At 43.0% G+C, this 144,179-nt stretch overlaps 1 protein-coding gene and 1 pseudogene across 2 annotated transcripts; one reads left to right on the top strand and one right to left on the bottom strand.

Annotated features, from left to right (window-relative positions):
* The first annotated feature begins 2,479 nt into the window (after positions 1-2,479).
* tspan4a (tetraspanin 4a) lies at positions 2,480-118,568 on the top strand. 2 transcript variants are annotated; one of them, XM_036535118.1, is made up of 8 exons: positions 2,480-2,644; positions 36,751-36,830; positions 67,296-67,487; positions 99,527-99,601; positions 105,245-105,346; positions 106,113-106,244; positions 113,752-113,835; positions 118,378-118,568. In XM_036535118.1, the coding sequence occupies exons 2-8, from the start codon at positions 36,768-36,770 to the stop codon at positions 118,444-118,446; spliced, it is 717 nt and encodes a 238-aa protein (XP_036391011.1). In that variant the 5' UTR covers positions 2,480-2,644; positions 36,751-36,767; the 3' UTR covers positions 118,447-118,568. The 2 variants fall into 2 exon arrangements, with proteins under 2 accessions (XP_036391011.1, XP_036391010.1); XM_036535117.1 differs by lacking the exon at positions 2,480-2,644 and having other exon boundaries at positions 35,968-36,830.
* On the bottom strand, positions 17,574-18,336 carry LOC118781953 (annotated as a pseudogene).
* Positions 118,569-144,179: the final 25,611 nt, after the last annotated feature.

Below are 144,179 nucleotides of genomic sequence, written 5' to 3' on the forward strand. Positions count from 1 at the left end.
AGAGCAGGTCATCACCTACTTCAGCCGCTCCCATAGCCGACCGGAGCAGAATTATTGTGTCACCCTTCGGGAGCTGCTGGCCGTCATCCTGGGGCTTTGTCACTTCCGGCTGTACCTCTACCGGTGCAAGTTCGTCCTGGGCACTGACTACGCCTCCCTCACCTGGCTCCTCAGCTTCAAGGAGCCAGAGGGGCAGCTGGCTTGGTGGCTCAAAGCACTGCAGGACTACCACTTCGAGGTCTGCCACCAGGCCGGGCGTCTCCACACCAACACGGACGCCCTGTCCAGACGCCCCTGCGAGGGAGAGGAGTGCCGGTACTGTCAGTTTGTCGAGGACCGGGACGCGGCGACCCCAGTGGTGGCAACCCTGCAGACCATCCCCTCGGGCGACAACAACACCTCTCCGGCAGGCAGCAATGGCGGCATGGAAACCCTGGACCCGCAGCAGCTCCAACTGGGTCAGAGCCAGGACCCTGTCCCCTCTCGGGTCCAGGCTTGGGTGGAGGCAGGCCAATGACCGACGTGGGCAGCAGTGTCAGCACTGGATCCCAAGACTAAGGCATTCTACTCCCAGTGGTCCAGCTTCACCAGCTGGAACGGCCTCCTCGATCGCTGCTGGCAGTCCTCCGGTGGCCACCCTGACATCCTCCAGCTCCTGGTGCCTTGCCAGCTGCACCCCATGGTCCTCCAGCTCGGTGGGGGCGGGCCAGTTTGTGGTTGCCAAGATGTCGGCAGGACGTCAAACTCCACGTCCACCGGTGCAACTCCTGCACAGTCCGGAGGGGGCCTACCCGGCGTTCCCACTCTCCCCTGCAGCAGTACCAGGTGGGGGCCCCAATGGAGCATGTGGGCGTGGATGTCCTGGGCCCTTTCCCTACCACTGACCGGGGGAACCGCTATGTGCTCATGGCCATGGACTACTTCACCAAGTGGCTCGAGGTGTATGCAGTTCCCGACCAGAGTGCCGCTACCACCGCCGAGCGCCTGGTCAGGGAGATGTTCGCTTCGGTGAGCTGGAGGAGCTGCATAGTGACTAGGGGTGCAACTTCGAGGCCAAGGTATTCGGTGAGGTCTGCTGGTGGCTGGAGATTAAGAAGACCCGGACAACGCCACTCCATCCCCAGAGCGACGGGCTGGTGGAGTGGTTCAACCGCACCCTGGCTACCCAGCTTGCCATCCTCACCGGCCGTCGGCAGCGGGACTGGGACCTCCACCTGCCCCTGGTCCTGGGATCAGGCGCCGAGAGCCAGCCATCGAATTCCGTTGCGCTGCCAGGGGGCGCCGAAGGACCTTCGCAACGGGCTCTGTGTCAGTGGCGGCTTCCCCAACACCTCCGGGACTTTATTGTTGGTCGCTGGGGACAGCAACCCTCCTAGGTGGGGGCAGTGTGATGTGTTGGGGAAGTAGGCGGGGCATAGACCAGCATGCTTTGCAAACTTCATTTCTCTTGTACAAAGTTACCCACCGTGACTGTGTTTTCATTCCCTTTTAGTTACTTCCCTCCGTTTTTTTTTTTTTTTTTTCCTTAGGGTGGTATTTGTTCTGTGTTGCTTAATAAATGGGCTAGTAGTTAGCTAATTTTTAGCAACGTGCAGCATCATTCTTCCTTAAGAACTTGGCTTACTAATATTATATTAAGTTTTAATATGAAATGATGAATAACTTGTCATTTGCTGAATATGATGAGAGACAAAATGCAAGAAGTGTTATTAAGGATACCAGAGCATGTGTCATGTTGTAATGTAGCAGGAAAATTAAGATGGAGAAGCAGAAGGAGGTAAGGAAGAAAGTGCAATTGGTTCACTTTCAGCCATTTATTGTATAGCCGTATGAAGTTGTTTCTGAATTTTGTTTGTCCAAATGAAGTTGGACAGGATAGGTATGGGGAATGCCCCACCAATCCATTTGCCTAGTGGATGGCATATGGTGTCAGAATTTTAATGTAGTCATGTTTGTTCATAGACACTTGATATTATCAAATGTTATTCAGCGTTTTTGTATTCTTAAATTGCTACATCATATTTATTTCATATAATTTATATTTACATTCCTATTCCTTATTTAAATCCATTGTATTGTTATATGATGTGCACATGCTGAAATCTATAGCTAGCCTTTTCTTGACAGAACACTAAAAACCGAATGAAGATTGTTTGTCATTGCTTTCTTGCTGAAAGGAACTATCTGTGTATTTACTGCCAAAGTCTGTTTGATTCGTGAGAATAAAAACGACCATTTATTTATTGATCTGAACAAAAAGTTAAAAGCTTACTTCAAAGGGATTAAGAGTTTTTGCTAATTTTTGAAGAGGATTGTCCTGTGGCAAACTATTGTGATTTTTCTTGTGTCCACTAGATGGCAGCATTGCAATATTGTTCAGAGAAAACATTTTTTTTTATTCCTTTATGTTTGACTTTTTTTGTTAAACCCCAAGTTTTAAAGAAGGACCATTGCATGATGGGAGTGTGGGAGAGGAAGTACTGCCCTGTGTTTATCTAACTGAGCAGTCAAAAAACAGAAAGGGAAGGAGACAGAAAGTTGAGGGACAGCGTCAACACTTCAGCTGCTTCTGGAGGACCTGTGCTGGAGGAGAGAGACCCGTAGGAAAGAAAAAGGGGACAGAGACATACAAAAACAGTGAGAGGTAAGAATATTTCCTATAGCGGCACACAACACTGCAAACACAACCAGCACCCACCGCATATGACTCAAACTACATTTGAACTGACAATCACACACACATACACACAAATGCATAAACACACATACATAGACACACATACATGCTTAATTGTATTAAGAGTTGCAGTGAGTGACATTCATAGTCCAATCCAGATGCACAGCTATAAGACACAAAATTACACTGGGTTGTGACGGAAGGGTTGGGGGGGGGGGGGGGGGTGAGGTAAAAACGGGGTACAAGTCTCGATTTTCTTAGTGGAGCCATAACTTTCCCTCGTAAGTGGCTAACCGGTTATGACTATTGGGATATACTCTCAGGATGCTTTACCAGCGTGTCATAATAAAAAAAACTCTGCTTGCTTGTTGTCAGAAGACCATAAGAAATGACTCACTTTAATTAACTATAGTTCTCAAAGATCACTACAGGCTGCCTTCAAACATGCTACAATGCTACATGCAAACATGATTTATATTCAGGCACTATCTTAAAAATACAAACATGGCTAGCCAACATTAGGTACAACATTCAACGCACATCTATTGCCTTGCTCAAATTCCCCTACCAATGCACATTTGGATCAGCCAAAGGTGCTCTTTGTGTTAAATGTCTTCTGGAGTCTGGAAATGGAGCAATGGAGAGCTTAGATGAAAAGAAAGGGAAGCTTTGTTGCATGCTGGAGGAGGAAAGAAAGAAATCCCCAGAGAGAATGAGAGCAAGACTTGCTCATGGATTTAAGTAAAAACACACTCTCTCTAGAGAGGTAATAACATGCCAGCATTCCTTTAAATATCCCCCCTCATTCTGAGGGAATGGCGTAGAATCCCCTGAAAGCAATCATGGAAAAGAGATGGATAACTGGCCTCACTAACCGGTCAGCACATAACAGCAGGGTGTAGTCTGGGGAATGCATAATGTGGGCTCTGAAAATTGTTGCTGCTGGGAATCAGGCTCAGTCAAATGCACTGAATTAATCTGATAGTAGGGAAAACTCTATAATTGTAATGCATATTATAGTAGTCTTGAATACACATTGAATGATTTTGTCCCATATTTGACTGTTTTTGTTGAGATACAAAAAGCACATAGATGAAACAGATGAGGCTCCAAAGTCTGTTTCCATGCTACTTGATATGCTTGAGTGAACTTGGAACAGTTTCTGCCCATTTATCAAGAGCAGAAAAAAAACATGTATGCTCTTTGACTCAACAGTGCATTTTTTAAAACACACCAAACCAAACAGCACTACACCAAAATGGCAATCATCTTTTTACTCTGTTGCTGTGGTGTCTTGTGGCTAAACTACACTACTTTTTTAGGTGTGGTAGAACACTTGACAATTAGAATAAACACTGGCCATGCTGAGAGTGGCCAACATGGCACTTAAAAATACAGATGGAGAGGGAGAAAGAGAGGGGTGAAGTAGTTCAGTTTAGCAGGAGAAAAGATTAAATGGGATATCAGACATTGTGTATTTTGTAAAGCTGTGGGGTTTTCTGGTGTCTGAAATAGATCATCAGACAAAGAGAGAGGCACACCAGTTTCAAAACAATCCAGAAAAGTAACTAAGCACTTGGTAGGCAGACAGTTATTCCACAGGAATGCAATATGGATGTGATGGAGTGGAATGGAGTAGAAGGAGGAGAAATAACACTACTGTTACCTTATAAAGAGAGAAGGGAGAGAGAGAATGTGTGTGGGAATTGACAAAAACTGCTGTGAGCTCTTCACAAAAACTGACATTATTGTCCTTCCCAATTAGCACCTCCCTGTAAAAAGGTGTTAGACAGACTTCAGCGAGGCCTCATCACTGTGTTTTAACACACCACTGGTTTTCTTCCCCTTCTCCTTGCTGCCTTTAGTGACAGCTTTGGAAAATTTTGAAAAACAATACTCTTTCCAGTACACAACTGAAGTATGTTGGAACGATACATATCCCACTTTCTTTCCATTTCCCTCTTCTTCTCTCTGTTCCTATAGGGCAAAATCTTTCACTGTGGATGTTTCTTCTTCTCAGTACAGTTATCATATTTCTTTGTTACCTTGATTATTTCCTCTAATTATAGCCCCAATTAGCTCACTCTGTATGCCTTTGCACATCATTAGCTCTTGCTAGTGAAAAATCTCCCAAAGCTGTAATTAAGTGCCATGGGAATTTAATGTGTGTCAGCAACATTCCCCCACGTGTGCTACCAGCATTGTCATTTATACTTTCCTTATTGATCTTACCCTGGCAGATTGTCTGACCCTCTATTTGACCCCACCACCTTATTAATCCAACCCCTGTTCTTGACCATACCCCCTTAGGAACACGCTCCTGTTACTGATCCTGTCCCATTATCAGTCCCACCCAATCATTGACCCTATTCATATCATTGGTGTTTTTATAATGATGGGTCACTTAAGGCCCATTTGCTGAAGGAGAGGTTCAGGCAGATTATTAGAGGGTGAAGTCACCCAGTCATTTTGTAGGCTTGCTTATATACTGTCCTGTTTTTCCTGCAAGGTGTGCTTGAGGTGTGTCATAATGTGGGATTAATGAGTTAGCTGGCAAACCTTTGTAAATATTTTGGCGAACTCAAAAGGGTTAGCTTTTCTGTTTCGGAAAACTGAGCTAAAATCCAGCCAGCTGACCGCCATGACAACAAATTCAGGATCTTGGATCTGATAAAGAGGAAGCTAACTCAAAGTTACCCTAACTTAGTGTCCAAACTCACATCATTCTCACCAACCAAATCAGACTATATACTGAAAACAGCCATCACATCCATAAAAGCCTCAGTTGACCTCAACTTGTGAGGAGAGCTGTGCATATACATATTTAAGCTTATACAAGGAAAACACAGCTGCACGACTTGTCTACAATCTCCCTAAACATAGTCAACTCACCTCACTTCACTGGCTTCCTGTTATTGCTTGCATCAAGTCCAAAACCTTGGTGCTAGAATACAGGACAGTGAATGGGACAGCCCCCTCATATCTACGACCCCTCTTCAAACTCTATGTTCCCTCAAGATCTCTGCATTATGCATCTACAGGGCAACTGACTGTCCCGACCCAATGGGGTCGCTGCTCTCAAGCATGATCCCTGTCTATACTGGTCTTTCGGTGGTGGAATGAACTCTCCATGGGGGTTAGGACAGTGGATTCAGTGGCTATCTTCTGATGCAGACTGAAGACCCACCTCTTCAGACTGCATATTAGTTAAACGTCTATCCCCACCCCCAAACACCTGCTACTTCTTGCATTTGATGTTAATTTTATGTGTAGTATTATGATATATTATGATTTTGTGTTCTAGGGACTGTGGTATCGTAGTATACTTGGCTTTTGTCAGAATGCACAAGTTAACTTGTGGTAGGGCTCAAATAGTGTTATGCTCACACTCACTGGTCTGGGAGTGTTATTAGCCTGGTCTGACACTGTTGCTCGTTTAAATTGAATGGATACACTTATGTTCTATTATGATGGAAGTCACTCTGGATAAGAGTGTCTGCTAAATACATGTAATGTAATGTAATACAAAATAAAAGCAAAAATTGGTACTAAAATACTTAAAAAGGGTATTCAAGGATTATTGATTCGACAAAATGTTTGTAATTGATAAATTCACATTAAAAATTAAGATTGAAAGGATATTCCAGTGTTTCATTTGAAGAGACATATTTGGTGTTGGAATGTGCATGGGCATCTTCTTTGGTAGCCTAAAAAAGTAATATTGTGCTATGTCTGTATAGCTACAGTTGCCAAACATTTTGAGATGAAGAGTACTATCTTCTGTAAAATTACTGTTGTTCTGTTCCTAGAATATGCATGAAATATGCCATTACTTCAGTGAGTTAAACATAATATTATGTTGTGGATGTATGTAAGTGTACATTAAGTAAGCTGAATTTACTGTCATAATACATACAATAGATAAATTGGAACATTACCATGCATATATTGTATTTTAATGGACTGGACACTTACAGACAGATTCTGCTATTCTGCTTGTCTTTTTTCTTTTTTTTTTTTGAAGGGAGATCGCCATCGGTAGGTTGGGGAGGTTATATCTACCTTTATAATACATAAAAATGATCACACCTTCGGAAGCTGCCAGTCAAGTTCCGCTCTGTTACACAGTAAACACCTCCTTTTTTCAGGGAAAAAATATTCGGGGCTAGGCTTAAAATATTTGGGGCTATAGCCCCGAATGATCGGACCTAACAACGCCACTGTGGTGGACTACCACCTAAAGCTTAACTTGGCTAAGATGGAAATGCTTTACATCTCCTCCAGGTCCTCTCCTTTTTAAGACCTCTCCTGCAGCCTAGCCTCTACAAGCTTTTTCACCAATAGCACTGCCACTGTCAAAAGCCTTGGCGTAATGCTTAATCTCTAACTGCCCTTACTATGTATTCTACAAAGCTCGTAGTTCAGACCCTGGTCCTCTCATGTCTGTACTACTGTAACTCTCTCTTTGCTTTGTCTTCCTACCTGTGTCATTATACCTCTGCAACTAATCCAGAATGCAGCTGCACAACTTGTTTACAACCACCCTAAGCATAGTCAAGTCACACCCCTCTTTACCTCACTTCACTGGCTTCATGTTATCACTCATATCAAGTTCAAAACCTTGGTGCTGGCATATGCGACACTGAATGGGTCAGCCCCCTAATATCCACAGTCATGCTTCAAACTGTTTGTACTGCCCAGATCAATACACTCTGCAAGTATGGGGCAAGTGACAGTTCCATCCCAACAGGGTAGCTCCTCTCAGATATGATGCCTGTCTATACTGGTCCCCCAGTGATGGAATGAGCTACCCGCGGGGTCAGGAAAGCAGAATCACTGGACTTCTGCCACAGAATGAAGACTCACCTCTTCAGACTGCATCTTGGTTCCTCCTCAATCCCTGCCCCCTAACACCTGCTACTTGTATTACTGGCTGTTTATTAGTGTGGTTGCCTGATAATTAAATTGTTGCAAAGGAGCCAATCAGTGAGACGTGCTGTGAACTTACCCCTCTGTGTCATGCTCCACTGCAAGAGAAAGAGTGCATCTGAAGGGAGGGGGAGAGGGAGACAGCAAGCCCAATGCACAAAAACCGCATTAGAAAAACACATTTTTAAGTGCCGTATCTCCGCGAATTCTGGCTCTACACACATTTTGCAGCAGAGCTGAAATGAGTAGCTTGTGTGAGCCCTGTGTAAAGCCAGTAGCGTAGCCGGTAGTCAAGCAGTTTCAGCAGTTACATCACTCCGTGAGAATTTATTAAATACCATTGTTTCCAGTAGAACTAGTGACATATCAAGCTCAACTTGTAACAACACTGGCTGGATGAGTTTAGCGGAGCAGAGAGACCAGGGTTAGAAACTCGCTTCCAAATGCGTTTTTTAAACAGCTGTATCTCCGTAAATTCTGCCTCTACATGCATAAATTAGACATAAAAATACAGCTACACTTGTGCAACCTAAAAAACACAGATTTTACCTCCATTCAAAACTATAGGGGAGAACACTGGGAGTATTTCACTTCCACATTTGAAAAATATATTTGTTAAACTGCCGTATCTCTGCCAAGTCTGCCCCTGAATTAAACATCCAAATAGAGGTGAACAGTTTTGAATTATGAACTGAAGTACACACCCAGTTCAATCTTCGCTCCAAGTCATGTTAACACATTCAAAGTGAGCTCAGAATGTCAGACACAGAGAGGGGAGGGAGACGGCATGCAGCAACTCCAATAGCATGTATGCTCAATAATGAACACAGCCAATTACATTTTGCATTTTCTTCAGAAAATGCACACAAATCTAATTTTACCTGTAGTGATATGAGTTATAGATACTGTGATCTAATGACTGTGTGGTGTATGGTATTGTGTATACTTAGCTTCTTAGCTTTACTTAGTTTCTAGGCTGTCTATTCACGTTAGTTATGGTATCTCTTGAATAGTATCATGCTCACACTAACTGGTCTGGTAGTGTGTTAGCCTGGTCTGATTCTGCTGGTGATTTAAGTTGGATGGATACACTTATTTTCTATTGTGCTGGAGGTCACTCTTGATAAGAGTGTCTGCTAAATGCATGTAATGTAACGTGATGTATCATCGCTGCCTGTTAATTACTACCACATGCTTCACCTGCCACTTCATGTCTAATTAACTCAGTCCATCTCGCTCTGACTGTTTAGATGCATTTTTATGCTCATAATTTTGATGTTGGATTGTTCTGAGACCTGTGAATACAAAATATAATGTTGTAGCAAGGTGGGAGGTACCTGCAGAGCATTACCCAGAATTCCCAGCGAATGCACCATTTGCAGTTTTGTTGTTAAATAACTGTTTAGTTATGTGTTTGTTTAATTATTGGTTATATTGGTTATCTTAGTTAAGTCCTCTGCTTTCGTTGTCCATGTCCGTTTGGGTTCAGTAGGGTGTCACCATTAAGTGGTTTGTGTTGCTGTTTGTTGACCTCCCTTCCCCTTTCCCCTTTGTTGGTTATACAATAAATGCTTGCCTGTGTGCTGTCTTGTTAAAGACAGAACAGGGTGCTTTAAAAAAAGCAAAATGTTTAAGTGTGCCTTTTTCTTCCATGTAATTGAACCCCAGCTTGCCACAATATCCATGTTTGTAAGCTTCAGTTGGCAGTGTTAATTTTTCTCAGTGCCAGTGTTTTTATGGTTACTGCTGATATTCTCTTGTGTAGTCACAGGAGATTAAATGTCAGTGGTCTTATACTAACGCAGTAAAAAATGAATGCCATTTGCAACAGAGTGTGCAGTATGTAGCAATAGCCACTACAGGAACAAAGAACAAACATCAGTCATTTGGGAAAATGGTTGTAGGGATGTCTGTACCTATTTTCCTTATCAGTATTTCTATGTAATTTAACTTTTCATGCCTCCCTCCCAATTTTCACTTTCTCATTTCTTAATTTTCCCCAGTCATTCTCATTTGGTAATCACAGTGTCCTTCAACTGTGGCTCATTTATATCTATCCACTGGTGCTCCCACTCTGCTGTGGGACTTCAGCCTGCTTGTCACAGCCTTAGTGACAGTCACAAAGCTTATAGCTTTCCTGGTGTCATCAGGGTAATGCTTCACATGTCTGCTCTGCTGCGTGAGCTTAGAACTAAGGCCCCAGTGCAGCATGCAAACCTGCATACACACTGTGTGCTGAGACATAAATCATTAGTCTCAAGGTGCAGGAAGGAATGGAAAATGTGAAAGCTGTAAGGCTTTTTTAAATGTATGGCATCCTTGGAATGAAGTCTGCTGGTAACTGAGCCTCCCATCTGTCACCATAAACACATGCGTACGCACACATACAAACACACACACACACACACACACACACACACACACACACACACACACACACACACACACACACACCACATAAATGTGAGCATCCACAGTCATGACATGACCTTTGAATGTGATCAGAGTATTTGAGAGTTGAGTGTGTGTCTTAGTGGAAGTTTAGAGATGGTAATCATGGATGTAACAGAGGGATGAGTCTCCATGGGCAGGCTCCATGGGTTAAGCTGTTTCCCCTGCTATGGCTATGCTACTGTAAGGCCGTAAGAATAAGCTTCATTAAACCCTCAATAGCAGTTCATGCTTTGGCATGCTTAGTGGAGAGTCAGAGATGATTTTGCTTAGGCATAAATTGCTGCTGTGTAAATTCATTTGTTACGTATTAAAAGGTTCTTTGTGAGATTCCAAATAATTAAATTGCGTTACTAAGGTTCATGATATCAGATACGCACTCAACCAACTGTAAAGTTGATCCAGTAGGTTTCCTACAGGGGTGATGGGTACTTTGAATGAAAAAATGTTGAAAATGTTGACAGATGTTTTTTTCCCCCAACCATATTGTGTATCCCTAGTTAACTTCCCTGCCTGCATACTGTGAAGCAGCAGATTTGTATCACCCCCAGCGAAGCCAATGTACCTATTTAAGCAGCACTGTGCATTTTCACATTGTCTAGGAAACATCATGCAATACATTGCAGCTCCTGAATAATAAAAATAGCAGCAAGTCAATGCATTTTCCATGCCCTTCTCCCTATGTGCTAATGTTAGTAAATGAGTGGAATGTCAGTTGCAATAGCTTAACAAAAAGAACAAAGTGTGAAAGAGGAACTATTGAAGGTGTTGGTGCTCTTGCCAAGCACCCCCCCCCCCCCCAACCCCAACAGATACATACACATACTGTGCACACACATTAACCCATTTGCACATAACTTATTTTATGCTATGTAGCGCACGTGTTACGTTACATGGTTTGTTATATTTTCATTAGCATTATTTCATTAGCTCATAGTTTTCACCGTCGCATTTGCTATACTTTGTAATATTAAATCACTGTGACGACTTGGAAAATTGCTTACATAGAGCAAATATCCGTATAGTAAATGTGCCTGAGGACAGTGAAACTAAGAGTGAAATGGTGACATTTGTCTCCGCCTTGCTGAAGGATGTGATGGGGGACCAGGTATTTGAACAACCACCTGAACTTGATAGAGCGCATCATGCACTAGCACCAAAGCCCACAAAGGGTCAGCCACCCAGACTCATTTTTGTTTCCACCGCTATCAAGACAAGGAACGGGCGCTGCGTTAGGCCAGGCAACATGTACTACAGTATCAGGGGAAGACTTTGAGACTTTATCCTGACCTAAGTGCAAGCCTCTCCAAGAAACGTTCAGCTTTCAAGAACATCAAAGTAGCCCTATACCAGAAGGGAATTCAATTCAGACTTCTTTATTCTGCCCATCTGCAAATCTTTTATGAGGGGGGACAATTACCTTCGAGACAGTGACGGATGCCGAGGCTTTCTACACTCAGTGGATTGAGGTGAAAGCTACCCTACAACAGTGAAGCGATCGACTGGAATGGATTGGACAGCTGTTCTGCTGGCAGGCTAGTGCTGACTGTGGGCTAACATCGGGTTTAGCTGGTACCTAGCCTATTTGAAATGACTGGTGATTGTGGCAGTATTTGATAGCTAGCTTGTTGTAGTGTAGCTAGCTCGTAGCCATGCCCGTAACCAGCTATGAGGTCACTGAGGTCCAGAACTCGGTAATTTTTTCAGAGCTAAAAATAAAATTTGAAGCTAAATACAACTGGATAAAAAAATCAGAGGTTGAGAACTTCTCCTTCGAGATGAGTGCATGCTTAATTCAGTTTAGAATTGTTATTTAGTGTCCGCTGTGTGTAAGAGTTGTGAGAGAGGGTGCGAGTGCAGCCCCTTGCATCATCAGCACTTCCATTGACAGCAGCAATTGGAATTTATGCACGCTGGCAGCAGCAGGTGGCTTGTGTGAACTGGCAGCATACCATTTGGTAAGACAAAGCAATGAACAGGTCTCTTTCTATGTATGTAATGTTTATATGTGTAATTTTGAGAAAAACAACAACATTGCACCAAAATGCATGACTGGGAGTGTTTGTATGAAGGAAGAGTCCTGCTTGCCTCAGTTGGGGAGGCAAACATAGGAGGGAATTTTTTGGGGGTGTTCAGATTAATGACTGCCTTTTTCTTTATGTTTCATGTAATCTCTTTATGTTTTACTGTATTTTATTTGACACAGTCTTCTGTGGATGTTGAGGATGGCATGAAACTGAGCCTGTTACATATTAAAATATTGAGTCATGAGCACTGCACTGAAGTTAACTTCAGTGAACAGTCATGATTAGCGGATTAGGTGGTGGAATAGGGATGGGAGGGTCAGCCATTAGATTTACTTCATGGAATGTAAAAGCACTAAATGGTCGTGTGAAATAGGCCAAAGTATTCACTCATCTTAAAAATTTGAAAACTGATGTAGCATTCCTTCAAGAAACACATCTGTGTAATTCAGATCACCTTAGATTAAATAAATCATGGGTAGGCCAGATTTTTCATTCTGGGTTTAATACCAAGGGACAGCTATATTAATACATTAATAAATGCAGGTTACAGTCTCTGAAGTTGTAGCTGATCTGCAAGGCCACCACATTATTGTCTCTGGATAATGAACTTATATGGCCCTAACTGGGATGATGTGGGGTTTGTTCATAAGCTTATTTCCAAATTACCCGACCTGAATTCTCATTACCTGATACTGGGTGGAGTCCTCAACTGCACGATGAACCCAATATTAGACTGGTCCAACCCTAAAATACATATTCCCTCTAAAATGGCCAAAAAAGTTTCTGAATTTATGAGTCACGCAGGGTGCATAGATCTGTGGTGCTTTCGCAACCCTGACAGCAAGGTATTTTCTTTTTTTCAAATGTACATCAGTCCTATTCTAGAATTGATTATTTCTTTCTGGACAGAAACCTGCTCAGTTCCCTAAAACAAGTGGAATACTCAGCCACAGGGCCGACCCAAGCCTTTATGGGGCCCTCAGCAGAATTTGATTTGGGGGCCCCCCACTGCCTTGGCACCGCCAATACTATTGACAATTGTAAACATAATATTGCGTTTTTGTATGATTACCATTGACGTAATATAATTATGGCTGTCAAATGATTTAAAAAAATCTAATTAATTACATGCTTTCTGATTAATTACTCTAAATTAATCACATATATCAATATTTGCCTTTAGAAGCATTTAAAAATATTTCAATTCAAATAGATTTTGGTAGATGACTGCATCAATGATAACAGACAGTATAAACTTTAAAGGTCAACATCTCTTTTATTTCCCATATATTCAGAACATTTTTTCACTGTTCATATGCAATAATGGCCATTACAATCAAAAAATTTATCCTAATGAATTGAGGAAATAAAAAAATCAGAAATGTTTCAGCAAGAACAATGATGGAAACAAGTCCATAAGTTTCTCATTTTATCCTTGACATACCGTGTCATATTTTAGATGCCAAAAAACTAAACTAAAATTAGTTAGGCAACCCAGACCAACAGTAATATATGGTGGATATATATCGTGTATAAGAGGGATGGTAAGATTCACTGACTGCATTGGTGCACTGGCATAAAAGTTCACGATGCACTTGCCCTGATTAAAAAAAGTGTGCACCGGATTCAACTTGGGATGAACTCGGGATGCATTGTTTCTAATATCTTTGCACCGGTAAAATCCGATTTATTTATATATACTGTAATTATTAGTACAGGTCCTATGCCTTTATTATATAAAAATGTGACCAATAATTTTATATTTTGATTCCTCCTCTCTAAACTGTTTCTCAAGCGCGCTCTGTCATCTCCACTGCCGTCAGTGGCTAATTCTCGTCAAGTCTCTCGGCCAAGTCTCGCGGCAGTTGGAGGCGTGTTCGGGTGAGTTGCAGATCATCGTGGAGGAGGAAGAGCTGCACGTTCCACCGAAGTGCTACAAATCAAATGTTTGGCGACACTTCGGATTTTTCAAGAGAGACGGACAATTTGAAAAGACGTGTGCAATTTGCAAAATATGCTGCTGCTATGAAGTACACAGGCAGCACGAAACAAATATGTGAAGTAAAAACGGCACCTTTTTAGTTAATTTATGATTTGTTGTCTGCTTAAGAAGATCCAAAGAAATAAAATCAAACTATCTGTACCACATTGAAGTAGCTCGCTAGCCTGTAGTGGGCTATGATTAAAAGTGGCTTGCTTGCCTACCGTATAGCTAGCCTTTATGTGTATGATAAAAAGTAGCTGGCGAGCCTGCTGTCGGTTATGAAAGAAAGTAGCTAGCTAGCCTTTTTGTGTATGATAAACAGCAGGAAGCTAGCTAGCTAACTAACCTGCAGTCAAGAAATTTTATGTGTTTCTTGACAGCATGTGTAAATGTAATACTGAAGGAAGTATTTTTGTTAGCGGAGCCAAATAAATGACAAAAAACATAATCTGTTGTCTCAAATTATTGTTACTTGATAAACAGCCTTGTTCGTAGAACTGTTGCATAATAGCAATATCACCCTCGAGGTGAGATTGTTCTCTTCACACCATGTCACCAGATTTGCCACCTCATCCCTGTATGCTGTCTCGTCACCACCAGTAATGAGTCCGATGACAGTGGTGTCGTCAGCAAATTTCAGGATGGTGTTGTCCTTGTGAGAGGCGACACAGTCGTGTGTAAACAGTGTGTAGAGCATGGGGCTGAGGACGCATCCTTGTGGGGTGCCGGTGTTCATCAAGATGCTACTACATGTTGTATTTCCTATTCTGACAGCCTGTGGCCTGCCAGTGAGGAAATCTAACATCCAGTCACAGAGTGTGGGGCTGAGACCAAGGTGCAGCAGTTTGCTGGTGAGCTTGTAGGGGATGACTGTATTAAAAGCAGAGCTGTAGTCAATGAAGAGCATCCTGACATAGGCATCTTTGTTTTCCAGATGGGAAAGTGCTATGTGGATGGTTGCAGAGATGGTGTCCGAGGTAGATCTGTTAGAGCGGTAGGCGTACTGCAGGGGGTCCAGTGTTCCAGGTATGCTGCTCTGGATGTGGGCCAGAACCATTCTCTCGAAACACTTCATGATGATTGGAGTGAGTGCAACTGGCCTGTAGTCATTCAGGCAAGACACTGGGCTCTTCTTGGGAACTGGGATGATGGTGGTGGTTTTGAAACACGTGGGGACGGTGGCTTGTGAGAGGGACAGGTTGAAGATGGAGGCCAGAACATCAGCCAGCTCTGTGGCACCTGCTTTGAGAGCCCTCCCAGGTATGTTATCTGGGCCTGCTGCCTTGCGGGGGTTTATTCTTCTCAGGACTTTGTGTACATCAGCTGCTGAGACAGTTAGTGGGGGGGGGGGGGGGTTGCATGGTCTGGGTGCTGGAGCACCTCTTCTGAGTATTGCTGCAGTATTGGTTTAGTTGTTCCGGCAGGGTGGGAGGGGAGTTGGTGATCTCTTTGGTGGTGCCTTTGTGGTCTGTGATGTGCTGCAGGCCTTGCCACATCCGTCCAGCATCAGCAGTAGAGTAGAAGCCGTCCATCCTTTCTCTGTACTGCTTTTTAGCCTACCTGATGGTTTTCCTCAGTCTGTACTTTGCTGCCTTGTACTCCTCCTTGTCACCTGATCTGAATGCGAGGGATCGAGTATGCAGCATGTGGCGTACCTGAGTGTTAATCCAAGGCTTCTGGTTTGGAAACTTCTTGATTTGTATGGTGGGTACAATGTGGTCAACACAGGTGCTGATGTACCCAGTCACATACTCAGCATACTCATTTCATTTAATTTCCTAAACTCTAATTTGTCAGACTCTGTTTCTCCATCCCTCCTTTGGGAGATACTCAAAGTAGTTCTCAGGGGGGAAATTATATCATACTCTTCTCATCTTAATAGAGAGAGAAAGAAAAAACAGCAACAGTTTATTAATTCTATACTTGAAATAGATCACCTGTGTTCCACATCTCCTACTCCTGAACTCTATAAGGAAAGAATTTCTCTTCAGACTCAGTATAACTTAATTTCAAATTCACATACATAGCAACTCATTCTACCGTGAAAAGGCTTATTTTATGAACATGGTGAAAAGGCTGGTTGACTTTTAGCTCACCAACTTAAATCTAAATCTGTTTCACAACTCATCTCTCAAATTCAGGATATATCAAAAATTATTACTCCAACTCATATAAGTCAGAGTCACTAAAGTACCAGTCAGTACTGACAGCTTTCTTTGATAAAATATAGGTTCCCACTATCTCCCCTGACCAAAAGAAAAGATGGATCAACCCCTCAGACTTGAGGAAATCACACACACAATTTCTGCAATGCAAAGTGGTAAGGCCCTGGGGCCTGATGGCAAGGCTGGATTATGGACTGGGCCAGTGAGGCCAGTGCCCTGTGGCCTCGGACTGCCAGGGGGCCTCCAAGCCTCAGGCTGTGCATGGTGCGTGGCCCAAGACTTCCGAAAGAAGTTGAACATCTGGGCTCTCAGTGCACACAGCGCAAGCTGACCACTAGGCCCTTGGGTGCTTATAGCGTGAGCTAACCACTAGGGTCCCCCAGACCCCTTAGCGCTTACAATGTGAGGGCCCCTGGGCCCCTTTGTGTTTAAAATGTGAGCTCACCACTAGGGCCGCCTAGACCCCTCAGTGCTTACAATGTGAGGGCCCCCAGACCCCTTGGTGTTTAAAACGTAAGCTGACCACTAGGGCCCCTGGGCGCCTCAGTGCTTATAGTGTGAGGGCCCCCAGGTCCCTTGGCGTTTAAAGAGTGACCTGACCACTAGGGCCCCTGGGCCCCTCGGCACCTACAGTGTGAGGGTCCCTGGGCCCCTCCGCACATAAAGCATGAGCTGACCACTAGGCTCCCCGGGCTCCTGGGTGCCTACAGTGTGAGTTGACCACTAGGCCCCCAAGGCCCCTCGGTGCATACATTATACCTAACACCTGGGCCCCTTGATACATACAGTGTATGCTTAAAACAAGAGCCTCTAGGAGAGTACAGAGCTTCTGTACAACTGAGCGACTGGTTGGCATGCTACAATATGCTGTGACATCATACAATATTCGCCCACAAGTCAGTTCATTCTGCATAACAGGACAGTTTGAAGGGTGTCATATTATGGCAAACTGTTTGTTATTTACATTTACATTTATTTATTTAGCAGACGCTTTTATCCAAAGCGACTTACATAGCGACTAAGCGACTAAGTGCATACAGCAAGTATAGCGACAGTACGGGGACAGGATGTGTACAGTTCCACAATGAGACAGTTCTCAGCTTAGAGCAGCATCTGTTTGAGGACACAGTACTATCAGATTTGTACAATTACAGCCTATAGGGCAACTAATACGATACACTTTCAAACGGCGGACTTCGACAACTTCAAATGGCGCAATGAGCGTCAGGGTAAAGGCGGCAACAAGAGACAATTTAAAAGCACAATTTAAAAAGCACAGCAATTTATGACAGCACTGATGGGCGGGGGGGCAGCAATTGTGTGCTGGGTCAGTCCAGGTAGAGTCTGAAGAGGTGCGTCTTCAGGCCCCGTCTGAAGGACTGGGGTGAAGAAGCTGTCCGTAGCGAGACCGGGAGTTCGTTCCACCACTGGGGAGCGATGTAGGTGAAATGCCGATGTCTGGCAGAACGAGCACCTCCTGCCTTGACCATGCAGGGAGCGAGGCGTCCAGTTGCTGCTGAGCGCAGGGGTTGGGCTGGTGTGTAGGGCTGGATGAGTTCTTCGAGGTAGGCAGGGGCTGTCCTGTTGATTGCAGAGAAGGCGAGGGTCAGGGTCTTGAATCTGATCCTGGCAGCGACAGGAAGCCAGTGGAGGGATTTCAGCAGGGGAGTAACATGGGAGAATTTGGGGAAGTTGAAGATCAGTCTGGCAGCTGCATTCTGGATGAGCTGGAGAGGCTGGGTGGTGCATGCTGGGAGGCCTGCGAGGAGAGCGTTGCAGTAGTCCAGTCGAGGGAGAACTGTGGCCTGGATAAGGAGCTGCGTCGCGTATGTTGTCAGGAACGGACGAATCCTCCTGATGTTGTGGAGGAGGAATCGGCAGGCCCGTGACGTGCGAGCAATGTACTCCTTGAAGTCCAGGTTACTGTCGAGGATGATGCCCAAGCTCTTTGCTGACTGAGAGGATGGTATTGTGGTGCCATCGATGGTGATGGAGAGGTCATGCAGGGGGGCCGGCTGGGATGAAGAGCAGTTCCGTTTTACTGAGGTTCAGCTTCAGGTGGTGGGATGTCATCCATTTGGAGATGTCAGCCAGGCATGCAGAGATTCTTTCGTTGACCTGGGGGGTAGAGGGAGGGAAAGAGAAAAAGAGTTGGATGTCGTCAGCATAGCAGTGATAGGAGAAGCCATGTGATTTGATAACTGAGCCAAGAGAGTTGATATAAATTGAGAAGAGTAGGGGTCCCAGTACTGAACCCTGTGGAACTCCTGTAGTGAGGTGTTTGACTTATTGTAACTAGCTATCCCTTTATTTTAGCTAGCTGCCCATTTTCCATAGCTAGCTGCCCTTATGATTCAGCTTGTTAACAGAAATTAGTTAGCTAGCTCTCATTTTTGCCAGGTAGCTGCCCTTACAACCAAATTAGCTGCACTAAAAAGCCAGCTAGTTAACTAGCTATCAGCCTAAAACTCAGCTGTCTAACTAGTTAGGTGGCACACAACTTAACTAGTTAGTTAGGTGGCATTTGTCCGTGGGTTGTCTGTGTGAAAGGGGTATAAGATAAAGGGTAGCTAGCTACAGTGGATTGAATAAATGTTAAAACAGCATGCCATAGTCATGATGCTTAAATCAAAGCTACTAGCTAGCTAACTATTAGTGGTATTGGGGGGGGGGGGGGGGGGGCTCCAAAAGACATGTGCCCAGGGGCCTCACGGGACCATGATCCAGCCCTGCTTGATGGCTTTCCTATTGAATTATATAAAAAAATTCAGCCAAATTAGCTGCCCTGTTACTTTATATTTATATTTATATGAACATTCTTTATCTCAGGGTGTACTGCCAAAATCCCTCACAGAAGCATCAATAATCCTTTTACTGAAACCTGGCAGAGATGCATCTGAATGCAGTTCATATTGTCCAGTTTCACTGTTAAATGCTGATGTGAAAATACTAGCAAAATTATTAGCTCTTCGGAGCTACCTCTGGTTAACATCATTTCAACTGATCAGAGAGGTTTTATTAAGGGACGGTGCCTATTTTCTAATGTCTGCCATCTTTTTAATGTACTTCATACCCCCTCATCTTATGACATCCCAGAGGTTATTGTTTCATTAGATGCAGATATAACACTCTTCAGAGTAAAGCCGCTATGCCACCCTCTTGAACACCAGGAGCTCCGTGGCCCCTTTTTCTTAATAAAGAGGCTGAAGTCGTAAATATAAAAATGATACAATTATTACAATCCTAAAGGATAGGGCGAGAGCAATAGAAATCATCCGCACACCCTTACACACTATACTTCCCACACTGCTCAGAGCTAAGCTAGCCCCAAGATCTCATACCTCCGCGTGGTGCTCCTGCTAGAAAAGGGGAGAAGTCGCTCGTCACACGTGTATACTGGTACAGCACAATGCAAGTGATATAAACTGCACGCAAGCAGAATGTGGAGGCCATGCAAATAAAGCCGATAGCCCAGCACAGCAAACGCAAAATAAAATACACCGCAAACCGCAGTAAGGTAAACCCCCTTTTCTATAGCTGCATGCACCAGCCGCAGAGCGGGTTAGCTAGCAATGACAACGTGGAAAATGGTTAGGTAAAAAAAGCAGTTGATCCAGCTAACCAGCCTGCCGAAACTCTAGATCAAAGCATAGCAAAAGGATAGAGCGCTACACAATAAACACGCTCAGAGTTGCTGCTGGCTAGCTGGAAACAGCTTACAAATCAGTACATCAGAGGAACAGTGATCGACCATGCACATGCCTAACATCAAAAAAATAAAAAACATTATTTGCGCCATTATACACAAAAAACTAAAAGAAAATGTCCACATGCAATATCCACATTACCATTCCGGCCAGAAACTAGAGAACTCGGTCCGGCACGCACACTCCCGTCCGGCTCTACAAGTTCTATGACCGGAAAATGATGGAAAAGGGAATCAATTTAAAGCAAACAGTAGGTTTACGTCCCCGATTGCCCTGCACACAACGGTTACCAAAATATAGTCCCTGGGACCGCCGCACCATGTGGAATAGGGCAATCCTATATACAAATACAGACAAATTAATAAAAAAGCTCTACCAAAAACATAGTTACATTTAAACGGCGCCTACCTTAAACATCCGCGTCCCACATGCACTGAATGCCAGCAGTGCTGCTACAGCAAGGTAAGGACCGCAAACATTGGACCTTCCCTCACTGCCTGTTCAAAACTTTTTTTTATTGTGTCTGCGAGCCAATAGGAAAGCTACCTCCTGTTAGTGTGCTGCTCGCTGGCTACATCCAGCCCCCCTCATAAATGAATCGGAGTGTAAGCGGCAAGGGGCCCCAAAGAGATGAAACCAGTTACAAACCAGAGCATCAGCAACAGTGCTTGCTCGCTGGTCCTTCGTGGGGATGGCCTTAGTAAACTTCGAGAAAACATCCGTCATCACCAGGACATTCTCCCGACCATCCGATGCCAGCTCCAAGACAGTAAAATCTATAGCCAAGATCTCATGCGGGCAGGAGGCCTGCAATGTGCCCGTAAAGGACTGTACCTTCGGCTGTACTGTACTGCGGGCAGCCTGGCCATTTCGTGGCGACCTGCCAGTGCTCACCCGTAGCGAGGGGATTACAAGTAAGCGTAACCCCTTTACACCATTCCCCTCAGACCCGCCCTTTGCTTTCAGCCACCCTGCTTGTCAGAGGTCAGGGCCACGCTGTCTCTGTCCTGATCGACTCGGGGGCTGATGGCAGTTTTATCGACGCCGACCTAGCAGCCCGGCTACACCTGCCCCGCATCCCACTGCACTCGCCGTTGGAGGCCCACGCGATCACCGGGGCCCCTCTGGTCCGCATTACCCATGCCACTCCCCCGGCGAATTTCCTCGTCTCGGGCAACCACTGCGAGGAGATCGTGCTTAACATCATCAGTTCCCCGCAAGCCGCCGTGGTCCTGGGTCACCCCTGGCTAGCTTGACACAACCCCCACATTGATTGGGAGGGTAACTGGATCCTGGGCTGGAGCCCTTTTTGCCACTCCCACTGCCTTCGGGACGCCGTGGCCCCTGTATCGCCGGTTGCTCCCGCTCCCAAGGATTTCCCGGACTTGTCGGCACTGCCGCCTGAGTACATGGACCTGAAGCTGGTTTTTAGCAAGTCCCACGCCACCTCGTTGCCTCCTCATCGCCCTTATGACTGTGCCATCGACCTGCCCGGTTCGTCCCCCCCTAGGGGGGCGCCTGTTTTCCTTGTCTCCACCAGAGACAGAGGCCATGAATAAATACATCCAGGAGTCCCTCGCGGCCGGCCTCATTCGCCCTTCCTCCTCGCCTGCAGGAGCTGGATTCTTCTTCGTGGGGAAGAAGGACGGCTCCCTCCATCCCTGCATAGATTATCGGGGCCTCAACGCCATCATGGTAAAGAACCGCTACCCCCTGCCGCTTCTGTCGTCCGCCTTTGAGTCGCTACAGGGCGCCACCATCTTCACGAGACTCGACCTCTGCAACGCCTACCACCTGGTCAGGATTCGAGAGGGGGACAAGTGGAAGACGGCGTTCAACACCCCGTCCGGTCACTATGAATATATGGTCATGCCGTTTGGATTGACGAATTCACCAGCCGTGTTTCAGTCCCTGGTCAACGACATCCTCAGGGACATACTGAACCGGTCCGTGTTCGTCTACTTGGATGACATCTTGATTTACTCCCGCTCCCTGCCTGAGCACGTACAGCATGTCTGCCGCATCCTCCAGCGTCTGCTCGAGAACCACCTCCACGTGAAAGTGGAGAAGTGCGCCTTTCATCAGAGCACCACTTCCTTCCTGGGCTTCGTTATCATGGCAGGAAGTATCCGTATGGACCGGCAGAAGGTTTGTGCAGCTGAGGAGTGGCCCCGTCCCACCTCCCGCAGAGAGCTGCAGCTATTCCTTGGCTTTGCTAATTTCTACCGCCGCTTCACCCGCAATTATGGTACGGTAGCGGCTCCCCTCACCGCCCTTACATCCATTAACCGAGTGTTCACCTGGTCTCTGATTGCCGAGGAGGTGTTCCGCGACTTGAAAGCTCAGTTCACCTCAGCACCTGTCCTGACCCAACCCGACCCTGCTCGCCAGTACGTGGTGGAGGTAGACGCTTCGGACGTGGGAGTGGGGGCTGTCCTGTCCCAGCGTTTACCTGCTGACAACAAGCTCCACCCCTGCGCCTATTTCTCCCACCGCCTCACGCCCACCGAACGCAACTATGACATCGGCGACCGGGAGCTACTGGCCATCAAACTGGCACTCAAGGAGTGGTGGCACTGGCTGGAGGGGGTGAGTGTTCCGTTCCTGGTATGGACTGACCACAAAAACCTTGAGTACGTCAGATCGGCTAAGCGCTTGAATCCCCGACAAGCCCGCTGGTCCCTGTTTTTCTCCTGTTTCGATTTCACCCTGTCCTACCGTCCGGGCTCTAAGAACGGTAAGCCTGACGCCCTCTCACGCCAGCACACTCCGGCCGAAGACATCCAGGAGCCCAGCACCGTCCTGCCAGCACAATGCGTTGTTGCAGCAGTGCTTTGGGACATCGAGACCGCCGTCCGCACTACCCTCCAGAATGAACCGGGTCCCAGCTCTTGTCCCCCTAACCGCCTCTTTGTTCCCCAGTCCGTCCATTCCCAGGTCCTGCAGTGGGGGCATTCATCTAGGCTTGCCGACCACCCTGGCTCACTGCGGCGTTCATTGGCCGGCGGTTTTGGTGGCCCACCATGACAGAGGACTTCCGGAGCTTCACCGCCGCCTGCTCGGTCTGCGCCCAGAACAATACCTCCACCCGACCTCCCGCCGGTCTGCTGCAACCCCTGCCTGTTCCCAGACGGCCCTGGTCCCACATCACCCTGGACTTCATGACTGGCCTGCCCCCATCCGACGGTAACACCGCCATCCTCACCATCGTGGACTGATTTTCCAAAGCTGTGCACTTCATCCCCTTACCCAAACTGCCCTCCGCCAGGAAGACCACTCAGCTGCTCATAAACCAAGTGTTCCGGCTGCACGGTCTACCCTCCGATGTGGTGTCCAACCGAGGGCCCCAATTCACTTCTAACTTTTGGAGGGCTTTTTGCAGGTTACTGGGTGCCACCGTCAGTCTGTCCTCCAGTTTTCACCCCCAGTCCAATAGCCAGACCGAGCGGGCCAACCAACAGCTGGAGACGGTGCTACGATTCCTGATGTCTCGGGAGCCGTCGGCGTGGAGCCAGCACCTCCCCTGGATTGAATATGCTGTCAACTCCCTTCCCTCTGCTTCCACAGGGCTATCGCCCTTCCAGTGCTGTATGGGCTACCAACCTCCCCTATTCCCGGCCCAGGAGGAGGAGGTGGGGGTCCCCTCGGTGACGGTGTTTGTGCAGCGCTGCCGTCGCACCTGGAGATGCGCGCGTACCACACTGCTCCGCTCCTCGGCTCGGGCTAAGCGGTTTGCTGACCACCACCGCTCCAAGGCACCCCGCTATTGCCAGGGTCAGCGAGTGTGGCTCTCCACCCGGGACCTTCCCCTCAAGGTGGACTCCCGCAAGCTGGCTCCCCGCTTCATCGGCCCCTTTCCCATCACTAAACTGATCAGTCCCATGGTTGGTCCGGCTGAAGCTCCCGCTCTCTCTTTGCCGTGTTTCACCCCCACCTTCCACTTCTCCAAGATCAAGCTCGTCGTCCGGCAGCCCTCTCTGCCCAGCTACCCAGGCTCCCTCCACCGCTTGATCGACGGAGCGGAAGCTCACACCGTGCGCGCCTGCTGAAAGTTCGGCATCGTGGCGCGGTTCTACAATACCTGGTGGACTGGAGGGTTACGGTCCCGAGGAGAGGAGCTGGTTCCTGCCAGGGACATCCTGGATCCTGCCCTGATCCGGGACTTCCAACCACCGGCACCCTGGCGAACCCGCTGTGAAGCCTGGAGGCGTCCGTGGGGGGGGGGGGTACTGTCAGGGCTCCGCCCCCTTAAGCTGCGGTGTTTTTGTTTTTCCCTGTTCTTGTGCTTTTGTTTTCCTTGTGTTCCAGCCCCGCCCGCTCCCCGCCTGGTCCCCGCCCACCTGATTTCCTCATTGCCTGCACCTGCCTGCCTGCTCACCTGCATCCCATCTCCTCGTCACCCCAGCCCTATATCTTCCCTGCGTGTCTCTGTCTTGTTGCTAGTTTGTTTCAGTGTGTTTCACCTGTCTCGTCCCCGCGTTTTGTTTCTCCTGAGTATTTGCTACATTGCCGATCCTGCCTGTTTCCTGGCCACGATTTCTGCCTGCCGTTTGGATCTGATCGCTACTACTCACCTGCCTGGTTCCTGACCCTGTTCTCCCTGACTCCCGATTTTGGATTTGCCCCCGGACTGCTTCTCTGTGTTTCGAACCCTGCCTGTCTCTGGATTTACGAACTGCCTGTCCCTTTCAATAAAGTGCCTGGAACCTGTGGTCCGTGTTTGTGTTTGTGTCCCGATCACCGGCACTAACAGCATCAGCATTTTAGTTGACTCTTCCTGCCCGATACTTAATGGTAAAATTAAAAGAAGCTAATTGCGACAACCATCGCTGCTCTAAAGCACCCAGTTTTGAAGTTTGCAAATGACAAAGAGGGCTATTATCCGTGTACACTGTAAAATGATGACCCAACAGGTACTGCCGGAACTTCTCACAGACAGCCCATTTTAATGCCAAACACTCCAGTTTCATGGAGCTGTAATTTTCCATGATCCTTTCCGATTTTCTAAGCCTACGGCTGGCATAAGCTACTGGACGGAGCTTACCCTCCATGCTCTTGGGATAGAACTGCCCCCAGTCCATGATGGCTAGCATCAATCTCCAGGACAAACGGCTTTCAGAAATCAGCAAATGCCAAAACTGGCTGCCGTAACAAGTCTCTGCTTCAGCTGCTGGAAACTCTCACATTTCTCATCCCACAGAGAAGAGAGAGGTAGGTGAGGGGTCTTACCCTTTCTTCGAGGCCCCCCAAGCTGAGTCACAAGAGCATGCATACGTCTGTAGAAACCCCCTGTTCAGACACCTGGTACCCTAGGTACTTCACTTGCTTCTGGAAGAAACTACATTTATTCAATTTTACCTTTAAACCTTGTTGACGTAACCGGGAGAAGACCTCCTCCAGCCGTACTAAATGCTCCTGAACTGTGGATGAGAAAACAATCACATCATCCAAGTACAATAAAACAGCCTGGAAGCGCTGATCGCCAAACATGCGTTCCATAAGCCGTTGGAAAGTCCCAGGGCCAAAGGGCATACGGTTAAATTCAAATAAGCCAAAGGGCGTGCAAAACGCAGTCTTTGCCCGATCCTTCTCAGCTACTTCTACCTGATTATATCCACTAGCCAGGTCAAGAGTTGAGAACCAACAAGCCCCGGTCAAAGCATCCAGTGACTCTTCAATCCTTGGTAATGGATATGCGTCCTTTCTGGTCGCATTCTGAACATAGACAAGGCCTTGCATGGTGCACACCAAGGAGGGGGACACCAATAACCCATCGGGGAGGGGATTCTCCTCGGGACCTGGGGGCTCTAATAGGAGTTCTACAGGGGCAGAAGAAACCTGAGGGCATGTAACTGGGACAATCCTCACCATACCTGCTGCAACACAGATAGGGACCTTACCCTGTACCCTCACCTTATATGACAAAGCGGAGTTTAAAACTGCTTCCGTCTTCTGACAACAACGGAGGGCTTGCTTCCAAGCTGAGGCAGCCGTTCGTACTGGGGGGACTTGAAAAAGCTCGGAAACGTGCTGATTAAATAATTCAACGTAACAATCTCTAATTATATTCATACCCAGTATGCCCGGAACACTCTTCCGGTCCTGCAAACTAGGGACAAAAGAGTCTCTAACCACTAAAATCCCACGTCGAGGGACACACAAACCCAACACACTGACATCCAGTTCCACATACCCAATACACTGAATATCTAGGCCGTTTGCAGCTTTAAGGCCCAGCCAACCACAATCCTGGAGACCTCCCTTACCCACATCTGAAAAATGTTCTTTAAAGTAACTTTCAGTAAGGGTGGTCACCATTGGTCCTGTATGCAACAAACAGGGAACATCAACATTCCCCATTTTCACATGCAAAACTGGACATGACCCAACTAACTTGTACAAATTGGATTCTTTTAATCCCGAGCCAGAAACCCCCATTTCATGTGGCTCTGCACGCTGGGGGGGTTCTAGTTTTCCGACCCCCGTGCCGGTTCCTGGGCTGATTCAACTGTTTGTTTAGAATTCCGTTGCTCAATTCTCGATTGAGTATCTACTCGACAGTATCTACCCATATGGCCAATTCTGTTACATTTTATACAGAGGGATGCCCATTGGGCGCCCTTTGAAATCTGCTTCCCCAAGAGACCTTTAAAGTACTGGTTGAGACATTACCCGGAACACCATCAGAAGCTCCCAACGTTTTCAAAATTTTGTCTAGTTGGGCTTGTTGCTTTATTACCATACTTTTGAGTTCTGCAATCTCTGACTGAGTTGTAATACTTTCCTCACAAGTCACCATTGCCTGGGTTTCACAAGCTTGGGGAATTAACCTACTATGCCTGTTCTTAACTGGCTGGCCTTCCTCTACCCAATGAATTGCCTCTGTACGCATGTCCAAAAGGGACAGAGACGGATTTTGCCGTACTAACCTTTTGAATTCTCGACGAAGTGTGACATCCTGTACATTTTCACAGAATTGGTCGCGCAATACCACCTAAGAATTGGGCACCGCATTGGGGTTAGCTTTCAACACTTTGTCCATTAAATGCATTAAAGCATGTGAGAACTCCTGTAAGATTTCCCCCTCTTTCTGCTTGCGATAAAAAAACTGCTGTTGCAGGGTGACATAAGACTGAGAAGAACAGTACAACTCACAAAAGACAGCAAAAATCTGCTCAGAATTGTCCCATACTTCTGAAGGCCTGAACTTAATTTCAGTACGGGCCTCACCCTCTAAATGGTCATAAACAAACAGCTTTTTTCCCACTCAGACATGTGTCCTCCCCCTAATACAACTCTGTACCTCTTCGATCCAGTCCTCGATAGAAAGAGACCCTGTAGAAACTTTCCCAGAAAATTTGGACATTTCCTTTCTCTGGGGAGGTAGAGGGCCTGCTCTCTCCTCTGGCCATTCCCATTTGTTATGGAACTGCCTGGCTGCTGCCGGAGTCGCTCGTTTTCCATCCGTAACAGACACAATTGCGCCTGTACGGATCCGCCTGCACAGACGACCAGGACGCAGGAGTACAGGTACAAAGACTTTAATAGAAAAAGGCAATTCATAGAGGGACGGCTCACGTCTGCTGACCCCCTACCCCCCTTCTCTATGGCGGCCCTTCCCCCTGTCCTGCTCTCTCTCTCCATACAGCCCGGTGCCCAGAGCGAGATTTCCCTCCCCCTGCACAGCAAATTTAGACACCCCGCACTCTTCCCCTGTGCACTCACTCACACACCACACCGTGACCCCACAGACTCGCCTCCGGCCCTGATGACAGAGACCCCTCTTGGCCGCCCAAGGGGGCCAAGAGAGGAGTGGGTCCTCACACACACCAAAAAAAAAAAAGGGGCGAGACGCAACTCGGCCCACGCCTCTATGCCGGGCCTCGCTTGCATCCCAAAATAAACAACACCCAAAAGCAAAGACGGACCGCTGCTGATGCCCTCAGTCCAGATACTCCCCCCCGATGCTGATGTTCGCCGCTCGTCCTTCTCACGCAGCTCCGGAGCAGGCGCTATGGACGGGGGGGCGGGGGCATGAATCACCCACTCTGCTAGGCTGGGCAGACTGCAAAAGGGCACATACACACACACAAACGATGACACCGCCGGTCACGTCCCTTACTGTACAGGGGCACCGTACGCTTCGCCTCCTGCCCAGCCTGGGGCTTCGCCGCTCCAAGGTTCTCCAGCCTCACCCCCTTCTCCTTCCCCAGCCAGCTTCCGCTGCCTTGCCTGCCCCGGGCATCACTCCTGGAAGCAGTCCAGGTCTGCAGCACTCCGCCGCCACTCGCTCCTCACTCCCGCACCTATTAAAAGGGAAGCAACCCAAAAGAACAAAGGAAACAAAAACGAAACTTAACCAAAATATTCTCGAAACAAAAGAAAAACCCGGCCAAAAACGTCAACCAAAATCAAAACCGAAAGCAACAAAACGAGAAATAAACCAAACCAAAGATGGTTGCCTGCCTCTCTGCCTGCCTGCCTGCCTGCCTGCCCCCCTGTCATTTTGCCTGTCATTTTCATACATTTATAAGATGATCCAGTTTGGATGTGTAAAATCCATAAATATTATGTGAACAAAAGTACTTGTTTTAAGTTGTTACCATAGAAGTCAGTAATTTTAAAACCTTTTCCAGGTGTTCATTTAATGATGTTAATATGTAAGTAGTAAATCATTTCTGTGGGAATCATTTAGACTCCTCCAAAAGTAGCCTTCACTACAAAGAATCAGGGACGTGTCCTCGCACCTGAAACTGTGAAAGCAGTCTCACAATCGTCCATAAGCTTTGCGGCTTGGCATTGACTGGCTTTGCTTTTCTAAGATTGACTGTACATGTGGGAGGTTGGGAAGAGGATGGTTTTCCCATGTTCTTACCCAGTAACAAAAAGAGAAACCATGTTCTTAATCTCAGATATTTATTTTTGTGTCCACATACATTTTTAATGAGGCCAATCAGATATAGAGTTTGATTTCAGCCAAAAGAAATAAATCTTTATGTAATCAATGATTCTGGAACTAAATAAATCTCAATATAAGTAAATATATCTTATATGCCATAAAATATTCAATAAAATATTACCTGAAATACTGAAGTAAAGGCACATTAAAATATGGAAATTTTATTTCATATGTTTCATTGTGCTTTCATTTATTTCTTGGTGGCTGTTCCTAAAAAGTATTTAAAATACGTATGCATTTTTTCAAGCAGGACATGGTCAGTCAGATCTATTGGGCAGAAGTATTTATGAAATGTATTGAAATTTATCTTCTGACATATTCCTGTAATACAGGGCCTGAAATGTATTTTATGTATCAGTTTATTGCAAGATTAGATGTTGTATAATGAATGTGAAAATATAAGTATAAACAGAAGTTGAATTTAAGGATTTCCTTGAAATAACACAATAGGGGTTTAGTTTCTGTCATTGCTTTGTTGTCTGTCTCCCTGGCTGGCAGCCTGCTCTACAGAGACACAGATGTCTGCCTGCATCTTTCTTGCATCTAAACAGGATAATGGTCATAATTGACATGTGAGACATGGCTCTTGTAATCAGTCACCGTGGGACACACATGTTTAATAACATGTGGTACTGCTGTGACCACTCCTGAGTGTGACCATTCTTCTTCCTCCTTCTGCCTCTCTCTTCAAATTTAGCACCTTATTTGCTCACATTCACTTGTCTTTAACCATGAGATTACTGTCATTGTTGTTATTTAGATATTGTAGTGTGGGTCTGTATTTAAGTGTGCATCAAATCAAATCAAATCAAATCAAATCAAAGTTTTATTGTCATATGCACAGTAAAGAAACAAGTTCCCTGTACAATGAAATTCTTCCTTTGCCTTCCACTTATGAGTGCCGTTAGGAGTACAACACAAGAAAACACAAGAATTTAAGAAGAAACAATATAAAAAAGGTCAAAGAGTGTAAGAAGAAAATAAATAAAGGATATATACATTAAATGTGCAAAAAAGGGCATCAGTGCAGTGTAGAATGTGCAATGTTGATGCAATGCCAGTTCCATTCCATTGCACAGTTGGTTGCAGTGTGGGTGTGTACGTGTGAATGTATGCATGGGCTAGGCCGGGGGGGTGTGTATTTGTGTATTTGACCCATTCAAGAGTCTGATGGCTGTTGGATAGAAGCTGTTCCTGAGTCTGGAAGTTCTGCATTTCACACTTCTGTACCTCTTGCCAGAGGGTAGAAGTGTGAAGAGCTCGCACTGGGGGTGGGTGTAGTCCCTGACAATGGAGCAGGCTCTTTTGTGGACTCTTTGATGATAGATGTCCTGCAGAGAGGGTAGCTGTGTCCTAACAATCCTTTCAGCAGTTTTTACCACTCTCTGCAGACACTCTGCATGTTACACTAGTGCATAGTTTGTGTATGTGTGTAGCAGGGAGATTATTCCCCTCAAACATAACCTTGTGCACTCAGGAGATTTTGTGCCCTAATGCTGTCTAATTCCATATTGGACAATAGGATAGTATTACATCTGAGAGGACACGGCGACCAGATCTCCACTCTCTCACACATGTCTTTAAATCACTTTGCCATCCTCTCTTTCCTTCTCTATCTGTCCCCCCTTCTCTCTCCCCCCTCTCTCTCTCTATTTCTCCTCGCTGCCCTCCACCTCTGTGATACATCTCACAATACATCTCTCACTTGCTTCTTTTAATCTTTCTTATCTGATCTACTCTCTTTCAAACCCATACCTCTCCTTCTCCTCCTTATTGTCTTATCTAACTCTGCTCTTGCCATACCCACTTTCATATTAAACTAGGGTGACCATACGTCCTCTTTTTCCCAGACATGTCCTCTTTTTGGGATGCATTTTTTAGGTTCCAGAAAGAGCACATGTCCGGGAAAAAGAGGACGTATGGTCACCCTAATTAAACAGCCTGGCCTGTCTTTCCCTGCCTTTTTCTTTCCCAGCAGAATTCCTTGTGTACCAATGTAATATCAAAATCTGAGGATATATAAGTGATAGAAACCCAGCAGTGTGAATCTTGGTGAGCTGCAACTGTTTATAACCCATCAAAGCACTACATTATTTAACAGCGTAGCAAATACCATTATCTAGGGCAATGTATATATCTTACATTTGACACATTATTAATTTATGCAGCCAGACTTTAGCAGAGCAATTCATGTTGAATGCTTTGCTCAGGCAGTTGAAAACAGCTTGCTGTTTTAGAAAATGAACCAGTAAAATTAGTTAAACATCCAGTTCATTGAGATTGAAACCTTGCTAGGTGATTTCTGGGTGGGTTTCACTGAAGTGCATTGCTGAGTATGCTGATGGGAAACTAGAAATGCTGATCAGTTAAGAGTTACTGAAGTTAAAAAGTGATCTCATTAGTGAAAAGAGCAGGTGATGATTAACATAGCACATGTTTCTACCGCTCTTTCCTTTTCACAGGTACACAGTTTTGAAAAGGAGCAACATCTGTCACATCTCTGCTCACTTCCTTTCACATCTGTTAAAAGATAATGGCATCTGCCTTCTCACTTCACTCACTCGTGTAATTTTATCAAATACGATCTGTGTGTGAAGGAATGATGTGAAGGCTCTGTAGAATCTGCACTGATTAGGGAACCTGGCAGGCACAATTTGGTCACCTTGCAAACCAATTTAGTAAATGTGTAAATAAATTCATAGCTATGGTGCCCCCTTGTGGTGTGGTGTGTCATGTCCCTGTGCAAAAGGTGTTGGGTTGAGGCAATCTTAATGTGTGCAATTGCAATTCGAAGGAGTAAAAGAAGAAAAAGTAAAAGCATGCATAACATCCAATTCCAAGATCTCTCTCTGCATTGATTTGCCCTGTTCCCCTCCCAACCTGAAAAAAACCTTTTATTTTGCCTCTGAGGTTAACCTTCATTCAGAGAGCGCACATTAGAAGCATACAACCATTTCTCACCAGTTACGCCATCTGCGTGTGATTCCTGGTCTTGCCACTTGTATTTTGAATGGAGTACACCTGCTCCCTTTGTCAACTCGAGTCTTTAGCTCTGTGCAATTAGACCATTTCAACCTATTGAAAAATCTGATTCAGAGCTGATCTTCAATCTTACAAACCCATTCATGCCTCACCTCTGTGTGTCTCCTCTCTGACCCTCCCCTTACATGCAATGAAAGTGCTAGCTCACTGGGCAGTCAAAGGCACTGGTCCCTCCACAGACAGTACAGTGCTGACTTCTGGACTGGCCACCCAGTGATGGAATGTTGTCTCAATGATTCATTTTCCTACATCTTTTCACATAATGTTGGTTTGATGCTGGCCTGCTGTGTCATGGGTATGACATGTTCATTTGCCACCAAGCAAACAGCAGTGAGAGGACCTATGCCTGAATCACTCCAGGGCTACAATTCAGATTCACATAGAATTAACTGAGCATGTTTGAGTCAAGGTATGAATTACATATAACTATCCCTAACTTACTATCCATAACTTACCCTTAGCTTATATTTGCAAAGTCTACTCATAGATATTTTCTATGTTACACTTACAAATTTCATAGTTAGAGAAGACAACATATGGACAAGCTTTTTAATCATAAAATTGATTTAGATATTGGAGTCCTTTCAAAGTTGTGCTTATTTCGACCAGTGGATCAGCATGTTGGAAGTAGAGCGTACTGAAGTGAATCTGTGTCTGAGATGATTTCATCAGACTGCCTGGATCCCCCAGCAGTGAAGAGAAAGATCCTTCACAAATACCTCAAAGAGTGGCTGGATAGTTCACAGACTTCCTCCCAGCCTTGTCATGTTCATACAGTGAGAGCACAGGGCAGCACTTAATGGTGAATGCCTTCTTGCCAATCAAGCCTTACTCTCCCTGCCTACAGAGTCTGAAGTGCATTGTTTGAATGCTGGCGGAGAAACAGGGAGAATGAGAGTGGACAGATGAGTGCACGCACATTATGAAACGCACTCTGCAGCCATTGCAAATCAAGTGAATGTGAGCATGTGCATGTATGTGTATATCTGAACTAGTGTCTGTAATGGTGTCACTGAGGGCTTTTATAGTGTACACATACTCAGGGTACACTGGAGGATTTTGAAGATTTGGATTTCAATCACACTGTGTCCCCCAATCACAATGCATTAATCTGATCTACTTTAAAATTGAGAGATACTGGGCCCAAAAATATCCATCCACAAAACAAGCCTTTATGAGCATTTTCACAACTGCATGGAAAAAACTTTCTAAGTCTTATTAACTGAAAGGGGAAGATGCAGGAGCCATGCACTAATCCCTCATCACAGGGGCCCTAACAGCTGTGTGCAGAGCTTTTTTGTCTGTATTCACGTGCACAAGGATATATACAGGCAGACCACAAGCTGAAACAGGCTACAGAAAGTCAATCACATCTTATCTGACCTGCATAATCCTTCCCTGCCACCATCTAAATAATTACACATACAATCACCAAAATAAATGCAGAGGACTAAAAAAACAAAAGCAGCCAGTTTTGAGCATTAGAATTGTTCAAGTGTGATCAGAGAGAGGTGTAGGGGACATACAGAGATGTTTACTACGTGTTGTTGATCCTTCCTGTTGATGGGCCCCCACTAAAGCTGTCTCTGGCCTGATGTTTTTACTTTGTGCCTGCTTCTTTTCAGCGAAGGAGCAGACTATCCTGACTATCCTAAAGACATTCTGCAATGCAGTCAGATGAAGAGTCTGTTTCAGCATAGCCCTACTAATAATACAGATGTGAAATGTAATCAGATTTTTTTGTTTTTCCAATGATCTCATCATCTGATGCACTCACTAAATGGATTTTTCCACCTCACTGTATTTGACTGGAAACTGATTTACTGTGACACTAAACTAAACATTACTTTTGTATGGGGAAATTTCATGAGCAGCACACAAAATGTATTACATAAACACCTCTTAATCATAAATTGCTTATTAATCATTTACACATACTAGTCAATTCCATTCTAACTGTAAATTGATGTCCTATGAGGCACTAAAGAACTTTTTGTTCAAAAGCCTGACAGGTTCTGCTAGTACAGCTGTTCCCTGCAGTGGCAGAATTACGTCATTTTCAGCAGCTGAGCACACACATCAGTTTTACAAAATACATGATTTTCCCTGGGAAACCATTTATTTATAACATTATCACAACATAACATTATAATATTGTAAAATTAGCAGGGCTGCTTGGATAAAACCCCTATCCAAGGCAATTAAATAGTTTACGTAATCTCATCCATTATTTATACAGCTGGATATTTGCTGAAGCACATCAGTTTACGCACCTCACTAGAGACTACAACAGCAGTGCCCCACCTGGGAGTAAAATCTGTAACATTTACATTCAAAGTATATTATAAATCCTTAATTCCTTAAGCATGAGAGCATACTGCAGAAATGAGTGTGTGCGTATTAGAGCAAAATATATGAATCAAGATATATCTATCTGCCTGTGTGTTTGTCTATTTATGTGCCTGTCTGCCTTTTTACCTATCTATCTATCTATCTAACTATCTATCTATGTGCCAGTCTGTCTAATGCAAAAGCTAATACAAGTATTAATGATTTATGTATATTGAGCACTCTCTAAAACACTTGCTCAATCCAGTACACAGTACATCTGCAAGCTGGTGCAATGTGTGAAGGTACATTCGTGTGCATGTGTGTGACGTTTGATGTAAGTCTGCAGTATGTGTGCGTGTGAGAGAGAGAGAGATTGTGTGTGTTTTTTTTTTCTGGGGGGAGGGGGGCTGCGGAGGGGATTGGACTGGAGAACAGCCCTCCTTGCAGTTCAGAATGTAGAATGAGGGAGGGAGACAGTGAGAAAGATGGTGTGTGTGTGTTTGTGTGTGTGTGTAAGAGAGAGAGAGAGAGAGAGAGAGAGAGAGAGAGAGAGATAGCAAGCGAGCGATGGGAGAGGCTGCATGTTGCGTAGGTATTAACCAAAGCATTGGTTTCTTTGTGTGCGCAGGGGGGGGGGGGCGGGGATTGAAGACAATTGGTCGAGCTGTGGGAGGAGGTGTGGCAAGTCTGTGAATGAGTGCTCCAGCCCATCCCTCCCAGCAAGGATTTGGGGACAGTTATCCTGAGAGAGCTGAGGAGGGGGGCTGCTGTGTGTGTGTGTGAGAGAGAAAGAGAGGGAGAGAGAGAGAGAGAGAGAAGGGAAGGAAAGGGGGGAGAGCTCCAGGCATTCAGACAGGACTACTAAAATACTGCAGTCTTCTCTTTCACAGAGGGAGCTATCTACCTTTCCAGGTCTCTCCTGCTCTGGCCATGACCCTGGCTGCTGCCTTTCCTTCCTCACCTGGGAGGAGGGCAGGATAACGATAAATTGGGGGAAGACAGGAAGTGCGACAGGGCTGCTGCACTTATCCAACCAGCCACCGATCACTCTGCACCTGGGGAGGGAGATCTACAGTGTACGAGAGAGTGGGACAGGCACAGCCGTGCAAAGAGGGCATGTGGGAAAGGAGAACACAGAACAGGAGAAGGAGACTGTGAGACAGGGAAGGAATAGGGATCGAGGGAAAAAGGATGCAGGAGAACAGGAAACAGACAGACAGGGAGAGAGAGGACAAGTAGCACGACGGCAGTTACATGCTTCCATTAGTTTACATCGGTTTGTCTCCCTTCATCCTGTCTTCCACTCGTTTTTGTCTCATCTTCTCGTTTTCTCATCTGTCTTTTCATCTCTTCCTTTCTGTTGGGTGCACCATCAGCACAGACCTACACAGCTGTTTACCATACACTTAAAGCCCCCTCACTTCTGCATCAGCCTCCTCATTAGTCCCCCCAGGGGTGGTTAGTCATTATTAACTTACGGAATGCACTGATGCACTAAGCCAGTGTAGCTTTTACAGAGCATGCGTCTACTATGGAAAGCCTAGTCTCTGTGACAGTAGCCAGCCGCATTGTTGCTCACATTAAGCCTAGCCTCAGAAAGCAGCAAGATTCAACAACTGATGAGACAAGTTCAGAAGCTGTTGTGTATGTGAAGATCTTAGGTGCATACTGACAGAAGCTGTTGGGAGTGTAATGGTGGGTGCATGTGAGCTTAAACAGTCTGACATCCTACAGGTCTTTCTAACAGGAATCACAGGATAGAGAGGTAAGGAGAGATGGTGATAATTACATGGCTTTGGTCAGAATGAATTTGGACCTGGTTGGATTGTTGGTGGATTATAGCCGAACTTTACTATTCAAGCTGCACCAGGGAGGTGAGGGGAAACTGTGGGACTGAGCAGCGGTTATTGTGAAGCTCACCTCCTCTGGTCTCTGGGCAGTCACTGTGGTGACAACAAGCGCACGGCAGGCAGGTCACATGGTCTTGAAGTCAGATTTCATTCTGAATCATCTGACTTTCAGTTTGCAAAGTGTTCCACAGGGGCCCCCGCCTTCTTCTCTCTCGACCCTACAGGGACTTTTTTAAACTGGGATTTAAATGTGCATCACATGAACTTAAGCTGGGGTACAGCTCTCAGGTGGTACTCCAGCACTCTATAAGAGGTCTGCAAGTGGAGCAGATTTAGAGTGGCATTAGTTTGGACCCCAGCACGACCTGATCCCGTCCACCAATGCGACGCTCCAGCACTGACGAGTCGCCCTACCGGCGCAGCCCATCCCTGGACAGCAAGCCGGGCTCACCCCCTCTCCGCTCTGGCTTCCACCGATACGGCAGCGAGTATGAGTGCAACAGTACCCCCTTCGGGTTTGGCTTCCACACCACCCCGGGTCCGCAGGCCGCCAAGGGCCACTACACTACGGCGCAGGGGAAGAAGTACGTGGTGTTCTACCTTGACCTGTCCTTCATCTTCCTCCTAGAGCTGCGACACTGCAGGATGGCGGAGGGATGCATGCGTGGCCTTCGCTACGGCATGGTCTTCTTCAACCTGCTCTTCTGGGTGAGTCTTTGTCCTATACTTTCTGCTGCATGCGTCTGCATGCCCGTGTACACTACAGTCCATCAGCTCTGATTGGCTGAACAGGGAGACGTTGCTTTTTCCCTCTGAGAATATGCCTCAGCCCCAGATTCATCTCTTTATCATACTCTCTCTGGATTGGCTGTAGTGTGCTATAGGTGGCCATAGTAATGGAATTTCCAAGAGTGTCCAAGGAAATACTACTTTCTTACTGCCTAGTGTAGCGAAGGACGAGAGTAGTCACCCCACCTAGCCTCGAACCCGGGTGTACGGGGCACCAACCATGCGACTTTGACGTTGGTATGGCAGTCAGAGTGCATACTCAACCATAGTGACGGCACTCTGTCACACTGCCCTCCCCTTCGGGAAGCGTGCCCATGTTCTTCACGCACTAAGGCGTCCCTCACGTATCCCCTACTTCTTTACGTCTGTCACTACGGTTGAGTATGTGCTCTGACTGCCATACCAAAGAGCCTGGCTCTTTGGCATCACGGTTAAAGTCGCATGGTTGGTACCCCGTAGACCTGGGTTCGAGGCTGGGTGGGGTGACTGCTCTCGCCCTTCACTACAAATGGTGTCAGAGTGGGATGGCTAGCCGAGAGGCCATCGGAGGCGTGCCCAGTGTGTGAGCCATATGAGGGACCCCCAGGTTAGGTTGACCCCGGTGTGAGGGACCCCTGGGATGGGAGAAGTATGGTGAGGGATGCCTTGGTGCATGAAGTGCATGGGCGTGCTTCCCAAAGGGGAGGGCAGTGTGACAGAGTGCTGTCACTACGGTTGAGTATGCGCTCTGACTGCAATACCAAAGATCCTGGCTCTTTGGCGTCACGGTCAAAGCCGCATGGTTGGTACCCTGTAGACCCAGGTTCAAGGCCAGGTGGGGTGACTGCTCTTGCCCTTCGCTACACTAGGTTCAGACACCGCTTGTCTGGTAATAATTTCCCATCAAACAAACCCTGAACACACATACCACCAAGGACAAACTATGATCTGATTCGGATGATGGGTGCATGACCTATGATTTTTGTGTGAAACTTTGTGTTTGTGTTATTTCGGCTAACTGTAAGTGTCCCTTCACCTCTGTGTTTACAAAGGATTCTTTGATGTTAATTCTGAAATGTCTGCTTTAGTTCTGTAGAGGCAGACATATCTCTTTCAACTCAAATGGAGATAAATCTGCCTCTGTCAGATGGTCTGTAGCTGTGATTGCTTGTTTCAGTCTGATTGTGTCAATCTGCTTTACATTGATGTCTATCTTTTCTCCTGTCACGTCAATCAGTGCAGGTGGCTTTCTAACTGGTTTGTGTATCTCAGCATTCTTGGCTGAAATATTCGATGTGACAAAGGATTGAGCATTTCTCATCTAATTGTGAGTGTCTTTCTGTCTCTCCACTCTTCTCTGTTAAAGTATGCTTCACTTCATGCATCATGAGTGGACCTATCTTTTGAACAAAATAAGACCTTTTACCCACACACTAAAATTCAATTTCAATCCAGCTGACAGTGATTAATGCCCTGTAGGAAGCAGGTCCCTTGATGGGTGCAAAGGCTGTCATCAGCCACAAGTCTGTTACCAACGGGTCACAGTATTCATCCAATCTTTATTTCACCAGTGTTGTTGAGAGTGAGAGAGAGACAGAGGGAGAGAGAGAGAGAGAGAGAGAGAGAGAGAGAGAGAGAGAGAGAGAGAGAGAGAGAGAGAGAGAGAGGGAGGGAGGGAGGATGGCTTTCTCTGCATCAACTACAACAGGACTGCACCAATTCGAAACTGATGATGTCCATTTAGGAAACAAAGAAGATGCCCTAAACCCTCTAAAATCACCTGTTGCCCTATTATGGTTGTTGGCAAAATTATTTGTTTGTTATGAATCATACTGCAAGATCAGTTTATGTTGATAAAACAAGTAATTATTCCTAATTATCTTGAGGAGAGACAATGGTGATTGTGAATCACACAATCCTTAAATCACATAATACAGCGTAATGCACCCTCTCTCTCTCAGCTCTTTTAAAATGATTTTTTGTGTTCATTTTGCCATTTGCACAGATTAAGTCAGAGTCACCTTCCATTTGGGCGTGCCACATCACGTGTGTGTCTGACTCCGTGCCACATGTCAGCCTCTGCAACGTTGTCTGAATTAGGCCAAACAGGTGGCATTTCATGAGGCTGCTAACAAGGATAACACTAGAAGAGGACCTTAACAAGGCAGGGGATTGCCAGTGGGAAGGGTCGGTCATTAGCAGCTGTGGAGCAGGATGAGGAGCTCCAGAATGAAACACACTCAAACCAATGCTGCCAGGTGTTACACCACATTCGCAGAAGACTTAAGCATGTTTAAGACAACATTCATCTCATTATGAAATGCCCTTAGACTACATGTAAGAAAGGGATGAGGTATTATGCCAATCAGGTTAATGACATTTACCAAGGGGATAAAGCTCACATCTGTTGGAAAATTAATTAAGCCAATTAACAACTCTGTTACCAGTTGAGCTAATACACTACAATTCAATACATTCATTACATACTTGTTAAATTCAGCAATACTTCTCACCAGAATGAAGACCGAATATATTTTCTGTGTCATAGAGTATTTGTGTTGCTAAAAGAGGAACAAGAAGTGTGGGACTTCCAGACTTGCTTCTGGAAACAGATGAGATTTAATTCCCAGGGCACATGACGATAAGCAATGAATGAATGACTTTACAGTAGTTAAGTTTCAGGCTCCCAGTGATTGCTATGTCAGTTGGATTTATTTGAATATATGTGGTTAATGGGTTTTAGAAAAGGCATATCTGTGGCAGTGTGATGTAGAGAGTGACATCGGTTGTATTTTGAATTTGTACTTTGGGTGGTTCCATCACTTCCTCCGCAGTAATGAATCAAATGATGACAGGCTGAAGCCTTGTAAACACAACACATGATTCTGGCTATAAGAAAAAAGAGGATGGAGAAGAAGAATGAATCTTGAAATGAAAGTCTTTAATTCAGTAGAAAACAGTATTGAAGCACGCGAAAAACACAGACTTTGGGTTCAGTGGTGTTGGAGTGAACCTTGATTGTTCAGAATAATTCCCATATATACAGTTTAGGTTGTTCTTAGTGAACTGGACCTGTCGCCTGTATGATAATGAAATCGGAATGATTGGTTTTTTAGGTTACGCTCTTGATGTGAGTGAACCAAACCTGTCGCCTGTATGATAATGAAATCAGAGTGCTGGTTTGAGTAAGCCAGGATACCATTGTTTGAATGAGCCCGGATACCCCTTTGACTGAAATAGTCCTTGATTGCCCAATTCCGGCCCCATTCTATAATTGTTTGTCATCTCGCTTGACCAAATTGTTAAGGTGTTGGCAGAGGCGTGGACCATCCTGTCAGGGTCTCTATGATCTCAAGCCCTTTGGGATGCTGCGGATATTCAAATTAGATCATGCCTGGTGGAGTACACATTCTGGGGCAGAATGCTGTAATTTTTTACATGGCACAAATTTGACTCAAACAGCTACAAAATGCATTGGCTGGAGGAACAGACCAGATGTAATGATGGGACAGTTACATATTTAAATTATTTGAACTAACATTCAGATCGAAGTAGGCAATCTGAATGTTAGTTCAAATAAGTCATATCAAGGGGGTGTCTCTAAGTTAGCATTGTTAGCGGTGCTCAGGTTAAATATGGAAGTGGCATAGTGAGTGGAATGATATTCCCATGAACAAGAAGTGCTGCCACTGCCAATGGCTCAGCAAGTGCCCAGGCCTGCAGTCATAGCAGCACAGCTGTTGACCTAGGGCATCCCAGCTCTGTGGGGTTCATATCAGGTGAACAGGATAAATGGTTCATCTCCCACATGCCCTTCGGAGATAAGTGCAGACAAGAACTGCTGTGCCATGTTACCATTTCTGTGTAATATCTCACACAGACATCAATTTGCTGTGACACTCTCAGTGAAAGCTGTTCTTCCTTTTTAATGTTTCATCAGCAAAGACAATTCTCTACAATTATACTTCACAGGAGCAAACGTACCTTCTCCCCAGACCACCATTACATTTTGCATTTATTAATTTGGGATATGCTTTTATTCAGGGCTCCTTACAAAACACGCATTTAGCCCTGTAGCCAAGTAGCCCTATAGATACTGAATCATTAGTGCCATAACATGTAATGTGGTGCCATTGTGGGAAACACTGTACTGTCATAAGGAGCATAAACATATACTACCAAAGCCATTTTTAGCCACTAAGCTTGCACTGCAGCAGAGGCATATACTGTAAACTGGGTTTTGCCTCTGATGCATACTCCTTGCACACAAAGAATGCTAAATGACAAAAATGTAAATGTAAATGTGGGAGTGGTCAGAGTTTGCTGGTCTTGTTATTGCTCTGTAGGTTCAAACCACACCATAACAGGTAGCCTATCTAGGGAGATGAAGAGAAGCATGACATGACAGTATTTTGGCTGGTTTTGAATCATTACACCCAGTTTAAAATTTTTTGGTCCTTAGGTGTCCAGCTGGACTGGTGGGGAGGTTTCCTCCACCTAGTCTGTTAACCTCCTAATTCCTTGCTTGCAGTGTCTCCCATTCATGTCAGCAGTGGGTGATCTTCCACATCTCAGCCTTTTCCAAAGTGAGTCATGAGCGTCTATCAGCACTCACAAAAACTGAGAATGCCTGTCAGCCTGAACCCCTCAGCAGATACAATGTTTCAAAAGCCAGACTGAAAGGAAGATGCCTGCTCCCTGATCACTCCTCGGCCCACCAGACTGCCATAGAGGTGAAGAGATGGCAGATATATATATAAGATAATCAGACCAAAATATTGAAGATGTATGCATTTGACAAAAATATCAAAACAAAACAAAAAAAAACCTAATCAATTTCTTCCTGGTGCTAAAACAAAAATGCCCCTCTGGTAATTATCTAGGATTTGTCTGTCATTGATCAACACTAAACTTTTTTCCTCTCTGTAGAGACTTGGCCCTGGCTGCATCCTTCTGTGAGAATAGGATGGGTGTTTTAGAGACAAAGAACAGGGACGGAGGGAGCCCATAGAGAGGCAAGCGCTGGCAAGAGCATATTCATGTGAATCAGTGTGCTTAACCTCAACCGTGTGTATTGAACTCAGACGAGAAATAGTTTCTCACAAGCTCCTCATTCTCAAAGAGGCAGCATTTGAGAAGCAGTTATTCTTCACTGAAGTGTAAAAAAATGGGCATTTACTTTGATCCAAGTTGAAGGCAATTGAGGGTGTAATTAGACACGTCCTGAAACAGATCAAAGACAGCAGACAGCAGCTAAGTGATTAAAACAGTCCAACAAAGAAAAACATCATAAGCACAGTTTGTTGAGGGACAGGGAACAGTGACACTCATGTGCTGGTTCTCTATTTGATTTGAGTATGTTGGCTGATCATGGCAGGGGCTGGTGTGATATTAGCAGCCCAACTTCAGTGATATTTTCTACATGAGACTATTGCTGCAGAGAGCCAATTGCCTTACACCAGGGCTCTTATTATTGCAGTGCATCGAGTTCCAGGGACAGCTACACCATTATGGCATAGACATGATAATAAACCTACAAATTGACACAGCCGCTGTGCAAAAAAACCAGACTGTTCACAAGGTTTTCCGCCCTTGAGGACAGCCACAGAGAGTCACAGCCACAGTTGTAGTATAATTCTGATGTTTTCATGAGGATCAAATAGACTCTGCTATGGCAGCAGAGTTCCAGGACAATTTCAGCCCCCAGCTCCCCTATGTAATTGCTGTCTTGCATTTTTCATGAATGTACCAATTTATACATGTAAAACCTAAAACCTGTTCTGGGAACATCTGTGCAGATCTACAGCAGTAGAAACAAAAACATAATGTTGCCTGGAAGAAATGTGACCTAAATAAAGAAAATTATAAGTATAAAAGAGACCAAATTACAAACATTATGAGGTCAGTATGGGCAAAATTGAGGCAAATTGAGGAAAATACAGAAAAAGACAGAGCTAACTGAGAAAAAGTAGAAAAGAAAAGGTGGTGCTGGAAAGCAGCAGAATATTGACGAACATTGGAATGGCTTGAAATGTCCATGGGTTTTTTTATATGATCAAGTCTAGAGGCTGGTAGACTTGATGTAAATGGGCGCAAGCCCATTTAATGCCTGACAAGCCTGAGGAGCAGCTATGGGATTTTACTGGGAATCAGTGGTATGGCTCTCAGGATTCTAGTAGCAGCAATTTGTTCAGGTTTCCAGGTATCTACTGTGGCAGTCATGCATCCCAATAAAAGTACATTAGAGTAGTCCAGTCTAGATATAATAAATGCATGGTCTAGTTTTTCTGCAACATTTAGGGAGAGAAAAGGCATAATTCTGGAAATATTTCAGGGTTGAAATGCCAATTTTGAAATATATTTTGTGGGAATTTCAAAATTAAGATCCAGGTTAATTGTATCCCTTTAATGAGAATGAGTCAGTAAGTGATTATCTAGAGAGCATGCAAAATTTGTCATGGTCCTGCAAAAACTTTTGAGGTGCAGAGCAATGATTTGTCAGTATTCAGAAGCAGGAAGTTTGACATCATCCAAAGTCTTTTGTCTTGAAGGCATGCTTCTGGTCTGAGGATCCGATTATCTTCACCAAGCTTCATTAGCATGTACATTAACATGCCCCCCGCAAAAGCCTGCCACTTAGTCTGCCTGTGAATCAACAACATGCTGAATGGTGGAAAGCTTACTCTACTGTGTTTAAGCCTCATAAATAAAGTGCCTTTCCCTATGGTTTTTATTGCCAAAAAAATCTTTTGAGTTTATTAGTTGACACATTGATGATGGCCTGGTGCATACTCCCAGCTAAATTAGGATGGCCCTGGTGGTTTTAGCATAGTTAAACCCTCCACCTCTGCCTTGCCATTTAATACTATTCCAAGCTCAAAATGAATTCCCTGCCAAATGTTAAATGATTCCCTGCCAAATGTTACGGTGTCTCATTTGAATATGTAGCATTTGAAATGTTACATCCTGTGCGTCCTGTCCCCTGCTCTTTGTACTGTTGTCCCCCAAAGCTGATCTGCATTTCTCTCTGCTAGACACTGCCTTCCCAGGGTCCTGTGGGGTTCCCCCCTTGATTCTGATTGTATATCTGCACCTCATTTTCTCTCTGCTCTTTGCTGTTTTTATTGTTACCAGATGTATTCATTTTTCAGTCCATGAACATGGTGGCACATCCTACACCTTACCTGCTTTGCAGGTGTGAGTATTGTACTTGGTCTGGACATTTCTGATCATGAATGTTCAATTCATGGCCAGTATGACCATTCCTCTGCTTCCCATAAGTAGGAAACACACTGATACAATGAGACTGCCATTTTGTCCTCCATAAAATTGTGGCATGATTTTGTCTTGATATTGTATTTCACTCTGCTTTCACATCCTTGTGGTATGTCGAGTTCTACCTGCATCTATGGTACCAAGTGTTTTGGAACTGGAGTTCTATCTTGTATATGTATCTGTTGTGACTATGTTGTATCTAGCATTCCATCTCTGCCTATGGTACTAACTGTTCATCATCTAGGTGGTCTATCTATATCTCTTGTAATGACTTTTTGTATCTGGTGTTCCATCTTTATCTATGATAATAGCTGTTCAATATCTAGAGTTCTCTATATTTTGGGTCTTTTCATTTTGAGTGTTTATTTCTCATGGTTTTCTTTTAAAATATGTTTCAGGGGCAATGGGCACATTAGAGTAACCTGTGTGAGTAGGTGACTTTATATTAATCCTTTGCTAAGAGCTTAAGTGGAGAGTGAAGAGGGGCGGGGGGTGTAATAATATTCTGATAGGGAAGAGGCATAAGTATGTCATCTATGAGAAGATAATGGAATCAGATTTATATTGTCTATTTTATCATGCAGTGTGTCAGGACGCTATTGTCTGTTTATATCATCTAATGTGTAATGTTTGACAACATTTATTGTCTATATTGTGCATCTGGTTGTGGAAAACAAATTCCCTTTTAATGGTGCATAAAGGAACTATCCGCCTAGAAATGAGAGTTAGAGCAGCGGTGGGCATTCATTGGAAATCCTGGTATGTATTTATGCTTCATGTCACATTTAGTTTCTTCAGTTTCTTCAATCTCGATCTTCAATCTCAAGACTTCAGTTTCAAGACTGCTTCCTATAGCTCCTTACAGAGAGGCGGGGCAATAAGTATGCCTTCCAAACATGAGCTTTGACATTTAGAAAAGACACAGATACAAGTTGAATCTCAGTATGCTTTTCATGGCTGTATCTGTCAGGGCTCAGGCAAGGACTCAAGCACGGACACAAGAGCTTCAGGTTCCAAGAGCTTTAATAAAGACGTCAGGCGAAGTAGCAAAACCGGAATAGGCAGTGTTCGTAACAGGCAGGCAGTCTGTGGGCAAAGCAAGGTCAAAACAGGAACAGGCAGGGTCGGTAACCAGGCAAGCAGAAAATCAGGCAAACAGAGCCAGACAAGCGAGCAGAATCAAGGTCGAGGTACAGGCAAAAACACGGCGGGAATGAAACAGGCAATAAACACTGCAACGATCTGGCAAACAAGACAGAGACAAGCAGGGTTGATATAGGGCTGGGCTGATGAGGTAATGGGAAGCAGGTGTGCAGGCAGGCAGGTGGAGATGATCAGGTGGGCGGAGAGCAGGGCAGGGCTGGAACACAAGGAAAAACAAAAGCACATGGACACAATGACAGGTGGGGAGAACAAAAACACAACAGCTAGGGGGCGGGGGTACTGACCCCCCCCCCCCCCCCCCCCCCCCCCACGGACGCCACCGGGCATCACAGCAGGCGAGCCCGGGTTCCAGTGGTGGAAGACCCGAATTAATGCAGGGTCCAGGATGTCCCTGGCTGGGACCCAGCACCTCTCTTTGGGTCCGTAGCCCTCCCAGTCCACCAGGTACTGGAGACCGCGCCCCCGACGCTGGACCCCCAGTGGACGATGTACAGTGTAAGCTTCTGTCCCATCCATCAGGCAGGGAGGCGGAGGAGCCCAGGGGGCTGGGCAGAGAGGGCTGCGGATGATGGGCTTGATCCTGGAGACGTGGAAGGTCGGGTGGATGTGGCGAAGAGAGAGCGGGAGCTTCAGCCGGACCGCCACGGGGCTGCACACCTTGGCGATGGGAAAGGGACCAATGAAGCGGGGAGCCAGCTTGTGGGAGTCCACCTTGAGGGGAAGGTCTTGGGTGGAGAGCCACACTTGCTGACCCTGGCGATAGCGGGGGGCCTTGGATCGGTGGCAGTTGGCAAACCGCTTAGCCTGTGCTGAGGAGCGGAGCACCGTTATACGTGCGTGTCTCCAGGTGTGGCGGCAGCGCTGGATAAACGCCGTCGCTGAGGGGACGCTGACCTCCTCCTCCTGGGCCGGGAACAGGGGAGGTTGGTAGCCTACACAACACTGGAAGGGGGACAGCCCCGTTGATGCAGGGAGGGAGGGCAGGGAGTTGATGGCATACTCCACCCAGGGAAGGTGTTGGCTCCACGCTGAAGGCTCCTGGGACGTGAGAGACCGCAGCACCGTCTCCAACTGTTGATTCGCCCGCTCGGTCTGGCCATTGGACTGGGGGTGGAAACTGGAGGACAGACTGACTGAAGCACCGAGGAGTTTACAGAAGGCCTTCCAGAAATGTGAGGTGAACTGGGGCCCCCGGTTAGACACCACGTCGGTGGGCAGTCCGTGCAACCTAAACACAGAGGGCAACTTGGGCAGGGGAACAAAGTGTACCGATTTGGGGAAACGATCAATGATGGTGAGGATGGTGGTGTTACCGTCAAACAGAGGGAGGCCGGTGATGAAGTCCAGGGACATGTGGGATCAGGGTCATTTGAGAACCGGCAGGGGTTGCAGCAGACCAGCGGGTGGTTGATTGGGCGTCTTGTTCTGGGCTCAGACCAAGCAGGCAGCGACAAAGCTGCGGACGTCCTCCGCCATGGTGGGCCACCAAAACCACTGACTGATGAACACCACCTTACATCAGGCACCGGGATGGCAGACGAGTCTGGATGAGTGCCCCCACTGCAGGACCTGGGAACGGACAGACTGGGGAACAGAGAGACAGTTAGGAGGAGAGGAGCTAGGACCCGGCTCTGCCCGGAGAGTGGTGCAGATGATGGTCTCGATGTCCCAGTGCGCCGCTGCAACAAGACATCGGGTGGGCAGGGTGGTGCTGGGCTCCTGGGAGTCCGCGACAGGAGTGAACTGATGAGAGAGAGCATCTGGCTTGCAATTTTTGGCTCCTGGGCGGTAGGAGAGGGTGAAATCAAACCGGGAGAAAAACAGGGACCAACGGGCTTGTCTGGGGTTCAGGCGCTTGGCCGACCTGATGTACTCCAAGTTCCTTGGTTGGTCCACTCTAAGAACGGGATCTTTGCCCCCTCCAGCCAGTGCCTCCACTCTTCCAGCGCCAACTTGATGGCTAGCAGCTCCTGGTTGCCAATGTCATAATTGCGCTCCGCTCCGCTCACCTGTAATCCTCTGGCTACGGGTGAGTGCTGGCTTTTGCTGGGCAAGTCACCAGGAAGTGGCCAGGCTGCCCACAGTACAGGCAGGACCTGGTGCTGATCCTCCTCTGATGCTCGGTGGGGGGAGATGCAGGACTCTGCAGCCGGAACAGATGGGCATTCTCAGGGGGGGCTAAGCGGTTGCCTGGCCTCTGACGCTGGTCCACATGGATGGCCAGGTCCACCAGGGCGTCGAAGCTGGCAGGTAGCTCCCGGGTGGCCAGCTCATCCTTGATGGACTCCGAGAGGCCATTGAGAACGGCATCGTACTGCGCCTCCAAGTTCCACCCGCTAGAGGCAGCAAGGGTGCGGAAATCAATAGCGAAATCTGACACTGACCTATGCCCCTGGCGGGTTAACAGCATCTCTCTGGCAGCCTCACGACCGTGCCTGGAGCGATCAAACACCCTCTTCATCTCCTCGGCGAAGGCTTCAAAGGAGTGGCAGAAAGGGGCGCCGGTGTCCCAGACCGCGGTGCCCCACTCCCTGGCTTGGCTGGTCAGCAGGGTGATCACATATGCTATCTTTGCCTGGTCCGTGGGAAATGTGGAGGGCTGGAGCTCGAACACCAGGAAATCACTGGGAGAAGAACGATCTGCAGGTACCTGGATCCCCTGCATACGATTCAGGAGGTGGCAATCGGGGTTCCCGGCTCGGTGGTACTGGTGGGACAGAAGAGGAGGATGCTGTGGGTGGTGCGGGGCGGTTCTCCTGGCTCATCTGCAGCCACTGTAGCTGAGCAGTGACGTTGGCCATGCTGGTGGCGAAGCTCTCCAGAGACTTGCTGATGGCTTCCAGCTGGCCCTGATGGCTCCCCAGCAATGCGCCTTGCAGCTCCAGAGCTGCCTTCATCTGGGGAAGGTCCGCTGAGTCCATTGTAGCCAGATCATACTGTCAGGGCTCAGGCAAGGACTCAAGCGCGGACACAAGAGCTTCAGGTTCCAAGAGCTTAAATAAAGATGTCAAGTGAAGTAGCAAAACCGGAATAGGCAGTGTTCGTAACAGGCAGGCAGTCCGTGGGCAAAGCAAGGTCAAAACAGGAACAGGCAGGGTCGGTAACCAGGCAAGCAGAAAATCAGGCAAACAGAGCAAGACGGCGAGCAGAATCAAGGTCGAGGTACAGGCAGGATCAACAACAGCAAGACTTACAGGCAAAAACATGGCAGGAACGAAACAGGCAATAAACACTGCAACGATCTTGCAAACAAGACAGAGACAAGCAGGGTTGATATATAGTTGATATACAGAGGCAATGGGTAGAGATGATCAGGTGGGCGGAAACAGGGCAGAGAGCGGGGCAGGGCTGGAACACAAGGAAAAACAAAAGCACATGGACACAATGACAGATGGGGAGAACAAAAACACAACAGCTAGGGGGCGGGAGTACTGACAGTATCTGAAAATAGACTGCACTCTTGTTTTCAAAGACTGCACTTCAGTAATATTCAGTAATATTTAGCTAAGGGCAGACATTTTTACCATAGCTGAAAGAGGTCAGGTACTAAATGCTTTTTTTCTGCCCTTTGTGTTGTCAGCATTTGAGGTATGTGTCTGTAATAAGTTTTCTGAAAGTCTGCTTTGAGTGCTGTGCAGTACTGCTCATACTGCCAGAACACTGTCAACACTGTTGAGACCCTTGTTGAGAACGTGTTGAGAACATGAATAAGTGGTGCATAAATGGATACAGAATCTGTAGCAACATTGGTCAAAAAGCCTCCTTGATTTCTATCTAAAGTGCCATCTCTAAATTTGTGATATAAGGGGGTAGCTACATTTTGAGAATCATTAGTTTAATGACATATTAAGTATTCTGTTTGATTCCCAATGAAGCTTCTAACTCACTTAACTCTGACAAGCCTGGCCCACACATTTGGAAGCTGATTTTGAAGAGGAGCCATTCTCATAATAATTATTTTTCTGTGTTTGCACATGTCTGAAGAGCAAGGCATTGCAGATTCTCATTAAATTTCATGACCCATACACTTAACTGAACTCAACAGATCCACCTGGATATTTCTGAAGGAGCTGATATTACAGTTAGTCAGCAATGAGAGGTCAAGAGAACCATGCCAATGAGATCAAATAAAGAATGAGCAGACATTAAACACACCCCTGGTGTAACATAGAAACATAACCAAAATTCCTGATGGATGTAGACCTCAGTTCAGTTGTCTCTGCCTTGAACATGAATCTCATCAGTTAAACACAACAGAAGCCAAAGCAGTCAGCAGACCACAGGGGGCAGGGTTCTCCATAATCAGTGACAGTGTAGGCCAAGCCTATTGAAATCATTATTAATTAAAGCCGCTTCCTGCTGCTTTTCCAGGGTCAGTTGATAAAGGTCTCATTTGCCTGATCGTGACCTCTATTAAAATATTCAACCCAGTATCTTCAGAAAAAGACCATCATCAGAAATCCTATGCACAGCTGAAGGGAGAAGCAACTGTATTTCTTTGGAATCAGGAGCTGATGAATGTGACAAAACTTCTGTGCATTAATAATCCATTTTTGTACTGCAAATGTCTTTTTATTGAGGTATAAGGTCTATATAAAATTGAGCTAGCATATTCAATGTTGCACATATGCTAAATAATTAATGCAGATGAGGGTGGAGCAGGTAACCCACTGGAGAGAGCAGTAGATATTGGAGTATAGCAATAAATCAAGAGAGAAGAGGGAGGGAGAGGAAAAAGGAGAAAATATGTTGTAGTCAAATATTGTGCTTTTGTGCATGCACACACACACACACACACACACACGTTGCATACACACACACACACACACACACACACACACACACACAAACACACAGCTGAAGAGGGAGTGAAATTAAGACAGAGAGTAAGTGAGTTGGAACTAATGTCACTGTAGAATGATGTTTAGCCAACACGCAGATTGAATGAAACACCATTGGCACAGGAGGCCTGGTGGGAGCCCTCAGCTTCATTTTCAGCTGGGAGAAAATTGCTCACTTGAAAACATTTATCCACTTAATGATAGCCACAATGAATACTTTTCAAACTTTGAGAGACAGCATCCCTCTCTGTCTCTACCTCACACTCCCCTGAGTGTCAACTCTAAGGTACTGTGTCTGTGTCACCAGCTAATGAAGCATTGCCAAAGGGTTAATTGATATAACCAGATGTTATTAAAAATAGAATGGCTGCCTTCTCCAATTTTCAGATTCAACTAGCCCAGTTTGATGTTACAGGTACAGCTACAGGTACAGGCTATGCTACAGGTACAGCATTTTCTCTAAAATGGATTAACAGATAATCCTTAAACAGATAAGCAAATTAAACACATCAGGGTTTAAATTTATAAAAATTACCCATGGACTCCATCCTGTAATAAACAGCCTCCCCAAACTACATAAAAACCCCACCCATGCTCCCCTGCAGTGCCCGGTTACACCACTCACTATGGATCATAGGTCATGCCACTGTCAAACAGTGATTATTCCCACACCTGACTGTATGCACGTTGTCTTCCTTTATCATCATTGCTCTTTCCTACACCAAAGCCATGGAGATAGAACAGGCCTATGCTCTTACCTCACTCAGTATCATTTCCCTATAAACAGATTTAATGTATACTGGTGGCATCAGTGCCTCAGCATACTGGTTCATCATTGGAGTGCATGACAAGATTCCCCTCATTGAAGTTATTGCAGTTTTACTTCATTTTGTCTGTGTTGTAACTCTGCTCTGTTTGAGGGAGAATACAGCCTTTCGGAAAAGAAATTCATTATTGCCACAAAGCCTTTCAGCTCCAATGTCTCCACATATGCCAACTGTCTGCTTTTCATAGGAACTACCAAATAAATACCTGTGCAAAGTTACAAATGTGGTGTCAATCTGATTCTCTAAAAATACATTTTCTTGATGCTCACATCTACAAAGTAGTAGGCAAATTGGACATGATCCTACTTACAAAACTCACAGATTGATTGCAATATGCTGTCAATCTGTGAAATATGGAAAGAACTGGCATCTGAAACATGCCTCCACATACTCCCCTTGAACAGTTATGCATAAACAGAAAAACTGGCACAATACAAACATTTTAAATGAAAGCTGCAGCTTGCTGGGTACATTTTAAAACAGAAACCATCATGACAATGTATTTACCAAAGCACTGGACCAAGCCAGACAAACCAACAGAGGTGATCTTCTCAAAAAAGAGCTGTGTTCATATTTGCAAAAAAAAAGTGTTTATCAATAGATATCATTTGTCAAACCAGGTCAAGGGAGTCCTTTTGGGAAAGTGGTGTGCTTTGCTGTGTGACCCTGCTGTCAATAACAGAACTGGCTCTTGACCCCTAGGGATCATTTTTCAACAGAGCAAGGACAGATCTGTTCGCTGAGCAGTGAAGTGAATACTTGCTTCATGGTTCTCCCAGTGGGAGCTATGCATGTGGCCTTTAACATGTATCACTTATGCACTGTCTACTCAAAATGGGTTAACTGTATGTGCCAAAATATTCAGGGTTCTTTAAATATGTCAGAAATCATTGAATCTTACTCCTCCAGACTGTCAATTCCTTGGGTATCAAACAATAATTGAACCTATGACAACTAATGACTCAATTCCATGTATGTTAACACATCCTCATACAAAAGTTCTAATATACCAATTCTGTAATACAATACCCTTGCTAAATTTTGAATTATGTCTATTTTTTTCAAGATATATTCATTTAGGTGATGATCTTATTCAGAACAACTTACACAGTGCATATAACACACTTGTTCACTGGACCTGGCAGTGGGCAATGAGTCAAGTGGAGTTGCATGATGTCAGAACCAGGAGGAGGCCAAAGTGTGGAGGGACATGGAAGATCAGCCAGGGTGACAGACAGGCAGAGTGACTATGCTGGGGGATGCTTAAGAGAAGTCTGTCATGTCCACCTGATAGGACAGAGAGTTACCTGCTGTGGGACCAAGGCAGAGCCAGAGGGGGGTGGAGATGAGTGAAGAATATAGGCTAGGAAGGCATTGATTAGGAAACTATTGTTAAATTAGTCACCAGTAATAGGTGTATGAAGAAGTCACCAGTAATTAGTCATGGCGTATGAAGAATTATGGAGCACAAAGCAAATAAATTTGCTGTTTACTGATAACTTCAATGTGGTTCTATCAATCAATCAATCCAATTTTGACAGCTGAGATTGTCAAGCACCTGGGTAGGCCTGCAGCTAAAATGAAACATAATCGTCTCAAGGTGCTTGCAGGTATGCCCAAAGATGTTCATTATATGAATACACAAAGGCACTGTTTTTCCTTACAGGAATAGGCACCTTGTCACACTTCTTAGCCCTAGCATTCTGCAGTTCAGATAGTGTTTCGCTGTTACTGTCATAGTAGAGCACTGCCCACTGCCTCACTTTATATGTTTATCATGGTTTAGTAAATTCTAGAGCACAATTATAACAAAAGTTACAACTGTAATAAAAGTTACATAAACTTTGGTATTTATACGACTTGGAGTGAAGATTAATGTTATAAAGGCTATGATTTTATGAGGACTGCTCCTTTAAGAGACTTAAGTTGTGTATAGTTATTATTGGATGTTTGCCTGATGACAGCTTCACCAGCCAATCACAGCACATCACTGGAAAAAGCTGCAAGTTTCAAGAGAGAGACATTGGGTGTTTCTCAAAGCCAAGGAAGGGTCCTTAATGGCTGCATTTCAAGGATGCTACATCATCGAATCCCACCAAAGGACTGTTCTGATGTTGAGGATCCTGCGAATTCTACCAAGGACAGAGTCCTTCGTTCAGACAATTTTCAAGGATGCATAGCATGTATCCTCAGCATCCTTAAAGCACCCACAATCCTATGTGTATGTATAAGAGTCTGTGGCGTGCATCTGAAGGCGGGACCTTTTCAATGCCGCACACCTGCACACTCGCTAGACTGTTCCATTATCTGTTCTCTGAATGCTAGGAAGGAGTCTTGCCTAGCCTCTGAAGGACCTGACTTGGAAGGACCCGTCCTACTAAGGAAGCATCCTTGACTTTGAGAAACAGCCATTACTTGCACTGAGTCTGTTCTGCTGCGTGCTTTCTTGAAATTGAATTTTCTTTCTTGTACATATGTCTTGCTGTTCAAATTGTTTGTGCTTCCTAGCACAAGCCTAGCACTTGTATCAGTAAACAAAGTTTGAAATGTGGTCTTATTGGTATTAGCTTTAAATTGTAATAGTTGCAGATAATTTTCCTTGTTAAAAGACACATATACGCTGTTTATATGTATGTAAAAGGAAGCATTACTGTCCAATATGTGTACACAGAGTGCGTCAATGTGTTACTTTTGTATTCTCATCCCGTGTAAAGGATCCGACTACACCACCCTGGGAATTTCACCCAAGGAAATATTTGCCTAAAATCAGTCCCATTAACCCAAAAGGCACTCAGGTTCGTATACTAATGAGCAGGAGACGTGGTTCCATCCATTAATGATCTTTTATTAACAATATCAAAAAAAACAAACAATAATAAAAAAGGGCCTTCAGTTACACAATCCACCATAGATCACAGAGGGACAGGGATAATCCTGAGAGCTGAGGCTTACCGGTGGAGGGACAGGCTAGCTAGGGGAAGGGAGGTATCCCAAAGAAAAGCCACCCCAAATCACACATGCCCACACATCCACACACAATAGTGAAGGGTCAAACCAACGATGTACAGGTGAAGACGGCACACAGGAAAGGGGGATACCGCCACCAGAAGAAACCAGCCTGCCCCCCACTTTAGGCTCTCAGCTTCTGCAAAACAGGGAAAAGAATGCATACAATGAGTGGGGCAACACACCTAAACACGTAACAACCAGCGCACCGAAACTGCAGTTGACCAAATGCTGAAACAATAAACACTGGTAATCAGCAGCTATAGAAAAGGCCTCCTGCCAGTGGTGCAACACAAAATAAAAGAAAAGAAAAACCAAATAGACTGGCGTAGGCCAAGGGCTGAAACAATGACACTGGCTATCAGCAGCTGTAGTAAAATGCCCTCCTGCCAGAGATGAAATTAAATACAAAAAAGATAACAAAAAACATAGGCAACACTACACAGAATAATATCAATTGCACAAGATGGTCAAACAAGCAATTTACAAATTAGAGAGGGGAGGAGATAATTAAAAGGAATAAACCCCACTCGCAATGCACCCTCACATGCATGCAACTGCAACAGACTCACAGGGGTAGCAAGCAACTAACACCATGAAGGGAAAAGGATTTCAAACCAACAAGCAGCTAAAAGCGAAGCCAGCTATAGTGGACGTTAGCTGTAGGCAAAGCAGCAGCGTTCTTGCAGCGGGAGCCACAGTAGCACTTGTAGTTCCCCAGTCGTTACTAGACACCAACCCCGGGCTACGGTCCCTGTAATACATGATAAAACATCAGGCTTAAAAACAAGGATGATAAAGAGATTAAAACTAGCGCCATAATACGCTACATACCGATCAGGCGGCGTCTACTTGCTCAGGGAAGGGGAGAGCCTATTGTGCTAACTTGGCTACTAACCGCGGTTACCTATAACAAAACACTTGGTTTACTACATGCAACATAAGGGAACATCACAAGGGAAATAGGTGCACATACCAGCAATGATCTGTAAAAAGGTAGCTTCCAAGGGAGATCCACCATAAAAGGACCTGCGAAATCATAAGTAGCCAATATAACAAGAGTAAACGATAAACAAAGGAAGCAGAGAAACGCGGATAAAACTCCAATACCTGCGACCAAGGCGGAAATCAGGTAAACAGGAAACGGGGCGTGCACTTGACGTCGAGCGTGAACTTAGACAAGTTACCTTTCCTCATATAGGAGTACCCAAGTATAATGATTGGCTGGTAATTGCGGAGTGGTTAAGGAAGCAGAGCAGTGCACCTAAATAGACCGAACAGGAATACAACACATCCATCCTGCTACAATCAGCTAAATTAGCAGCTGGCCGCCTTGTTAGAAAACACGAGAACAGTACTGCTTGATTTGTTATTTAGATGTTATTGTTTAATTCCTTGAAGTGCAGTTATGATTAGTATGTTTATTACTGTTTAGTGTTTATATTGTATTATGGGGTAAGCTAGTTTTATTAGGATCTTTCTATGCAAGTATTATGTAAAGAGAATAGCAGTATTTGCAATGTACATATTAATGATTGATTGCAGATAATGTTGTATAAGGAGAAATCTGTATGTTACTCATAATATTGTTTTTTTTGTCCTTTTCTTTATTAGACCACACACACGCACACACACACACACACACACACACACACACACACACCTACAAATACAAGTAATCCTGTGCATTAAGGACTAAATAATATAAGTTTCACATTTCACAAAGTCTTCACAACATTAAATGGTCCTTCGAGCCAGATAAGAGTCAGTTACCACAAAAGGATGTCTTGGACCTATCCCTTCAAGGAGGTGAAAGAGGGGGAGTCACGTGGGATCGCCGAACAAGATGGCTGCTCACTAGAAGTTGTCCATAAGCCTCACCAATATAATGTAATTTATCCGTCAATATCTCCTTATTTGTGGTTATTTTCAAATTCAACAACAATCCTTTAATAGTCTTTTCGTCAGTTTGACCGTCAAATACAACCTATGGCTTCATCCTCCAAATATTTCAAGCCCACACGTGGTAAGCCTTCCCTGGATGCTGGTGGTGCTAGCCCGAAAAGTTCTGAGAAGAATGCTAGCCTTGAAAACCTTTTGGCCGAAGTGAGCAAGATGAGCTCCACGCTTAATACAGTGGCCACAGACGTGTCAACGATTAAAGAAACAACAACGGAACTGAAAAACACTGTAAGTGCCATGCAAGAACGATTGACTGAGGCAGAAACCCGAATATCCGATGTGGAAGACACCACACAACAGCTTGTCAATGACCGCGAGGCACATCGTAAGCGAATTGACATGTTATGGAGCCGTGTGGAAGACTTAGAGAACCGAAGTCGCCGCAATAACATTAGGTTGCTTGGCTTGAAGGAGGGCAAGGAGGGGAACAATATAAAGACTTGCATCGAAAAGATCCTGTCTGAGGGCTTAGGCATGGATATCGACAGTGAATTTGAAATTGAGAGGGCTCATCGTTCCCCTGGAATTCGTCCGGAGGAGAACAAACCTCCGAGGTTAGTAATGATTCGATTCTTGCGCTCCTCCGCGAGGGATAAAGTGCTTAAAGCAGCGAGGGAAAAAGGTGGAGCAACGTGGAGTGGATGTAACCTCTCGCTTTTCCCTGACATGACAAGAGACCTGGCTGAGAGCAGAAAAGCCTTCACAGCGGCCAAACAACTACTGCACGCCAAGAAAGTGAAGTTCACCCTCGCCTTCCCTGCGACACTCCGGTTTACATGGATGGGGAGGAGCAGAAAGTTTCAAGATGCGTCGGAGGCTGTCGAGTTCATTGAACAACGAATGACAGAGGCAGAGAGCGATGAGAGAGACAACGTCAGTGAGGATTGATCCAGTATAGACAGTTACCACTAAGGGACACTTTGAGAAAGGTATGGTGTGGTTGGATAACTTGTGAAGCTGTCTGAACCTAGGAGACTAGTTGGACGTTCCACAGACCAGCTCAACTTTTTGTTTTGTTTTTTCCTTTTTATTTTTTATTTTTCTACATTTGGACAGATTTAACAAGGAAGAGTCTCTAGTTAAGAGTCTCTTAAGTATGACTACTGTTTCAGTTAGGGGGTTTAATGATAAGGGGGGGATTATTTTGACCAGTTTGGTCATGCTTGTTCTCTGTCTAGTTATAGACGTTTTGGAATTGTTCAGCGATGGTACAACAACAGCTTTGAAAATGATATTGTTTTATGAAGGTCAGACAAATTTGAATTGCTTTTATTTGCCCATATACATTTTTATTTACTTTAAAAGCCTGAATGGCAAATAGCTCCTATGTTAAGGTAGTGTCCTGGAACATTAATGGCTGCAGTAACCCTGTAAAAAGAAAAAAAGTGCTTTCATATCTTAAACTTCAACAAACAGACATAGCATTTATTCAGGAGACACACTTAAAAGATGATGAGGCTAAAATTTAAAAGAGATTGGGTAGGACAAGTTTTCTACAGTTCTTTCTCAAGCAAGAAAAATGGAGTTATTATTTTAGTACACAAAAGGTTAAATTTCTCACTAGTAAAGGAATTTGCGGATGTTAATGGCAGAATTATTTGCCTTGAAACCATCATAAATGGCATGGAACTAACACTGTGTAACATTTATGCCCCCAACAAAGAAGAGCCATCTTTTTTCCATGAGGTTAATAGAATATTGGGGAATGCACAAGGACAAGTGCTATTAGCTGGAGATTTTAACCAGGTTCTTGATAGTGCATTAGATAAAAGCAGATTTTTCCAATCTTCCATACCTAAGGATAGAGCAGCTATTCATATGCTAATGAAAGACAATGGTTTGATTGATATATGGCGTGTGGTCAATCCAAGTAAACGAGACTATTCTTTTTATTCTCACTGCCACAAGTCCTATTCACGTATAGATATCATTTTAATCTCTCAGAATCTAATCAATGCTGTAATTGACAGCAACATTAATGCCATCTCTCTGTCAGATCATGCACCTGTTGTACTCTGTATAAAAATACATCCAGACAGACTCAGGTGAGGTAGATGGAGAATGAATACCTCCATGCTGCAAGATGAGGTATTTCATAATGAACTGGCAAAAGATCTATCATCATTCTTTGAGATCAATATAGGTAGCACAGACAGTATGGCAATGGTTTGGGAGGCCTCAAAAGCATATATTAGAGGTAAAATTATAGCACAAACGTCTAAAAAGAAAAAAGAGCATATTAACACCATTAAAAAATTAGAAGCAGATTTAATCATAATGGAAAGAAAACTGGCAGAACATTACTCTGATAGTCTGTTTAATAATATTTGTAGAAGTAAACTTAAATTACATGAAATATTTAACAAAAAAGCGGAATATGCCCTATTTAGGTTAAAAACAACATTTTATGAAGCAGGAGAGAAAACGGGAAGACTCCTGGCGAGACAGCTCAAAGAGCAAAGTTGTGCTCATGTAATTCCTGCAATTAGAAGAGGGGGCTCACTAGTAACATCTTCCAAAGAAATTAATGACATCTTTAAAACATTTTATGAGGAGTTGTATAGGTCAGAAGGCATGCCTAACAAACTATCACTGCAGAACTTCTTCCTTAACATAGCTCTTCCATGCTTGTCACCTGCACAGGTGGGAAGTCTTGATAAACCTGTGTCTCAGGAGGAGGTGAAGAAGGCTATTAGATCTATGAAAACAGGGAAGTCACCTGGAACCGACGGGTTTCCTGTTGAATATTATAAAGAATACATAGATATACTTACCCCTGTCTTGACTAAAGTGTATGAAGAGGCCTTTCAGAAAGGCTCTCTTCCACCATCTCTGAATGAAGCGCTCATTTCAGTGATCCCTAAGAAAGGCAGAGATCATACTGATCCTGCCAATTTCAGACCAATTAGCCTAATTAATGTGGACAGCAAAATACTGGCCAAAGTACTAGCTATGAGGCTGGAAACAGTATTACCAGACATTATACATCCAGACCAGGTTGGTTTCTTACAAGGCAGGTCGTCTACAGATAATTTAAGAAGGCTCATGCACTTAATGTGGTCCAATTCCTCTAACACTGCGCCAGTGGTGGCCATTTCATTGGACGCTGAGAAGGCCTTTGACAGGGTCGAGTGGGGTTTTCTTCACTCGGCCCTGTCAGAATTCGGGTTTGGAAATGGTTTCATGAAATGGATTAAAATACTGTATAGTAATCCTAAGGCAGCAGTTATGACTAATGGGGTGATCTCACCATTCTTTAATCTCTCCAGAGGAACACGACAGGGGTGTCCCCTATCACCACTTCTATTTACAATTGTCCTTGAACCTTTGGCGATAGCCATAAGAGCAAACTCCTTCATCAAAGGAGTGGATGGAGGTGGTAGTGAGCATAAACTAATGCTTTATGCTGATGACATTCTTTTTTTGACTAGTGACCCACAAAACTCCCTACCTGCCTTGATGAGCACTATTAGTCAATATTCTCAGCTCTCAGGCTATAAAATCAACTGGACTAAGTCTGAAGCAATGCCAGTGTCCAAATATTGTTATCCACAGGTAATCACTCAATATAACTTTAAATGGTTGTCAAAGGGCATGGTCTACCTGGGCATCAAGTTGAGCCCAGACTTTGACGAGATGATTGCCTTGAACTATGAACCACTGCTTCAAAAAATTAAGACAAACATAGGAAAGTGGGGGAAGTTAAATCTGACCTTGTGTGGTAAAGTGAATGTCATTAAAATGGTGATTGCTCCACAGTTTAATTACATATCCATGATGCTCCCCCTCAGCATACCAGACCACATTTTTAAACAGTATGACAATCTCATCAAAGAATTCCTTTGGGCAGGGAGAAAACCTAGATTTAAACTGAGCAAATTATTTGCACCCAAGGATAAAGGTGGGCTAGGCTTACCCAATATTAGACTGTACAGCCTATCTTTTGAAATGGCAAAGATTGCTAAACATTGGAGTGGAATGATGTCTGGCTTAAAATGGGCCACTATAGAAGAGACTCTTGCCACACCCTTTCATCCTATACAGACATTATCCCAACAGGTGACTAACTCTGAGGAGGATAGAAACCCAGTCTTTAAACACTCAAGGGAGGTTTGGGTGAAAATTCATAAGTTATACAAACTGTCTCATTACAAACAGCAATATGCCTCACTATGGCATAACCCAGAAATCAAAATTGGGAAACGAACAGTGTTTTGGAAAAAGTGGCTAGAGAACGGAATACACACAATTAATGACCTTTACAAAGAAGGCACTATTAAATCCTTTGCTGAGTTAGCCCAGGAGTACAATCTGCAAGAAAAGAGTGACTTCTGGAAGTATTTGCAGATCAGAAACTGCATATTAAAAATACCTCAACCAAATGACATTGACAACCCAATTGTTGACTATCTCCGATTGCCATGTAATCATAAGGCTTCAGTGTTTTACAATAGCTCGATTTGTTTGACCAGTACCTCATGTGAAACCTTAAGAATGATCTGGCAGAGAGATCTGGAATGTGACATAGACAAAGACACTTGGGAACATATTTTGGCTGATAATGGTAAATATATCAAAGAAATTAGATGTAAATTTATTCAATACAAAATCCTACACAGGTTTTACTGGACACCATGTAGACTTTTTAGAATGGGTTTAATGAATAATAATATCTGCTGGAAATGTAAAAAGGAAACTGGCACGCTTTTACATCTCATATGGGACTGTGCCATGGTTAAACCATTCTGGTGTAACATATTGAAGTTCTTGGAGAAATGGACAACAATAAACCTCCCAATATGCCCACGTTTGTGTCTTCTAGGAGATAGAACCGTAATACCTCAACTGACAAAAGATACACACACTGTGCTGATAGTAGGGCTAACATCAGCTGCTAGAATTATACTAAGACATTGGAAGTCACCTGATAAGCCGACATTCCAAGAATGGAAAGTTTTGATGACTGAAACTGTGTCATATGAGGTCATGTTGACCAGAATAAGAGGCAAAAGGCCTGAAGTGTTGAGCAGTTGGGACTTCTTTCAAGAGTACCTTACCTCTGATTAGTGGCATAAGTGTAAGAGACTACCACATAGCTGAACATTCTCTTTGTAAATTATGCATATTAAGGTCATACTTTGTATGTTGTAAAACTTGCATGCAGATGTATACAATATATGGATATTGTCTTTATCCAGGAGCACTTTCTAATTTCTAACTTTAATGTCTGACCATGTGTTTTACTCTTTATTTTCTATATGATGTACAACATGAGTTATGCACCATCTTTGTTTAAAAAGTTAAAATAAAAACTTAAATTACAAAAAGGAGGTGAAAGAGGAAGAACCTGTTGTTTGCCCCAAACATAGGCTGCACACTCCTAGGCATTTGGAGTACTTCGACGTCAGATATTTTGGTCACGCTGACCACAGAAGAAGCCCACCACCAGTTACCTCACCTCGCACTGTACACCAACTAGATCCTAGAGAGCTGTAATCAAGATGGGAGGGACCAGTCGAGTGGACACCCTCCAGGCCAGAGGGAATTCGTATACCACCTTTGGAGGAATTCAAGACACCCCTCATGCCACGTAGACGCCACTCACCGTGAGCCAGTGACGAATTACTGAATGCCAATAGGGGACTGCAAGAAGAAAATATGCATCTCACCAACAACATGAAGCATCTTATGGAGATTGTTAGCTCCCTGCAGCAACCAAACCCACTGATACCAGCCCGGCAACCATCTCCAGAAGGAGCAAAGCCATCAGTGCAGTGTCCGCGGTCCCTCCCCCCATGACGACAGCCAGCACCTTCTCAGGAGGAGCAACAAGCTCTGCCTAGCCCATCTGGGATGCCACCTCATCCTTCACCATCATGTTCCCTTTATATCCCTGAGTCAGAGTACAGAGATCCTCCTATACCTGCCCCATACACCAGGGCCGGCCCAGTGTCAGCTAGTCCACGAAGAGAGATGCAGCAGAACTTTAGCTATGAGGAGGAGAGAGAGAGATTACACTTAGGGATTCTCTTCTTATAGTAACACGAGATAGACTGCCTCCAATCCAGTCACTCCAGGCTGGTGCTCAGATGGAGGACCTAACAGTGCAAATTGAAGGAATAAGGACTGGAACCACTGAAGCTCATCGATCATCTCCTCCGGTCCACTCCAGTCATCAGTTTCATGAACGTCCTGCCACTCCAAGGAATGTGGGTGAGCAAGTACTGGAGCACCAGCACCACTTTCATCATTCCACCTCACCCAACCTGCAAGAAAAGAGCTACAGAGGTCCTAAGCCCACTATACCTGACTTCGTGCATATGCTATCCTCAACGATCATTCAAACAGGACCATCATCCCATCTGCAGCAGCACAGCAGTTAGGACTTCGGGGCTGCTCAGAAGACCTTGCTCTCAGGACAGTGTGATAGGATATCAGAATCATCAACGGCAAATCGGTGTCCTTTTCGGTCTCCCCTGTCTCTCATCCCCTTAAGTCATTCAAGATTCAAGGTGCCTTTACTGCTGATAATCTGGAGTTGGTAGAGCATTCACATCCTGTGCCTGTACTGCAGAAGAAGTACAAGCACTTGCAAGGTCTGCCCCTTCAATCATTCTATCAAGTCCATCCACTACTACTCATAGGCTCTGACTACCCTCATCTTGTAACACCTGTTGAGCCAGTGCACCTAGGGTGTCCGGGTGGTCCTGCTGCCATTAAAACCAGACTTGGCTGGACACTTCAGGGGCCAGCAAATGTTCTGCGCCACCAACTGCTCACACAGCAGCAGTGCTTATTCACGTTGACAAGCACTCCTGATGCTGATCTCCTTCAGCATGTGGAAAGACTGGCAGCTGGATATTCTTCCCTACCGAAATGAGAAGCTCGTGACCAGGCCAAAGGAAGATCAGGATGCACTTAAGCTGCTGGAGAAAAAAATGGTGAGAGTGGATGTCAATGGAGTTCTCAGGTATGCCACTTCACTTCTGCATTCCAAAAACATGGTCAGTCTCCACACACCAAAGGAGGCAGTGCTTCCCCACTTAAGAGGCACTGAAAAAAGACTGGTACAAGATCCAAAGAAAGGAGCCGCTTATCAAGCAGAAATTGACAAGCTGGAGCAAGCTGGATACATGACTCAACTGTCACCTAAAGCAATCATAAGGGGTAAGGACCAGTGATACACACCACATGGCTGAACACAATGGAAAGTATAGGATAGTGTTCAACTGTTCCTTCAAATACAATGATGACAGCTTGATTGACCTCCTGCTGCCTGGACCAACTCTTGGCCCTGCACTCCTAGGTGTCTTATTACGTTTCAAGGAACACGCTGTTGCTATAAGCAGTGACATTAAAGGGATGTTCTACCAGGTCCGCCTTCTTCCAGAAGACTGACCTCTCCTTAGGTTTCTCTGGTGAGAGAACAGAGCCCTGACCTCTTGGAATGGCAGGTGCTGCCATTTGGAACAACATGTAGCCACTGCCGTGCGACATATGCCTTACAGCGACACGTTCACGATCATAGCCAGTCAAACGAAGAAGGGAGAGTGTCTGTAGAAAGAAACTTCTACATGGACAATTGCCTCCAGAGCTTGAGATCAGCAGAGAAAACTAAGAAGCTGGTCAACAAACTCAAAGCCCTTCTGTCCTTAGAAGGCTTTGAACTGTGGCAGTGGGCAAGTAATGTTGAATCAGTTGTTGCCCACTTACCTCCAGAGGCCAGATCAGGAAACAATGAACTTGCGCAGCATGATTAGATCAACAAGAACACATGCTGGACCTCTGTTGGCATTGCCAGGCAGATACCCCTAGGCTACAGACACCGTCCTGTGGATGGCTCCGCACCCACCATGCACCACATCTACTGTACCCTAGCAAAGCAGTATGATTCCATTAGATATCTGGTACCTTTCACCACCCATGCAAAGATAATTGTTCAGCATATGTGGGACAAAAAGTGAGGATGGGATGACCCCCATCTACCCGAAGAACTCTTAAACCATTGGTGCATGTGGAAAGAAGAGCTCCAGCACATCAGGCAGATCACTCTGTCCCAATGTTATGTGAGTCAAGCAAGGGACACCACTTCAAATCACAGAGATGTACATATCTTTTGCGATGCGTCAGAGAGTGCATATGGCTCAGTCGCTCATCTATGAACAGAGAACGCAGAAGGTAAAGTTGAAGTGGCTTCCTCACTGCCAGATCAAGAGTTGCACCAATGAGACATCAGTCTATTCCCAGACTTGAGCTCTGTGCTGCCCTTACTGGAGCTCAACTGGCTAGAGTCCTGGAGAGAGAGCTCACCACCAGCCTACACCAGATCATCATGTGGTCAGACTCCACCACCGTGTTGAACTGGATCCAGTCCGACTCATGTAGATATAAAGTCTTTGTGGGAATCAGAGTGTCTGAAATTCAGGAACTGACTAACACTAAAGCATGGTACTATGTGGAATCTGAGAATAACTGAGCGGATGACATCATCCATGGTAAGCCTCTTCAAGCTCTTGTAGGTGACAACAGATTGAGCCAAGGACCATTATTCGTCAAACGTCCCCCAGAAAAGTGGCACAGTTCTTGAAACTGAATAAGTACTTAAAAGGGTAAGCATCTGTGGGCTTTCAACCACAATACCTAATACTGTACCTCACCTGGATGAATGCCAGACATTTCAAGAGCTTCTAGAGGCTACTGTCCGATCCAGTCATGGGGCGGCAGATCAAAGCAGCGTGCTGTTGGCATCCAGCTATCAAGAAGCTGAGCCATCTATCCTGCGTCAAATCCAAAGGGATTGTTTCCCTGAGAAGTTTCACTTGCTGCAGTCTGTAAGCCTGTACTTCCTCAAGTTGCCTCCTTACCCTTGCCCCAGAATTTGACAGACATATTGAGAGTCATCAAAGTAGGAGGGTTGTAGAAGGTGAATATCTTGATTTGGACAACATCCACCCGATTGTGTTGGATTCTAGGCACCCTGTGACAAGACTGATTATCAAGGACTGCAATGAGACACTATGCCACCCAGGCCCAGAGAGAGTTTTTGTGGAGCTCCGCAGATGTTACTGGATCATCAGAGTTAGAGAAACAATGCACTGTTTTCAGCGGTCATGTCACAGAGTGCGGCAAGTGGCAGGAAAGCCCCAAAGTTCCCAAGATGGCAGATCTATCCCCCTTCCAGATTGCGTTTATTCTGGCCCCCTTCTACTCCACTGGAGTGGACTGTTTTGGCCCCTTCATAGTCAAAGTTGGGCATCAGAATGAGAAGAGGTGGGGCATCCACCTCAACTGATGTTGAATCAGCTCAGAATAAATTTCACAAAGGCTGAATAACAAAGCAGCAGTAAACATAGTTAATATAGTGAATACATTAACAATAATGGCAAACAAATTTTGAAGTGAAATGGAAATGCATATTAAAACAAAAAAGGTGTCATTACCCAGTTTTCCCCTCTAAGTGTCTGGTATTGCATCTAAATTCAGCTCTACATTGCTTTTTATTGCCACTTTCAGTTTCCTTGATTGTCATGAATTACATTTCTCTCGTGTGCTCTCTCTACACATATTTATTCATACCCTTGATTAAACAGAAAGAAAAACATGATATAGCAGAAAAAAATGTGTGTATCGGAATATTCTTCTACTTAATAGACATGCACAGAACAAAGTCTTATTTTTCAACAAAAACAGTTCACATGGCATGGTTTACACTTAGAAGATGCTCCCTCATATAGAGTACATAATAAAAATGTTTGATTGCGTAGAGGGTTCATCTGCCTCATTGATGTCACAGGCATGGATTTGCGTGGCAGAGGGCTCAGTCTCTTCGTGATATGTTAATGTTGCAGAGTCAGAAATCAACCATGTGTTTCCTCTGTTGCAGTCTCTAAAGACAGTGAGGCTGAGAAAGAGAGGAGAGAGAAACAACTCCCTCCCTTGGGATTAAAGCATTATTGTTCACATTGCCTTGCTCTCTGCTTCTCTGCTCTTGGAATGAACTGACAGGGCTTATTTATAGCGTTTACAGGGGCACCAGAGCCAGTACTGAATTGTAAGTCAGTACTGAATTGTGGAGATGTAACCCCACTGCAAAGTCTGTGCTGCATTCCATTTCAGCTGTGACACAGTTTGTGACTTTGCAGTAGTGCTGTCCTACAGATTTTAACTGTACACTTCCCATGCACAGGAAGAAAAAATATATGTAACATGTGGACAAACTGATCCCCATTCACCTTTAAGTGTATGTCTGGGTAAACACATTGAAAATCAGTTCTTGGGACTAGTGTTTAGAAAGAGATGTGAGCCACTGCTGACAGCCAGGCCCAGATCAGTATTACGAGTTGGTGGGGCACCCTGCCTGCCATACAGCACTTGAATAAGTACAGCCTTTTTTGGAGTGACACACAGTAATAACAACTATAACCTGAGGTCTGGATCAGTTAAAACTACACAATAAATTGACACATTGGTAGCATCGTTCTTTCTTCCCTATTTTCCTATGCTTCTTGCGTCTTAATTTTTCTATCATGTCATGTTTGTCTCAAATCTCTAATACCCCTTAATAATACTTCCCACCATTGTCTGCCTGCCTATAGGCTTAAAAAGTTAGCATATCCATGAATGGCTACACAATGTTCATCATAGACAATTTCGCATTTACTGCCTCCTCAACTTGCAAAGCATGTGCCAGCTTTACTGGTACAGCTACTGTGGAAGTGACAGTATGTCCACTTTATCCCATCAGAATACTGATAGAGCATAAACTGCGCTCTTCTTTGTTAAAGTACTACTAATGCTGTGTAGGCTACAGTGCCGTCCATTCCATTCAATTTTTATTTGTTCAACTTTTACGGACAGTAACACATAAATTGCTTTTAATCTGAAACGCGATCTCACGGGAAGTGATGGTGCAGTTTCACGACTTCTCACCCAACCAAGGACAGCTACAGTAAACAGGAAATGCCCCCCCCCCCCCCCCCCCCCCCCCCCCCCCCCCCCCCCCCCCCACCCCCCACAGCGATGCTACTAAAACCGGGTGCATTCCTTTACTCTTTCTCTTGCTTTGTACATCCGAGAAGACGGACGTATCCACTACATACCACTTTTGAGACGTCTGTTGTGTTTCATTTATCACTATTCATTCATCCCATTCCCCACTGATCAGACTCTCCGTAATCCTCCCAGCCTCTTCCTTTCTGCATAGATGTATTTGTGTGTGTGTTTGATTGTTTTTCAATGTGTGTGGGCAAGATTGTGTTAAGTAGGTTAGTTAACTTTGAGGTTTGTAAAGGCTCGAATTGTAATAGCCATGTCCTCTGTCTCTCCCACAGCTAGGGGGTTGTGGGATACTGGGGGTGGGGGTGTGGCTGTCAGTCACTCAGGGCAACTTTGCCACCCTGTCCTCCTCCCTCCCATCCCTTTCCGCCGCCAACCTCCTTATAGCCGTGGGGACAATTGTCATGGTGATCGGTTGCCTGGGCTGCGTGGGAGCTGTGAAGGAAAGTCGCCCCCTGCTGTTGAGTGTGAGTACCCACAACCATACTTGAATTCTGCCTTGTTTAATAATCAACGAATATTATTGCTGGTATATATTTTTTTTACAGTTTTTTTTACAATGCAGTGGAGTATTGAGGATTAGGCAGCTCAATCCAGTGCTAAACAAAAGCAGACGGAGATCAACCCTCAAAATGGGGCATCTATAAATTGCCATGTCATAAGCTGCATCTTAATTAGTTTTGGCTTTGGCACTTTCAAAAGGTTGATTGTGCATACAGTCACTGACAAATATGCTGACATGTTTAACAGAAATATGTCTGTTTAATCATTTAATTTTGAATTACTTGTCTTAACTGCATGCAGATTTTAAAGGCTACCAAATTAACTCAATTAGGAAATGGATCAAAAAGAATGAATCATACTTATGAGAGCCAAAACTAAACATCAACAAACAAGTGAATGTACTTTACTGGGTATAGAGAAGCTGGCTGACACTTCTCCCATAAATGAGCCAAGAGAACAAAAGGTTAAAACAAAATTTTAAAATACAATGAACCAAACAAAGAAACCAGCCTATCCAAACCACCAGCAGGGACAAAGTGAGCCTTCCCTCCTGCTCTCTAGCCACACCTGTATTTAATATGCCTTCAATTACTCAGGTGTGACTTGTTAGCCAATAGGCCAGCTCCCCAAGCAAGTCACACACATGTGACCAATTAACCAATAATTGACACAATTTACACTTAGGGAGAAGTGGTAAAGGCTCTCCTTCACACTGGGTTTGCATCAACCCAACCTTTTTTCCATGTACAGTTTGGTCTGTAAAATCTCCCTTGATGACGTTAAATACTATGAATTAATATCGGATTATTTCAGAATACAACTCTCTCAGACTACCATTTCAGAATTCTTAAAAACAATACTACAACACTGCTACAACAGGCTGATTCCCAAAAGCTTTTAGTCCTAAAACCTAGCCTTAGGTTTTACAATCATTTAGCTTCAGCTTTCTTTGTAAAGATACAAAGGTGCAAATAATGTGGGGACTGAACGCTCATGTGGTATTTTGTCAGAAATCTCCTTAACACAAGAAAATAGAGAAATACAGCATCTTTATGTTTCTCATGCACGCACACACACACACACACACACACACACTCAATCTCTCTTTCCATCTCATTCCCTCATTCTACATTCTGAGCAGCAACAAGGGCTGTTCTGCAGTCCAATGCCCTGTATATAGATAGACAGATATTGTAGATAGATAGATAGATATACTTTATTCATCCCCTTGGGGAAATTCAGGTGTCCAGTAGCTCACTTGAAGTAGATTAGAGACAATACAAGAATTATTTCACAGACAGTACAATACAATGAAAGCGTTATTGCACAGACAATACAAACATTATTGCACAGAGCCCAGTGGGTGAGGGTGGTGGGTATGGAGTGAGGGGGGGGGGGGGGGGGGGTTGGGGTGAGAAAGAGAGAGAGAGAGCTGTTGGCTATTGGCTCTTGGCTATTGGGCATTGGCTAAGGTGTTGTACAGCCTGATGGCAGTGGGGACAAAGGATCTCCTGAACTGTTCAGTCCTGCAGTGCAGTGAAGTGAGCCGTCTCCTGCAGCTGCTTCTCTGGCCTCCCAGGATGTTGTGGAGGGGGTGATTGTTATTGTCTCAAATTTGAAATATGCTGTCAGTGAGGTATTGTCATTGTGCACAAGAAATTTCAGAATGATTGATGCAACAGTGAATGATATTTGCATATTACTTAGTAAATGAAGCAACTTGATTGGCTTGTGGTGGCCATGTTCTTTGATATAACAACTTTTCCTTCATAAATTAGGCAGAGGTCTGTGCAGAGTTTGTGTTAGACTTTCTCGTTGTCTGTCATTTTGATGGACAGGGTCGTGAAAATTCCGTCATAATCTATTATTACCCGTCATTTTAATTTTCATTTTTTAATTATAGTAAGACATATTTATTAGCATTTAATTTTCATTCATTCATTTTCATTTTTTAATAATTAATATACAGAACAAGCTTATAGACTGTATTTATAAGGGCATGGAGAGAAAAGATGAACAGAGATACCAAAACCCTTACAAGTTCTTATACGACTGGTATCGACCGGACCGAATCGCAACGCAGATTTTAGTGGTGCCACTTCTGTGCCACTTAAATGCTTGAGCGATTGAAATATTTGCCGTATGGTGCTCCGAAATGGACGTTACAGAACTATTATTTAGTGTTAAATTATTGTAGTTGGGTTAAGTTTTATTTTATGTAAAGTGTTTTGTATTTATTTATATTTATATATTTAAGTATACTTTAAACTGTTAACAGTTAATATATTGTTCAATTTCAAGTTCAATTTTGCTTTAGCAATAAAAAATTTGTTCTTTAATGTCATCGACCGTCATTTTGTGCTTTTTTTTAAACCCTTAACGGTCCTCACATGTAACTTATTTTCAGTGGTGGGCCTTTAGGGCCAGCAGGGCCTTCTCTGCTGGCCCTATAAAAATAAAATCAAGTGTGTGTAAAATGTCTTTCTTGAGTATTTAGTTATCACTTTCGTTAGTGTAATGTCCACAAAATTGCTCATGGTTAGTTTTGTTATGGTTGAACTGGAATATCCTACATCAAAAAAGTCACTTAAACAGTGATTTCAGCTCGATGGGACCAGCACTACAGATACTGCTAGCCTTTTGTTGAAAGACCACACATCTGATTTATAACAAGCATTAGTGACAGAATCATCAGCCAATCAAATTTTGATGTTCAATGACAGGACGCCCTCTGGGCCCAGCAATGTGCCCAGTGCTACCCCCAATTTTCGACATGAATTTCCAATGTATGAACCAATCATATTTGGATTTGTAGCCAATGGGCGTATTCTTTCAGATTTTCCCATGGCTCCAGGGTATTCTAGAAGACCTACTCATTCGCTCAGATAAGAGACCTAGCTCAGTGCTAACTAGCGATTGATAGCTGACGTCGAAAATGGCAACAGCTGGAGATGATATTGTCGCAGACTTTTTATCAGTACCCTTTTCAAGACGACTGTTCAATGAAAAGATGGACATTGTTTAAAAAGGCAGCCCAACCTGCAAAAGCAGGCTATGGTTGTCATTTTCAGGCTAGCAATTGGGAACAATACACTTATCTTACAGGCTGAGTTTGACACAAGAGGCTCTACTGTTGGGAGTGCTTGTTGTTTTGGACCAGCAAGGGTGCGTGGAATTGGAAAGGCTATGAGAATCTTAGCTGTTTAACTGGTGCACAAAAACACCAAAACGCAGCAGGTCATCTTAACCCTTTCGCACGTAACTTATTTTATGCTATATAGCGCATGTTAGTCTACATTACATGGTTTGTTATTTTTTCTTTAGCGTTATTAAGCTTCTTGTAGTTTTCACCGCCCCATTTGCTGTATTTTTTAATGTTAAATTGCTGTGTCCTCAAAGCTAAAATGAGCTAAAATGTTTTCCAATCTCGTGTTCTAATTGCAAATTATATTTTGCCTAAAGCGCAAAAATGGGCAGGGACGCCCCGTTTTTTTTTTTTTTTTGCTTTTTTGGGAGGTACAGAAGGCCCAGTTTTGATAGGCACGGTTCGCCACTGCTTATTTTATGCTATGTAGCGCAAGTGTTAAGTTATATGTGCATTATGCCTTCATTAGCGTTATTAAGCTTCTCATAGTTTTCACCGCTGCATTTGCTATATTTTTTAATGTTAAATCGCTGTTTCCTCAAAGCTAGAATTAGCTAGAATTTTTCCATTCTCGTGTTCTAATCGCACCGGTTTTAGCATACATGCTAAATGGCTGATCACACCGGTGTGACCATACAGACACCGTTACCATTTTAAAAGTATCACTTTAGCACCAGTATTGGAAAAAACCCAAACGATACCCAACCCTAATCTTCACTCCTCAGCCACATGAACTCCTGCTCCCACTGAACCCGGACTCCCTCTTGACCTCCTTGCTGCCACTTGCTTGCCCCATGACATTAGCTACTGCTGGCTGATAAACGTTGACAGTATTGCTTGCTTGTCCTTCATCCTCCACCCCATCAATCTCTCTTTTTCACCTCGTTTATCAACGCCATCACAATAACTGGACTTTTTAAAGAAACTTTAAAGGACACTCAGCTGCGTGACATTTTGCAATGGTATGTAGCGATACAGCCTACCAATGCGATGGCTAAAGCCACCTAGACAATGATGTCATGCACGTGAGATCAAAGACAAGACTAGACAATAGCTAATTAATATGCACGCTCGCCACCAACTGGACAGGGGTGTGAATTACTTAAATGTAATAAAATACAATAAAATACAAATTTAAAAAGACACATTTGTAAATATAAAGAAAAACTTGTGCAATAAATATGGCCTTTTAAAAACTACATAAAGTGCACAGTGGAATTGCACAGTTGTATTGAGGTGGGGGGGGGGGGGGGGGGGGGGGGGTGGTTGTCAGTGTTTGTTAGCAGTCCGTGTGGCCCAGGGGAAGAAGATGCTGGTTAGTTTGGTGGTGTGAGACTTGATTGACCTGAAGCGCCATCCAGAGGGCAACAGGTCAAACAGGTGATAGGCGGGATGTGAGGGGTCTCCTGTGATGGCCTTAATTTTACTGAGGCAACGGGATCTGGATATGTTGTCTAGGGACGGCAGAGAGCAGCCGATAATTTTTTGGGTGGTGTTAATAACTCTCTGCACAGTCTTTCTGTCCTCAGCTATGGAGCCTGCGTACCACACCCCCAGAGAGTATGTTAATATGCTCTCCACAGAGGAGTGATAGAAGGCCAGCAGCAGCTTCTTATCCAGGTTGTTATTCCTGAGGACACACAGGAAGTGCAGCCGCTGCTAAGCCTTCTTCACTAAGGCCTTGGTGTTGGATGTCCAGGAGAGATCTGCAGAGATATGGGTGCCCAGAAACCTGAAGGTGGTGACAGTTTTCACACGTTCTCCGTTGATGAGGAGAGGGAAGGGGCGTGATCTTGCCTGTGTTTCCTGAAGTCCATGATAAGTTACTTTGTTTTAAGGACGTTCACTGACAGCTTATTTTCTGAGCACCACACAGACAGTTTCCCTATCTCAGCCCTGTATGCCGTCTCATCCCCATCGGAGATGAGCCCAACCACGGTAGTGTCGTCCATGAACTTGATGATGCCGTTGGTTGGGTGGAATGGAGTGCAGTCATAAGTGTACAGGGCGTACAGTAGGGGGCTCAGCATGCAGCCCCGAGGAGAACCAGTGCTGAGTGTGAGCGTGGAGGAGAGGTGGGGGCCAAGTCTGACAGATTGTGGGTGGTTTGTGAGAAAATGTTTAATCCAGGTGCAGGTGAGGAGGGGGATCTGTAGTTTGAACAGTTTGGTAACTAATATGTCCGGGATGATTGTGTTAAACGCTGAGCTGTAATCCACGTAGAGCATCCGCACATAGCTCTTCCGGTTCTCCAGATGACTCAGCGCTCTGTGAAGTGTTATGGCGATGGCGTCCTCAGTAGAATGGTTCGCTCTATAAGCAAACTGGTGGGGGTCGAAGGAGGGAGGGAGGCAGTCTCTGATGTGCTGAGAGACTAGCCGCTCAAAACACTTCATGACTACAGACGTGAGGGCTATGGGTGTGTAGTCACTGAGGCTGTCTATGGCAGGTTTTTTTGGAATGGGGATGATGGTGGCGGCCTTCAGACATGAAGGGACGGTGGCATGTGTCAGGGAGAGGTTGAACAGCTTGGTGAGGATCCCTGCCAGCTGGTCTGTGCATGCCTTGACCACAGCCCCTAGGATACTGTCAGGTCCAGCAGCTTTCCTGGGGTTCACTGCTCTCAGTGTCCTCCTCACCCCCTGGAGAAAGAGAGGGGTGGTGCTGGAGTTGTGGGGAAGCAGTGTATGCAGGTGTGTGGTGGTCTCAAAGCGGGCAAAGAAGCTGTTCAGCTCCTCTGCCAGCCTGCTGCTGCTGCCGGTGGTCATTGGGCTCTGGCCTTTGTAGTTGGTTATAGCCTGGATGCCCCTCCACATCTGCCGAGGGTTGTTGTCCGTGAGGCAGCCCTCCTGTAGACCTCCTTGGCATGTTGGATTCCTCTCCTCAGGTTGGCTCTGGCAATGCTGTACAATGAGCTGTCTCCTGTCCTGAAGGCAGAGTTACGAGCTCTGATCCTGGACTTCACTCATCATCCAGAGTTTCCTGTTTGGAAGAACCTGGATGCGTTTGTCCACTATGACATTTTCTACACAGCTCTTTATGTAGAAAAGCACAGTCTCTGTGTATGCCTCCAGGTCCTGCTGTTCAAAGATGCTCCATTCTGTACAAGCAAAACAGTCCTGTAACTGAGGGAGAGCATTTTCAGGCCAGGTTCTGATGGTTTGTGTGCTTGGTTTTGTTTGCTTTCTGAGGGGGGTGTAGGCCGGGATGGGGAGCAGAGAGAGATGGTCGGATTGTCCTAGGTGGGGGAGGGGCGTCACTGTGTAAGCATGCTTAATGTTGGTGTAGATATGAACAAGTGTATTTTCCCCCCTAGTAGGACACTTGACATGCTGGTGGAGTTTGGGGAGCACAGTCTTTAAGCGTGCTTGGTTGAAATCCCTGGCGATTATGTGGACGCCATCGGAATGAGTCCTCTGTTGTTTATTTACGATGTGTTGAAGATGTCAGATGTCAGCAGTAATGATGACTACAGCTGATGATGACGGACAACCGTCTAATTTTTCTGTCATTGTTAGAAATATTCTGTCAATGACGGGAAATATTCAGTTAATGCAACCTCAGGGTCAGTGTAAGGGTTTCACATACCAAGTTTTGTGCCGATCAGCACAGTGGTTCAGAAGCACATCAGTATTAAATGTCAAAAACTCATTATGTCACCCTTGCAAATTGATTGACACATAGCTCTAGTGTTACTTGACGTAGCGACTATTCCTTCGCAATTTAGATAGAGCATACCCCAAAGGCCCTACAAATGAAATTTTGCATCAATTGAAGTTACAGTTCATGAGAAGAAGATTTTTAAGTATATTTTTCACATATTAAAAATTGGGTTCAAAATGGGCATATTCAAACACTTGTGGTGTCTGTGTTTTTTGACAGATTGCTTTCAAATTTGGAATATCCTATCAGAGGCCTTGTCATTGTGCAGAAGAAATTTCAGAATGATTGATTCAAGGGTGAATGATATTGGCTCATTTGCATATTAATTAGTAAATTAAGCAACTTGATTATCTTGTGGCGGCCATGTTTTTCAAGGATTTTGTTCAAGATGACGTGTGTCAAGTTTCGTGCAAATCTGCCCAACCGTTCAGGAGAAGATGTCATTTTTGCTGAAATCATAATTATGCAAATTAGCTCAAAATCCAATATGGCAGACTTCAAAGTTTCAAGAGGCAAAATTGTTCCTTGTGATGAGGGGAACCTGTATACCAAGTTTCGTGACGTTTCGTCAAATGGTTCAAGTGGGCTGAGCTTTTAAAGATGGCAATTTCAATCCAAGATGGCTGCCAGGTCATGTGACCTATGGATGACTTATTGGATACAATTGTTCAGGAGATGGTCCTCTACCTTCCTACCAATTTTGATGACTTTTTGATGCACAGTTTTGGTTTTATGGCCAAGATTGAAAAAGCAGCGGAAGAATAATAATAATAATAATCCAAGTAAAAACAATAGGGTTCCAGCACCTTTGGTATTTGGACCCCTAAATATAGCTGCAAGCAGCAATTCCCGGGTCCAAGCACAAATAAGCTAATTTTTCTAACCTGAGTGGTGGGTGACCATAGGAACCTACCTGCCAAGATTCATGATGATACGTCATAGTGAAGTCAGTTTAAGAGCTGCTGAAATTTGATTGGCTGATGGCGGTTATCTTGTTTGAGCTATCAACTTGTCCTTATAGACTTTACTAGGATCTTTGACCAGGACACAGTGTGCAAAACCTCAAGTTGATCGGGCAAGTGCTTTAGGAGTTATGACCATTTGTTTGCTATAGCGCTACCTATGGACTGATCTGGACCACATTTGGTAGGATTAACACTAATGGCATGTAGATAAGGGGTCTCAAGTTTGGTGATGATTCGACATTGCGTTCAGGAGTTATACCTCAATATATCAATAGAGGCCACACTCGCAGAATTCATTGGCTTACTGTGGCCACATCTTTTAATGTAGCAACTTTCTTTATACAGCATTTAACGATATTAGTCTGAAGATGCTGTGTACCAAATTTGGTGCAAATCGGACAAACCGTCTAGGAGGAGATAGATTTTAAAGATTTTACAAAAAATTCAAAATGGTGGAAAATCCAATATGGTGCATCATTTTGGTCCAATTAGATTTTTTGTTCATCTGGAGCCAGGGAATGAAGAAAAAAAGAATTCTACCCCAAACGGTTCAAGAGTTATAGGCCAAACCGCATTGTGGCTTCCTTTAGTGCAACCATCTGGCCAATTGGGGTAATTTTTTTTACCTAAGTAGTGGGTGACAATAGGAACCTATCTACCAAGTTTGCTAGCTCTAGCATCTATAGTTTTTGCTGTGCAAACACTTTTAGTGCAGAAATATAAAAATAAATATAGCCGCAAGTGGTGATTATGGGGTCCAAGCACATCAGCGGAACATTGAATGGGTGATGGCTGCCATTGTTTCTGAGTCATCAACTTGTCCTTGAAGACTTTATCAGGACCCTTGACCAAGATGCATTATACAAAATTCTAACTTTATTAGGGAATTGGTTTAGGAGATATGGCCATTTCTTTGCTATAGTGCCACCCCTTCATGGATTTACACCAAAGTTGATCACCTTAAGCCTATTGTCCTGTAGATAACAGTTCTCATGTAAATGTGACATGTAATGTAGACGTTAAATAGGTCAATATTAGGCCATTGTGAAATACATGTATTATATGCAAGAATGTTTGCCATTAGAAGAACCTAAATGATTGTTGCCATCTCAGGTCAGTGAAAATTGACTTGAGTCTATGTGTCTGGGTCAATGAATGTTGATCTGGGTGTAGCTGTTTGGAATGTAGCAAAGTGTAGTTTTTGAGTGGGGGAGTGGTGGAAAGAGAGTTTGCCATGTAATTTTCATACAGATTGCTATTTTACACATCCAAAACAATCCTGCAAAGTTTCATGATGATAGGTCATACTTAAGTCAGTTTAAATGCTGCTGAAATTTGATTGGCAGATGGCGGTCAGTTTAAATAGAAAACCATTTAAAAACGATAATACTAAGATGGCGGAAAAACAAAATGGCCAACACATAGATTTCATGCTTTCCCAGCTAGCGTCGTTTACTGTGATGATGCACAAGATCTTTGGTTCAAACATCTGCTTTGGTTCCAAAGTGATAGGCATTTAATTTTTTGTTTCTGTTTTTCTGGTGTGGTGCCCCCATGTGGCCACATTTAATGAAACTTGGTGGGTACCCAATATTCCCCCTGGCAATCAAGTATACCAAGTTTGGCATGACTCCAACCAAGCATTGCTGACATATGGCTCACTTCCTGTTTTGGTGTCTTTGCCATCATTGGACAACAGTGGCCATATCATTTGCCGTAGCAAAATTCTGTAAATAACTGAATAACTTTTGGTCACACCCATCTGTAGATGTTACGTACCAAACTTGGTGGTGATAGGATCAACGGTCTAGGACTAGTTCACAAAAGTAGGTTTTTCGAAAAATTCAAAATGGCAAAAAATACAATATGGAGGACTTTAAAGCCAATGGGTGAATTCGAATCAGGATGACCCATGGATGGGTGTGACCAAAAATTATTAAAAGAATTTTGCTAGGGCAAACGATGTGGCCGCTGTCATCCAATGAAATTGCATGGCAAAGACACCAAAACAGGAAGTGAGCCATATGTCAGCAATGCTTGGTCACGCCAAAATTGATATACTTTATTGCCAGGGGGAATATTGGGTACCCACCAAGTTTCATGAAATTTGGCCATATGGGGGCACTATACCAGAAAAACAGAGAAAAAAAAATTCAATTGCCTATAGCTTTGGAACCAAAGCAGATGTTTCAACCAAATTTCTTGTTCGTCATCACAGTGAAGGACCCTAGCTGGGAAAGCATGAAACCTGTGTGTTGGCCATTTTGTTTTTCAGCCATCTTGGTATTATCATTTTTTCAATGGTTTTCTATGCCATAGAAGCCCTAAGTGGATGTTGGTGGAATCTGGCACCCTCATAGAGCACAGTCCATGGTATCCAGGCACCAAATTTGGAGTCAATCCATCAATCTCTGTAGTGCCACCAACAGGCCAAATTTCAGAATACATTTTTGCGTATTACTTTTGAACCATTTGTCCTAGAGCTGTGATCCTTATTTCCGCTGAATCCGTGGGTCATGATGAATTGAATAGACTCATCCACTGTAATGGATTTTTGAAAAAAAAAATCCTATTTTCAATTTTTCGAAAAACCTACTTTTGCAAACTAGTCCTAGATCGTTGATCCTCATCTACAGAGGGTTCTGACCAAAAGTTATTCAAAGAATTTTGCTAGGGCAAGCGATACGGCCACTGTCGTCCAATGAAATTCCATGGTGAAGACACCAAAGCAGGAAGTGAGTTATATCTCAGCAGTGCTTTGTTGGAGTGATGCCAAACTTGGTACACTTTGTTGGTATTAGCAACACTGGGTACGCACCAAGTTTCATGAAATTTGGCCACTTGGGGCGCTATACCATTAAAAGTATTGAAATACCCATTACTCTGGCAGAAAAGCAGATATCTCAACTAAATTTCTTGTGCTTCCTCAAAGTTAAGGATCCTATCTGGGAACCTATGAAACCTCTACATCAGCCATTTTGTGTTTCATCCATCTTTGATTTTGTCAAAAACACATTTAACCACCTCCTCCTAGAGTTATGGCACAATGAGGTTTTGTGTATTACCTCTTTGGACCATTGTCTTTAACAGTTGTTAAAGGATAGTTGTCAGGATGAACAATGTGGCCGCAGTGTACCCACAAATTCACCCGTGAAGTCACCATAAAGAGTGGCCATATCTCTGCAATGCTTTTGTTCATTGGCATAAAAGTCGATACACATGCTTACAATTAGGCCTGGGTGCCACGCAGCAAGTTTAATGAAATTTGGCCACTTTGGGATGCTATACTGAAAAACAGGTTTAAACACCCATGTGTCCATGTACTTAGTTTTTAATGACATGTTGTTCTAATGGACATCACAAGGCACAGACCACACAAAGAAAAGCAGATATTGCGACCAATTTTTTGTAGGTCATTACATCATTACATATCAGGTCCTAACTGGAAAATGAACACATACTTCAGTGTCCAAATGGCATGGCTGCTAAGATACAATCAGTTTGTAGCACTTAAAATAAGCACATTTGCTGCACCTTTCGACCTATTGCCACACCTAATACACTAAATACTGTTGAAGAAACACTTGGACTTTCCATATTGGCCTGAATGTTAGACGGTGGTTTTTTTTTCTACTTCAGAAATTACATCTGAAAAGTGGGGTTGTCTTACATGGGAGGACTAGACCTTTTAATATCATTATACATTAAGAACAGCAGATGGCATCATTTATCTGAGATTGTTGAGTGGTATTAGAAATCCCAGTAGACTACTTTATTTTTATTTTTATTTAAATGTGGTAATTTCATCTAACAGATGTAGAAAATATATCAGAGTACCTTGTTTTATTCAGTGTATTTTATTAAATTGATTTCAGATTGAGATTTCCTTTATTGTCATTTTATCATGCACACTACAATTAAGAATGAAATGCGGTTTCTCCTACATCAACAGGCTGTATAAATTACAAAGAGAATTAAAACAACATATATCCATAAACAATACACTCAGTTTTGTAAACATTTGGAGGGGAATAGCAGCATGACTCTATGGCGGCATGTCTTTATGGTATAGTTTTATGGGCATCTCGGGCAAAGCATTGGCTTGGTTTGAATCCTACCTCACTGGGTGCTCGTTTAATGTGTTATGGCAAGGACAGACGTCCTCATCCCATCGCTTCTCTACAGGGGTACCCCAAGGCTCGGTGCTGGGGCCCCTCCTCTTTTCAAGCTACACCACCTCTCTAGGCCCGGTTATCCACTCACATAGCCTCTCATATCACTGTTACGCAGACAATACTCAGCTACATCTGTCGTTCCCGCCTGATGACCCCACAGTCTTGGTGCGGATCACGGACTGTCTTGCAGACATATCCCTATGGATGAAGGCACACCACCTTCAGCTAAACCTCTCTAAGATGGAACTCCCAGCCAAGCCATCCATGCATCACAGCATCAATTTAAAGCTTGCCTCAAATACTCTCAAACCTTCTAAGGCTGCAAGAAACCTGGGCGTCATGATTGATGACAAATTGTCCTTCTCGGACCATGTTGCCTTAGTCTCTCGATCGTGCTGCTTTGCACTATACAATATCCTCAAAATCCGGCCCCACCTGACTCAATATGCTACCCAGCTTCTGGTACAGGCTATGGTTATCTCGCGCCTCAACTATTGCAATGCCCTCCTAGCTGGCCTCCCAGCATGTGTGGTGAAACCACTACAAATGGCTCAGAACGTGGTGGCGCGATCGGTGGTTTTCGATCAGCCCAAGAGGGCCCATGTCAGCCCATTGCTCATTGAGCTCCATTGGCTACCCGTGGCTGCCTGTATCAAATTCAAGTCTCTCATGCTTGCCTACACAGTGACATCTGGGTCATACTTGAGGTCAATCATACAGTCTTACTCTCCTTCTCAGCCGTTACGTTCCTCCCAGGAACGTCGTCTAGCATTGCCATCCCTGCACACAAGGCAATCTCAGTCCAGATTATTCTCATATGTAGTTCACCGCTGGAGGAACGAGCTACCCTACGCTGTCAGAGCAGGGGTGTCCCTCTCTATCTTCAAGAACCTCTTGAAGACCCAGCTCTTCCGAGAGCACCTCCTCTCCTAACAATTTCTAACAACTCTAACACAATTCCATCTCCGCGTACTTTCTGCCTCGCACTTCTTTCTCCTGTCACTGCTTGTTTGTCTCCTCTGCCTGTCTATCCTTGTGTTTTCACCTCGTTTACCTCTGTTTTCTACTTTCCTGACTTATTTAGCTGAGTTTAGTTGTTTAGGCTGCACTTAAAGCTTACTCCAAGGTCTCCTACACTACCGTAGCTTGCTTGCTTGCTGTTCCTCAAAGTCACTTTGGATAAAATCGTCTACCAAATGACCTAAATGTAATGTAATGTAATGTATAGTTGGAGGGGAATAGCAGCATGTACTGTCAATAAATGATTTTTTTTTGTCTGTACAAAAAGTGCCAGGTGCAGCATTAAATGGATTGCATTAGTGGAGAATAGTGTCTGTCTGGTCCTATGGGGGGATTAATGGTTCAGTGAGGGGGGGGGGAGCAAGAGTGTTCATGATCTTCACAGCCTGGGGTATGAAGCTATTTAGAAGCCTGGTGGTATCAAATGAAATGATTTCTTTTAAAAAATAAGATTTGATCTTCACAAAGTTTTGCCAAAAAAGGTGTTAAAAAATGAGGGGTCAGGGACATCAGGGACATTTTATTATATTCAGCTAATATGGTATGTTCTCTGCCATTTTTCCCATGATTTTGGATTTTTTTCAAATACCCAAAAATTGCACTCCTCCAACAGCGTTGGCACTTCTCATTGCAATGTCCCAAGAAGGCACACTGCATTTTATGGCACTGCTTATGTTTAAGCTTGAAATATATGTAGTGGGGGGCAGTGCGGTAGTGCAAATGGGTAGCAGTACTGCTCTGGGTTTTTCTACCAGAGTCCAAACACATTCAGGTAATGTCAATTGACCTACACAGCACCTAGATGGCCCAACCTATTCACCAAGATGAGTATACCGACCTATCCACATGATATTATAATCCAGCCTACGTGCAGCAACTCCATGTAGACCAATGCTATATTGCCCATAGGTGTGAGTGTAAGAGTGGGTGTCAATGTGTCTGTTCAGCCTGTGATGGATTGGTTCCTCCAGGATTGGTTCAGGGGTTGTTCTGAGTAGTTGTCTACCTGGTGGCCCTGAGGTGCTTGACCCCTTCATTGCTGCTTGCAGCTACTGTATATTTATTATTATTATTATACATCTGCCTTGGGAGTCTATGGCAGCCCATAGCTCCCTTTGTATGCTTTTTATGAAATTTGGCACTCATAGAGGACAGTCCCAGCTGTCCACTCACCAATTTTGGGGTCAGTAAATTAAGCCCTCTAGCACCACCATCAGGTGAAATTTCAGCTAACATTTTTGGCCATAACTCCTGACCCTGTTGGAATTTTTTCAAAATTCTTTTTTCCCTAGATTCCTTAGGTCAAGCCGAGTCCAACACACCCATTGCTGTCAAAGTCTGCCACATTGCATTTTCTGCAATTTTGAATTTTTACAAAAAGTGTTTTTTTGCTACTCCTCCTACAAATCCTGTCCAATCTTTACCAAACTTGGTACATATCATCTTCAGACCATGCCTCACAAAGGTTGCCCAAATCTTTTAGATAATCCAAAAAATATTTTCTATGGTGTTTGACATACTTTTAACCATGCTGCATCTTAAAGCTGTATCAACATACCAGTGCAAATCCTCCTTTTTTATTAACCCTATTAATCGTAAACAACTCATATCCTTCCAGTTCCACATCATAAATTTTCTCATTATCAAGCCAAGTCTCAGATACAGGGATTACATTAAATTTATTGAATTGACACAAATAATCCTTAATTTTAGAGAAGTTTCTACAGAGACTGTTGAAGTGTATTATTGATAAAGCACCTTCCATTTTCACATTACTGTTGAATTGTTCATCTGTGTAGTACTTGCAATTGTTGTTGATGTTATTGTAAAAGTGGTTTTCCGGGTCAATATCATTTTCAATTTCATACATTTTGTGGTCTGTGAAGTTAAAAGTTTTTAAGTTCAAATTTTCATACTTACTATATAGTCCATTGAAATGCTCCCCCACACAATCCAAACCAATGACCACAAAATACACAGCCATCGATGTCTCAGAACAGAAAAATTTCATGGTATCAGCACAAGCTGGCAAGAGTTTATAGTTCCTTATCTGTATTGGTCTAAGTCTTTGAGTTTTCCTATCGTAACTACTTTGGCTTCTTCAGGTGTTCCATTTAGCCATATCGTCGCTTGTCGCAGTTTCTTGTCCATGTTGCTTGTATCTTTTGTTTCCTTAGGATGTATGCATGTCTGGCAATGTTGGAGTTTTTTTTGTAAGATGCTCATTCAAGTACACTCCTGTACCCTTCCGCTTTTGCCTGCCTCACTAGCTCAGTCTTTTGCTTTCAATTCACAAACTAAACTATTATGGCAGGCTTTGTTTTGCTGTCCTTTTGGGGAAGGGCAAGCTGGCAAGCTGTGACATTGTTACTGTGAATGCTCATGTTTTTACTTTCAAAGAATTTTATGCCATTGCAGCGTTTGTAGTTCCTCTGTTGGGGCGTCCTCCCCGTCTTTACCTCCGGCCATAGTTCTGTCATAAGTTTGATGTGTGGTATCTAGTCCTCCATTCTTGTGTATTGTTCCAGGTCATCAATTTTCTGATCCTTCTCTTTACCAAGGTTGTTCAGTTGTTTGACTACATCCATCAGATCAAGTAGCATCACCTGTTGTTTAGCCACTTTGCTCAGCTCATCTGACATGCAATTCAGAGGTTTTCTAATCTCCTCTAACTGTTCCTCAGCTGCATTACTGGCTTTCTTCAGTGGCATTTTCATTTTGTTTTTGTCTTTGTTTTGTTCAGTTTCTTTTTGCTTTGTTTCTTTTAGAGTAGCTCCACTCCGCAGGGTGCCACCATCTTAGATGTGATCGTCATATCCCTAGTCCATTCTGAATGGACAATACAATACAACAATACAACACAAGGGAAAAACCTAACAACAATAGTCAACAACAATACTAGAAGACACAAGTTCTAGAGGTTGGCCAGACGAGGTACCAACTAGCAGGTAAAGCTAGAAAGTGTGTTAAACCATTACAACCAAACCATTACATTAAACCATTACAACCAAACCATTACATTAAACTATTACAACCAAACCATTACTTTTTTTAGTTTAGTAGGAGATAGGGGGAAGTGTGCTCAGGTGCTGGGGTGAGAGCGGAAGAGCTGTGTCTTCAGATATTTCTTGAAGACAAAGAGGGACTCAGCAGAATGGATGAGGTGTGGAAGTTTATTCCTCCACCGGGGACAACGGCGGAGAAAGTCCTGGATAGTGATTTAACGCCATAATGCACGATGCAACCACCAGGCACCGTTCGGTAGCAGAGCGTAGCAGTCGGGTTGCAGCAGTAAGTGTAGGTACTTAGGTGCAGTTTTGTTGGTCACCCTTTACATGAGCATCAAGGCCTTGAACATGATGCGGGCAGCTACAGGGAGCCAGTGGAATGAGATTAAGAAAGGTGTAACATGAGCCCTTTAGATTGGTTGAAAACCAAATGTGCAGCCGCGTTTTGTATCAACTGCAGAGGTTTAATATTGCATGCAGGTAGGCCAGCTAAAAGAGCATTGCAGTAGTCCAGTCTTGAGATGACCAGTACCTGGACAAGGAGCTGCACAGCACGCTCAGATAAGTATGGCCTGATTTTCCAGATGTTGTACAGCGCAAATCTGCATGATCTGGTAGTCGTAGCAATGTGGTCAGTAAATTTAAGATGGCCATCAATCACAACCCCCAGGTTCCTTGCAGATCTGGATGCTGTCAGTGTCATTGAGCCGAGCTGAATGGTGATGTCTTGCTGGATCGACGGGCTGGCTGGGAGTACTAGGAGCTCAGTCTTGGATATGTTCAGTTGAAGGTAGCACTCCTTCATTCAGGCTGAGATATCTGAAAGTTAGGCAGAGATCCGCGCTCTGACACTGAGGTCATCAGGTTGGAACGAGAGGTAGAGCTGGGTGTCATTGTCATAGCAGTGGTAGGAGAAGCCATGCGCCTGGATGATTGGACTCAGAGCAGTTGTATATAGAGGGAAGAGGAGGGGGGCAAGCACTAATCCCTGAGGTACCCCAGTGGTTAGCTGGTGGGACTTGGACTCCCCACCCCCTCCAGGATACCTTAAATGATCTGTCTGTGATGTAGAACTTGAACAAGTGAAGTGTAGTGCCAGTGATGCCCACATCAATGAGGGTGGATGGGATGATCTGGTGGTTCACTGTGTCAAATGTGGCGGACAGGTCTACTAGGATGAGGGCCGACGAAATGGAGGCTCTTGCCGCCCGCAGTGTGTCGACAACAGACAGGAGGGCCATTTCAATGGAGTGGCCGGTTTTGGATCCTGACTGATTGGAGTCCAACAAGTTATTCTGGAAGAAAAAAGCAGAGACCTGGGTGAAAACAACTTGTTCAAGGGTTTTAGATTTAGAATTTTAGATTTTAGAAAGGGAGGAGAGAGAGACGGGTCTGTAGTTTTCTATTTGGGAGGGGCTAAGCATAGATTTTTTGAGTAGTGGGGTTACTGTAGCCTGCTTAAACGTAGAGGGGAAGGTGCCAGTGGTGAGTGATGTGTTAATAATGTGAGAGAGTGCAGGCAAGAATGTGGGAGAGATAGCCTGTAGGAGATGGGAGGGAATATGGCAGTTTGAAAAGTCTGTAGCAGATTACAATTTATAATGGGAGTAAAATTAGAGTGTTTTTTTTAAATATCATTAAAACTATAAAACTACAAATTTATAAAAGTACAAGTACACCAACAGTGAATGAACCGGTTGATTTGACATTGGTTTGGTGAATGTAGTGTGAACGGTTTAGACATAGCTAGAAGAAGAATGAAGAATAAATAATAATGCCATGTGCCGCCTTCCTCCCCCTCCCTCTGTGTCTGATGCTGTGAGCTCCCTGAGACAAAGGAATGTGTACACATGACCAATGGCGGATTAAGGTGGTCATGGGCCCCTAGGCTACTCTTTGTGTGGGGGCCCCCCTTACTCATCATGCTTTACCAGAAAAGAAGTAATTTAGTGCCATGCATAAAATAGGGATGTGCATCTCCATTACTGAGGCCGATGCGATACACATCTCCATACATTGCCAACGATCCGATACATTAAAGACACATATGATGCAACTACTAATGTGATATGATATGATTCACCCCTATTGTGATGTAGTGCGATTCCACACGATTTGATTCAACACAATGCGAATCAACACGATACGATGCGATGCAAAAGAATGTGATGCTGTGCAATTCAATACATTACATATAGCTTGATTTTATTTCTTTGGTTCTTCTTAAGCAGACAGCAAATCCCAAATTAACTTACTTAACATATTTGTTTCTTGTCATGACTGCGGCGTCTTAGCCGGTTGTTTTCTTTTCCCTGTCCATGTGCTTTTGTTTTCCTTGTGTTCTAGCCCTGCCCCACTCTCCGCCCACCTGATTGTCTCCACCTGCCTGCCTGCACACCTGCTTCCCATCACCTCATCAGCCTATCCCTGTATCTACCCTGCTTGTCTCTGTCTTGTTTGCCAGTTCGTCTCAGTTTGCTGTTTCGCTACTCTCCGGCTGTTTTGGTTTGCCTGTTGGTTCCTTTTGCTTTACCTGTTTATTCTTGACTACGATTTCTGGACCTGATTTGTGGAATGTTTACCGTGTTTTTCTGGTTTTGGACTTTGCCTGTTTTTCCTGACTTCGTTCCTCATTCTTGCCCTGTGGTTTTGGTCGCCGTGTCTGGCCGGTTTTTGACTCTGCCTGCCCTGACTTTGTTTTGTGGATTACCCGTTTGGATTATTAAACCCGTTTTTGGCATCCATCTCCTCTGTCTGCGCTTGAGTCCCTGCCTGAGTTCTGACATTTCTCTAGCTTCAGGTGAGTACTTGAGTTAGTCGTGCTGCCTGTGTACTTTATAGCGGCATGGCATATTTTGCAAATTGCATCTGTCTTGTCAAATTTTCCGTCTGTCTTGAAAAATCCGAAGTGCCGCCAAACATTTAATTTGTAGCAATTTGGTGGAATGTGTTGCTCTTCCTCCTCCATGACAATCTGTGACTCGCCCGGACACACCTCGTGCAAGACTTGGTCGAGGGACTTGACAAGAAGTGACAGCAGTGGAGAGAGAGAGAGCGCGCTTGAGAAACAGTTTAGAGAGGAGGAATGTGGCGTCAGATTTATGTCAGAAGTCGCGAGCGCAGAAAACGTTCTCACAAGCGCAGGAAACATGCTCGCAAGTGCTTGCGAGCGCATAAAATTAATTAAGGTTCAAAGTCAATTAAGGTTCAAAGAGGTTGTGTGGGTGTGATTGCGTTGAAAGTCACCAATCATAAGAGGGCCAGCGCCTCCCTTGGTTTCCGCCCCAAATTGTCAAAAAACTCAGCGTATGCCCTCTAGTGCTTGCCAAGCAGAAATTCTCTCGCGCATGGTGGCTCCTTTGTGTGTGAGCATGTTTTCTGCCCTCACGAGCATGTTTCCTGCGCTCGCGACTTTTGACATAAATCTGACACCATAGAGGAATCAATCTAAATATAAAATTATTGGTCACATTTCTAAATAATAAAGACATTGGGCCTCTACTAATAATTATATATACATAAATCGGATTTTACCGATGGAAAGATGTTAGAAACAATGCATCCCAAGTTCATCTCAAATTGTAACCGGTGCACACTTTTTTAATCGGGGCAATTGCATTGTGAAATTTTAGATCTTGGCCACAGTGTTCTTTGCCGTGCTTTTCGTTTTTGTGCCCCGCCATCATATTTTCTTTTTGACATTTTGCTACCATGCTGTCCAGTAGCAGTGATGTATTATTTGAAAACCAAATTGATCTTATGAACCTGGCCACATCTACCCAATCAACTGCTTAATGTTTTAAATGTTTCTTATGGGCCAATAGAGCTCAAGTTTTTTTTTTTTCCTCTGAAGTAAATTTAAATAATTAACCTTTAGCGCGTACGGTCACACTGGTGTGATTTGCCGTTTAGTGCCTATGCTAAAACCGGTGCGATTAGAACACTATCTTGGAAAAATTGTAGCTAATTTTATCTTTGAGGAAACATTTATTTAACGTTAAAAATATAGCGAATGCTAACTGAAAACTATGAGAAGCTTAATGCTGATGAAAACGTAACACAACATACGCTACATTGCATAAAAATAAGTTACTGCGAAAGGGTTAAAAATAGTCTGGCCAATCCAGGGCCCTTGCACACGTGGGGCCCCTAGGCTACAGCCTAGGTCAGCCTGTGCATTAATCTGTGCCTGCACATGACTTAGAGTGGAGGCTGAACTCAGCGACTATTTCGGCTTATAATTTAAAATCTGTATTTTTTAAAACCTGGCAGTCGAGTCCTCCCGCTGTTCGGTCCCATACTTTTGAACGGGGGTAAATTTTTGAGCAATTTTTAAAAATATAATTTAAACTATAAAAGTATAAAATTATAAAAGTACAAGCACATACAAGGATATTAGTCAAAGTCAAAGTCAACTTTATTGTCAATTCTCCAATATGCACAGGACATACAGAGGATTGAAACTGTGTTTCTCTCAGGCCATTGGTAACAATACAACAGTTAGACGTAACACAGTGACACAGAGACAAGAACAAGAATTTCACAGATATACAATAAACACAAATGGCTCAATAACACAAACATAAATAAAAATGTGTGACTTTTGTGACAGAAACAAGCTACAAATATTTACAACAAGGGCATCAAGGCACATAGTAGGTTTAAAAAAATATAAAAATATAAATGTAAATTCCACAGGATGGTATAAGAAAGTGGAGAGTGGTTCATAGTGCAACAGCTGATGTAGACTGTTATATAGTACAGTGACTGTGCAGATCTGTGTGATTTTGTGCATGATTAATGTTGGGAGTAGGAATGGGTGGAGAATAGTCCAGACTTCAGTATGGGGGGGGGGGGGTCAAAGTTCAGTTCTGTGTTGGAGCAGATGGCTGAGGGAGGGAAGAGAGTTCAACTTCCTGACAGCCTGGTGGATGAAGCTGTCCCTCAACCTTGAGGTACGGGCCTGGAGGCTTCTGAATCTCCTCCCCGATGGGAGGGGACTGAAGAGCGTGTGCGATGGATGAGTGGGGTCACCAGCAATGCTCTGTGCTTTATGGGCTAGGCGTGTGTTGTAGATGTCCAGGAGGGAGGGGAGTGAGGCACCAGAGATCTTTTCTGCTGCATCCACTATGCGCTGCAGGGTTCTCCTGTTGGCGGTGGTGCAGCTTCCAAACCACACAGTGATGCAGCTGGTAAGGATGCTCTCAATGGTGCCAGAGTAGAAAGAGCACATGATGGGAACTGGGGCTCTGGCTCTCCTCAGTTTGCGGAGGAAGTAGAGGCATTGCTGAGCTTTCTTGGCCAGTGATGTGGAGTTGACCAGGAGAGGTCCTCTGTTATGTGCACACCCAGAAACTTGGTGCTGCTCACCCTCTCCACAGCTGCATCATTGATGGTCAGCGGATTATGCTCACCTCTGTCCTGTAGTTAGCCTCATGTTTGTTGGTGATGAGACCCACCACAGTTGTCATCCACAAACTTGATGAAGATGTTGGAGCTATACTTTGTTATGCAGTCATGGGTCAGCAACATAAAGAGAAGGGGGCTAAGCACACATCCCTGAGGGGCCCCAGTGTTCAGTATGATGTTGCTGGATGTGTGGTTGCCGACCCGAACTGCCTGTGGTCTTCCAATGAGAGAGTCCAGTAACCAGTTGCATAGTGAGGTGCTAAGGCCCAGGTGATCCAGTTTCTGAATTAACTGCATGGGGATGATTGTGTTGAATGCTGAGCTGAAGTCTATGAACAGCATTCTCACATATGAGTCCTCCTTCTCCAGATGGGTGAGGGCTGAGTGGATAGCAGTGGAGATTGCATCATCTGTGGACCGGTTGGCTTGATATGCAAACTGGAATGGGTCCAGGGAGGGAGGGAGGGAGGATGGATGAAATGTGTCGCATGACTAACTGTTCGAAGCACTTCATTAAGATGGGCATCAGTGCAACAGGGCGGTAGTCATTGAAGCTGGATGGAGATGGTTTCTTTGGCACAGGTATTATTGTGGTTGCTTTGAAGCAGGTAGGGACGACTGCCTGGCTCAGGGAGGTGTTGAAGATGTCTGTAAAAACACCTTTGTGGGCATTGATTCTGGAGAGGGAGGTCTTCACGCTGGCTGGGGATAGGCACAAGACATGGTCGTCAGGAGGGGGTGGTGATTTGTGTGCTTCAAAGCGTGCAAAGAAGTTATTGAGGTTGTTTAGCAGAGAGATGTTGCTGTCACAGGTCCGTGGTGGGGGCTTATAATCTGTGATGGACTGGATCCCCTGCCACAGGCTCCTTGTGTCTCTGCTGTCACTGAAGTTCTGTGCTAACTTCTGTGTGAACTGCTTTTTGGCTTTCCTGAAGCTGCGAGACAGGTTGGCTCTGGCTGTTCTCAGTGCAGCATCATCACCGGCTCTGAAGGCAGCATTTCGGGCCCTCAATAGCCTGGGGACCTCTCGTGTCAGCCATGGCTTCTGCTTAGCCCGTGTGGAGATGGTTTTGGTTCCAGTAACATCATCAATGCGTTTGGTGATGTAGGCTGTAACTGTCTCTGTGTAGTCCTCAATGTTGATGTGTTGGTTGTAGGTGGCTGCCTGTCTGAACATGCCCCAGTCCGTGGTGGCAAAGCAGTCCTGCAGTGCTGAGGAGGCACCCTCTGGCCACACTCTGATCTGCCTCTGAACTGGTTTGGTGACTTTCACCCGTGGTCTGTATGCTGGCATTAGCATAACCGTGATGTGGTCAGAGAGGCCAAGGTGGGGGAGGGGTGGGGCTCTATATGCTCCTCTATGTGTTGTGTAGACCAGGTCCAAAGTGTTATTTCCCCATGTTGGAAAGTTAATGTGTTGATGTATATTTGGAAACACAGTCTTAGGGTCTGCATGATTGAAATCTCCAGCTAAGATGAGAAATCCCTCTGGGTGGGTTGTCTGTTCTTCGCTGATGGCCTGGTAGAGCTCACTGATTGCCCCGTTCTTGTCGCTGTTGTTAGAACTGGGGGGAATGTAAACAGCAACTAGCAGGATGGCTGTGAATTCCCTCGGCAGGTAGAATGGATGGCACTTGACAATCGTAAACTCCGCCAGGGGTGAACAAAATCTGCAGACCACTGTGGCATCACGATACCATGCATCATTGATGTAAACACAGACCCCGCCACTGCGGGTCTTACCGTTCTCAACCAGGGCTCTGTCTGCTCGATAGCATGTTAGCTGGTCAAGTTGAATGGCGGAGTCCGGTACGTTGTTGTTGAGCTACGTTTCAGTGAATACAAAAACACAGCACTCTCTCATGGCTCACTGCAAAAATCTCAGAAGCCGTATGTGGTCCATTTTATTGTCTAAAGAGCGTACGTTGGCGAGGAGGATGGTTGGAATAGTCGGTTTGTATGGGCTAGCTGCTACCTTGACTCGGGTACCTCCGCGCTTGCCCCTCTTCTGCTTTCTCTCACACTGCCTACGATGCCTCCTCTCCGGGTGGGGAGTCGCAGTCAAGGCCGGTGATGTGGTAGGCCAGCGGAGTAAACCATGTCTCTGAAGTTCCTCAGAATATGTGGTGTTTAATTTCCAAATTCCAGATGTGCCGATGTCTAGCAAATCCTTCCGGTTGTAAATTCACCTTGTGTTGAACAAACATAACGTACGCTGAAAAAAAACACGCCAACTTGCACGAGAATAAACATGAAAACGCTGTTCTTTCGGGACAGAGAGGAATTGCTGCGTTTGCACGCGCTGCCATTTTATCATCAACATTAGTTCAGATACTAACCAACTTCCATGCTTTGTTAGCTAATATAACTACATGGGCTGTTAGCAGAATTCTTGTAATTGGAATTATAACACTAGAATAATTTATTATGAAGTCATAACCAAATTCTAGAACAGCAGGTATGCTTGAGCTGAGGGGGGCATTTGGAAATATTTTATAACTTATGTGTGAAAAGGTTAATATCACTATTGGAGTTGCTGTCTGCCTTCTCATTTCTCTTAACTGTGCATATATGCATGCATTTGCATGTATGTACGTGAGCACATGTCCAAAGCTTTTGTATGTGTTTGTCTTTTGGCCCGTCCCCCTCTCCCCCCTTCCTTTCTGTCTAACGTGGCTGAAGTCTGCGACTAATTAGGGTAATAACATATAAACCATTTATAGCTTAGACGAAGACATTGTGAGAATCTACACAATTTTTCCTACATTTCAATGTATAATTTATGCATCTATAGCAAGAATTCAAGGAGATACGGCTGTGTAAAAAACTTACTGTTCAAAGCCTCGAGTAAAGTGTCTTTCCCGTTCTTTGTTGCACACCTGTGCCTGATTGGTTGCTTGGCAACATTACAAAACAAACTGTCATTTGACAGCAGCTGTTTCTGAATGGCTCTGTTGCAATAATTTAAATATCAACTGTTACACTGGTCAGAGTGAGGGGATACCAAAGACTGAGTAAAGGCTCATAATTCAAAAACCATACTTCACAGAGACAGCTGATGTCAAATGAGGTTTTATAGGGTTTTTCTTGCTATGTACCCACGTCTTTGTGTTTTGGTTGTCAGGCTCAAGACAAGGGCTGACGAAGATAGCTAGCTAAAGAAAAAGGGCTGATAACCGAAACATGAAGATATGGGTTCATAGCAAGAAACACCCTATAAACCCATAGACTATATCAGGGGTATCCGCAAAGGGCCACCTTGGCTTTTGCCAGCAGGTGCTAATGTTAGCTAGGTTAGTTAGCTAACGTTAGCACCCACTGGCGCCAAACTTTGTTCTTTTCATTTGTTTAAGAATTGTAACTTACCTCATCAACTGCAGCCATTTTCTCTTCTCTTTCCCTTTGCAAGTAAAGTGGTACAATGACAATTTAATACTTTTTTTTGGACTTAGATCTATTCAAACAACAAAGGGCACAGCACTGTGACATATTGAAAAGATGAGAGCCTCAGCCAACGCAGTAGAGGCTTGGACCCGGAAACAGTATTATCGGAAGGTCGATATGTCTTAACACATCACGTCTTAACAATCAGATACTACTCCACACAGGAACGCAAGAACATTTGGAATGTTGCCAAGCAACCAATTTGCTAATTTGCCAATTCAAAACCAGCTGTCATTTAACATCAGCTGTCTCTGACTTTGTACAGCAATTTAAATATCAAATATTAATCTGGTTAGAGTGAGGGGATACCAAACACCAAACAAAGGCTCATATCCCAAAAACTGTACATCACAACTCTTAGATGAAGACATTGTGAGAATCTGCACAAGTGTACCTCTGTTTTGTTGTATAATTTATGCATGTAGTGCAGAGATACAGCAGTTCCAACTGAAGAGTGCAGATCTATGTTTTTCAATGGGGGTAAAATTAAGCCTTGGTTTGGTGTCTGTAGCATGACCAGTTTAGGCACTGTTAGAGCTAGAAGAAGAATAAATAATAGTAATAATAATCAGGCAACCACACTAATGAATTCTGGAAATTAGTGCACCAATGTGTGTCCTGAAAGCACAAATGTGAAATAAGATTCAGTAAAACTAATAACCAGTGAACATTAAACGTAAGCTCAGAATGATTTTTGAAATAATTTTGGTCAATCTAAGATGTGATTAATTTCAACAGATTCTACGGCTGTGTTCCAATACTAAGTCAGTTGACTGCTGCCTGCATCTTTAGAAGTGAGCTCCCTTATAAGGTAGCATCCTAACAGAAAAGGAACCTCAAAAGGCAACGAAATTGGGACACACTTTGAAGGCAGGATGACGTCATAGATTGTTTGCGTCCCTGGAGAGAAAATTAGTTTAACGTTCGTGTAACTAGCCACTAGATCAGTTACTTTAATTTAATCAGATTATCATGTTAAGTATTTATCGTGTTAAGTATTTAAGTTAAGTAGTAGCTGTAAAAGGCTTCACCTTTGTTCGATGGACAACTAAACTACCACTATGTTAGCTAGATAGCTAGCTTGTTCTATTTGAAAGTAAAGTGATTACTAGCAAGCTAGCTAGCAAGTTCACAGAAAGCTCACTGAGGTTTAAAAGCATTATGTACATTATTTCAGTGTATTAAATAATTAGAATGTATTTTTTAGAAATAACCGCTACAAATTATTGAGTTCACTGTATACGACATTTATAATGAGCTCCTCTGCTACCACTGCATCTACTGCTGTGTTGTTTTCAGCCGCCATAAATTTAATGGAAGTGCGAAGCCTGAGGTAATCGCAAAGATGTATGGGATATCCTACCTGGTTAAGGATGCATTGGATGCTGCCTTCAAATTTAACCGAAATAAGGCACCTTAGAAGAACGCATTTTTGTTGACTTTGGGTTGGGACATGCCTACTAAGGACAAGTGTGCAAAATAGTGAAAATGCTGCCTTATAAGGCAGCTGAATTCGAATTGGGACACAGCCTATGTGTTGCCAAAGCTTTATGTAGACAATAATATTGTAAATGTTTTCCAATATAAAATAACACCATCATAGATATCATCATCATCAGATACATAATGAAAACATTAGAATTTGGATGCATTTTTTAACCAGAAATATTGAATCTGAGGGGGGCATCTGTGAACTAGATTCAGGAGAAGGTTGCTGTCACAGTAGTGTGGCGGTAAGAACACAGGAGTCAGGTTTCTGGTTCAGAACTTTATTGAGGGGTTGCAAGTAAATGTAGTTGGCAATCTGAGTGTGTGTGTGTGTGTGTATGTGAGATTTCCTGCACGGGAATGAGCAGGAGCAAGGAATTATGTGAGTACAGTCACGCATGTGAACAATTCACACAAATGAAGACATTGCAGTTGGAATTATAACACTAAAATAATGGAATGGAAGCACACAAATGTGACTTCACTAAACCTACAGACTTTGTACTGCTATGCGTTCATGAATATCTTCTGCATGCAGTTTTTTATGCTACTCTTGGTTAAGCAGCGTAGCACTTCTGTCACAGCACACAATTCAGCTGTGCACTAGTAACGGCTAGTTTGCCTTATGCTTAAGGGGCCGCCACCTTATGCTACTGCGAATGCACAAGAACACTAACAATGGGACATGGTTCTGTCTGCAACTGCGATGAGGTCCTACGTGTGCATTGCACCTCATGCATGCAGAGGAATTGCTAATGCTAGCTAGCTTGACTGACAGTAGAATAATCTTTTCATCTGCTGTTTACTCCGCAACAGTGTAGTCTACTTTATATACAATGTGCAATGCTAACAGATTGTCTTCCACAAATAAACACTTCGTTTCGGGACAAATAACAGATGAACACAATTATAATTGTAGTGCACACACAATATATATTCAACAAGGGTGCATATCATCCTTTTCTCTCTACAAACAATTATAACATAACCAGTTTTATGGAAGGCAAGACACTTACCATAGATGTGTAATGGGTGGTATCTTGCTGCGTTGTGTATTAGACGTTACGTGGGTTGGCGAGCGAGCAAGTTTCGAACCAAGGTTCTCACTGCTCGCTGCCAACCCCTTAAAGACAGCACCGTTGCCAGTTGAGCTAAAGGTAAATTGCCTTTAGCCTGTCGGCAACAACACTACTTAACCAGGTCACGGGAGAGGGACATAGCCCCTGCAACCGTTTGGCTACCTGCTACCCGCTACCTAAGGGTTTACGCAGGACTCACACACGCTAATCACTTCAGCTCTGCTACAGATGCACACAACAACACAACAGTTTGTCCCCAAGAGTTTGGTGTCCCCAGTTCTTCACCCCACAGGAATTGGTGCAATGATCGTCTAGCACTTGGTTATGTTGCCACATTCTTCGCACTAGGAGCTCAGTGTCTGGGTAGGTTACTTGCAGCAGGTAGGTGTCCTGCCGCCCCATGAGGAGGAGGTTAGGGGTAACATCTGGCTGATCCGGACGTACCCCAATGGTTTTGAGTTGAGGATGCCTTCAACCTCCACCAGCACTGATTGAAGGACTTCCTCAGATACAGTCTGAGCCTCGAGAGTGGTCCTCAGAGCGTTCTTCAGTAAATGAACCTCTTGTACCCAGACTCCTCCAAAGTGGGGGACATCCGGTGGGTTGAGCTGGAAATGAATCTTCTGCTTTGCCAGCTGGGTTTGCAGAGTAGGGCTTCCTGCAGCTCCTTCTCCCCTCCCCTGAAGTTGGTGCCCTGGTCAGAGATCACCTTGTATGGTGTTCCTCTGTGGGCAAAAAACCTCCTCAGGGCCATGAGGAATGAATCCACATCAATGCTGTTGACATTGTCAAGATGTACAAGATGTACCTGGTTGTCATGCACTTGAAGATTTTTCCCCACCGTTTCTCTATGCAACATCCAACCTTGACTTGGTATGGCTTGAAGCCCATGGAGTAGAAGGTTTGTGTGAAGAGTCACAGGTGAGCAGGGGATAGGTCCACCCTATTCGAACAACTGGCTTTGCTTGCCAATGCTGACATTTCACACAGCTGTGCTGGTGGCACCAAATGGACTCCCTTCCCCGCAGGATCCAGTAGTTGCGCCGGATCTCTGCAAAGACTCCGGGTCGTGATGACAGAGCAGGTCATTGTGATGCTGAATGATGAGCTTTGTCACCGAGTTCCCTGGGTCAAGTACAATCAGGTGCATGACCTCCATGTCCACATGCTGCTCTGCCAAAGTCGCCCTCCTAGGCGAATGAGTTTGAGGGACCCATCAGACTCAGGTACAGGGTGATCAGGCTGAGCCTGGCTTTGAGGTAGTTGTGGCTGAGGGTTTACTGGCCTGGCTAGCCACCCCGTGATGGGCCAGCACAGTCACTTCTAGTAGCTCTTGGAAACTACTGAATTGACTGGCATCTGAGAGGGAGGGACTTGTGTTGACCAATACAAGCCCACAGAATAATGTAATCGGTGAGCTCCTGAATTTCAGCCACCCATGTGCCCATGAAGACTTTGAATCCACTGGAGTCTGATTGCAGCTACAAAAGGACAGCTGTAGAGTCTGTCCACAGAGTTGTGCACTGGATCTCAATGGTGAGCTCATTCTGCAACAGTTTGGCAAGCTTGGCCCCGGTTAGGGCAGCACACAGTTCTAGTCAGAGCATTGATGTTGCTTGGGGGCTACCTGAGACCTGGCCATCAAGAGGATGATCTCCACCTGGCCCTAGTCATCTTCCAAGCGCAGGTATGCCACCGAGCTGTAGGCTCACTCAGAGGCATCACAGAAGGTTTGGACTTCTCTCCTGACTGATGGGGTGTCTTTCTTTGCGGACACATAACATCAGGGAAGGCTAATCTAAGTCAGGTTTACTAACTCTCCTTCCCAGGTTTCCCAGGCTCTCAGCAGGTCTCCTGGGAGTAGGGGGTCATCCCAACCATTTTCTTTGTCCCACAGCTGCTGGACCAGGACCTTTGCTCAGGTTTTGAAGGGAATAAAGTACCCCACGGGGTGTACTGGCTAGTGAGCACCCTGTAGATGTTGTGCATTGTGGGAACCATATAGTTGACCAGACAATGTTTGTATCCAAAGGTGTCACACTGGCAGTTCCAGTGCAGACCCAGTGTTAGTTCCTGTAAGTGTGTGCAGTTCTGTGAAAGCCAGAGCTCACTGCTCTCTGCGCACACGGTTGAGTGACTGCAGCGGGAGTCCTCGGAGGTGCACATACACTATATGGACAAAAGTATTTGGACACCTGACCATTACATTGTAATGACATTGTATTCAAATACATATACTTTAATATGGAGTTGGTCCCCCTTTTGCAGCTATAACAGCTTCCACTCTTCTTGGAAGGCTTTCCACAAGATTTTGGAGTGTTTCTGTGGGAATTTGTGCCCATTCATTCTGTAGAGCATTTATGAGGTCAGGCACTGATGTTGGACGAGAAGGCCTGGCTCGCAATCTCCATTCCAGTTCATCCCAAAGGTGCTCCATGGGGTTGAGGTCAGGGCTCTGTGTGGGCCAGTCAAGTTCTTCCACACCGAGCTCATCAAACCATGTCTTTATAGTCCTTGCTTTGTGCACTGGGGCACAGTCATGTTGGAATAGAAAAGGGCCTTCCTCAAACTGTTGCCACAAAGTTGGAAGCATAGCATTGTCCAAAATGTCTTGGTATGCTGAAGTATTAAGATTGCCCTTCACTGGAGATAAGGGGCCTAGCCCAAACCCTGAGAAACAGGTGTGGCAAAATACTTTTTTCCATATAGTGTACCTCTTCTGCAGCTTTGCCACTGGATGGGCATGTTCTGACAACACTAGGTGGTCAGCACTGAAGGCCTTCCATATCCAATAGGTCTGTGTTGCCCTGGATGTGGGAGAGATCTGGAATGACACAGCCATAGAGGATATTGACCTCATGCTGGTTTGTGCAGAGGGCCAGATCCTCTGCTTTGCCCTGCAGGTGGAGCTGTTGAGTTGTGGCTGGGAGGAGGATTGTCCACTTGGAGCCATTGGTCAAGCACCACAAACGTCTCTGACCGACCCTTGTGATGCAGGGTAACTTTGATGACCTTAAGCATCGCAGGGCTGTGGCCACTTGGTCGATCCAAGTACAGGGTCTTGATGGCTGAACTTTCCAAGCATGTCTTTTCCCTGGACCTCTGGTTCACATCATGGAGTACCTGCAGGTGTTTGCCATTACAGGTACTGCAGGGCTTCTTCAGAGTTCACTGCGAAGCCTGATGAGCGTGAACGCACTGCCAGCTCCACTGTTCTCCTTGATCCAGGCTACCTTCTTGTTCCTGGAGAACTGCTGGAAGGCTGCACACTTGCTGAGGTAGTGCTCTGCATTGTCGCAGTAGGGGCAGTAGGCCTTCCTCCTCCCCCATGGTTTCCCAGCAGGCACCACTGTTGGTACTAGCTTCTGTGGTGCAATGCTGGTGGCGTGGTCAGCTCTGTGCAGGATAGTGGCACCACGGCTGGTGGTCTTTGGTGCAGGTTGCTGCTCCTTCTGTCCAGCTGAGAGGAGCACTCTCCCTGGCTGACAGCAGGCTTCCTTGTGAGAGCGCTTGTGCCTCTTGCTACCTGTGGGGGTGCTGCTGGTAAGGGGAGCAACGGGACTGGTTTGGGCAGGTTTTGACCAGGTGGTGGGGGTGATGTACACAAACAAGGACAAAGGAATGTGGCCCTTTTTATGTGATATAGATGATGGATTACATTTACATAGCACCTTCCAAGATTTTAAGAGCACTTTACAGTGAAAGAGAGGACTCACCTCGACTGCAACTAATGTGTTGTACCTACCTGGGTGGTGCATGGCAGCCATTTTGCACCAGAATATTCACCACATACCATCTGAGGTAGACAGGGAAGGAGTTGTTCAGCCAACTTTGTTGGATAAATTTCCACTGGATTATTTGACGGTCAGGTTGAGAGAGCCAGATTGTGGACTTAGCCAGGACACCAGGGAACCCTCTGCTCTTTGTGAGAAGTGCTGTGGAATCCTTAATGACCACATACAGTCAGGAGCTTAGGTTAACTTCACATCAATCAGACAGCATTTTCTACAGTGCAGTGTCACCATAACCACACTGGGGAATTGGTCTCCTGTTGGGTCCAAAGCGTAGACTGCCACTTACTGGTCCATGAGCACCCCTTCCAGCACCTGGTTTTCCCAGGAGGTCTCCCATCCAAGTACTAACTAGGAGCTCATCCCTGTTTAACTTCGACAGGCAGGAGAGACTTACAGGGTGACATGGCTGCTGACAAATATATAGAATTATACATACTATTTCTTATGATATTTTTCATAGATACATTTATGAATCAATCCTGAGATACTTGGTCATTTAAAGCAGTGGCAGTGTGCTTTTAGACAAGCAGTCACTTAGTTTCTGATCCTGTCTGAAAATGTCGCATGTATTTCACTCTGCATCAACTCCACGCCATTCTTTGATCTCAGGCAAGTCCAAGCCATAATGGCTACACTTGGCAGGCCTTGAAAATCAATCCTGCCAAAACCTGGCCAGGGCTGCTGAAACAGTCTCTTAAATGGGGATACTGGCAGGGCACTAAATTGAGCCAGATTACAGGAATGATTTGACTGGTGATAAAAATGTCTCTTTCAAGCTCTGTCACTCACTCTTTTTCTCTTTCTGACTGCAGTTCTTCATTCTGCTCCTCCTGATCTTCCTCCTGGAGATACTGTCCATCATCTTCTTCTTCGCCTATCAGGATCAGGTAAGACTATTATCATTGCTAATAAAGGTAAGGCATATGTGTTTTACATTCAAGGATCATATATTTTTGAATGATTTTAATAATGCACTTACCTAGAGGTGAATGAGCATAAAGGTTCTGTCAGTCACATGATATAATTATTCTTAAAATAGGTTTTTGGGCCATTTCTCTAAAATTATCTCCATTTAGTTATATATGTAGTTTTTATGGTGTATGTTCTCTATATTAGGTAAAATACATTTCACCTCAGACTGAAGTATTAAGAGGCATGCAACGGCATTGTAGGTGGAGCTGAATTTATAATATCACTTCTAACATTAAAGAACACAAAAAATGAAATCCTTGCAATTCAAACAGCATCACTTAGCAACCAGTAATTCTCTATGCTGTCTGATCACAGTGTGCAGTAAAGCTGACCTCTCTCTAGTGTTAACTGTTCAGCATCAGGTGGCACAGTTGGCCCTCAATCCTGTCCTTCATCTGGGTGAGCTGTACTCCAGTCTGGAGCCCTCATGTTAGTCAAGCAGTGCACTCTATGCCCTTAATTCTTAAAATTAGAGGCCATCTTTTTTCTCCTGGCTTTAATTAGGAGCTAAGTGAAAGTTTTCCACAAACAATGTAAGCTGCAGGGTCTAAGGACAAAGTCTACCTTAAAGTCCCCCCTACCTTGTCAAACACCCAGAAATGTTTTGAAGGAATGATATGTATGCTGCTGTAGTGAGTTGAGAGGAAAGTGCACATTATGTGCTAAGCTGATGCTATTGGCCAAAACTGCAAATGTAGCAGACATTGTCCACTCGCCAGTGCTCCTATCAGTCATATATCATTTCCTACCCTGGCTAGTGCTGCCTTCAGTTGTTTCTCACGATCTTGATCTGTTTAGCTGTATTTAGAGAAGTTTCTTAACTGTAAATTGTGGTGTTCCATGGTTTACGGTTTGCTTGATTTATCAGCAATAGCCTATGCTTTTGATCTGTCATTCGAGGCAATGTCCACTGTGAACACTGACAGCTCCCTGTCTCTGACTGGATATACACTATATGAACAAAAGTATTCGGATGCCTAACCGTTACATTGTAAAGACATTGTATTCAAATACATATACTTTAATATGGAGTTGGTCCCCCTTTTGCAGCTATAACAGCTTCCGCTCTTCTTGGAAGGCTTTCCACAAGATTTTGGAGTGTTTCTGTGGGAATTTGTGCCCATTCAATTCTGTAGAGCATTTATGAGGTCAGGCACTGATGTTGGACAAGAAGGCCTGGCTCACAATCTCCATTCCAGTTCATCCCAAAGGTGCTCCATGGGGTTGAGGTCAGGGCTCTGTGCGGGCCAGTCAAGTTCTTCCACACCGAACTCATCAAACCATGTCTTTATAGTCCTTGCTTTGTGCACTGGGGCACAGTCATGTTGGAATAGAAAAGGGCCTTCCCCAAACTGTTGCCACAAAGTTGGAAGCATAGCATTGTCCAAAATGTCTTGGTATGCTGAAACATTAAGGTTGCCCTTCACTGGAGATAAGGGGCCTAGCCCAAACCCTGAAAAACAGGTGTGTCCAAATACTTTTGTCCATATAGTGTATTTAGCTTACGTTACTTACCTTGATTAATCTAACAGAATACCTTACAAATTTCATTTTAGGGCAAGTATTCTGTAATCTGTAGTGGAATACATATTAAAAGTAACCTTCCCAACCCTGTTGGCCACTGACAGCAGTGGAGATGAGAGTGCGCGCTTGAGAAACAGTTTAGAGAGGACCTAAATATAAAATTATTGGTGACAAATTATTGGTTACATTTTTAAATAATAAAGGCATAGGGCCTCTACTAATAATTATGTATAAATAAATCGGATTTTACAGATGAAAAGCTGTTAGAAAAAATGCATCAGTTCATCCCAAATTGTACCCGGTGCACACATTTTGATCGGGGCAATCGCATCGTGAACTTTTATGAATCTTACCATCCCTACTCTGGATCCTCAACCAAGTTCTTTGCACTAAGCTAGCTCTTGAAACATAGGGTGTGTGTTGCATGCTGTTGAATGTGTCCTGTAACATCTTACATCTTATGTAATCATGGATTCCTTTCCTTTTATTCTGTGGATCAATGTCAATGCAATAAGCAAGTTGGGAGTGGTTATATCTAATATCATGTTCCACTTCCCGCCTGGAAATGTGGAAGTCAGCTCTTTGTGTTTCTATGATCCCCCAAGAGACCTATAGTGTTGATGCATATGCTTGATTGAAAAAAGGGCATACTCACAAAAACCTGAGAGCTGCTACCTAGAGAACAACACACATAGTATATGGCAGGGAATTCAATCTGTCACCAACTACAGGAGAAGCACGAGCAGGACTGAGACCCAAGACACCACCTTATCAGACAACCTCAACAGTTTCTATGTCGGATTCGACAGACTGAACAGAGACACCCCCTCAAAATCCCCCTGTAACCCTGAGGAGACTGCACTTCAGGTGACAATACACAGGTTCTTAGGGCTTTGAAGCAGGTGAATCCCTGCAAGGCAGCAGGACCTGATGGAGTGTGACCAAGAGTCCTGAAGGCCTGTGCTGAACAGCTTGCAGGGGTGTACACAGACATTTTCAACTCCTCTCTCACACAGGAAAAAGTCCCACAATCCTTCAAGTCCTCTGTTATAGTACTGGTCCCTAAAAAATCTAACATATCCCAACTGAATGACTTTAGGCCAGTGGCACTTACACCGGTCGCCGGCACTTACACCGGTTGCCATGAAGTGCCTGGAGAAGCTGGTTCTCCAATCCATAAACTCTGTAGTTCCAGACAGGGTGGACCCCCTACAGTTTGCCTATTGCCCGAACAGATCAGTGGACGACGCGGTGGCCCTGGCGCTTCACTCTACACTGGAACACCTGGACACTAACAGAACATACACACATATGCTCTTACTGGATAACAGCTCTGCTTTCAACACAATCCAGGCAATGAAGCTGACTGTGAAGTTGGCAGACCTTGGAGTGCCAACACCCACCTGTAACTGGATTTTGGATTTCCTCACAGACAGACCACAGATGGTGAGGATGGGAAACAAAGTCTCTGCTGAGCTCACAGTCAGCACAGGAACCCCCCAGGGCTGCTGTCTCAGCCCCAAACTCTATGCCCTGTACACCTATGACTGTGTATCCACCCAGAACAACATCATTCTTAAATATGCAGATGACACGACCATCCTCAGCCTCATCAAGGGTGGGGATGAGTCATTATACAGGAAACAGATTAATAATATCATTATCTATGGAGAGGACAATGACCTTGTTCTTAACATAGAGAAAACCAGAGAACTCATTCTGGACTTCAGGAGGAGAGCTCCCCTCTGCAGCCTCTCGCCATCAAGTGGACTGAGGTGGAGCGGGCTGACAGTCACAAGTTTCCAGGTCTTCACGTGTCAAAAAAACTAAGCTGGGCCATAAACACTGTGACAACAGTGAAGAAAGCACAGCAGCGGCTCTACTTCATCAGGCTGCTAAAGAAGGCAGCCCCTCATCCAGGCCTACAGAGGACTTGTTGAGAGTGTTCTCACCAGCGGCATCACTGTGTGGTTTGGAAATACCACCCAGGCTGAGAGGAAATCTCTTCAACGAGTCATCAAAACTGCAGAGAGGATCATCGGCTCTGACCTCCCCTCCATGGACACACTATACACAGCACTGTAGGAGAAAAGCACAGAGCATCCGCAGCGATCGAAACCATCCAGCTCACTCTCTGCTCCTTTTTCCAGCAATTGTCAGATGCTAAGGACATTAAGGTGGGAAGGAAATACCACACCCCCCACCTTACTCACACCATGGACAATTAACTCCTCATACACTTGCACCTTACGGACTGGGTTTTTTAATACTCAACTACCTCACCCCCTCTCACTCTCCAGGTCTCTGTCAGATGGAGTCTTCCCAGTCCATTGTTCTTTTCCATTGTTTTTGTCTTGGTTTGTGCAATATTTTTCAATTCAATAGTACAATAATTTTTTTTTTTTCCTCTGCAATAATTCATAGTGTGTATTTGTATATAGTGTGTACAGTGTGTATTTATTCATAGTGTGTATTCTTTTTTATACAGGTGTTTTTATTACTTATTTCTAGGGGTGTAACGGTACACAAAAGTCACAGTTCGGTACATACCTCGGTTTTGAAGTCACGGTTCAGTACATTTTCGGTACGGTGAAAAAAAGACATGCAAAACATGAAATTTCTTTTCATTTACTATGAATTTAATTTGTAAACATATAAACTTGTACAAACTTGTAAACAGTGGCAAACTGGCCATAATTTCCTGAACACATAAGGAATGCACATAAAGGCAAACACCTATGGCGTTTGTTATTGTTTTTGCCTGATCTAAATTAGCAGGGAGAGGTTGCTTAGTTAAATTCCCCGGGGAGCAGTGTTTGCACTTCACTCTGTTTTTCCCTTGTACCAGTGATATTCACAATTGGATGGTGCTGTCTCAAATGAATAATCATGTTCGACGTACTGCCAGCAACACCCGATTTCATTTGAACAATGATATGAACTATCGATTAAACTATGGTAGGACATTATGCTACTGTGCTAATTCAGTTGCTGTTTTCACATGTAGCGTCTTTGTTGATGAAAAACGCTGGCCAGAGAATTTTTTCAAGTAAAAAAACGCTGACAGAATTTGTTCCAAAAAGCAGCTGAGAGTGTCTTTTGTTGCCATAACAACAGTTAGCATGTGCATTGTTAGCGATGGTCTAGCTGGCTATACATTGTTGCAGAGCTAACGTTAGCTAACAGGCTAGTTTTGCTAACGACAACTTCAAGCATTAAACACAAACACTTTCCAGAAACTCCTAGGATCCGTCCAATTTGACTCCAAGCGGCCTCTTTATGATGAATGTTATGATACCGTCTTCCGGAACCGCGACACGAGACCGTGGACGTTTGTATCGTGGTTTCAGAACCGTTACACCCCTACTTATTTCTTATTTGCTGCTTTTTTTTATTTGCTGCCTTTCTTTGTCTGTTCACAGAAAATTCCAATGCACCTGTGCTGTCCTGTACCTGTGCAAATGGCAATAAAATCTCTAGAATAGGGTCAATATGAATTCATCAGAATGATGAATTATTTACATGGGTAGCTGACTGTTATTTAGTCTAAGAGTAAGTGTGTTTCAGTTCTCTTTTATTTGCTTGGGTTGTGATGTTTTTAACTCTGTCTTCTCTGTTCTGTTCTTTCCATCCTGTTTCATCCCAGTATTTATTTGACATCCATAAACAAATTACATGAAAAAATGCAACTGAAGCTGCCTGAATGTTAATGAAATTTAAGTAGCCAGACGGCCAATGAAATTGAAATTGTGTGACCTTGGATGTTGATTTGTTTTCACTCGTTGAAATATTAGGGTTTATTTTGTGTCTCATCATATGTAAACAAAACCAACATATGTGATGCTGAATGTTCTTAACTGCTGGAGATAATGGGAAAGGGGGCAGTCTTTGAGTGCAGCTATGGCCCCTACTGCTTATCTCTGAGATGTTGCCTTGTGCCCCACAGTCTGAATATCCAGTGCTCTTTCCAGTAATTCTGGTTAGCAGTTACCCCAGGTCAACATCAGGCCCTCAGTTTTCTTCTGTTTCTGTAGATAGATCACTATGCGCAGGCTGATCTAAAGCGAGGGCTGCAGCTGTTTGGCACTGAGGGCAATGTGGGCCTGACCAACGCCTGGAGCATTGTGCAGACAGATGTAAGTATACCATCAGGCCTGTTCAGGTAAAGGCCCTGAACAACCCAAAGCTGGACCATGATGTGGGGCAAGTGTCAGGACCAGGAGATTACAATCAGCCTCGACAAAATTATCACATGCAAGAAATTATACGGTAACAACTGAACAGGGCAATGTATGCAAATTCTACCCCACAGCTAAATCCCTAGAAGAATTTTGTTTGTTCTTTCCTTTTAATGTTTTTAATTGTAATTTTTGTTGTAAATTTTTACATTTTTTATCTTCATCTTACATTTTAAGCTTTAATAGTTTATAGATCAGGGAGATGGGTATTGAATAAAGATGACACAGAACAACAAATTCGTTGCTAGAGAAGGTAGAGACATTTCTCGGTGTAGGTCACAATCTTGACACTTGTTTGCCATCTGAATGGTTTTAAGTACTACATTACATTGTCATTTAGCAGACACCCTTATATCTTGAAATTTTATTGAAATGTTTCAGTTTTATAAGCATTCTTTTCTAGTGTCTCTCTGTGTTTATGTGTAGATGAAAAGTTATACTAAGACCATAAATTCTCAGCAGATGAGAATATTGATGTTTCCATAGAAAGGTTTGTGTGTGTGTGTTTGGCCTGTGATTATGACTTGATCCAAGTAGTGTCAGTCATTACAATTAAGAAGCATGTCTGTGCTTAATAACTTTAGTTCTGGCTGCAGGTAAGGGTATTTTCTTGTATGATTGAACTTTTTTTGGGATTTTGATGTCTGCTGTGGGTATGTTTCAGTTCCGTTGCTGCGGTGTGACCAATCATACGGACTGGTTTGAGGTGTACAACACCACACGTGTGCCAGACTCCTGCTGCCTTGAGTACAGTGACAACTGTGGCCTGGAGAACCCAGGAACATGGTGGACAGCGGTGAGAAATCAACTCATCATGCTTATCACGTGCATACACACATTACATTATTGTCAATTAGTAGACATTCTTATCTTATCCAAAATTACTTACATAGACTACAATAACAACCATTATCCATTTATACAGCTGGAATAAGTACCTTTTTCAAGGGTACAACTGCATCGCTCCAGCAAGGAATCAAACCAGCAACCTTTTGGTTACGTTCCCTGTTCCTTACCACCATGTTACACTGCCACCCATCACAGGCCACACTCATCACAGATGAGACCACATGTATCACAGACAGAGTACCACACTATCTGGATGAGTATCTCACATGACTAAATCCTGTTGTGCCTCTTGTCCTGTTGGTCAGGGCTGTGCAGACCCCCTTCTGATCAGCACCCACTCTTGTGCCTCATAGTCCACTAATGTCTACATGTGTGTATCCAAATTAAAACACTGGGACTCTCCTTCAACACCCTCCTGTCAAGACTACTCGAGGAGTCCACTCCCAACCTCTAATTCAGTGGGCTCTTGGGTAACACCACTTTTCTCCAGGGCTGCACTCCCAGAAGACACATATGCAAGACTCTAGATTTTTACCCAGCACTCTGTATTCCCTCTCCACTGAGTACTAGTGACAGATACTGCCCCAAGGACTAGGGTAAATTGGACCTTTTTTAGACTTTTCATGGTCTGATTGTTTTAAGAAAGATTATCTTCCAGTATTCTTAATCAGACATTGAGAAAACTGCAACTCTGACAGGAAATCCTATGGAGTTCACCTCACCACCCCGAATCACTCTACTACAATAACATACCCCATAAGTCACAGCTGACAAATATCACATTACCAGAAATAACAGTTCACCTGCTTTCCATTGAGGCTCTGAACTAAGTCTTTATTATCTCACAAGTTGTGGGAATTTCCTTTCCTTTTCCCAATTAGCAGCAACATTACTGTCAGTGAATATATATATATGTATATATATTAGATATAGTGCTTTTTGGGACAGTTATGTGGTAGTTATATAGTGTGTTTGTGTAATGTCAGAGACTCTTTCATTTTTGTATAGCATATGTAAATTTTATTTATACTGTATACACATCCCAGACATGAGTTGGTTATCCTGTCAGTTTTGCAAATAAACTTTTTTTTTCTAAATATATAGATATTTTTCTAATATATTATTCTAAATATATAAAACATATCTATGCCTCTATTTTATTGAGACCCTGAACCACTTATCCCAGCAGCCTGGTGTTGTTGAGGAGGTATCAGGAAGTATCTTCCTTGTCCCTGATCAGGGGACTTACCAATGCTACATGCTAGATGCAAATCACAAGTCTCAGGTGTCTGTCTGGCGTTAACGTAGTCATCTGCATGAGCCCTTGTAAATGTCTTATTTTTTGATGAATGTTCATCTTACATTTCACTTATCAAATCATAGGCACATCCATATCTTCAATGTTTATCCAGAGCATGTAATTTTCCCATGGCCAGAGAAGGGGCCCTTACAAAAAAAAGTATACTTAAAGTTTATTTTATTAAGTAAACCTAAGCAAAGTTTAAGTATATTTCTCAAGTATACTTTATGTAGTAAGTATACCAATATCAAAGTACTAGTAGTATACTTGAAAGTGTACTATTTCAATACTTGTTGGGACTAAATTGGCCCACGTTTTAGTTTATGAAAGTATACTGCTAGTAAACATATATATACTGTTAGTTTACTAGTTAGTTATAATACTAGTCCACTTTTTAGTTTATGAAAGTGTACTTTAAGTATTCTTTGGGTATTAGAGTAGTAAACTTTGAGTACACAACTAATTTACATCTAAGTTTTATTTTGTACTGCAACTATACTGTGAGCTATACTAAAATTAACTTATAGGTATACTGTTAGTTTACTAGTTATATACTTCTATTCCACTTTTTAGTTTATGAATGTACACTTTTAAGTACTGTTAGTAAACGATTAGTTTAATAGTTTTTATACTCCAAGTATACTTGTAAGTTTTCTTTAAGTGAACTTAACACCATACTTATAGTTTACTACTTATATATTACTTTTTCACTTTAAAGTATACTACTAGGTTTCTATTTAGGTATTATTTTTTATATTTGAAATATACCTTTAACTGTACTTTAAGTAGACCTGAAGTTAACTAATGCGAACACTATCAGTGGACTACACATATAAAAATTCACAAGACATACTCAGGATTATGAACATATTTGTTTTCTTTATAAATCAAAATTTTCAAACAAGTATTGTACTGGATGCCAAAATATAAGAACATAACTCAAATCAACATTCCAGTTCAAAATAAAACAACAAACACACAGTATGAACACAGTCTTTAGGGGAAGGTTGATATTAGAATTTGTGTCATGCAGCCTCTCTGAAATCAGTCCCTGACTGCTCACAACCAGGTTGTACTTCTCTGCCCTGTTAAATGGCAATCCTGAGGCAGAGGAACCACAAATTCAACCAAAAAATGTTTTCACATGGTCTTCTTTTGCAGTAGCTTGCTTGGCGCATTTTTTCTTATGATGCGTCTCACATCTTGCATGCTGTCAGGGAACTTTGACAGAGCATGACCTGTGAGTTAAAACACATACACAAACAAAACACATTACTTAAACGTTTTTTTTTTCTATCACCCCAAATTCACCATGCAGAATTAACACAACAAAACAGTCAAAGCAGCATGTAGGAATGTGAAATTCAATTTGAGCCTGATTTTTATCAGGTAAGTATCTGAACACTAATGTAATCGGCAAAATTGCTATATTTACCAACAGACAGCTGAAAACGTCCTTTACCTTCACATAGATTAGGATTAGTTTTAGGACATCATCAAAGGGGCCTTGGTTCTTTACAATGTTTTTTTTTTTTTTTTTGCCACAATCACAAATCTGAATTGATGATACCATCCTTGTTAACTAAAGAATCTCACGTTGCAGCTTTCACAAGCACACAAACTACAGACAATCTGCGATGTTTCGCGGGCATAATCATTTATTCTTATTACGTGATTGGTGTCGATTATTCTATGAATTATTTGTTTTATCGTTAATCAAGGAGGATGTGAACAGGTTGAAAGTAATGATAGATTTAAAGTAGTGTTCGGGCTTCCCGTTTCCAGCTCACCCGCCACCACTGAACATCTGTACCCTGTTTGGAAAAAGGCTAGGCCTACATGGCATCAAATGTAGCCTATGGGCTACCAGGTAACATTTTATTTTCTTTTTTTCATTGCAGCAAAGTCCTCTGCTGCCGACTTGAAATCAAATGTGTCCAATGTGTCTTTGCAGCTTGCTATGCGCATAAACTGCATCACTCTCTCCTTCTCCAAATGACTTCGCAGCACCGTCTTAATTCGACTCTGCAGAGAGAAGCCCCTCACTGCTGGCACGCTTGACACGGGCAGAACACAGGCAATTTTAGCCAGTGTAGCCCAGTTGGGGTACAGCTCGCTAAATCATAAATAAGCAATCGTTACCTAGCTAAATAAATAAGTAGCCTTCGTTATAGCTTACGTTTTGTATATTTATATTTGTATTATTTACCGGCAAGTTTTTAATGTATCGGGTTTTTTTTATATAAATTTTACCAGACAAAAACCGGTGATTACCGGATAATGGAAACCCTGCCCCACATAAGTACTCTTAACAAAATTAGCACAAAAAACTGCAGTAATTTTTCACAGAATCAGCTAATATAAAACTAATTTAAAAAATTCTCAACTTACCCTTTCTCTTAGAAGCAGCAGGGCAGAAGGTGGCGCACTGGCGCAGACGTTAACCATTAGGTTTAAAATATGGAACATTTCTTACAGGGGACCGCTCCACTCTCCTCTTTCCTTGCACTCTCTGCCCAAAGGCGACTTTAAGATGTTTATGTCATACACATTACACACATACCTTCAGAAGATTTGCACATAATAAAATAAATCACAATCCATTGTCCACAGCATATGGTGCTTAATTTAGTATGTATGAGACCCCCCCACCATAAAATGGTCTCACCAGTTCGCTACTTAAAAAATGCATGCACAGTATATTGAGAGAACATTGATGAAATGTTGGCATTTCAAACGTCAGATTTAACCATAATACAGTGTTGATTCAATGACATTTCAACATATTAATTATTAAAGGTTGATCCACCATGGATTTTTAACCTCAACCAAAAATCAACCTCAATGTTAATGAGCGGTTAAACTATAGCATTTAACTTATTCTGCCTAAATGAAGCAATGGTAAACATCGGTGCATTGGAAATTATTAACCCGTATGGTCACACCGGTGTGATAGCCGTTTAGCATGTATGCTAAAACTGGTGAGATTAGAACACTAGATTGGAGAAGTTCTAGCTAATTTTAGCTTTGAGGAAACGGCGATTTAACTCTAAAAATATAGTACATGCTAACTGAAAACTATGAGAAGCTTTATATTAATAACGGTAATGAGACCACAACGAACCATGTAACGTAATATGCACGCTACATAGCATAAAAAATAAGTTACGTGCGAAAGGGTTAAACCTGAGGGGACACGTAAATACACGTGAGCTGAACAAGTAGCCTATCTAACATGGTTTGGTAGCCAATCAAAGTTATCTAGCTTCTCTTTTAAACGTGGTAGTGTGAAATCCCAAAGTCGCAAGTCCTCCTTGCAGACAGTCATGTAGATGCATTCAATAGCATAGCGTTTACTCTAGGAGGTCACTGTATCAGTTTACTGCATAGTATAAGATGGCTTTTTTTTTTTTTTTTTTTTACTTTTTTGTATTTTTATACATTTGACTCTTATTTATCAAAACTTGAATATATTTTGTTGTACTTTTTTGTTCAAAGTACTATTTATGACAATAAAACAAGTTTATTTTTAAACTGCATTGTGTCATGTTATCTTGGTGAGGACTCTTAAATAACTACACACAACAAATGGGTTAATAACACTGGACATAAAAGATCAGGTACAGTTCCACCCATGTACTATTACTCTAAGCTATTCCACCCCAAAGCTGACTTGTTACTATAAACTTGTACATGTAAGTTTATAAGAATATGTAAAAGACATGCTGGAGTCCTACCTCAAAGAATCCAATTTGTGTGAAATAAGCATTTAATAGGCTACTCTATCAAAAGAGTATGCACAACTACAAGCCAAGTAGCCTATACTTAAACTTTATGTATAAGGCAAGAATACTTAATTATACTTTTCTTAAGTATATCGTGATCAAAAGATTAAGTACAAGTGTAGCAGAGCTTAAGTGATTAACTCGCGTGAGTCCTGAGCCTTAGGTAGCGGGTAGCAGGTAGCCAAGCGGTTCCAGCGGCTACGTCACTGAGAGACCTGGTGAAGTAGCGTTGTTGCCGACAGGCTAAGGGCAATTTGCCTTTAGCTCAACTGGCAACGACGCTGGCTGTGTAAGGGGTTGGTTTTCAGTGATATTATGCCAACAAAAACAGCTGAAACCACAGCAGGCTGCCAGGAAATTTAACATGTGGATCATTCTATACAGTCATCTACATCTGTAACTTGTATGCCTCATATGCTACCAACACAAAAAAAGAGTTGGTAGCATATATACACACTGCATGTTAGCTTTGACAATCTAATGTCAAAGCTAACATGCAGTGTGCTTATAAGAACATAACCTAAATAAACACTGTAGTAGCTGAAATGGAGGTACTTTGCAAAGATGAATTAGACAGCTAACATATATTATAACATTATACAACAATTCTGTTTTCAGGTTTCACAAAACCAAGCTTGCATCCTACTGGGCCATTGCCATAGCAACACATTCTGGTTCTTAAGCCTGTTCCCCAGCAGGTTTGCTTAGAATTAGTTTAGGATGTACAGATTCACATCATCCCAGACAATCAAATCTACATTCTAAAAAACTGATGTCACATTATAGAGATTGGGCCATTTTAAACTGTTGAGGTGATGAAGCCCTTGTTCAAGCATGGAACCACATGGTTTGTGGAAGATTTTGTTAATGGCTGTGTAGCATGTGTAGCAGTGTAGCATAGTGGTTAAGGAGCAGGACTCGTAACTGAAAGGGTGCCGGTTCAATCCCCGCTGGGACACTGCTGCTGTACCCTTGGGCAAGGTACTTAACCCACAATTGCCTCAGTAAATATCCAGCTGTATAAATGGATAACATTGTAAAGAACTGTAACCTATGTAAGTCGCTTTGGATAAAAGCGTCTGCTAAATGAATAAATGTAAATGTAAACCTGTGTGTCACTGTAGTGTCCTCAGCCATGCAAAATCTGCTGTAAGCACCAATGTCACCATTGTATACTTTTCACTTCGTCATTTTTTATATTTAAATAACATAAATATTTGAATTAGATTCATCCACAATGAAACAAAGGCACATTTAACACATGAATATATTCCCTCCCAACTGCTACATTCTGCTACCGAATGGTGTTTGGTGGTCCCGTCACATCATGGCACAAAATCACTATCCAGAACTTTCTCTGCCGTTGTCCCCTGATGGTGGAATGAACTTCCATACTTCATCCGTTCTGCTGAGTCCCTCTCGTGTCTTCAAGAAACATCTGAAGACACAGTTCTTCCACTCTCAGCTGAGCACCTGAAACACTACCACCTAAATGAATTTCTCATGTCTCAAGCTGTTTCCTATTAAAGTATTTTTAAAAAAGAAAATGTAATCTAATGGTTTAATGCACTCATTATCCCTACCAGCTTGCATGTACCTTGTCTGGTCAACCATTGAAACCCGGTCATGCAGCGCTTCTAATACTGTTTACTCCTTATGGTTTTGTAAGTTGCTTTGAATAAAAGCATCTGCCAAATGAATAAATGTAAAAGTAAATGTAATCATTTACTAAAGGACTACTAAATGACATTAGACCAATATCAACAGTAATGCTTCCTGCAATAGCAACTACAGCACATTATTCACCACGTACACTCAACTTCAAGCTCAGTGTTCAGCAATCAGTTTGATAAAAACTGCACCCCTCCCACTGACAGCGGCAGGGCAGACAGACTTCTACTTCTGAAAAGATTAATGATTTGACAGTAGATAAAATGTCATGCAATGCATGCTATTTAGATGTTTAGAAAAAAAAATGAGCTAGCGTTTGCATCTACTGACTGAGCAATGAAGCAACTCAATGTACTGTGTATTCAAACAGACAGTGCTGGAAGACAGAACGGAGCAAACAAACTCCATAAAACCACATAAAAAACACTAAAAACATCCGGTATTTTTACATTTCTCTGCAATGTAAATATCATCTCTGTAATGACCTGTAATTTTTCCATAAATTCAATCACTGACCATTAAAAATTGCTTTGGTGAGAAAACCTCAAAGCACGGCCTGTTAAGCATGTCTAAGCCAGACACATTTAATGCTAACAGCTTCTTCTTCTGTGTGTGCGTGTTTTTGTTTCTATGCTGATGCTGGGTGTGTTTATTCCTGTAGCCATGCTGATGCTGTGTTTTTGTGTGTGTTCCTGTAGCCGTGTTATGAGCGGGTTAAAGGCTGGCTGCGGGAGAATCTGGTGGCAATGTGGATCTTTGCCCTGTGTACCGCACTCACTCAGGTACGCACTGCTGAAATCCTGCTTACTAAAGTGGATGCCTGGTGCATGAACCCTTTATGGCATGCTTCTGTGTGAATAGGGTAGGTGTTTGACTTTATTACAGTTTTTCTAGATTGTTGGAATGCTTTGTTAGAAATTACAGTGGCGATTTTTAGCAGAGGTGACACCAACAACAAAACTGTTTCAGTTTGCTAAACAGCAAATACATGAAAATAACCTTTTTTTAAAGAGTGCATCAAATCATAAGTTTAGGCTTGCAATCATTTAGTTTTGATATAAAAAATGAATATAAAATTAATATAATACTTAAGGCTGTCTACAGTGCATACAGTGCATTCATAAAGACCCCTTCACTTTTTTTCACATTTTGTTATGTTACAGACTTACGTTAAAATTGTTTAAATTCATTTCCTTCATCAATCTACACTCAATACCCTATAAAGACAAAGTGAAAACATGATTTTAGAAAATTTTGTGAATTTATTAAAAATAAAAAACTGAAATATCACATTGACATAAGTATTGAGACCCTTTGTTATCACACTTGAAATTTAGCTCAGGTGCATCCCATTTCTCTTGATCATCTTTGAGATGTTTCTACACCTTGATTGGAGTCTACCTGTGGTAAATTCCATTGTTTGGACACAATTTGGAAAGGCATACACCTGTCTGTATAAAGTCTCTCAGCTGACCATGCATATCAGAGCAAAAACCAAGCCATGAGGTCAAAGGAACTGCCTGCAGAGTTCAGAGACAGCATTGTGTCGAGGCTTCCCAGATCTGGGGAAGGCTATGAAAATTTTTTGCTGCATTGATGGTTCCCAAGAGCACAGTAGCCTCCATAATTCTTAAATAGAAGATGTTTGGAACAGTTAAGAGTCTTCTTAGACCTGGCCACCCAGCCAAACTGAGCGATCGGGGGAGAAAGGCCTTGGAAAGATAGGAGACCAAGAACCAGATGGTCATTCTGGCTAAGCTCTAGAGATCCTGTGTGGAGATGGGAGATACTTCCAGAAGGACAACCATCACTGCAACTCAGCATCTGGGCTTTATGGTAGAGTGGCCAGACGGAAGCCTCTACTCAGTAAAAGACACATGTAAGCCCACTTGGAGTTTGCAAAAAAGCACCTAAAGGACTCTCAAACTGATGAAACCAAGATTGAACTGTTTGGCCTCAATTCTAAACATCATGTCTGGAGGAAACCAGGCACCGCTCATCACCTGCGCAATACCATCCCAATGGTAAAGCATGGTAGTGGCAGCATCATGCCATGGGGGTGTTTTTCAGAGGCAGGGACTGGGAGACTGGTCAGGGTTGAAGGAAAGCTGAATGGAGTACAGAGATATCCTTAATAAAAACCTGCTCCAGAGCGCTCAGGACCTCAGACTGGGCTGAAGGTGGACTTTCCAACAGGACAATGACCCTAAGCACACAGCCAAGACAATGCAGGAGTGGCTTAGGGACAACTCTGTGAATGTCCTTGAGTGGCCAGAGCCTGGACTTGAACCCAATGGAACATCTCTGGAGAGTCCTGAAAATGACTGTCCGACAGTCCCCATCCAACCTGACAGAGCTTGAGAGGATCTGCAGAGAAGAATGGCAGAAAATCCCCAAATCCAGGTGTGTAAAGCTTGTCACATCATATCCAAGAGGAATCAAGGCTGTAATTGCTGCCAAAGGTGCTTCAACTAAGTACTGAGTTAAGGGTCTGAATACTTATGTCAATGTGATATTTCAGTTTTTTATTTTTAATAAATTTGCAAAAATTTCTAAAATCCTGTTTTCACTTTGTCATTATGGGGTATTCAGTATAGACTGATGAGGGAAAAAATGAATTTGAATGATTTTAGCATAAGGCTGCAACATAAAATGTGAAAAAAGTGAAGGGGTCTGAATACTTTCTGAATGCACTGTAGATATGTGCTATCCCATATCTTTCCCTCATTTGCATTAAGCCTGAGATTTTCATCCATATCACCCTTAATATTCTCCCAGGTCAGATACCTTCAACAAAAAAGCATTCTGTGGTGAATGCAGCCTTGGCAAGCCTGTGCAGTGATTTCATGTCAGGCATGTTCTGAACTGCTTACATGATCAACAGTTGGTTCCCTTTCATTATCTGCTATGTATCTATCTCCTTTAAAAGTCTTGACCAACCCTCCCATCTTGCATTTGCCTCTCACAGCTAGTTCTCCTACTCCTTCTGTTTCCATTCGCTTTGACATAGATGACCAACTTGGTGTGTCTCTTTAAGTGTGACTTCAGACTGATGATCAAATCAAAGGTTTGACCTTTTGCATTTTCACACACAGTGAATGAGCCAACATGGCTTCAACAGATTTCTTTCAGCTGAGAAAAGGTTTGAGAATATTGAGAAAAAGACTCTTACGTGTGTAACCCCCACAAGGTCACTAAGAGTATAGCAGGTGTAAACATTCAATTTAATTGAATAAAGAAAGGGAGGAGGCTTGTGTATAAAAAAATAAGTCACTTTAATTTCTGATATTTCAGGTTAAGGGGTGTGTATTCATGTGATATGTATTTTTTATCATTAAAAAAAATGCAGAGCTTATGGATCAAAACTGTAATGAAGTATACAAAAAAAATAATAAACGTAAATAAAAGTCATAAACAGGTCCGCTGTGGCTATACTAACCCGGTGGAGAGACTAAGGGCTGCACCAGAAGTACACCCTACAATAAGGCAACCTTGATGGGAATTCACTACACACTAAGTAGGAGCCAAAGCACAAAGGCTGTTCACTACACACCAAGCAGGAACCATAGGCTACTTAATTAATCTAGGCTTTACACAGCACAGCACACCGAGAAGGTACAGAAACCCAATCTACTTCCCCATGGAAAAGTTCCCAGCCACAGCTACGACCAAAGAAAAGAAAAGAAAATAAGAAAACAAAACCAACAAAATGAACGATTGGAGGTGGTTTCACAATGAGATTTCCTTGAGGCTACAGGCCCAGCTAGCAGGCACAGTAATAGTAGTAGTAGGCCTGTGTAGCCTCCTAGGTTGAGCACTGACTACAAAATAATGATAGGGAAAACAGTGGCTACATAAACATTCTAAAGAAACAAAACACAAAAGAGGATAGAAACATCAGTCTCAAATCCACTGTATAAAGTTTTAAAAAGACAAATATCACAATGTGTAACAGGGCTACCTTAATGTTTGTAGTTTGCCTTTGTTTCCTGATCAGGCAGGCACACGGGAATCGTTGATAACCTGCAGTACCAATAAATAACATCATATACTTGATGCATAGCGGGCACAGGGTCGCCATAAATAGCATAAATACAACCATTGGCAAACTAACAGCAGCCACCCATAACATTACATTCTAGAGTCACAAAATAAATATAAATAAAATATAAATACAATCGCCATGCATAGAGCATAGCTAGCCCACAAAACACTCTTAAACACACGTTGTATAAATTACCTCTGTAAACTTCAAACAAACGTTGCTCTAAAGTGATGTCCTCCGTTCCAAGCTTCCTCAAGTGAAACTATGGCACAGATAACGCGAATGCATGAGTAAGGTACACGGATTGACTAACAATGAATGGGAAAATACCAAGAGATACCTACTTTCAAATCGCTAGGTCTTAAAACTCAACGGGTCCACAACTCGGTCTCAGTTATCCGTTTTTCTCACCGCCAGCACAGCGAACTTGTGCAGATGCTATTCATTCGGCGTTTACCGCCTGAATGAAATTTAAAACGACAAAAGAGAGCCGTGTGCTGCGAACTACCGGTGTCGCGTCATGTCACATGACCACCGTGAGACTACCTGAGATTTAAAGTGAACGTGACCCCCGCCACACGTGAAACTTGTAATTACAGGCTGCATTTGTGTAAATGTTTTACAAAACTTGTTTCTAGTGTAATGATTATGTAAGGAGAGAAGAAAATTGTGTGAAGAGAACCAGAAATCATTAAACATTCTTTGAACACATTTGGGGTTGGAAAACACCAAATGGAAGAGAATATAAAGATTTTCATATTTAATGACAGATGGACTCAATGGAATCAAGGGAAGAAAAGAATTATATTTCACGGTCAGCTGTGGGAACATCTTGACATGGGGTTCACAACATGAGCATATGACAATACAGTCGGGTTCTCTCCGATACAGGAATTCATTTTATTTACCTTCTAACAATGCTAGGATCAGTGGATCACCACAGTTTCTAACAATACCTCCACACAATCAAGAAAAACTGGTAATGAGAGGCTAATTTCACAGGTATATGAAATGCCCTCCCATTCAGTCATTCCCTAGGGCGCTGTAACGTGTGTATGTATTCTGTAAAATAATAATATTTGTTTGAATGAATTTATATGCAAATTCTGTAAAACAGTATTACTTTGAATATTTGTGTTTGTGTGTATATTATGTAAAATAATCTTTGAATGTTTCTGAATGTAGATTGTAGATAATATAATAGTATGTTTGAATGAATTTTTGTGTATTGATTGTGTAAAACCTTATTGCATTTATGCATAATTACATCTTGCTGTAGATTCTGGGCCTGGTCTTCTCCATGACGATGTTCTGCCAGACTGTGAAAGTTGACACCTTCTACGCCTAGATCTCCTACAATGCACTGCTTCAAGGACAACGAAAGTGTGCTCACATGGGGTTTACCTGCAGGCAAAAAGCTAGGAATGTGATACTTGCAGACTAATCTTTTCTCTTCCTCACTGACTTCTCTAGTCCATCTCTAATTTGTTTCAAAGATCCTCAGTAACATGTTTTTACACCATTAAGTTGCAACATTCCTACAACATTAATATGATGGTGTAGCAGCATGATAGAATTATGTTGGATATATATATTATATACATATATTGGATAAATATATGTTCAGTTGGAATGGAATTAATGTTTGAAGAACATTTCAGAAACTTAACATTACTTAACAAACTGTAACATTATGAGAATGCTATAAATTACCTGGGCATCCTAAGACTTTACACATTTTTCTCAGTGGTTTCTGGGTGTCGTCCTGGACTCTGTTCCAGCAAAACTCTTAACGAATAAAGGATAAGGACTAGATCTATATATATAGATCTACATATATATATGTATATATGTGTGCGTGTGTATACATACACTATATGGACAAAAGTATTCGGACACCATTACATTGTAATGACATTGTATTCAAATACATATAATTTACTATGGAGTTGGTCCTCCTTTTGCAGCTATAACAGCTTTCACTGATTTTGTAGATTTTGGAGTGTTTCTGTGGGAATTTGTGCCCATTCATTCTGTAGAGCATTTATGAGGTCAGGCACTGATGTTGGACAAGAAGGCCTGGCTCGCAATCTCCGTTCCAGTTTATCCCAAAGGTGCTCCATGGGGTTGAGGTCAGGCCAGTCAAGTTCTTCCACACCGAACTCATCAAACCATGTCTTTATAGTCCTTTTTGCACTGGGGCACAGTCATGTTGGAATAGAAAAGGGCCTTCCCCAAACTGTTGCCACAAAGTTGGATGCATAGCATTGTCCAAAATGTCTTGGTATGCTGAAGCATTCACTGGAGATAAGGGGACTAGCCCAAACCTTGAAAAACAGGTGTGTCCAAATACTTTTGTGCATATATATATGTATATATATATATATATATATATATATATATATATATATATATATATATATATATATATATATATATGTGTGTGTGTGTGTGAGTGTGTGTGTAAAAACACATCAAATGCAAAAATATATAACAAGTGCAAGCAGAGGTTCTCTGATACACTCTCAGCATCTAAAAGTAAAATATTCTAATTGTCTCACTTTGATGTAGATAGACACACAGACATACCACTAAGCACAATACTATCTGGACTAAGGTAGTGAAATGGATAGAATTCTACATACATTGGAAGATATAGAATTTTCTCAATAATGGACCACTAAATCTTCTGTTTAGTAATACCCATAGCGTACTGAAATCTTTATGTATATGGACAGCGCATTCCACTACAAAAGTAAACCAAATAATCTTTGAGAGAGGCAAACACAAACAAATATAAAATGCTTTTATTATAACAAATCTTGTTAATGTTCCATGTTTCCATGTTCACCAACATGAGAGAATAGTACTATACTATACTTGCTTATACTATCTATAAACAAATGACATTTTTGTTTAAAGAAATCTATAAATATGTAATGTGCCTCTGACATATTTTATGTTATTCATTGTTGTTATTAGGACACTGCAAGGCAGTTGATGCACAACATATCAGTCAACATCCAGATGTCTGTTGAAGTCTTTAATCTTTTTAAAAATGAAACCTAAGATGTGGATCTGATTAATCAACAGATTAATCAACATTAACTGTGCTGTACCCTTGCAGTTTATCTGTCTGCAGTGTCTGCAGCTGGCTGAGCTAGAATAGTTTCGTTTGTGATTCCATTTCATTTCTGACCCTAACTTTTCATAGGTATGTTTAGAGGTATTTGACATCATGAGTTTCAAGTCCTGTGTTCATCACTCCATCGATTCATTGATATTTCACTGTCTTGGACACAGTCCATTGTAGAATCAGCAGATGCTGATATTAAGCAAATTTGACCAAATTCTGCTATTTAAGTTTGAGTTTTGCTATTTTATGTAGGAAGGGGAATGAAATGTATAACGAAGATTTTTTGTATTAAAAAATTGGGGGTTTAGATGGGGGGAACATCACTGCCTGTTTTTAAGAGTAAAAACTTGCAGGTCAACAGTAAAGAATTAAGCAATACAAATGCGTGTGTATGTGTACTGTATACCTGCCTAACTTCCATCTGTAACAACAAATTTCAGCCTGGGCTGGCATGAACTCCTGTGAATCCTGGTGCACAGTTTTTAGATGTTACATGTTGGTGGTGTGGAGTCACTGTTGTGTCATCTTTACCTGGGATAAAAACCTTTGATCTTTGAGTCAATGTTTGATTATGAATGCATTGTCTCATGAACTAATGAATGGAAATTGTTTCAGATAAGAGAAATTCAGAGAATTTCTCTTTTTTCAGAGAAATTCCCACTAGCAGTGCTGGATGGACAGTTTTATGTATCATGGAAGTCCTTTTTTTAAGATGTTCAAGCATGTGTGCTGTAGTAGCTTTAATGCTTGAACATCTTAAAAAAAGGACTTCCATGATATATAAAACTGTCCATCCATATATTTAAGGAAAGACACACAAGTATGTATATATATATATATATATATATATATATAATAGAGAAATAAAAAGGTTTTTCTAATAACTTTGCAGTGGTGTGTCACATTGTCTCAGTACAGCAGCCCCATACATTCTGTAAGACTTCACACTGATACTGTGGATCCATTCACTCCTTACGGATGTGTGGAGTTCTGAGGCTGTGGCCATTCAGTCCACACTGGAGGTTAGATGAATATGGAATCCATTATTGCCACTACCAAGGTTTCTACTATAATTTCACAGAAAAATCATCTTGGAGAGCCAACAATGATTTTTCTGTAACCTGGGGAGCAGACATGTTTTGTTTAACATTATATGAATTACAATCAGCATTAATAAAAGACGTCTCAAAGTAACAGATGAGTAATTTGTATATCTCCAGCCATTTTTAGCAACTTGGAAGATGAAGTACAAAAATGGACATCATCTAAAAATCATCCAAAATGGCGCGTAGGCGATACCCTTGAAGAAGGTTGAATATTATTGATTTTGATACTGCATATGCTGTTTGCCATAAACAACAGTTCCAGATGAAGGAAGAGGTATAAAATAGGATTGGACTGTGTACGCCAGAGAGAAATGGCCAGTGCCACAGTACTGGCACAGAATCAGCCACACAGGGACAGTGTATCCCTGCACTTTAATGACCTCTGTCAGCTGGTAGTCTGATATCATTACCATGATCAGCACTTAAACACTTTACAATGACCAAGGCAGCACTTGGCTGCCCTACAAGTGGCTCTCTCCATGTATTACTGCATCTGACTTTAGCCCAAGAGCCACAGTAGAGCAAGGGATGAAGAGTGCTATTAGCCTGTGTAAGTTGCTGGGAACATAGGGTAGGTGATAGCTATTAATGAGCAAGTCAAATGTTCAGAGTGTTGCACACACTGAGTTCACCAATGTGCACACATGTTTCATAAATACATCTTACTCCCAAGCCTCAGAGAAGCTGAGCAAATCTCACAATGAAACAGCTACATCCCTCTGATATCCTGTGTGTGGTACTACATTACTGGTATGTATCTGTAACAGGCCCAAAATATGATTACTGTGATCATGTCATCAGCTAAGGCTAGCTGATGATTATGACTATTGCACAATATAGGCACCTGAGGCTTGTTTGCACCCTGGGATCCTCTAGATCCTCCAGTTTATGCAAATATCCTTTGTGATAGCCCCAAGAAAGCATCTGTTACTGCCAGGAGCATGGGCTCCACTGCTCCCTCTAGGTGATCCAGTACTCACATTTCTAAGCTGACAAAGGACTCCTCTACACAAGGTCTTGAGCCATCAGTTGAAAGGACTTGGGATGAAAGTACAGCCTACTTCTGACTTACAAAGCTTTGCTAGCATGGCCTCACCAAACACTCAGCAATGTGGCACATCCAGATTCCATTTAGTGCAATACTATAATGCTAACAGCAGCTGCAGCTGTATTATAGTGATGTGTGGAAAAAACTTTGCATCAGCACATTAGGATCCTTTGTGAATGCACATTTGAGTTTCAGTTCTTTGCTGTAACTATGTGGCAAGAAGCAGGTCTTTTGCTGTTTAGATAAATGTGAATGAGAATACAGCGTCAGTGGAGATAAGTGAGATGGGACGAAAGCTACTACAAGAATGTGGATCTTTGCCTTTATTTAGTAGTAGAGAAATTAGAGCAGTATTTTGATCCCTATTCAGAGAGCTGTGTTCAATTGCATAATTAAATGATTTGAGGATAAGAGGGCCAATAATCTCCCAAAGCTAAGAATAAAGTTCTGGTGGTAGGCCGTCCAAACCCGGAGACTTCCCTTTCTGCATGGAGTCCAACACTGATTTTAGCTCCTTCAAGGTTACAAGAGCATCCAAAGATTAGATTTGTGATTCACAGAGTTCTGGGAGATTCAAACCAGCTAGAAATTGTTTACATCGCTTTCAGTCTAAAGTTGACTCTGAGCTATAGAGATTCACATAGTAATCTTTAAAAATTCTGTTAACTTCCTCAGGTTTAGTGATCAAGACAGTATCCTTTTTTACAACTGTTATAGTAGACATTGCGGCATTGTGTTTCAGTCTTAATGCAAGAAGTTTACTTGGTCGCTCTCCATTATAATGGTAATTCAATTTAGTGTGGTGAATAAGAAACTCTCTAGTCTCTAGCCTTCTCTAGTTGTAATGTATGGATTCCAGTAAATCTAAAGCTTTTGCATTGTCCTGAGAAAAGGACTATTTTTGTTCATTTTCCAAAGAGCTTATTTTTACTTCTAGTTCTTCAACTCTCCTCAGTCTGGATTTATTTCTATGTGTAGGAAATACAGTTACCTCTTAAGAAGCATTTAGTTGCTTCCCACAGTATTTGCAGGTTTGTGGAATTTTGATTTATTTCAATAAATATCTGTAAATTACTTTTAAGTTGTAAAAGAAGGTTTTCACATTGAAGAAGTGACGTATTAAAACGCCACCTTTTGGAACAAGGGGTGCAGAGGGAGCGGCCAAGTTGCAAAAAATGGGAGGGTGATCAGACAACAGAATGGGTAAAATGTCAACTGCTTTGATATATTGGATAAGAGTATTGGATAGGAGAAAATAATCTATTCGAGAATATGTTTTGTGCTAGGATGAAAAATTATAAAGTGAAAGTGTAATTTCTTTGTTTGTCGTTTGTACAACGCCAAATATCGTATAGGTTCATGTCTGAAATGAAATCATTCAGACTTTTAGAACTGCAATCTATGGGAACTACATGAGATTGGTCTAGAACAGGATCATAGACAGTGCTCATGTCGGCCCCAGTAATAAGATTATATTCTCAAACGTTTAGTATACATTCAGTTACTTTAGGAAAAAAAAGTGGGTCAAACTCATTTGGGCGGCTCCATCACAGTGCGCTGCCATAGTTCCTTTGAGTATATTCTGTCGATTAGCATAGTTTAGCAGTTTGAAGATGATGGTACGCGGTCGGGTGGTATTCTGTTGTCCGGAGTACACTCTGTGGGCCCGTTCTATGGCGATATCTTGACCTTTCAGTGTGGGGATCCATACAGGCAAATGAGCCCGTATGGCAAAAAAGGCTATGGCATCGCCATCCTCTTCTCCTTCCTTTACACCGATCAGACAAAGGTTTGATCGTCGACTTCTGTCTTCTGTCTGTCTTCCATTTCTGCGAGCTTACTGCTGAAGTCATTCATTTTCTGTATAATCACACGAACCTGCTCTCTGTCAGACCGTGCCGCTGCTTGAATTGAGTTGTATCTGGACTGTACTCGAGCCACAAAATTGTCCTGTTGTTGGATTTCTTTTTTGATTTCGACAATGGACTCTTTTGTATTATCCAGTTCAAGTTGGATGGCATTTATTTGTAGTGCTAGTGGATCGTCAATTGCATGTCTTACAGCAGTCGACATTTTATTCAACTCTTCTTTTTGTTAAGCTAGTGCTAGTTTTACACCAGCTAATATGGCAGAGTTTAGATCTTCCTTTGAGATGTAGCCACAGTATTCTTTAAATTTCTTCTTTTCTGGTGATCGGTCTGTTTCTCAAACGGCTTTCGTATGGAGCAACATATTTTACAGCTAGTGTTAAAAAGTTAATAAAAGTGTTTTGGAAAAGAAGGATAATATAAAAATTCACAAATTAGCCAGCAGAGCTCCCTTTTAGGGTTGTATCACCATCGACATCGACATATACTCATTCCATACAATACACAACCAATATATGGAAGGCAAATCCCATTGTTTGGATAACTGACTACTTGAAATCACCTTGTATTACCTAGAACTTTGCAAGCAGAAAAACTAACTTAAGGTTAGGGTTAGGGTTAGCGCTAAGGTTAGGTTTAGTACCTCTAACCTGTGTTCTTTTGACAAATGCTATCCACCTTATTCCTGGGGGCGCTACTGTGGAACGATTATGGGTGTAACTTCCACTTATAAAGTGTTACATATATTGCTTTTTGGGGAAATATATTTCTTTCTGTGTCATTAGCGTTGCCTGAAATGGCATTACAGAGCTTAGGTACATGTTGCACTGTTTGCGGCTGTACTACTAACCAGGCTAGGCTAAATGTGTGGCTTCAACCACAATGCTTTGATCATGCGCCAAAAACTGTAGCTGTCATCAGTTGTAGACTTTCCATCACCTGCCAAAAGATGATGAATTGAGACGATATTGGCTGAAGAACCTAAATTTAAAGATACCACTGAAAACGTTCCATGTGGTGGACTTCCGGTTGAGCAGACCAGCGAATGGCAGCATAAGCGACACGCTCTCCCGACAAAATTTGAAATATAGCCTCGAAACATCAAATAGTCTTTTAATTGGTTAAGTTTCGAAAAGAGTAACAAAGGGGCAATGATGGAAACAAGGGGAAAACAAAAAAAAGCATATACTGACCTGACCATAGCGAAACAGAAGACGAAAGTAGCAATGCTAGCTCACTACAAACTAGCGTCAGTACCAAAGACGTAGGTTCGACTGACACAGGGAAAGCTAGCCTCGAAAATATTCTAAGCGAAATTAGAGAATTTAGACAAGATAACCAGAGGCAATTAAACAACATAAAGGCAGAAATAAATAAATCTAACTTGAGACTTGAAGAAGCAGAAGGATGCATAGAAGGGGCAGAAACACAGATTCAGAATGTGGAGGCCGTAATCATGGAGATGGTACAGCTACAGGAGCGACTCAGTAGCAAGTTGACTGACCAAGAGAACCGGTCCAGGCGCCAGAACATAAGAATCTTCGGGGTACCAGAGGGCTTGGAGGACATTACTACAATGACGGCTTTTTTAGAGGAGCTACTGAAGTCACAGCTTGAACTTGACTCTTCTGTCGACCTCCAAATAGAGCGAGCACATAGTGCTTTAGTCCCTAAACCCACGGATACCGAGAGACCCAGATCAATAGTCGCTAAATTCATGAGCTACAAAACTACAGTGAGCTCTCACTGTCTCACGTTCCATCACTGTAGCTCTCACTAGAGTGAGCTACAGTGATGGAACGAAGACATATAACTCTGCAGAGGAAGCGACCACGGATATAGCCACTAGAACCTTGCCAGTTACTGTCATCAATCCACCCAGTTCACTGACGGAACGAATACAGCGACTGACTTGGAAGACGGTAAGCAGAAAGAATGGACGTGGAAAACAGCACACGGGATCAACATACAAGGAGAAACTGCAATCCTTCAGAAGATTGCCACCTTCAGATGAAATCTGACTGAAATAATGAACTGTTGTGCCTAATTTACCTGAGGTCTAAACTTCTGGTCAGGTCAGTGTTCTTTATGTTTGTTTAGGTTAGAAATGAGGAAAAGTTCCCCGATCTATAAAGTGTAATATTTCGGTTCAAAAGTCGGGAAATGGAAACAGGGACTGGTTTTGCAAGTAACGGTACTTTGTGAGGGCCCCCCACTATGCCTTTGGCAGCGAGAGGGGGAGGCTTACCCTCTAGAGCCCTTTTGTCATCTGAGCTCTGTCATGGTCCGCAAAAAAAGGGGCCAGTTTGGAAGTCACGAGTTCGTTTGGACATTGTCTTTTTATGTTAAGTTTCCTTTGTTCATATAAATCGTACAAGTCGCAGTTCTGTAAAGCGACATGGGAGATATTGAGAAATATAATTTTTTTGAGGTGTGAGTTAACAATAGATGTCACGGGTTATATTGCAAGGGAGTAAACCAGATCAATTCAAAATAATATCTTTTAACGTAAACGGAGTTCTCAATCCTGTCAAACGAGCTAAAATTCTTACTAAATTGAAAAGAGATAAAGCCCAAGTAACGTTTTTACAGGAAACTCATCTCTCTGATGTAGAACATCTTAAATTGAACAGGTTAGGTTTTTAAAATGTTATCTTTTCGTCACATAAATCAGGCCATAGACAAGGTGTTGCCATTTTAATTTCTAGCAATGTAAATTATGAACATATGTCAGAAATCAAAGATAAAGAAGGGAGGTTCATTTTGATAAGGGGTAAAATAGAGGGGACTGAAGTGACTTTTCTAAATATATATGCCCCACCTGGAGCTGGTTGCAGTTTTTTCAAAAAAATCTTTAACTTGATGGCACTTGAAACCCAGGGCATACTTATCTGTGGAGGGGATCTGAATGCACGTCTTAACCCTAAATTAGACTCCTCAAAACCACACAACCGATACCCAATGAACTTAGTTAAACAAATTAATTGTCTGATGCAGGATACTGGGATTATAGATGTATGGAGAGACTTTTTTCCTACAGGCCAGGATTATACCCAATATTCTCACCCACATGCGGTTTACTCCAGAATAGATTATTTTTTAATTTCTAAAAGAGATAGGCACAGAATAACCAATTATGGTATCGGAACTATAGATATTTCAGACCATGCCCCAACATTTATCTCCTTTCGTTTAAGTAACAGACCGAAATCTACTTTTTGGAGATTTAACTCGAATTTACTTAATAACTCCAAAATTAAGGAGAACATTAAGACAGAGATTAAGGTGTACATGGAACAAAATTATAATGGCGAGGTGTCTCCACCTGTGCTTTGGGACGCAGGAAAAGCAGTGTGGAGGGGGAAGATTATTGCAGTTTCTTCTTTACAGAAGAAAATAAGGCAACAGAAGCTCGATGTATTGCAGTTACAGTTAAAAGAATTACAAGAGCAACATAATCAGAAGGGCGGACAAAAGATTAATCAAGAAATTAAAAAACTAAAAACTGAGACTGACAGTCTTTACACCCAAGAAATACAAAAGAAGCTTACGTTCCTGAAACAGAAATATTATGCAGTTGGAAGCAAATCAATGAAATTGTTAGCAAGAAAATTACGAAAACAGGAAGCAGACTCAAATATATACAAAATACGGGATCCTGCAACTAAAGTAATCCACTATAAGTTATCTGAAATTCAAAGTAAATTTGAATCCTACTATAAACATTTATATTCTAGGCCGCAAGGTCAGAGTGATTGTAAAATTGATTCCTTCCTACAGTCTATTAATATTCCTTCAGTCACTATGGCCCAAAATGATATGCTTAAATCAGAAATAACAGAGGAGGAGATACTTTTAGCAATTTCTAGACTCAAGGCTAATAAATCCCCTGGCACGGACGGATTCACCTCTGAATGGTATAAGACATTTAAAGAGCAACTCATTCCGGGTCTGCTTAAAACACTCAATTGGGTAATGGAGAAGGGTCAGATACCACCTTCCTGGCGAGAAGCTGTCATCTCGGTAATCCCAAAGGAGGGGAAGGACAAATGTGAGTGTGTCTCATACAGACCTACATCAGTTCTTAATGTTGATTATAAATTGTACACCTCTATAATGGCAAGGAGGATGGAAACTCTGTTGCCAGAGCTCATATCCCATGATCAAACAGGCTTTATTAAAGAAAGGCAAACACAGGATAATGTACGTCGGACTCTACATATTATGAGACACATACAAAAATATAAAATTGAGGCAGTCATATAGGGTTTAGACGCCGAGAAAGCCTTTGATTCGGTTAGTTGGTCTTATTTATATAGTGTTTTGAAAAAAATTGGGTTTCATAATGACTTTATTAAAGCTGTTGAATGTATATATGATAAACCAGAATAAGCCAGAATTAAAATTAATGGTAACTTGTCAAATGCCTTTACTTTAGAAAGAGGCACGAGGCAGAGGTGCCCTTTGTCACCCCTGCTTTTTGCTCTGTATATTGAGCCACTAAGCCAATGGGTCAAACAGAATAACAACATAAAAAGTATAAGCATAGCGGATACCAAACACAAAATCTCCCTTTTTGCAGATGATGTATTGATTTATATAAGTGACCCTTCCTCTTCCCTTCCCACACTGATGACATCACTTCAAACTTTTGGATCTTTTTCAGGCTACAAAATGAATATACAAAAAACACAAGTACTCTCCTACAACTATGATCCCCCACATGACATTAGAAAACAATATAAATTTGACTGGCAGGCAAATTCAATGAAATACCTAGGAGTATATTTACCTAAAGACTTAGATAAACTTAGGTCTATAAATTATAATACTCTGAATACCAAAATAAAAGCAGATATTGCTAGATGGAATCTACTTCCTTTTTTAGGCTTAGAAACAAGAATAGCCTCAGTGAAAATGAGTATATTACCTAGAATCCTGTATCTCTTTCAGACACTTCCAGTAGAAATCCCTGGAAAACAATTTCTAGAATGGGACAAAATTATTTCTAGATATCTGTGACAAGGCAAAAAACCGAGGATACGGTACAAAACACTTCAATGGGGGAAAATAAGGGAGGAATGGCTCTGCCCTGTCTAAAAGATTACTATGCTGCCGCTCAGCTGAGAGCACTCATATGCTGGTGTAATCCTAGTTACTTAGCACGTTGGAAGGACATTGAAAGTTCACTGTCAGATGGTGTTCCAATCCAAGCAATGATAGCGGATTCCACCTCTCAGATAGAGATAACCCATGGATTGGCCTACCCCTGAGGATATGGGATGATGTCATTAAAACCTAACTTAAAGAACCTTGTGAAGATTCTAAGATGGTGCTCTTTTGATACAGAATTTATTCCTAATACTTAAGACAACAGATTTAAATCATGGGCTAACAGAGGGCTTTCAGCCTATTGCGCTATCATGACTAATGGTGAACTACAAGATTTCCAAACCTTAAAAGAAAATTTTGAATTAGAGCACAGGGACTTCTACAGATACCTACAAATGTGACATTATTTCTATCAGGAAATAAAAGGGAGAAATACAGCAGAAACTTATAAAAATAGTATTTTAGAATCATTCTACGTAGCATATACATCACATGGCTGTATCAAAATTGTCTCTAAATTCTACAATGCTTTTTTGGCCCACAAAACAGAGTCCACACTGTATATGAAAGAAAAATGGGAATGGGAAAGTAAACAATGTAAGTAAACAAAGCTAACAATGTCCGCGGAGGTATGGGAAAATATCTGTACCATTCAATGGGAATCAACCTTATCTAATAACTGGAGGGAGTTTTGCTGGAAGAACTTAACAAGGTTCTTTATTACACCAGCCCAGAAGAAACATTTCTCGAGTGGCTCAATGTGTTGGAGAAAATGTGGGGAAAAAAATGCTAATCACTATCATGTCTTCTGGGGTTTTCCTGTAATTCAATACTTCTGGCAAGAAATACATAAGGCTTTAGAGGAAATACTAGCACTTCAGGTCCCTTATAGATTTGATGTTCTTTATCTAGGGAATATGCCTAGGAATATAGTGAAAACAAGAGATAAATATGTTTAAAATAATTTTGACTGCAAGTAAAAAAGCTGTAACAAGAAACTGGCTGCAGTCTACATCACCTTCTTTACAGGATTTCCTAGAGGTAGTGAAAGATTTTTGTTATGGAGAGAATTACATTTTCTTTGAGATTGCAAAAGGAGAGATTTTGTAAGTATTGGGCCAATTGGATTGAGTTTGTAGATTCAGTTGAACCTGGTCTCTTTACACTGTAGATCACTGAAATGGCATACTTATTTTTTTTCTCTTTTTTCCTGCTTGTTTTGTTTTCCTTTTTCTTGCAGGTACTAAAATACATGGAAGAGCTTATCGATGAATGTATGTGAAGTAAATTGTGTTGTGTATGTAAACTCCGCTTTTCCAATAAAAACTTAAATTACAAAAAAAAGAAAATGTTCTATGTATGTTCATGTCACTTTGCTGACAAGAAGCCAACGGAGGCAAACCCACATCCACCAGGTTGATATAAATATATTTAATAATATGTTTAATTCATAGTACAATAAAAACAATGTTTCTAACATTGTTTTTTTTTAATCCAGCTGCTGGATTTAAAGTTATATCCACTAATGAATGAATGACCTGGCGCACTAAACACTAGCTACTTAGCTAACTAACATTAGGTACTTAAGATCAGAAGTCAATACCTTCGCTTGCAGTACGAATGTTAAAATTAAGTATTTGTTCATAAGAGTCATGAAGCTGTACTGGTTTGATAGCTAGCTGATTGATAGCTGCGTGAAAGCCAAATTATCTAGCTAGCTACTTGCACATTCAGCTGAAACAAATACCACCTCACAAAGACAAATCTAGCTAGCTAGCTAGCTACAATACAAACAAAACAATAAACGTAATAGCTAGTTATCACATTCTGCTGAAAAACACAATCACCTTGCAAACAAACACATAGCTAGCTAGCTACAATAAAAACAATGTAAAAAGCTAGATAGCTTGCTTGCTAATTTGGCACTCATGCACTTTGCTCAGCTGTCATATTACTAAGAGCTAGCTAGCTATCAAATAAAGCCTTATCACATCTCTTCTGACAAATAGCTAATTTTATCACAAACACTGCAAGTAACCTGTTCTGACAACTTTAGTACTGTTAGCTAGCTACCAAATTAACATTATAGTTAGCTAGCTAGCTAGGTAGTCTGTACCGAGTGTTTCAGCTAGCTAGTTAGCTAAATGCGGCAGGTCTTTGTTAACATCGGTATTGGCATCTGCTATCAGCCAAATTATTATTTTAAACATCGGTATCAGCCCAGAATTTCACAATTGGTGCATCCCTACAATTTGTCATTTTGCTATTGCTCACAAACGCCGGTTCCGGTTCAGTGGTGTAGCAGAGTGGAAATCGCGCCCATAATTCATGCACGGTATCATGGGAGCGAGGAATAAGGTGGATTTGTCAGACCAAATTGGTTTATTGTATAATGGGTAATTGCTTTTCTTCAAATTTTGTTTATCCACCTGTCACAATGATGAATGTTAAAGCAGGGAGTGTGGTTAATTTCATGAGTTGAAACATCAAAGGCCTTAGCCATTAAATTGACATAGGGTGCTTGTCAGCTATCAGCCATGTTGACCTTGCCTTTTTATAGGAAACCATTTTGTCAGATTGTCAGATTACTTTATTTGGGGCTGAGTGGGGAAACACTACCATTCAAAATTCACAATGCGTATAGATAAACTGGTCTGAAATAGTTATGAAGTGTGTGCATTTGGAGCACAATACTTTGGCCTGGGTTCCTTTTAACATCCAAAGCATACTCTTTTTCCTCATGTTCATCACAAATTATCAAGGATATACTATTTTGTTATAGATGAAAACTACTCTCTTCTGTTCACGCTCATACTAAGTATAGTTAATTGTGATCATGCACTGGTAGTTCTTGAATGCTTTTTCCATAATCAGGATTTACATGTGGTGATTTGACTTCTTATTAGAAGTCAAAGGCTTTTTCTAAAAAAATGGAGCATATTTTGGTGAGAATTGCATTGAGACCAGAGTTCCTAAATTTTACTCTCTTGAACAGAGGTTTTCAACCTTTTTGGGGCTAAGGCACATCAAAGGTCAAACCAGAACGTCACGGCACACCAACATAAAGTTGGTTATCGATTATGAAGAATGTCACACACATTATGATAGGCTATAATGTCATTAGTGAGATTTGACCCATATTGTACTACAGCAGACTGTCAAACAATTATCAAACAGATACATCAGACATGCAATCGTATAATTTAAAAATGCATTGAAGTGCATCGGAGCAAGAACTTGTCCGAATGGCAACATACTAAAATAAAATAAATAAAATAAAACAAAACATTACTCCATGAACCCTTTTGCATGTACAGTCATACCGGTGTGATTTGCTGTTTAGCACGTATGCTACCGGTGCAATTACAACACTAGATTGGAAACATTCAGACTAATTTTAGCTTTGAGGAAACAGCTGTTTAACGTTAAAAAAAAATATAGCAAATGCTAACTGAAAACTATGAGAAGCTTAATAACGCTAATGAAAACATAACAAACCATGTAATGTCACACACGCGCTTCATAGCATAAAAATAAGTTACGTGCGAAAGGGTTAATAGCACAATATAAAACATCAGTCTTTTCACAGAGTATAAGTGCACACACCTATGTAAAAACGCATCGGGTTCCTCAAAATTTCACAGCACACTTCACTTTGCCTCACAGCACACCGGTTGAGAACCACTGCTCTAGAAGGCCTAGGGGGCTTTGTTGATTAATAAGCTTTTTTTCATAACATATTCTATGGCTGTAAGACTCTGTAAAACAGGGCAAGGGCCAGTCAAGTGTCATTCTTCAGCAGTGCCTTATCCTTACTAATCATGATATTTGTAAGGACCTCACAGGGGAGACAGAATCATGATGGAGACAGAATCATGATGATATTACGAACATAACAACATGCAAGTAAATTGACCACTGTGGCCAGCATCTACTCATCTACCCAGCATCAAAATTCAAGTTTTTGAGTGGCAATATACAATCCAACAATGTCACAGGCTAGTAGGCAGCATACTAGCAAACCAATACATGACAGGGGTTTTCTTCTCTGTGATTCCTGCTGAAGTCTGATCCTAAGATCAGAGTCTTTACAAACATTTACTTCAGTCTCATCAGATATATTTAAAGCAGAATTCAGATACACCTTCATGATATAAGTCATTACATTACATTCATTTGGCAGACTCACTTATCCAAACAGACTTCCAGCAAAAGAGAACAGAAGTGTATCCATTCAAGTAAAATGAGCAACAGTGAGCAACATCAGAGCAGGCTAACAACACTCCCAAACCAGTGAGTGTGAGCACAACACCATTCAAGCACTATTACAAGTTACCTTGTGTACATTTACATTTATTTATTTAGCAGACACTTTTATCCAAAGCGACTTACAAAAGTGCATACAGCAAGTATAGCGACAGTACAGGGACAGGATGTGTACAGTTCCACAATGAGACAGTTCTCAGCTGAGAGCAAGGTCTGTTTGAGGACATAGATTTGTACAATTACAGCCTATAGGGCAACTAATGCGATACACCTTCAAACGGCAAACTTCAACAACTTCAAACAGTGCAATGAGCATCAGGGTAAAGGCGGCAACAAGAAACAATTTAAAAAAGCACAATTTAAAAAGCACAGCAATTTACGACAGCACTGATTGGGGGGGGCAGCAATTGTGTGCTGGGTCAGTCCAGGTAGAGTCTGAGAGTGTAATCGGACTTGACAGCCTAGTATCTATTGCCTCGTATCCATAACACAATGTGTTGTAGATGTAAAATAAGCATCTAGAACTTATAAGTACCAGGTGTTAGGGAGTGGGGAACCAGATGCAGTCTGAAGAGGTGGGTTTTCAGTCTGCGTCAGAAGATGGTCCAATCAGATGTCCTGATTCTACTGTCCTAAACTCCATTCAAAGTTCACTTCACCACTAGTGAAGTACAGACCGCCAGTACAGACATGCATAGTGGCTGAGAAAAGTGACCCTGTTGGGAAGAAGGTTGAAGAGCGTAGTGATCTGGCTAGTACATATGGTTTGAAGATTAATTGTAGGAATGGGGGGACTGTTCCATTCACTCTGCTCTATGCCAGTACCAAGGTTTTGAACTTGATGCAAGTGATAACAGTGCCAGTGAAATGAGGTAAGAAGGGGTGTGACTATGTTTATAGAGATTGTAGACAAGTCATGCAGCTGCATTCTGGATTAGAGTTTTGATGGCAGACAGGAACACAACCAGTCGTCCAGGCATGAGAGGACCAGACCACATAATCGACTTACAATTAGTGCACCAATCAGGTTTGGCTAACTACCTTATAAGCAAAAGATCGCAATAGGAATTATTTACAGTACCATGCTCCTGTATATCCTGCAACAATAAAACTGCTAATTTTTTTATACATTTTATACCATAAAATATAAAAACATAACATAACATAACAGAAAGGTTACACAATAGGAGAAAGGTGGATTCTGAAAAGGTGGGTTTTCAGGGTCGGAAGATGGCGAGTGATTCCGCAGTTCTGATTGGGTGAGGAAGGTCATCCCACCACCGCGGAACGAGGGCAGAAAAAAGACGTAGCGGAGTGGAACGGTTGCAAGGTTCCTGAAGTGAGGGGACTGCCAGCTGCCCAGAGGAGGTTGAGCGGAGAGATCTGGTTGGAGTGTATGGGTGACATGAGGGTGTTTTGGGAGGTTGAATACCAGGCATGCAGCAGCATTCTGAACCAGCTGAAGTGACCTGATAGCGCAGGCTGGTAAGCCACCCAGTAAGGCGTTGCAGTAGTCAAGGCGGGACATGACTTGACTAGTGCTTGAACTAGGAGCTGGGTTGCTTTTTGGGTATGGAAAGGGCGGATCCTCCTGATGTTGTAGAGGGAGAATCTGCAGGACTGGGTGGTCACCGTGATGTGGCTTGAGAAGTGTAGCTGGTCAGGGTGTTTGGTGATTGGAGCGTTGATCGTTGGGGAGCTCTTTGCTGGAAAAATGAGAAGCTCAGTCTTCTCCAAATTGAGGTTAAGATGATTAGCAGACATCCAGGAGGCAATGTCGACTAGGCAGGCTGCAATACGTGGCTGGACCTGAGAGTCGGAGGGGGAGAAAGACATGGACTATTTGCATGTTTCTCCCTAAAATCTGTTGCTACTTCTCCATCTTAACTTTCCTGTCTCTTGCATCATCCCAATCCTCCATTGCTGCTAAGAATACTTCTCGCTGTTGGTCTGTAGTAAACTTTCATATTACCATATGCCTACAGCAACATCTGTTCTCTGCTGGCCAGTTGTTTGCAGTCTTTAAGAACAGAAAGCACAGTTTCTACAACATTATTCTTGATCATGTATTCAACTCTTAATTCAATATCTTTTACATACCAGTTTAGCCAAGCTTGATAGCCACCATGCAGGTTTTTGGGAACTCATGCCAGCACCTTTGAAACTGAGAGGGCAGTTTGTCAGGAGTCCATTTTATCAATGGATTTCCTGAATCATTTGGAATTACCCGTCCTCCTCTTCTATTGATTCTATCTTTTCTTAGCAGCTTAAAATAAATAAACCAAAGCAGATGATTCAACCAAATTTCTTGTGCATCATCACAGTGCAGGACCCTAGCTGGGAAAGCATGAAACCTGTGTGTTGGCCATTTTGTTTTACGGCCATCTTGGTATTAGGCCATAGAAGCCCTAGGTGGATGTTGGTGGAATCTGGCACCCTCATAGAGCACAGTCCAAGGTATCCAGGCACCAAATTTGGAGTCAATCCATCAATCCCTGTAGCGCCACCAACAGGCCAAATTTCAGAGTACATTTTTGCTTATTATTTTTGAACCGTTTGTCCTAGAGTTGTGAACCTTATTTCCGCTGAATCCCTGGGTCATGATGAATTGAAGAGACTCGTCCACTGTAATAGATTTTTGAAAAAAAATCATATCTTCAGTTTTTCGAAAAACTGTTGATCCTATCACCACCAAATTTGGTCCGTATCATCTACAGAGGGTTCTGACCAAAAGTTATTCAAAGAATTTTGCTAGGGCAAACGATGCAGCCGCTGTCATCCAATGAAATTCCATGGCGAAGACACCAAAACAGGAAGTGAGTCATATCTCAGCAATGCTTTATTGGAGTGATGCCAAACTTGGTATACTTTGTTGGTATTAGCAACTCTGGGTATGCACCAAGTTTCATGAAATTTGGTCACTAGGGGGTGCTATACCATTAAAAATAATTAAAATACCCATTACCCTGGCAGAATATCGCAACTAAATTTCTTGTGCTTCATCAAAGTTAAGGATCCTATCTGGGAACTTATGAAACCTCCACATCATCCATTTTGTGTTTCATCCATCTTTGATTTTGTCAAAAACACATTTAACCACCTCCTCCTAGAGTTATGGCGGACCATGGACCATTGTCTTTAACAGTTGTTAAATGATAGTTGCCAGGGGGAACAATATGGCCGCAGTGTACCCACAAATTCACCCGTGAAGTCACCATAAAGAGTGGCCATATCTCTGCAATGCTTTTGTTCATTGGCATAAAAGTCGATACACATGCTTACAATTAGGCCTGGGTGCCACACAGCAAGTTTAGTGAAATTTGGCCACTTTGGGGTGCTATACTGAAAAACATGTTTAAACATTCATGTTTCCATGTACTTAGATGTTAATGACATTTTGTTCCAACGGACACCACAAGGCAGAGACCACACAAAGAAAAGCAGATATTGCGGCCAATGTTTTGTAGGTCATTACATCATTACATATCAGGTCCTAGCACTTAAAATAGGCACATCTCCTGCACCTTTTGACCTATTGCCACAACTAATACACTAAATAGTGTTGAAGAAACACTTGGACTTTCCATATTGGCCTGAATGTTAGACAGCAGTGTTTTTTCTACTTTAGAAATTACATCTGAAAAGTGGGGTTGTCTTACATGGGAGGACTAGACTTTTTAATGTCATTATACATTAAGAACAGCAGATGGTGCCATTTATTTGAGACTGTTGAGTGGTATTAGGAATCCCAGTAAACTAGTTTATTTTTATTTTTATTTAAATGTGGTAATTTCATCTAACGTAGATGAAAACGTAGAAACGTAACATAGAAAATATATCAGAGTACCTTGTTTTATTCAGTGTATTTTATTAAATTGATTTCAGATTGAGATTTCCTTCATTGTCATTTTATCATGCACTTGCGTATAATCAAGAATGAAATGCGGTTTCTCCTATATCAACAGTGTATATAAATTACAAAGAGAATTAAAACAACATATATCCATAAACAATACAGTCAGTTTTGTAAACATTTGGAGGAGAATAGCAGCATGACTCTATGGCGGCATGTCTTTATGGTATAGTTGGAGGGAAATAGCAGCATGTGCTGTCAATAAATTATCTTTTTTTGTCTGTATAAAAAGTGCCAGGTGCAGCATGAAATGGATTGCACTAGTGCAGAATAGTGTCCATCTGGTTCTATGGGGGGATTAATGCTTCAGTGAGGGGGGGGTGGAGGGGAGCAAGAGTGTTCATGATCTTCACAGCCTGGGGTATGAAGCTATTTAGAAGTCTGGTGGTATCAAATGAAATGAATACCCAAAAATTGCACTCCTCCAACAGCGTTGGCACTTCTCATTGCAATGTCCCAAGAAGGCACACTGCATTTTATGGCACTGCTTATGTTTAAGCTTGACATATATGTGGTGGGGGGCAGTGCGGTGGTGCAAATGGGTAGCAGTATTGCCTAACATTATGGAGGATTCAAGTTTGGGGTGCGTCTGCATTCAGTTTGTCCCTGTGGTCATGTGGCTTTCCTCTGGGTATTATGGTTTTTCTACCAGAGTCCAAACACATTCAGGTAATGTCAACTGGACATGCTATATTGCCCATAGGTGTGAGTGTAAGAGTGGGTGTCAATGTGTCTGTTCAGCCTGTGATGGATTGGTGTCTTGTTCAGGGGTTGTTCTCATTAGTTGTCTACCTGGTGGCCCTGAGGTGCTTGGCCCCTTCATTGCTGCTTGCAACTATATTTAGGGGTCCAAGCACCTTCGGTGCTGGAACCCTCTTGTTTTTACTTGGATTATTATTATTATTATTAGGGAACCCTATTGTTTTTATTTGGATTATTATTAGGGGTCCAAGCACTGAAGGTGCTGGAACCCTATTGTTTTTACTTGGATTATTATTATTATTACTATTATTATTCTTCCGCCGCTTTTGCAATCTTGGCCATAAAGCCAAAACCGTGCATCGAAACATCACCAAACTTGGTAGGACGGTAGAGGGTCATCTCCTGAACAAGTGTTTCCAATATGGTGTCCATAGGTCACATGACCTGGCAGCCATCTTGGATTGAATTTGCCATTTTCAAAAGCTCAGCCCACTTGAACCATTTGACGAAAAGTCACGAAACTTGGTATACAGGTTGCCCTCATCACAAGGAACAACTTTGCCTCTTGTACCTTTCAAGTCCGCCATATTTGATTTTGAGCTCATTTGCATAATTATGATTTCAGCGAAAAATGACATCTTCTCTTGAATGGTTGGGTCGATTTGCACGAAACACGACATCTTGAACCAAATCCTGACTTAAATTGTGAAAAAGAAGGTGCTACATCAAAAAACATGGCTGCCACAAGCCAATCAATTTGCCTCATGTCCTAGTTAATATGCAAATTAGCCAGTATCATTCACCATTGCATCAATCATTCTGACATTTCTTGTGCACAATGACAAGGCCTCCCTGACAAGATATTCAAAATTTGAAAGCAATCCATCAAAAAACACAGACTCCACAAGCGCTTGAACACGCCCATTTTTAACCCAAGTTTTAATATGTGAAAAATATACTTAAAAATCTTGTTTTCATGAACCGTAACTTCAACTGATGCAAAATTTCCAATGTATTGCCTTTGGATTATGCTCAATCTAAATGTAAAGGAATAGTTGCTACACCAAACAACACCAGAGCCATGTGCCAATCAATTTGCAAAGGTCTCAAAGTCATTGTTGAAAAATTATTGTGTTGAAATTAATATAAATTCTGGACAGTTGCTTAAAAAGTGTTGATACTTTGCATTCTTCTATAACCCCAAAGGTTGATTCTTTTGTATGAAAAATTCAAAGTTCAGTTCTGTGTTGGAGCAGATGGCTGAGGGAGGGAAGAGAGTTCAACTTCCTGACAGCCTGGTGGATGAAGCTGTCCCTCAACCTTGAGGCACGGGCCTGGAGGCTTCTGAATCTCCTCCCCGATGGGAGGGGACTGAAGAGCGTGTGCGATGGATGAGTGGGGTCACCAGCAATGCTCTGTGCTTTACGGGCTAGGCGTGTGTTGTAGATGTCCAGGAGGGAGGGGAGTGAGGCACCAGAGATCTTTTCTGCTGCATCCACTATGCGCTGCAGGGTTCTCCTGTTGGCGGTGGTGCAGCTTCCAAACCACACAGTGATGCAGCTGGTAAGGATGCTCTCAATGGTGCCACGGTAGAAAGAGCACATGCAGGGAACTGGGGCTCTGGCTCTCCTCAGTTTGCGGAGGAAGTAGAGGCGTTGCTGAGCTTTCTTGGCCAGTGATGTGGTGTTGACCAGGAGAGGTCCTCTGTTATGTGCACACCCAGAAATCACACTTCAGTATGATGTTGCTGGATGTGTGGTTGCCGACCTGAACTACCTGTGGTCTTCCAGTGAGGAAGTCCAGTAACCAGTTGCATAGTGAAGTGCTAAGTCCCAGGTGATCCAGCTTCTGAATTAACTGCATGGGAATGATTGTATTGAATGCTGAGCTGAAGTCTATGAACAGCATTCTCAAATATGAGTCCTTCTTTTCCAGATAGGTGAGGGCTAAGTGGATAGCAGTGGAGATTGCATCATCTGTGGACCGGTTGGCTCGATATGCAAACTGGAATGGGTCCGGGGGGGAGGGAGGATGGATTTGATGTGTCGCATGACTAACCGTGCGGGCATTGATTCTGGAGAGGGAGCTCTTCACGCTGGCTGGGGATAGGCACAAGACCTGGTCATCAGGAGGGGGTGGTGATTTGTGAGCAGGTGTGGAGTTGTTTGCTTCAAAGCGCGCTAAGAAGTTATTGAGGTTGTTAAGCAGAGAGATGTTGCTGTCACAGGTCCGTGGTGGGGGCTTATAGTCTGTGATGGACTGGATCCCCTGCCACAGGCTCCTTGAGTCTCTGCTGTCACTGAAGTTCTGTGCTAACTGCTGTGTGAACTGCTTTTTGGCTTTCCTGATGCCGTGGGACAGGTTGGCTCTGGCTGTTTTCAGTGCGCCTGTGGACCTTTCCTGTCAGCCATGGCTTCTGGTTAGCCCGGGTGGTGATGGTTTTGGTTTCAGTAACATCATCAATGCATTTGGTGATGTAGGCTGTAACTATCTCTGTGTAGTCCTCAATGTTGATGTGTTGGTTGTAGGTGGCTGCCTGTCTGAACATTTCCCAGTCTGTGGTGGCAAAGCAGTCCTGCAATGCTGAGGAGGCGCCCTCTGGCCACACTCTGATCTGCCTATGAACTGGTTTGGTGACTTTCACCCGTGGTCTGTATGCTGGTATTAGCATAACAGTCATGTGGTCAGAGAGGCCAAGGTATATGCTCCTCTATGTGTTGTGTAGACCAGGTCCAAAGTGTTATTTCCCTGTGTTGGAAAGTTAATGTGTTGATGTATATTTGGAAACACAGTCTTAAGGTCTGCATGATTAAATTCTCCAGCTAAGATGAGAAATCCCTCTGGGTGGGCTGTCTGTTGATCGCTGATAGCCTGGTAGAGCTCACTGATTGCCCTGTTCTTGTCGCTGTTGTTAGAACTGGGGGGAATGTAAACAGCAACTAGCAGGATGGCTGTGAATTCCCTCGGCAGGTAGAATGGACGGCACTTGACAATCATAAACTCCGCCAGGGGTGAACAATGTCTGCAGACCACTGTGGCATCACGACACCATGCATCATTGATGTAAACACAGACCCCACCACCGCGGGTCTTACCATTCTCAACCAGGGCTCTGTCCGCTCGATAGCATGTTAGCTGGTCAAGTTGAATGGCGGAGTCCGGTACGCTGTTGTTGAGCCACGTTTCAGTGAATACAAAAACACAGCACTCTCTCACGGCTCGCTGCAAAGATCTCAGAAGCCGTATGTGGTCCATTTTATTGTCTAAAGAGCATACGTTGGCGAGGAGGATGGTTGGAATAGTTGGTTTTTATGGGCTAGCTGCTAGCCTGACTTGGGTACCTCCACACTTGCCCCTCTTCTGCTTTCTCTCACAACGCTTGCGACGCCTCCTCTCCAGGTGGGGAGTCGCAGTCGAGACCGGTGATGTGTTAGGCCAGATGTGGCCTGGTATAAATTTTACCAGGCAAAAAGCGGTAATTACCAGCTAATGGAAACCCTAATCTGTACCAAAGCCGCTGCATAAAGAGGTGAAGGAGTATCTATCTATTCCACGCATTCAAGGTAGTGCGTGGTTTTCTGTCTTAGGTCAGGGTAAAGCATACCACCAAGGGTTTGTGGAAGAGTCAAGCCGAACTCTGACTGCTTTTAAAACCCCTTGGGGTTTATATGGATGGGTCAGGATCCATTTTGGTTTAACAAATGCTCCTGCAGAGTTCCAGAGAAGTATGGAAGAGTGCCTGGTGGGTCTGCAAGATGAGGTATGTCAGCCCTATGTCTTAACTCTCAAATTCAGGGAAGACAAGATTTCATGAGGCTGTATCTCCTTCTAGGGACATTGTGCAGATGTTATTCTGTAACTTATTCAGTAAATTTGCCACAGACAATATGCAGTGTGCAACATAAGCCAATATTAATATTATTAATAATAATAATAATAACATATATAATCTATATACACACAGAAAGATTATAAATGTTGAGTAAATGCAAATATGATGCGCATCACATCCTTACAAATGTAGTAGGCTAGGTATTTTAAAGAGACGCTTATGAGGCTGAAGGCTAGCGCCGCGCCTCCCTGGACAGGCTAGGTCAGACTGGCCTCATATGATTCATGTCGTTTAGAAAAAAAAAGAAAAAAGATCAGATTTGCTAAATGATACAGTCAGTGATTTCCTGTTACATCAACAGCTAAAGCTATGGGAAAAATTCACAGTTGTTATCAAGCTTCTCTAGCTAGCCTGTCTGTCATTCATGTTTATATTTAAACCAATGAGCTATGACAGCTAGTAGCTTGCATGTGCGCCTCTTGTCTCATCAAGGCAGGTTTGTAGAGCCCCAAATCAGATAAATATTAATGTGGAACAGAGAAGATAGCCTATCCAGTCTTCAGCAATGATGATTAATATGGAACAATATGTCAGTTCACCAGTGGTGTTTTCTGATAGCTTATTCAAACAGTTTGATGTGCCCTCACAAAATGAAATTTCTGTGGATAAAACCTTGCAAATGTTTTCTCTGATAACAACTCGGATTATGAATGGTTAGGTCCTACTCTGGAGACAAGAAATAGACTACAGTTTTCAGATAACAAGAAGTGTCATTTACGTTCCATTCCAATGCTGTGGAAACTTTAAATGGTAGCTATAACAACCATAATAATCAACTATTGACAATAACAATAACAGGAGGCTTAACAACCGTGGAATCAGCTCTAACCAAGCAAATTACCCAGTTTTTTGGTGTGTGTGGTTGGTGGTAGGCTATGTCTGGTTCTGGACCGCCAGAAAAGGCAAAACCAGCGGTGTTGTCTATTCATGTTTATTAAAATACCATTAGTAGGGAGAGCTTTTTAATCCTTGTAGCTGCTAGATACAGTCATTAATAAAGCCATAAAGTTGTCTGCCTGCTACCTTAGAATTTCCATTGAGTAAGTGTTTGAGAAAATGTTTAGGCTACAATCTGAGCTTACTCTACGATGCCAGTGTGCGCGTTTGTGTGCGTTGGGCTTGTTGGGACATGTATCTTATGTAATTATTTTATTTCTGCCATTATTTTAAGCACATTTCTTTGTGTAGGGAATTCCATAAATACAATAGATAACGTTTGTATTGTGATCAATAACTAAAAGTGTAAGTTGATTAAGCAATATCACACGAGAGGGAGTGCTGTTATAGGTAATATCAGGATGGCTGTGATTCGGTCAGGTACGAGGCTGCAAGCCGAATGCCGAAGATAATCACAACCGTGCTGACATACAGTATAACATAGGGTTGCCACCTTTGATTTGTGAAAAACTGGGACACTTGGACCAATTATTTATTTTATATGTTTATTAATTTATGTATTGATTTTCGGGGGTGGGGGGGGGGGGGGGGAATTAAACCATATTGCAAATATATTATGTTAACAGTTGTAGGACTCCCTATTGCCTCTCTTACCTATAATTGTCCTGACGCAGATGCACTCCCTGATGCAGTTGCACTCACTGACACTGACATTTCGCACCTCTTTTTCGCACTCACTTTATTGCCACAATCCGTAGATAAGTAGCTGTGGCTGTGAAGCACTCCGTGGTATACACTGCTAAGCTCCACTTTTGCTATCCTGTCTTCCTCAGGTGAACCTTTTTTGTCATAAAAGTTAAAATGACTAGATTTTTTGTGTTTGTTTAATACAAAACTCTGGTGCTTCTTTGTTAATGCATGATTTCCAGCGCTGTTTTTCCTTCATAACACAGGTGGCGGAGAGTCTCCTTGGGTGGGCCCATTCAGAAAAGTTTTCTCTTTTCAACCAGTCTGAGTTGTACGTTGTAAATTGTTTTTTCTTTGACGCTGGTGGCTTGTACGATTTTGTTTTGTCGTCCTCCTCGTCCATCCCCCATTTCACAAAACCGACAAAATAAATAGAAAGTTAAAAAAAAATAAT

This window comes from Megalops cyprinoides, chromosome 8 (genome assembly GCF_013368585.1).
Source record: "Megalops cyprinoides isolate fMegCyp1 chromosome 8, fMegCyp1.pri, whole genome shotgun sequence".
Taxonomy (NCBI): domain Eukaryota; kingdom Metazoa; phylum Chordata; class Actinopteri; order Elopiformes; family Megalopidae; genus Megalops; species Megalops cyprinoides.

Bases quoted from the DNA above. Each gene is read 5' to 3' on its own strand.
- tspan4a (XM_036535117.1), top strand. From the start codon at position 36,504: ATGCGACGCTCCAGCACTGACGAGTCGCCCTACCGGCGCAGCCCATCC. The intron at 67,488-99,526 runs GTGAGTACCCAC...TTCTGACTGCAG, and splicing joins GTCGCCCCCTGCTGTTGAGT to TTCTTCATTCTGCTCCTCCT. The intron at 106,245-113,751 runs GTGAGAAATCAA...GTGTTCCTGTAG, and splicing joins CAGGAACATGGTGGACAGCG to CCGTGTTATGAGCGGGTTAA.